This window comes from Channa argus, chromosome 1 (assembly GCF_033026475.1).
Source record: "Channa argus isolate prfri chromosome 1, Channa argus male v1.0, whole genome shotgun sequence".
Classification (NCBI taxonomy): domain Eukaryota; kingdom Metazoa; phylum Chordata; class Actinopteri; order Anabantiformes; family Channidae; genus Channa; species Channa argus.
Genome location: NC_090197.1, coordinates 30,949,901 through 31,067,521, shown reverse-complemented (window position 1 = coordinate 31,067,521; position 117,621 = coordinate 30,949,901). Strand labels below are relative to the sequence as shown.

Below are 117,621 nucleotides of genomic sequence, written 5' to 3'. Positions count from 1 at the left end.
TAGAGAAAAAATATTATTTTCTATTAAATAATAGACACAACATGATCAGCATACCATACAAAATGTCTGAAAATAGAAACAAAATGCCCCAAAATTTAAAACATATTAGCAAAAACGTACAATTATAACATAACAATTATCAAAAATAAATACAAAAAAAATCCAAAAAACATTATTAAACACCAAACACAAAATGTTGAAAAACAGACAATAAATGATCAATAATAGACAGAAAATGACAAGGGGGTGGCTGTAGCTAAAGCCAGTTGTCCACGGACCCCAGGGTCAGTGGTTCGATCCCCAGCTATATGTCGAAGTGTCTCTGGGCAAGGCACTGAACCCCTAACAGCCCATTCCCCTCCCCAGCTGTGCAAATCAACATGTGGACAATGATCCGCTGTGGCGACCCTGAACTCACAGGATAAGCCGAAAGGACAAAAAAATAAATAAAAAATAGACACAAATGGACATAAAAAACAAATGTAAAATTACAATAAAAAGACTTAAAAATGACAAAAAGATAAAACAAAAACACATTTGGGAGCCCATTGCCTGTCTGTGTCCATTTTTCTGTTTTGCTCATTATCATGCGTAAAGGTGTAAATACTTTTACCCCCAAAATACTCCACTACAAGTAACACTTTAAACTCTTTTCTCACGTTTATGTGGTCTACATGTACTCTGAAATGTAATTAAAGGTGATGCTCTTGGAAAATGAACGTTCCTACTCCTGTAAACCTCAGCATTATTCTTTTGACATTTTGGGAAAAATGCTTCTAGTTGTGTTTAATGCTGCAGCTATTCTGAATAACCTTTACAGTTAATTAATGAATGTGACAATGGGAAGAATCTCGGTTGATGTCTACATTTGTCTCAACAGTTCCAACTTTTAAATAGAATTAAAACTAAACTTTAAAAAAATATATTTTATTATAAATATTTTTATTATCATTTTCTTTCCAACGGCTCTTTGATTTATCGACTAATCAGTGCAGCTGTATTTACCTTCAAAATGGTTCCATATACAACACTTGTTTAATTTGTGTGTGTATTTAAAAATATGGTCTTTCGTGCCTGAGCTGGACTACGAAACAAAGGATTTGAAGATTTTATTGATGCAGGCACAAAAACAAACCCACAGGCTCCATCAGCGAGACCTCCAAGCATTTAGTTTCCCATGTGTTATCGGTTTGAGAGCAGGTCTCACCACATTTTTCAGAAACAGGGAAGGCAATAACAGCTTCTGGATTTTAACCTGGTTTATTCCTCCCACAGCTTAGATGCAAATGATTAGTGAAGAAGCCAGTTGGCACAGAGCTAGCGAAGGTGTCAACACCCTGAGTAATTTATGGCTTCAAGCTATGTCTCTGCGCTGTATATGTGGTTAAGTAAAAGTTTATGAGTCTTTTTCTTTAATGCTGTGTTAATGTTATTGTTTGGAGTCCAAGCCTCATTTCCATTAAAGTTAAGACAGTAAACATGTGACACAATCATTTAAATTTGTAGTGAAGACATATCAAATGTTGAAACTAAGAATTTAGATTTTTTTTAAATATTTTATCATTTTGAACACTTTTTTTTAAAGGTGGAACATGTTTTTCCACTTTACTCACTTCTTTGTGTAACAACACATTGTGTTTGAGAACTGAGGACCTCAGTTGCATTTTTTCCCCATTGTTGCTTGACACAGGATTTCAGCTGCTCAACTGTTCAAGGATTTTTGTTTTCAAATTTTGTGTTTAGCTTTGCACCTGAACTGTTGCTACTAGGCCATGCAGTTGTTTAACATTTGTCTGAAAAACAAATCAGATGGTCCCTCGCCTCTTCAGCGTGGAGGACACAAACTGTGATTTCGAAAAATCATTTCTGATTGTCAAAAGGATTCATTGGAATTTAAAAATAAAAAAAACAATAAAATCTGAAAAACAAATCAGTCATTTGATATGTTGTCTTTGTATTATTTCCAAGCAAAATTTGTTTTTTAAATGTCTTTCAAATCTGCATTTTTTTAAAATTTACATCTTCCACAACATCCTAACCTTTATGGAAAAGGGTTTTATATTACATCTAAAGACAAAATGTTTTTGTTGTTTTTTTTCCAAAAGTTTTAAATGTTTTTGATTTGTGGTTCATTTTCAGGTGGATGAGTAGTAAACAAGAGAGTCAGTTGTGAAAACTAGAATTAGAAACAATAAACCAAGCAAAGAGACCTTCTTTGACATTATGATATTTAATTCATTTCAAAAATTAAAATACATCTTCACATTAAAAAAACAGTACATTTGGCAAACAGCTCTAAAGAAAAAAACAACAACACCACACACACGGATAATTCATGGAAGAACAAAACCACAGGTCAGATGACGAAATGTCCACAAAGTTTCACAAATACAGGGACTGCAAAACATAAAGTACAACATTCTGCATTTGACCCGAGGAAGATGAAGGTTTAATAGTAAACCTATAATACTGTTTCCATGGTTTGAAATGGACCACATGCCTTTCTGTTGTCAATTTAACTGCAACTCACTTCATCACTGGAGTGAAAACAAAAAAAGAATTAACATTCAACACGTAGAGTATTTTCTTCTGCATCGGTAACAAACATTAAACCAAAGGGACTGACAGTGGAAAATTTAGAAATAGTGCTTGGCATTTAGTACAGAGGACTACAGGGAGAGAACATCCTTTTTGGGCCGTAGTGGGACAAACTGTTTGACGTTTCCAAATCCAAGACTAAACAAGACGCAACAGCAGAGAGACAGTGAGACAAATGGGGACATGAGAGAAAGGACAAGAGGGAAGAGAATAACAATGATGGAGAGTAAAACTGTTAAGACTGTCTTAAATCTGCTGTGTGTGTATAGAGTGATTGATTGCTACTATATTTAATACATCTTCTACTACCACTACTACTACTTCTGCTGCCACTACACGTTTTTTACTGCTACATGTACAGAGCTGCCTGTTTCGGTTGTCTCAGAGCTTATACAGCCACTCATTATAAACGTCCTTCACTTCCGATGACGGTCCCTTTTCTCTTGTGAACGTTTGTTTCAGGTCAGGGAAGTGCAAGTACTCCGTAAGGCCATGAAAAAATGGCTGTGCAAGTCAATCAAGGATGTAGGTTATGATGTTTGCATGAAATCTGTGGTGTGACCTCCCAGACCTCTGTACACGCAGGATGTTATTTACATATTATGCAAATGTGTGATCCTTTTACTATGAGCAGTTACATGCAGTTTGTGTGTAATGCATGTTTTCAGTGCTTTAGACTGACTTTAAGCTTTATTCAACTCCAACTTGTGGTGGAGTAGCACTGTAGAGCTAAAAGAGGAGAAGGTGGAAATGTTAATATGACTAACTGCTATCGGTTTATTATGGATAGAGCATGGAGTTGGGATGAACAAGGCCGTAGGATGGAGTCCCATCTTACTCACCAAGAGCCACCCTGGTGCACGTACTGAGCTCAGATAAACTCTGAGGGCTGCAGATGGAAGGGAACTTGGCGTGAAAAACTCCTGCTCAATCAATGTACTGAACAATTTCCGCTGTGGCAGCACCTGAAGGGATGAGCGTTGTTTGTTTATAATCCCTTTATTCTCTTGGTCCTGATTGAAAACCTCATTTTATGGGTCGGTATGTTCCCAGTTTATTTCCTATGAAAGAACCCAGCAAGTGATTTGGGCCAAATTTTATTGAGAAAATAGATTTTTATTAATTATTACCTCCTCTAAAAATTTTGCCGAAATGCAATCAGCACCAATTAAACAATGTAAATAGCACCGCATATCTATCTATTAACAATATAGAGTGTTTTTGGAAAGTAGCAACTTAGACGCTAACACAGGCAAATACAGAAATTTATAAAAGTACTGTATTTAATTTTAGCCAAATGCAATCACTGTTTTTAACTTTAAATCTTTTTTTTATTGATTTTGGTTAATGTTGACTCAATTTAGATCTATCTTTACAAACAGCCCTTAAGCATTACCACATTTGCATTTTTAGTGAGGCCTTACTCTGATTGGCAGGAGGCGTGGCCTCCATTTTCAACCTTAGCTTATGGGAACACAACCTAATCAATTATGCCAGTTGTGTTAACCTACAGCTCCAGTTATGTAATGGCAGAAAGGTAAAGGGAGTAACGGTAGTTGAACCAATCTGTAAACATACTGTATTCAGCTAAGATAAAAGAAACCATGCTCATTGCTATGTCTGTTTTAAAATGTTATCAGATAGCACCCTGCTTATTACCTCACCTGGTTACCATACAAACTTAGTGATTTTGATATAATTGATATGATTCACACTGTCTGCACTGTTGTATTCAGGGTCAGTACAGAGTGTAGGTCATCAGTGTTTTCGAAATGGGTAGGTATTACGTTTTTGTTATTTTTACACCTGCTCCTAATGATATTCTGTATATTATTAGCAATAGGCAAAAAGCGACCAGCGGGCAGCAAGGTGGTGGAGTGGTTAGTGCTAGAAGGTGCCTAGTTTGAATCTCCAGCTAGCTGCAGCCTTTCTGTGTAGTGTTTGCATGTTCTGCCTGTGCTTGCGTAGACTTCCTCCATTTTCCTCCCAAAATCCAAAGACATGCACGTTGGGTTAATTGCTGACGCTAACTTGCCCATACAGTAGGTATGAATGTGAGTGTGAATGTTTCTGTATGTGTTGGCCCTGAGACAAACTGGAGACCTGTCCAGAATGGATCCCATCTCTCCTAATGACAGGTGGGATATGCTCTAACTCCCCTGTTACCCTGAACACAATAAATGGTTGAAGATGATGGATGGATGGATGGAAAAAGAGAACAGCCTTCTAGTGCATGTTTGCATGTTTCAAATCAATGTAGCATATATGGGCCTAATGTTTAAGGGAACAGCATATAGTTTTAATTAACCTACTTTTCAATTCATGTTTGGTTTTAACTACAACAAAATAACTATGAAAATATATAGATTAAAATTTTTTTGGCCATATCACCCAGCCCCATCCTTGTGTATCAGATTTCCCAATTCAGTGTGCCAACACAGAAGGGGCAGTTTCAACAATGCTCCCTCTCCAGGGGCAAGATTCAAAATCCAAAATAATTTAAAAACAGCAGAGATAACAGTTCAGTACTTTGTGGCTTTGTCTGAATCCACTATATTTTTTATTTGTTTTCCATCATACCAACTCTTAACAATTATGTTTAGTAGTTTCTGATTTATACAATTGAACGTAGTAATGTTGTTGGTTATAAAGCTATTCACTAATGCATGACAACTGCAGATGAGTGCCTGTGGAAGGATTCTCACTTTTTTATGCCCTGAAAGTAGACATGGTTGTCCACGTTGTACCTGAACTTGCCTGCAGATGAGACTAGCATGACAGAAGGAAGAAGGACAGATAAAATAAAGGAGGAAGATAAAGACGATGAAAACAGAAAATAACATAACAAACATAAGTCTCTGCACATGAACTTCTTTTAAAGAGGTTTGGGGGTTCAGTTCACTACAACACTGCAAATCTTATTATACCTCCTGCTGTTCAGGCTGTCAACAGAGTAGAAGGAAGGTTCAAAGTTTATGAAGTGTTTCTGACCTGGTAGGTCTTGCTCCATTAAAATGAAATCCATGAGTTCTAAAATGTCAGCAAGAACTACACAATCCAGTCAAAACAACACAAAGTAGACGCAAACAAAAAAATCAACATTTAAATAAAAAGTAAAACATGGCACACAGCGGGAAAATACATTCACTATTACATGTGCTAACACAATTAACTCTGTGTGCTACCCACAGCTGTAATGTGGAGACAGTACAGGTTCAGTGCAGCAACAGATTACGCCCTTACTGTACACACACACGCACCCACGCACGCACACACACACACACACACACACACACACAGCATTTCAAGAATCAAGTGATCGTGAATGGATTTAAGCAGTTGACCTAGAAGATTTTTTTAAAGGGCTCCCTTGACATTTTACATCTCAGCTTATTATACAACTGTCTCAATGTCAAGTTCTGTGGATAAACAGCTCTAACACTGTAGTCAGACTTCACTACAACCGTGGACCCTGCCAGTGGTAAACTACTGTAAGTTTGTTAGCTGGCAGCTCATGGTACCGTTTGGTTTTTAATGACAAACAGGAAGGACAATTCCCTAACAAGCTAAAATAGGGCGACAGAAGGGAAAACAGCGCAACCTTCTTTAGGAAAAGAACCACTAAAATTTAACTGAAGTAAAATTCAAAAAGCCACATTTGGGTCTCTTTACGTGAAGTTTTGACTCTTCATTTAAAATGAAGCAGTGGATGAAAAAAATGATTAAAGTACTATTTAAAAGCATTTTTTTCCATTCACATATGTTTAGGGAAGAAAAAACATTCCTTAAACACAGATGGACACAAGATACAGCACAGAAATGACAGTCATACTCTATTTCCAGAGATATGCAACTACGCATGCACACACTTGTGTACACACATCAGCTTTGTCACGCTAACAGCCCATGATCTTGCGCCTGTAGTTTGGCTGGAGTTTGTTTTTTTTCTGCAGCTTTGCCTGCACCAGAATTACATCCAGACCAACTAAAGGAAGAATCCGGGCACCGCTTTACAGTATTTCAACTGCACTTACATACATGCTGCTTAAGCTTATAGTTTGATGGGATATGCACAAATGGAGAGACAACAAGTGCATAGAAACCATAACAAAAGATATAGATGGTCTAGTATAATTCCTGTAGGGGTCAGACTCTGGATAAGTTCAGGAGGTCTCATCACCTGAGGCCATCTTGATGTAAAAACCATGTCCTGGCTGAAGACTTTTTTGAGTGTGGTGTTGTGTATGTATGTAGTAAATCTGTGTGTAGCAGTGTGTGTGTCTAGCCTGCAGTCTTGTCTCCAAAGTAGGAGAAACCTTTGAACTCATCTTGATTGATCTGCTTAATGATGCTGTCCTCTACTGGCGTCAGGACGGGTTCTTCTTGTGTAAAGTCCTGGTCAAAGTTATTCACGTCCCTTTTGGTTTTCTGAAAGACAAAGAACAAGAGAGGGTTCATGCAGCCTAAGGTAAACGATGACAGTTTAGTGAGAGTTTATATCTCAGCATATTTTTATCATTTTCTTCTAAAAAGAGCTGGCGATCAACGATAAAATACAGTAAATGCTTCTTTCCACATGTAAAACAAACAGAATCCATTTTCAGAGTGTCATGGTTATTTGGTGTGTGTGAGAACTCACAATACGTGGCTTGAATGGTGGTCTGATCTTCCTCTTCTCCAGCAGTATCCAGTCGATCTCTCTGAAGAATGGATGAAGCTTAATGGCCTCCTCCAAACCCTGAGCCAGCACACAGCCCAGACGCTTGTTAGGGCTCTTCGTCATGAACTGAGATGAAAAAAACAAACAAAAAAAAAACACAAAACAGAAAAGCAGAGAAAAGGGAAAATATTGGAATTGATTAGTTATTCATGTGATACTGAATGAGTCTTATTCATTTTATGTTTACGTTTTATGTTTCATTTGAATTAATAACAGTAACACGAGGACCGAAACATTGTGCAACACATTTTGAAGGGCAGATCTTAACCAAAAGTATTTTCTGTTTTGAAAGGAATAAAGAAAAGTCTGTTAAGTCTAACCTAAATTTCAGATTCGTCCAATACACCGATTGTAAAAATGAGTGATCGAAAGTGACACGCTAAGCTACAAATATGTTTTTAAGGTGTCCCCTGTAGAGGACATCAGGCTTTTCCATCTGTTTTACTTTTTTATTACAGCACAAACATCTTTCACCTGACATCCCACAGTTTAGTATGTGCGTGGCCCTTATTACTATAACAAATGATGATCTAATTGCAGACCAAATGTTCCAACTCAAACCCACGGGTCCTGGTGATGGTAATTTTCAAATTTGCGTTTGGTACATTAGTAATTTCTCTCTCAAGCCATTTTTTATTTGCAAATACATACCCTATGCTAACAAGATAATGTCCAATAAAACATTCAATAAGTCAAAATATAGCAGGCTCAAGTTCAGTTTCAGTTGGCGATCTGGTGAAAAGCACAGTCAGCACTTAAAAAAAACAGAAGCTTGCTAAATGTTTTTATTCACTGCTATGTGATTATAAACAAATGCCAGAAGAGATGAAAAAGTCAATTTCCTGTTCATGCTAATTGCATTTTGTTATCGTGATTTAAAAAGAAAAAAAATTGTGGCTCAGTAAGATCTTCATAAACACACATTAACATAATATAAACCACTTGCAGAGCTGGGTCACTGTATGAAAACAATGCAGCCATTATAAAAATGTTTCCTTCACTTTTAATAATTTCAGGATTTTCTTAAATACTAGTGCAGCGGACAAGTGGTCAAAGAGCTGCTCAGCCATCTGTGGGAGCTGAGAGCATTCTGTCATGTGACTTGAAGTCTCTCCGCTGGTTGATATGTCCAATCAGTGACTGGTCAAGACATTGTCCAACATAAACACACACACACACTTTCCTGCAAAGATTTTGAGTCAAACTGCACCAAAAGCCAAGGTAATCGCAGAGCTTATGATGGAAAAACTGCATGAACAAATAAACCTATGGAGAGTGGAACTACACACAATCTCAAACACAAACACACACTAACACAAACAATGACACAACACACAGAAAAAATATAATGGAATCAAATGCAACTCCTTTGAGTGGGGGAACATGAAACACGGATCAACATATGATACCACGAAAAAAAAAGAGAAAAACATTCACAAGTGACGCTGAGAAAGGCACGATGAACAAAGTAATGAAAACACACAGCAGCTAGATACAAAAATACTAAGAGAGAACGTAGCGAGACAAAAGGTGAGAAACAGGAAGACTGATAATGTACATAAATGGAAAGTCCATTAGAGCTGATGTTGTTTGAATTATTCGTAATCTGGAAAAACAGAGCTTTGGTGCTTGGTGCCATAAGATTGGTGTTAAAGCCCTATTTGTTATAAAGAGTAGTCTTATGGCATTTCTTACGAAAAATGACAGCAAAGTTTGTAATGAATAGTTTCTACAGTTAGACTAATCTTAGCCTTAGGAGCAGAAGAACTGTCAAAGTAAGTGAGTAATGGAAGCATTTCTGCACTGCAATTTCCAGAATGTGCTTATTTTTGCTAATATATGCACAAAAGCCACGCACACACAATGCACATTGATGCCAACTGACCGCTTTCAGGATAGATACGGCCTCTTTGCTGAGCCAAACAGGGTAGAGGACGTCATCATGGAGGATGGACTCAAAGAGGTCATCTTCATTATCAGCTTCAAAAGGTGGCTGTCCTGCCATCATCTCGTACATGAGCACCCCCAGTGCCCACCAGTCCACCGACGGGCCATAATCCAGCTCTTGAAGGATCTATACACATACAGTGAGTGAGAAGGATTTCAAAAGTGAGCTTACAGAAGCTTATGAAGCTGCTGTTGTTGCCCCTGATGATTTGAGTTGTCTAAATGTGGTTAATTGTCATTAGTCAGCTAACAATCACAAGAACATCCATAGTCAAAAATCACACCCAGATCACATGGGTATATTAAGTAAAACATACAGCAGAACATCATCTGCAAACAGTCAAACTTTGGCATTATTGTTAAATATACTGTATGTGTAGTATTTATGTGGATGACTCCTATTCACACATTCAATCTCCAACAAAAGACCCACAACAGGTTGCTACTGTATTATTTGTAAATAAAATGTTCAATCTTCAATCAAACCTTACTGTCATACGTTTCAGCCATTATAAGGGAATGGCCCATTTTATCTTATGGAAATGTAACAGTGCTGAAGACGTCTGCAAACACAACTATTTAAAAGCACAAAAATGTAAAAAAGGTAGCAACTTGCCTATATATAATACATCAACAATGTACCAAAACTTGAAAACAATGCCTTACGTAGGTTACCTGCTAAACAAACGCACAGACTTTAGGCTGGTGACAGTCAAGTGGGAGATTGCTACTTTGATGCGTATTTTGTGAAAGGTTTCTAAAGATGTGTGGTATTTTTAGGGGTCACCTCAGGTGCAATGTAATCTGGTGTCCCACAGAAGGTGGTGGTGGTGACTCCATTAAGGATTCCTTCCTTGCACATCCCGAAGTCGGCCAGTTTACAGTGCCCTTCCGCATCCAACAATATGTTGTCCAGCTTTAAGTCTCTGCAGAGCGAGGAGGACATATAGGTAAGTATTTGAAAAAACAGAGATAGTGACATACGTTTCAATTTCATAACAAAACGTGCTTTTTGAGCTAAGTGTTCATTGTGAATGCTTCAGCTAAATCTGAATCATCTCATTTGCTCTTCTTTGATAAATGTTGCTCATAACACACTTCACAAGACATTTTTATAGTAATTGTAAATTGTTGGAAACCGGACAGCCGGAGGATGGAAATGGGAACAGTTCTGGCAAAAGAGAAAGTTGAGGGTTTAAATTGGGGGGGTAAAGATGGAAGAGAGAGAGAGAGAGAGAGAGATAAGAGCAGCAGTGTTGAGAGATGACAGGGTTGGTCATGAATGCAGCTGCTTAGGGCTTGATGGTTGATTGCTACAAAAATGTCAATATCTGCTCAGCGCAGCCACTGCAGCCATTCAGCCTGAGGTGTTTTCAAAACTACAGCCGCCCTGACAAGTTTGGGAGATGGAACATGTGGGTTTGTGAAGCCTAGAGCCTGTGCAATGGTTCTGTTTGGTAATCGCCCAAAATAAAAAGGCAGCTTAACAATCTTGTTTGAGAGCTGCTGTCATTTGTTGATGAAAGGACGTTTGTTCTTGTCTATCCCATTGTGAATTCTTCTGACTGGTCATTGATTGCACAATGGAAAGTTGTGAGAAGATGGTAAGAACAATAGAGCTGCTGGTCATGCACAACCATTACGCATTATGGTTTTTTGATTTTGTGCTCTCAACCAAATAAATTTTCTTTTGGCAAGTTCAAATTATGGTAAAAATATAAACGTTCTTTTGTTGTATGTGCAATTTCTGATTGTAAAATTAGAATGTTAGCGGACTTATAAGAAAATACAGCAATTATTTATGGTTATATGGTGGATATAAAAAAAAACTACAAATAGTAACAAATCATCAGTTCCTATTCAGTAATGACTGGAACGTTACACACATCACTTTGGAAAATCCACTATTAAGCATGCACGATTGTTTGTACTTATTTCTAAAATTAGAACATTTTCTTTCACTGTTGTGTTCGGTATTTGAGCATGAATAGTTTGTGCTACTTAGAGCAGGTTCCTGGACCTCAACGAAAAGTTGAGACATCAGATTACAGTTTGCAGTGGATTCATTCGCGGGCTATGGCCAAACCTTTACTCTAAAAAGCTGAAAAGTCATGCAAAATGTAGCGTCACATATATTATGTTATTGTAAAGCTCTTTCACACTCCATCACTGATCGGCTCATGGCATGTTTGCTTTTCCTGCACTTTCTTCACTCTTTGCTGCTCCAAACAACCCCAGCCTTGTACCACTGAGCTCTTTGGTGACTGTGCCTTGCTAAAAGGCCTCATGGTGAGGAAGGAAAGAGCAGCAATTGTTCTGTATTTCTCCAGACGAAAAATTAAACTGGCAACGTCCCGGCTGCCTGTTTGCATAACTCACCTTCGGGCGACTACCAGCACATTAAGTCTGAATTGCAACAAGCCTGCAGCAAGCAAGAAAAATAACATATGAATGTAATGCATTTGTGATTGAATTTAAATGCCTGCTGACGTTAATCTTTGTATTACATATCACCTCACTGAGGGGAAATTCAATATTAAGTGGCTGCAGGTGTTCAGAAGCACTAATGGAATGATATTTATTTATATGAAGATGTTGTGTTGGGTTTTCTAGCAGGATAAGAACCATGTTGACAGGTGCTAATAACTTATGTTGCATAGCAGGAAATCGACAAAATTGAAATAATTCTTAATTTATTGTGTTATATACATAATTAAGTTATTGCCGAATCACTGAATACTTCAAGCTATTCTCTAACAATCATATATATATATATATATATATATATATATATATATATATATATATATATATATATATATATATATATATATATATGATTACTTTTTGTTACAGTGTTATAAATGTTAATGAATAAACGGCAATATTAAATTGGAATTAAAAAATAAATAAACAAAAAAGTGTCTGTGCCCTGAACCTACGACTGTTTAACTTGGTTTATTAAGACAAACGACCGTGCCGCTGCATTAGCTTTTCATTTCCAGGCACTCTTCTTTTTGTATATAAAAAACAACCCAAATTTCATGGTAAATAATTTCCTGTTTCCCCATATAACTTGATAATGTTGTTCTGATGCCGTTTTGGCTGTGCTTAATTTTGAGCCTGACACACAATCATTGACTTATGCCATAAAGCAGTGCGTAATTTCCACATCAGATGAAGCATTTCAAACTGGGGATTAATGAAAGCTTCTATTGGAAAATGCAAGTCTGACTCATCAATTAAAATAACAAAATGTCTATCCTAATACCTATACCTTTAAAACTAGCAGAATCAGTGAGCGCCAACTGATTCCCAACTTGTACACTTTGTTACCCTTTGCCTCTCACTCAAACTCGCTTGATTACAAGTGCCGGGTTTCTGCAAACCTGAACTGTAAAAAGTGGTTCAGAGTGTCACAGTGAGAACTCATCTGGATTGTGCTGATAAAGAACTGTCATTGCAGAAGAAGCTGATGTTAAATCCGCTTAAAGAGTCTGAAGAATGTTTTGTGGTCTCCAGAGGCACTTTTTTCTTTCCTCAAAGGAGGACATCTGAGAACAACTCAGCTACATACAGGACCAAGAATATACTGCATTGACTGACAGGGTATTATTACACCAGTGGGTCACCAGTACATAACATTACATTTAGTTTTTAAGTACGTGGACATCACATTAACTGCTGAGCTATTTCTACACACTGTTAATCTGTGGTTAATTCCCACTAACAGAAACCTGCATGAGATGCATTTCCCCGTTAGAAAGGCTAAAAGTTGAGTTATTGTAGCTGAAAGATTACCATAGAGTGGGAGTTTGTGCAAACTGTACTATTGGAGAAGCTGGTTTGACCAGTGTCACTGTTTTCCAGCTCTAAGGCAAATCACCTTAATATGTTTTTAGAGGAGATTTAATTTCGCTTAAGAAATCCTAAGCAGGAGCTGCACTGCCAGGACACACACACACACACACACACACACACACACACACACACACACACACACACACACACACACACACACACACACACACACACACACACACACAAAGCAATCAGGCTCAACTGAGAGCATTTCCTGTGTTTCATGTTATTCTTGAGTGATTTTTCCATTACATCCTCAGAGGCAACCCCTGTGCACTATGACAGCTAACCCCTGGTCCTCATTTCTCCATCTTTTCCACCCCCTTTACTTTCCAAACACACGTGGTCCAATTTGCAAACACACACAAACTGTTGTCACTGGTATATTTATCTATGTGGAATCACAACACGGGAGACAGAGCAGCCTGAGAGGATGTTATCGTTATTAAATAAATGGATGATAAAACTTTATCAAAACCTACATTCAGATTGAACCTATTGTTGTTTTTGTATCCAATCTTAAATTAAAACAAACTATGATGTAATTTAATAAGCACAAATGTCACTACACATTGATGATCATATGCTTTAATCGGATCTGCCAACAGGAAGAATCACAAAGATTTTAAACAAACCTAAAAAACATAATAAAACAAAACAAAACAGGAATGTCTGTTAAACATATGAATTATTAGATTATCCAGATTTAAGCCACCAAAAAAGTGGTCTCATCCAAAATTTAAACCTTAAAATCTCAATAATCTGTTGGGTCTCATGTTTTCTAGTTAATTTCCTAGAAATTCTCGCTATTTTTCTAAAGGTTAGCTGGAATTTAGCTGTTAGTTTCTGGGATTATCCAGGAGAAAGAAAACACTAGTTTTTACAAACTTTCCACCTACGTACTGATGTCTGTTTATGACTTGCTAATTTTTTCAGCAGCCTACTGCACCATTTCCTAGACTTTTCTTGGGTAACTAATAATTGCAATAATTTACAAATTATTTATGACCCCAATTTGCCAGTGGTCTTTATTTTAGAATTATTTCATCGGTTCATCCCATTCTCGTGGATCAAATATCTAATGACTGCCTTGAAAGAACTTTGTTAAATTAGGGACAATCACCCATTTAGACTCAAGGATAAGATGATTAGATTTTTAAGGTTAAAGGTTAAAGCCACTGTGACTCCACATCTGTCCCATTGTTGTGAACGCAATATCTCAGGACCCCCTTGAATGACCATCTTCAAATTTGGCATCAATGACCATTTAGCCCCAAGGATAAACCGATTAGATCAAAGTTCAAGGCCACTGTGACCTCACTGCCATCCCATTGTTGTCAACACAAACGCCTGAAGGGAATTTTATTACATACATTACATAGAACTGATTAGAATAGGAGACTGGACAGACACGTATGTAAACTACAACTTTATTGGTTGGCGAAGGCAAACAATCACAAGGTGTTGGGAAGCAAAAACTGTCTGAAAAACTGTATACTTTAAGAAACACACAGACATGGAACAGACGTAGAACAATTCCCTCTTTGCCATTAATCACAGCTACAGATTAGAAACATTTATAATTAATTAGTGTCTTGTAAAAACTCTAAAATAGACTGTGACGACAGTCGACTTGTTGATACACTCTGGTATGTGTTTACAAAGATGAATATCTGGCCTCCAATCAGTCTGAACCTGCTCTGTGGACAGCATTACATCCAAACGTTGCCTCACATTTAAAGAAAAAAACAGAGGAATGTGTGGTTCTGCTACTGCTGTATAAAAATGTCTTTCTTTTCCTTCTGAGAAGGGAGGTTCATGGTGATAGGAGGCTAGATGAGGGGCTGATGGAAGACAAGTTGAGCATCAGAGAAGTGATGGACGAGGGAGGGGTGTCAAGTAGAGGAAGGAGGTGGGTGAAGGAAGAAAAAAAACAGACGATGCAGGTCATAATGTTCCCAAAAGACGTTTAGTTCATTTTCTGCTCAACAAAGTGGGTCAGAGATGAGAAAGCAGGAGAGGATCAGGTAGCTCAGTCAACACAGCCATCATGAATTAACATGCACTGTGAGCGTTGTCCCTGCCAACACCTGACAGAGTAATACTCACTATCAAAACAGTATGCCTGAGAAAACAATGCTGAAAGACCGCACCATTAATCTTAATGTTTGTCAATGGCAACTGGAGTTTGTGTGTGTGTTTCAAACTGTGGTGTGGAAATGAAATGATCTGGAGATGAACAAGAACGAATCATTGACATAAAAATACCAACAAATAAGAAAGCTTCAGTGGTGCCAAGTTAAAACCTGAGCCTCTAATTTTTCCTCTAATAATGGTCTTCTCTTCTAGGCTTTAAGTTTACATACAGAAAGTAGTAAATACCATCCAAAAATCTGCCACCTAAACAATTAATCACTTTATATTAACTGATAGAAGTTATTGTATTCACACTCCAGCAAAATGTGTATAAACAGGGAGAGAAACGTGTTCTCTTTGGAAGCATGCATGTAAATGCATACAAAGAATAATTTTAGTGGATCATAAACATAACTCTGAGCTAATGTTGAATGCTTGGGGAAAAAAATGGCTGTTCTCAGGGACTGATCATGGGAAAATGGGCCCCTGGGCACAGACAGGTATAAAGCCCCCACCTGACCCATAGAAACCCCCACAGACATATTCAGTAAAAATGACATGGTCATCTTTAGTCCTCGTTTTTTGGGTTTATAGGGTAATTTGCATGTCTTAATAAATTAATCTCTGCTGATTTTATGTCTCATTTTGTACATATTTTTTCTCGTCTTTTCATGTCATTCAATTTTTGATTTATTGTCTCAATTTTTAAAATCTATTCTTTTTAAAAAATCGCATCTGGCCATATCATGTTATTTCTTTTGATGTTTTTTCTGACTGTTTGGGCATTTTGTGTCTTTTTGCTAATTCTGTTTTATTTTGGTCATTTTATGTCTCTCTTGGGTCTTCTTTTGTCTTTTAGCTGAGCTTTTTTAAAAAGAAACGTTAGCACAGTGGACCTAACAGCCCTCTAACCTCTTGGACCCAGTAGACCTGTTTGGTAATCCATTAATGGCGGTTCTTAAGGCAAGTCGATTTAAAATCTAACAGTTTTCCGTTGAATATTCACAATTACATTTCAGATATCAAGAACTGCATTTTGACTAGTCAAAATTACAGTGTGATAATACAAGATATCTATAACTGCAGTAAGAATGAACATTTAGGATGAGATTTCTACTAGTCTCAATTCTTTTGTGGATTGTGCTGTTTTAGCATTTATTGATGAAACTGATATTTATTTATAACTATTCAAAATTGTAATTTAAAATATGTATAATTTAAATATTGACTATTCATAATGTAAAAAGATACCTGGAATTCACAATAGGGCTAATCAGAATTGAATTGTACATATTTTAAATTTGTTTTGCCATTTAAGTCAATGGGTCATTCTGACTTGTCAAAATGTAGTTGCAGATATCTTTACTTACAGTTTTGACTCTATATTTTTGACTCAGAAATATATTCCACATATCTAAAATGTAAATCCTGTCTACCAGGTAAATGTTGAAAAGGGTTGCCATAGTTCTAGATAAGGTGAAAACATGGAGGTAATGGATTCATATATACATAGATAGGTAAATGTGTAAGTGTTTTAAACCATTGAGTTCTGCAGAGCAAAAAAGAAAAAAAGGCAGCATTCCAAAAATCACTTCACAGATCAATCATTAAGATGAGTTTGTTTACAGTCAATAGGATGACTGATCTTGGCTCTGGAGAACCCCAAGGACATTGTGTTTTAAAGCCAACCTGCTGCCATTCAGCAACAGTTTAAACTTTCCTTTCTTTTCTGATTCACAATTATTTTACTTTTACTTAACACTATTGAACATACTCAAAACATGAGTGGACAGGGGCTGAAAACCCATATTGGATACGTATGGATCCTATACTATTCTGCTATGACCATCATAGTGTAAAATACAGTTATAGCTCATCTGAAATCATGGTGACGATGCATTAACGGTGTCTTATTGTGCATAATCTTGTCCTTTCAGAATGAGACCACAAAAGGGAACTAGATGTGTACACACAGTTGTTAATCTGTTGGGCATGTTTCCACCATAAAAGCTTGTTGTCATTACACGTACTGTAGTCGACATGACTCCAGGCAGACAATAGCCTCTAGTGCTGTAGTAATAGAGGTATTTCTGGTGATAAGTCACTTTTTACAGCCAACTTTCACCTTTCTAGTCTACATGAGGCGAGTATTTGATACTCACACTCTGGGTGGAGTAGCACTTTAAGAGTTGGGTAGGAAGCCAAAACCAATAAAAAACAAAAAGAACCCAATAAAGTTTGAGCTTTTGGCTTTAAGCAGATGATAGCGGTGGATTAAAATGAAGCAGCACAAAGACGCACCACTGAAATTCTATTGACGGGTTTTAAACGGGGAGTTTGTCGTTATCTCATTGAAAGGGTCAAAGGTCACAGAGTGTTACATGTATGTACAGACTGGGAAGCACCTTGGGGCAAATTTTTGATTTGTGATAATAACTTTAATAGATCAAATACAGCCTGTTGCAGACATGTTTTCATTCCCATTAATCTGACACAGTCAGAACGCATCGACTCCATGTCTGAACAAGCACCTTGGTCATTTTTCCTTAGAAGTCCCAATTGCAATCTTACTATTGTTAAATGCCCTAAACAGCAATAAAGTGAGAAAAATCACGTTCAACCATCAGGTTTGTAGTAAGAAAACACTGCTGTCACTTTTACATATCAATGAGTGCAGAAGTGTTACCTGTCCCATGTGTGAAAAGTGCTTTAGCATTTATTTTTATTTATTCACTTATTTTGTATTTTGACAGTTACGTTACAACTACAAATTGTTAATATCTTAGCATCCAACATATACATAGTAATATGTGGTAGGAATGTTTTTTTTTAAATACTTTATGGATCCCTTTATTCTGTTTATTTAGAAACAGTGATGACATATAGCAACTTTATCAGGTCTTGGCTGTACTTGTGGTATAGGGTCTTCCACCGGAAAATGTACCTGAGTGCAGTACTTGAGTAGAATTTTGAGGTATTTGAGTTTGTATTTTATTCCAAAGGAATTCACAGCAAACACATGCATGTTTCTGGAAATACAACTACACTAACAAGAAAAACAGCAGAATTACAGATGTGTAATTAAGGAGACTATGCTTCTGCCATGTTCAAATGATCTTTAATGAACAGACAACAGTACAACTTTCATGTTTTATCTGATGTCTCTTATGTCTTTGTGCAGGACACACAAACATAGCTAAGTACAAACAACCCAATCTCATGATGATGAAGTATTTCCGATTATTAGATGTAATGTATAATTTCGACACTGGCTCCTTTAAATAAATAAAAGGTGTTTTGGAACGACAAAGACACCATCCAACAAAAGTGACAGTGTCTTTAATAGATGCTTTAATTCAGTGAAAGCCAATGAAAAATGGACCCAGTGTTTAATGACAACAATAGAATAGTTAATTAAACTATTACAGGCTTGAAGCTCTGGGAGGTCCTCACATTTTATTAACCCACTTGCAGACCTGCCCATTTGTTAATGTGCTGTTTTTATCTGGTACTGTATATGTATAAAAAAAGTGGATCTTAGTCAGTTTAGTTTAGGTTTGTTGATCAGCTCAGTGAAGCTTTAGTTTGAGCCAACAAACTTTTTAAAACAAAGGTTCACAACCAGGGGTCCATTGTGTATGCTGGTGGGAGTGCTCAGCATTTCTTTGAAATTTAGAACGACCTCCAGTGACAAAAGGTTGGGAACCACTGCTTTAAAGCTCAAGTACGTGACTTTTTCATCAATTTTATCTCTGTAGAAATACATTTCAGAGCCTATCATTTAGTGGAGAGGAACTGACTGAGAAATGACTGATACCTGAATTTTCACACTCTCACCTGACCCAGCGACATATCGCCTGGTTTTAAACGGTTTTCAAATTTTTTACAAATAAATATCTGCAATGTGCGCTGTGCATTTGTATTCAGCCCCCCTGAATCAATACTTGTAGAACCAACTTTTGCTGCAATTACAGCTGCAAGTCTTTGGTGTATGTCCCTGCTTTGTACATCTAGAGACTGAAACTTTTGCCCATTGTTCATTGAAAAATAGCAAGCTAAGTCAGATTTGATGGAGAGCGTCTGATCAGCAATTTTCAAGTCTTGCTACAGATTCTCAATTGGATTCAGGTCTGGACTTTGACTGGGTCATTCTAACACATGAATATGCTTTGATCTAAACCATTGTAGCTCTGGCTGTATGTTTAGGGGCGTTGTCCTGCTGGAAGGTGAACCTCCTCCCCAAGTCTTTTGCAGACTAACAGGTTTTCTCCTAAGATTGCCCTGTATTTGGCTCCATCTATCTTCCCATCAAGTCTGACTAGCTTCCCTGTCCCTGCTGAAGAAACGCATCCCCACAACATGATGCTGCCCCCACCATGTTTCACGGGGGGGATGGTGTGTTCAGGGTGATGTGCAGTGTTAGGTTTAAGCCACGCATAGTGTTTTGCATTTAGGCCAAAAAATTCAATTTTGGTCTCATCTGACCAGAGCACCTCCTTCCACATGTTTACCGTGTCTTCCACATGGCTTGTGAGGACTTCTTATACCTTTCTTTCCACAATGGCATCCTTCTTGCCACTTTTCCATAAAGGCCAGATTTGTGAAGTGCATGACTAATAGTTGTCCTGTGGACAGATTCTCCCACTTGAGCTGTGGATCTCTGTAGCTCCTCCAGAGTTAGCATGGGCCTCTTGGCTGCTTCTCTGATTAATGGTGGATGGCCATGTCTTGGTAGGTTTGCAGTTGTGCCACACTCTTTCCATTTTCAGATAATATATTGTACAGTGCTCCACGAGATGTTTAAAACTTGGGATATTTTTTTATAACTTAACCCTGTTTTTAATTTCTCCACAGCTTTATTTCTGACCTGTGGGGTGTGTTCCTTGGACTTCATGATGCTGTTTGTTCACTAATGTTCTCTAACAAAGAAGATGTGCTCTCTGAGGGCTTCACAGAACTCCTGTATTTATACTGAGATTAAATTACACACAGGTGGAATCTATTTACTAATTAGGTGACTTCTGAAGACAATTGGTTCCACTGGACTCTGGTATCAGAGTAAAGGGGGCTAAATACAAACGCATGCTACAATTTTCAGATATTTAATTGTAAAAACAATTTATCGTTTTCCTTTCAGTTCACAATTATGTACCACTTTGTGTTGGTTTATCACATAAAAATCACAATAAAATACATTTACGTTTGTGGTTGTAATGTGACATTTTGTCAAGGCTTTCCTGTTCCTGTATAGGACGCTGACACGTTGGCAACCACCTTTTTGCCTACTACCTCGATCCGTCATCTTATCTGCCGTTGATCCCATCTCCCCATCTACCGGTTTCATTCTGCAGAGGTCACTCTCCTCATTTCTGTTAAAAACCCTCTTAACCACAGGACGTCACCAAGTAATGCTTTGATTCACCTTCTCATAATCTACTCTTCACTATGTTACTGCTATCCTGTGTTTCTCTGTCTAGAGTTTCCTGAGAAAATCCCATTCTGGTGACCAAACAGATGTTTTACACCAATCTCTGGCTCTCCTCCACAACCTCACCTTTTCTTAATTAATGAAAATATTAAATCCTCGTGTTCTGCACCTTCTAGGGTCCAATTCTCCGAAAGCTTTTCTGACATTACTGGCTGTGCAGAAAGTGACATAGCAAAAGGAAGTAGAGCATAGTAGAGCAGGGAGAGCGAAGTCTGGCTGGAGGAGAGTGGACTGAAATCAATGTCTTGCGATACAATTTCAGTTGGATACAGTCACTTTAAAACTACAGAAGTAAAGTACTGGAGGAACAGAATATTCTGTAAATACAGGTGAGATGGTTTTGGATCCACAGGCAGCCATACAGGTGTCCATGCATGATTTTATGCATGAAGCCCCTGGATGAGAGAAAAAAAAACAGGAAAAACACACACACACGCAGGTTGCATGCCAAAAGAATCCAAACACTGAACCAAAGGAGAAAACACTGGTCAGAAGAAGTGACTTTTCTTCCATCGCAGTTATTTTTGGGTAACAAACAGCCTGAACCTCCACTAAATCTCTGTCCATCACAATGGTGTTATGATTCACGCTGTGTGTTGCTTTTGTGGCAACAGCTGTGTGTTTGCTATCAGTTGACAATGATATTATGACTGGGGATTCCACACACAGATAATAGTACCTGGCTGTGAGCTCATCTCAAACTACAGATGAACACAGCACATCCACAGTCAACAGGTTTCATAAGTGAAGAATCTGATTAAGAGCACACACCACAAATGCCTGATGACAAACACCACTTTGTGGTCATGTTGGCTCTTCCTTTGTCACATCTTTTCCTGAAGAATATGAGCCAACAACAGCAACATAACCCGACTTCTCTAAGGTCATTGTACCAGTGCAACTTCAAGATGAAGTAGGGAACTTTCAGTGCGTGTCTCAACCACACACAACTGGGGGTTTGTTTAAAAAAACGAAAATAAAAAAATCATCTTTATCTTCTCCAGACTATAATTGCAGTGGTCTTTATTATGGTACGAGGAAATGAAATATTCAGAGACTGCAACTGGTACAGAATGCTGCCGCCAAGCTTTAAAACGCTGCACGAGAAGTGACCACATCACACCAGTCCTACCTGCTACCTGATTACCTGTTAGAAAGAATTTTCTGATCCCTTTAGCTGTGGAACAACAGGAATTGTTGTGACTTTAAAGCACGTTGTAAGGTGTGATATCAATAGATTACTATTATTATTATTATTATTATTATTATTATTTTACAGGTTCTGCTCCAACTGGACAGTTGTTTTCTGATGTGTCTGCCACTGCTTATCACGAACAACAGTGGTAAATTGTTTATGAAAGATCTTTTCAATGTCTAATTTCCCCATGTTAGGTAGTAAAATAACTCTCTGCTTCAGTTTCCACTCGATTTAAAATGCTCCTGATTGGTTCTTCCTTGGCTGTAGATGAACAGTATCAGAGCGTGGTGAAGTATGAGCTTTGCACGGGTGGTACTCAGCAACATTCAGCAAGTTTAGCAAGCAATAAATGATCAGATGTGACTGGTCCAGACTTTTGTAGCGGTGTATATGAATGTCAGGTTAGGCTGATGGCAAAAAATGCTGAAAATGCTGTCAGGAGCATTAGTCTGGCTTTGCATAAATCCAATCAGCAATAATAAGAATGAAATACATTATTAGTGTTGATGGGGACTCGACACTGGCTGGGCTACCTGAAAAATGTCTAGATATAAAGAGAAATTAAACTAAAATTGTAATTGGAGAAGTTTAGCCTAATGGTGGTGCAGGATAAAAAGTTAAATATGATTTATGTCATTTTCTTAATTAACTATATTGTCCACAATCCCCATACAGCTTTGAAATCTAACAATGATCAATCTTTTCTACTCATGTTTGGTTAGTTGCCAGCCTGCAGCCTGGATTATCTTGTTCGTTGGGGATATAGACCCAAACACGACACTCCAGTAGATAACATATTACATCATTCCAAAAACAAGTGGCCACCAAATGTATATTTAATCCACATTTCCTTATCCCACAGAAGGTCAACTTTGCATGTGTGACATCGCTGCTGGAGTGAGTTTGTCACTTTCACTTTCATTTCAATACAAAGTTAGTGCTTGTGCCAGATCACCACCACCACACCAACTGAAAAGGTGTCCAACAAGTTTAGGCAGTAAAGAAACAAAGCTCCCAGATCAAAGGGTCAGTTATTCTGTCACACATCACAGACAGAATGAACAGTGAAACACACAGGAAAGCACACACCTTAAGACCAGGCTACAGTTAGTCTCAAGAAGGGCGAGGGGAGAAACCGTGAATAAGGAGACCATTGTGATGTAACAAGCTATTGAGGCGTCATTATGGCTAAAATCAGGACATCAAAATAAAATAAATTTTTTAAGAATAATACTGCGACTAATACTTTACACAGCTCGTTTTGCAGTTTTACATATAATTTGTACTGTGTTACCAGACTTGGCCCAGCCTTAGACAAATCTGGAAAAAAGCCAGAACGCACAATGTCTAGTGTCCAGTTCGATGTCGAAGGAGTGATGCTAACACTGCTACCATGGTTACCTGTAAATGACTCCATGCTGGTGCAGGAACATCAGGGCAGATGTGACCTCAGCGGCGTAAAATCGCGATCGTGCTTCATCAAACTTCCTGGATCGCTGAATCTGAAACATCAGGTCACCTCCGTTAACGTACTCCATCACAAAGAACAGCCGGTCCTGGGGAAAGAGGGGGAGGAATAACGTTATTCACTCATTATAGAGCTATTTAGTATATATATAATATGCAGGTACTGTATGCTCCTTGTATTTATGTAAGCGCACGGAATAGCCTGATTAGAGATTTTTTGTATATTTGTATTTTAAGAACCCTGAATTGAGCTTAGTGTTGATAACTGATTCGGACTGTGATTAATTAATGAATACATTTTTCTAATATATATTTATTTTTAAACTAATGCAACCACAAGGCGGCACAAGCCGGTGTCTTCTTGTGCCAGTCCCAAGCCTGGAAAAATGCAGTGGGTTGTGTCAGGAAGGTTATCCGACCTAAAACACCAAATTAAACCAAATTAAACACGTAAATCACGACCTCCACACCAGGATGGTCACGGCCAGGGTTAATAATGACCGCCACCGGTGCTGTTGACCAACAGGGCGCCAGTGGAAATTGGGTTACTGTGTGTCAAAGAGGGAGAGGAGGCAGCCATGTTCGTAGGCAGAGAGAGAAGTTGAAAGCTAAGAATGTAGGACTGACAGTAGGGACTTTGAATGTTGGAACTATGACAGGGAAGGTTAGAGAGTTAGTTTACATAATGGAGAGGAGGAAGGTGGATATACTTGTGTGTCCAGGAGACCAGGTGGAAAGGTAGCAAGGCTAGAAGCTTAGGAGCTAAGTTGTTTTACAATGGGTCAGATAGGAAGAGAAATGGAGCAGGAGTTATCCTGAAAGTGTTTGTGAGGGATGTTCAAGAGGTGAAGAGTAACAGACAGGATGATGAGTCTGAAGCTGGAAATTGAAGGCGTGATGTTCAATGTTGTGAGTGGTTATGTCCCACAGGTAGGATGTGAGTTAGAAGAGAAGGAGAAATTCTGGAGTGAGTTAGATGAAGTGATGCAGAGTGGTGATTGGGGCAGATTTCAATGGGCATGTAGGTGAAGGGAACAGAGGTGATGAGAATGTGATGGGCAGGTTTGGTATTCAGGACAAGAACGCAGAAGGCCAGATGGTGGTAGACTTGGAAATGGAAATGGCTGTAGTGAACACTTTCTTCCAGAAGAGGCAGGAACATAGGGTAACGTACAAGAGCGGAGGTAGAAGCACTCAGGTGGACTACATCTTGTGTAGATGTTGTAATCTGAAAGAGATCAGTGACTGTAAAGCATTGGTAGGGGAGAGCGTAGCCAGACAACACAGAATGGTAATGTGTAAAATGACTCTGGTGGTGTGGAAGATGAAGAGGACAAAGACAAAGCAATGGACGAAGTGGTGGAAGTTAAAAAAGGTAGAATGTTGTGTAGTTTTCAGGGGGGAACTGAGACAGACTGGATTGTTTGGAGGTGCTTCCAGATGACTGGACCTCTACAGCTAATGTGATCAGGAAGACGTGTAGGGCACTTGGTGCTTCATCGGGAAAGAGGAATGTGGACAAGGAGACTTGGTGGAGTAACGTGGAAGTTCAAGAGTGTATACAGACAAGGAGGTTAGCTAAGAAGAAGTGGGACGCTGAGAGGACTGAAGAGTAGACAGGAGTACAGGGAGATGCAGCGTAAGGTGAAGGTAGAGGGGGCAAAGGCCAAACAAAGAGCGTATGAAGAATTGTATGGAAACCAAAGAGGGAGAGAGGTGGATTTATACAGAATGGCCAGACAAACAGATAGAGATGTGAAGGATGTGCAGCAGGTTAGTGTGATTAAAGATGAGGATGGAAATGTATTGACAGGTGCCAGGATTGTGATGGGAAGATGGAAGGAGAACTTTGAAGAGTTGATAAATGAGGAAAATGAAAGGGAAAGAAGAGTAGAAGAGGTGACTGGTGTGGAGCAGGAAGTAACAAAGATTATTAAGAGTGAAGTGAGGAGGATGTTGAAGAGGATGAAGAGTGGAAAGGCAGTTGGTCCTGATGACAAACCTGTGGAAGTGTCTAGGAGAGGTGGCAGTAGAGTTTCTGACTAGTTTGTTTAACAAGATCTTGGAGAGTGAGAGGATGCCTGAGAACTGGAGGAGAAGTGTACTGGTGCCAGTTTTTAAGAACAGGGAGATGTGCAGATCTGTGGAAACTACAGAGGAATAAAGCTGATGAGCCACACAATGAAGTTGTGGGAAAGAGTAGTGGAAGCTAGACTAAGGGCAGAGGTGAGCATTTGTGAGCAGCAATATGGTTTCATGCCTAGAAAGAGTACAACAGTTGCAGTATTTGCTTTGAGGATGCTGATGGAGAAGTACAGAGAGGGTCATAGGGAGTTGCATTGTGTCTTCGTAGATTTAGAGAAAGCGTATGACAGGGTGCCAAGAGAGGAGCTGTGGTATTGTATGAGGAAGTCTAGAGCAGCAGAGAAGTATGTTAGAGTGGTGCAGGACATGTATGAGAGCTGTAAAACAGTGGTGAGGTGCTGTAGGTGTGACAGAGGAGTTCAAGGTGGAGGTGGGTCTGCATCAAGGATCAGCTCTGAAACCCTTCTTGTTTGCTCTGGTGATGGACAGGCTGACAGATGAGGTTAGACAAGAATCTCCATGGACTATGATGTTTGCAGATGACATTGTGATTTGTAGCGAGAGCAGGGAGCAGGTGGAGGAAAATATAGAGAGGTGGAGGTCTGCTCTGGAAAACAGAGGAATGAAGCTTAGCCGCAGCAAGACAGAATACATGTGTGTGAATGAGAGGGACCCAGGTGGAACAGTGAGGTTACAGGCAGCAGAGGTGAAGAAGGTGCAGGACTTTAAGTACTTAGGGTCAACGGTTTAGAGCAACGGAGAGTGTGGAAATGAGGTGAAGAGGTGGTCTTGAAGATGTTCAATCTTAGTTGGTAGAGGGACTACATATCAACCATAGGGTTGGAGGTTCGTGCCCCTGTCCCTGGGCAAGACATCATGACACTGAACCCAAAACTGTTTCCTTGAGTCCAAAGCAATGTCTTCAAAGGACTTATTTTGTCCAACTACCCATAAAACCACTGATTTACCTCACACTGGTGCACAACACATAGGGGAATTATGATGGTCAAATTTTATTATTTTTGTTTTTAATGTTTTCAAACCTTATTGGTTGATTTCAAAAAGAATTGTTAAAGTTAAACTCCGTTTCCAACATTAGATTTTATTTAATTTGTCAAAAAGACGTCTGTAATCTTAATCATCTTGTTTGATTTTTTTTATGTCAAGATTTTGAATATTTGTTATAATACAAGATACATTGTAACATCATGCACAGCATTTTGTTATATTTAATTGGGATGAATCAAAAACTTAACATGCAAAAATTATTTCTTAAAGGTTGTAAATAAGCAAATTGTATATTTAACAATATTACATACGCTTGTGTGTTAAGGAAAACAAAGCAACGACACATGACTCTGTGACCAACAGCGATTGTCTCCACTCCCATGAGCCCTTCCTGTGACACACACAAACAACACAATCTATACCGCGCCCTCTGAGCTCTATTCTCTGGGTACTGAAAATGGGCGCCGGGGGGAAAATGGACACCTTCCTGAATTCCAGCTTCCAGCTCACTTTCTTCATATAGCGAATAAGAGAGAGAGGAGTGGGGGTGGAGGGGGGAAATAATAGGAGAGGGGTGGTGGTTATATAAACAGCTCCGTATTTAAGAAGCCAGGGCAAGTGGCCTCCGGGCCATTGTGCAAGACCTCAGGGTTCATACTGTCTGCAGTTAAGGTGATAAATGCACTATAGTCATGTGTGGACCAATGCACTACCATATATACACACAACCAGCCACAATATTATAACCATCAGATGGATTTAATGTTGTTGAGGGTGGGGGTGAGCAGTGAGTGCTGATCAGTGTGTTTGTGTCACAGCTGTTCATTTCCAGATTCAGATTTTGCATCAAATGTTAAAGAAAATGATGAAAAACAAGTTTCATTTAGCTTAGAGAAACCATGTGACGACGAGTGTCCACATTTATAAAACTGGAGCTAATGTACACCACATAAACAAGATATCAAGTTCAAGTCCGCTCTGTTTCTTGGCTTTCCCTGGACTTTCCCTTGACGATTTCATCTGAGCAGGCACAATTCCAGTTAGCTCCATTACAAATGTGAGAGTCAACATTCTGGTTATTCTGGTGTTTCATCACACTGTTATTCATCTGTTAAGATTCCTTCTAATTCTTAATGCTTTGTATCTGATGACACCAATAAAAACAGAGGTGACTGATTTCCTCTTTTTTGCTTGCCTGTCACTTTTATCGTAACTGCAGCAAAAACAAGGAAAAAACGGAATACAAGAGAAATAATCTCTAAAAGCATGCGTTATGATTTTCAAAATGTTGAAATCATTCTTTCTATCTGATTAAGGCAAATTAAATATCTGAGGCCAGAAAAATACTCCAGAGTGCAAAGCACAGCAGCACAGCTGTGTTGCCAGATCATTTACTCAATGCTCGTGGCACATTAGGGACACATCAAACAGACTGAATCAGGAGTCCGGGTGCAACAGGCACAAGGCTGTAATCCAGAGAAAGATTCGTGTCTCTTCTGGAGAGCTGGTGCAGCAGGTCCGCAGGGCGTCCTGACACAATTGACACGCACCAAACCACCATGAAATCTTCTTATGTAAAAAGCAAAAGACTCTCCTCAAACATTTACAGCAGTGTGGAGTGTTCAACAGTTGGAAAAGATTTTTAGACATTTCTTTTTTGTGGGATTTTATGTCTGAAATTGCTGCAGGTTGGAATTTGTCAGGATGGCACAAGTTGCAAACTGTTCAAAACAGCTACAGATAAACTGATCTAACTTTTCCTCTTCTGATACTGGTTCCAAAGCCTTAACTCAGAGTATCTGTCAGTGCCAGGTTCTTCCTTATCCAAATGTAGAACGTGTAAACCTTCCTACAGTAACTGCAGAGAGGTCAGTGTTTGATATTCAAATAAAAATTTCTATTCCTTCCTGCACATGTTACAGTGTTGCTTTCTCACTTAATTCAGTAGCAGCAGCAACAGCAGCAGGTGGAGGCCTCAGTGGCTGATCAGTGGCTACAGTCACTCTTCACGTGTTTAAAACTGACCTCAAGCTGCTTTTTTTCTCTTTCACATCAGTTTAAAGAGGCCTCGGGATTGTGTGTTACATAAGTGGCCGGCAGTCCACCCCGGCCTGATTCTCACTCTCTCGCCCTCTTTTTCTCTCTCGCTCTGCTCCTCCTGAAAGTGACTTTAAACAGGATGTCGAAATAGTTTGTTTAAATGTACCCAGAGTCCCGGCTGGTCCCACCCAATCAAACATGAATAAACATTTCCTGAGTGTAATTACAAATGTACAGATACTGGCTTCCCATTCCTTGAACACACACACACACACACACACACACACACACACACACACACACACACACACACACACACACACACACACACACACACAGAGTTGTGTTTTTGTGACATACAGTAATGCGTTCACAGTGTTCTATAGGTGCATCCAGGTGATCCCAGCAACGTCTTGATGGTTATCATGTTTCTAAAGTGTAGGTGAACGTGCCACTCTATGTATCGCCATTCTGTGCTGTAACGTATGTAAGAGCTGGTCTCAACTTGCAGCTTATGCAACCTAAAGACCATTAAGTCATACCTTCTTATCCCGCCCCCTGAGTTTTTTCTTAATAGTTGAGGGTCATTTTGAAAAGGGAAAAAAGGATGTAGAATCAAATAGATAAACAGATAAATGTAGCAGGTAAAACTCAAATATAAATTTTAAAACCCCTTAAAAATGAGATCTGATTGGGATTGAATACAGGCTATATAAATGTAGTTGAGTAAATTAACTTAATTGTGTTCATGCCCACTGTTATTTAACATGAATGAACAATTTTATACGCATTGAGAAGTCCCTGCCTCCATGAAGACGCAGTAAACATCTAAATCAAACTGGAATAAAAAAAAAAAAAAAAAACTAAACAAAACAGGGGAGTTGAACTTTTGTCCTTGTACCAAAACAAGAAAGTGAATTGCTGCCCTATTTTCCTCGGAACATTATGAGCCATTACCGTTTGGCTGCTGGTCATCAGCACACAGTCTGCCTAGTAAAGAGGCACTCTGTGGTTTTATTCGCATCAGAAAGTGTTTTCACTCTGTGGTTTGACTCAGATCTTCACACTGTCCCGTCACTGTTCATCACTGAAGCTTTGGAAATGTGAAATACCGATTCATCATGTCCCTTATATTCATTGTCTACGCCTTTAAGCAAATGACAGGCTGCTTCCCCCCTTCACTGATGGTGACTGCAGAAAAGTGCTGTAAATTCAGGTGTATTGTATTTGTGGCCACCGGAGCCAGATCAAGAAGGTAAAAACAGTTTGGTGTTGTAGAGCTGAATACTCACTTACAGTCAGACGGAAAAAAAAGACGAAGAAGAACCGGCTCTGAATAGGAACCACGGCCAAGAATTGCTAGAAACATTTATCTAATTTCTTCTTGTTAGTGATTGTCATCCTTCTAAACTACTATGTACTTCACGACGAACCAAAGCCAATGTCAAAAGGACTTCACAAAAGCGCAAAAACTAACTGAATGCAAAAAGACATGCACGCCGTTTCTGCAGCTGGTTGAAGACTGCAGAGGTTTCACTTTTTGTGTCGACAGTGCATAACAAAAACTCCAGCCGCTGATACCACTTTTTTTCCCTACACGGAGTACAAATACTTACATTTGAGTACTCACCGATACTAAGAACTGTTATGAGTACTAAACTGTTTTGCTTCTAGAGTGCTGAGTTGCTGAACAGTAAAAACCACATCAGTCTACTGCAGTTAAAAAAATTCTGAATTAACGGAAATCTTCATGGGTTCTTCTGCCAAAGCAAATATGGCAGCGACTGATGTTAAATAAACAAAGCAATGTTCTCTGAAAAGAAGAAAAATGTGATAATTAATGTGGTATCAGGTGCAGTATGGAAGAAGTTTTACAAGTACAAGTAGACGAAGGCAGGATCAGGCCTGATGCCCAAAACTGGTATGGTCATCAGGACATCCCTACTCTATGGTGGATTACATTTGTTGTCTATTGTGCTCTCTAAAGTTTTACAGTGGAACAAAAACCTAATAACATGGACACACCAGTGAGTGAGATTAGATCCCGAGGAATCGCAAATAGGCTAAACTCTAATGCCATGTCTTACTAGCGAAAGTCTGTGCAGCATCCTGATCATTCAAATCCATTCAGCCTTACTTTTAAAGCACTAAATCAGACAAAACAGAGTCATCTCAGGTCAAGACATGAGAGACAGAATTATAGTAAACACCAACAACTAAGCAGCACTAGGTGATCGTGGACAGGAAAAACCTCCAACCGAACCAGGCTCAGGGGAGGAAGCCTGCCCTGACCAGTTTGGAGAGACAGAAAAAAAGAGGAGCAACAAGAAACAACAAACTAAACACCTATCGGGGAAGTGATGAGCAACTTATTTTCTGGAACACAAAGCTCCTCTTCATCATACCTGGAACAAGGATACAACCTGGATGCTCATGTGCTTTTCAGTAAAAGAGCGGTAATCTTGTCTCGTCGGCAGGAAAAGATGGACCATACTATACCCGTCATTTATGAACCTTATTCTGTGAGTAGCCAATGAGACGACACCCTATGTGGATAGAAGGTTGATGTAGCTTCAGAACATCATCATTTTAGAGTCATATCATCATCTGTCATATCATCAGGAACTTTCTGTAAACTTATAAACCTAATATCTGTAAAATAAGATCTCTAGTATTTGTGTCGAGAAGCTTCTAAAGAATTGTGTCAGATACAAAGTGTTTTTAAAAGTTTTTAAAATTAGGTTGAATTTAATGACGTGAATAAATATTTAAATTCTTTGATCCTGGCCCCCACAAAATGTCCAAAATCCAAATTTACTGCTCACTATTGAGTGAACTGTACATCATAAAACAGGTAGTTAACTAGTGTTTAGGAAGTGATTAAAGTCTCACAGCCAAAAATTTAGCAAAATATCACCAAGCAGTATTGAACTTTCACTGTTTTCTGATCCGCCGCCAGCTTTAGGCAAGTAGGTAAAGGTCATGCATTACACCAGGGAGGGTCCTCCTAAATACTGAAGTTCAAGAGTGCGTGTGTGTGTGAATGTGTGAATGTGTGTGGCTGGCTGAAACACATCCCAAAAACAGCAAACATATCTCCACTAATGACTGGTGGTTTAAAAAGAACAACTCTCAGCTGTTCGAAACTGACATATATTTGGCCGAGCGACGTTCATGTGCCTAAGGTGTGTGTGTAATTTCTTTCTTCTTCATTCCTGTAACAACAAATGAGCTTTTTTGTATTCCCAATTTTTATTTTTATAACTAAAAGTAGCAGTTTGTCTTGATTATGTTCGTGAGAACCACACTTCAGAGAAAGTCGGCTCCTTTTAAATCTGGGATCAAGTAATGTGTGCAGACATTTTTGTCCTGCACAAAAGGTTTTTATGTAGCTTAGCAACAGGAAAATACGCTCTGATGACACTGTTTGTGCACATATGTGTGAGTGTATACTCAGTGCACACCTCGCCTGAGTTTAGAGATGGAGAACGTGCCGACTACACACCACAAGAGGTGGACTACAGGTGGATGTCGGTCACAAATGTTGGGATAAGTAAAAAAGGGAAGGAAGTGGTGGATGGAGCATCTGATAAGCTTGTTTATGGCTTTTAATGTTTGGTAAGATGATGTTAGGAAGTTTAATCTGACTGAAGCTAGAATAAAACATGTACTGAAATTCCAGGTACTTTGAGTATTTTAGTATCTTTGTAATATGTGATTTTACTTCGATGTGTAAAAGTCCAGAAACACTAGACCACCGGTTGTTTGTTCAGCACTTAACAGCTAAATTCTGTTTGTTTTCCTGACAAGTTCCCTCGTGTGGTGGAGGCAATAAAGACAGTCTTCTCTCAACTGGAAGCAGTGTGACGTTGTTATAGCACCACAAAACTACTTAGAGTGAAGGTCAGTGTTTAATGTTTGGCATTGACCAAAACCTTCCTCCAACCTCAATCGAATTCTCAACCAAACCCTAAAACCTCAAACAGGCCTTTGAAGGAGTGAAGACTGAACAAAATGTCCTTACTCGCTTCCTGAAACACTCCCATTTTGAAGGTAGTGCAAGAAGAACACACACACAAACACACTAAAAACACACAAATAATTGTGCTGGTGAAGAGATAAACACTGAGCTGGCATCAGGAGACACATACTCTGGTCATTACTGCAGCCAAACGTACAAAACACAAATGCAAACAGTGGCTGAGGAGCTTTTGTTTTCTTTTATCAGGATTATATAGATGAGACAGTAGCCTGTGGATGTCTTAATATTTTCTAAAGCATTTGAAAATAAAACAAAAAAGCTAAAACACCACAGAAGAAGCTGCATTATCCCCTGAAGAGACAACCTTCAATTGTGACCAACAATTGTTTCCTTTCAGTCACTAAGTTTATTAACAGTCTGGCATTATTTTACTGAAATAGACTCGACCCTGATACACAACAGTGTGTTGGTTTATGTGCTGGTAAGACAGTGAGATGTGATTTGGTTAGTGGTGGGAGGAACAGAGAGTGTGTTTAAAAAGCTTATTTTAGCCTGCATGTGGATGACGTCATGGCAAGTTGCGAAAAAAGTTCCAACGTTGTTAAAATGAACACGAAGAGCTGTGTTAAACTTGATTCGTGTCCTCGTTAAAAGCAGGAGCATCACAAGCTCGGTATGTTCGCTATGTTCATCTAGACGTCAAAGACAACTTTTGTCACTGGGCAGGACGCCGCGTGGTTCAGGGATGCCGACCGCCAAACCAAACTTGACACCGTAAATTTTTTTTTTGGGGGGGGGGGGTGTTGTACTATGCAGTAGATAAGCTATTCCTACATGTAACACATATTTTGAATGTTTCTAGCCTTTAACATTTATTCTTGATTGCTGTGTGACAGGTTGAATTCTTTTGTTACAAAGGCGGTATGTTGAGTGTCAGCTCATTTATGATAAAAGGCGACTATAGAATGTGACTATAGAAGATAATCTATGCAAAGAGGGACAAGAGAAGAGTTCATATTTGTCCCGCAGACATAAGTGTTTGCATGTATGAGACTGAGGAAGTAAGTGTGGCACGTCATGAAACAAAACCAGATTTTCTATTTGTATGGAACATGTCGTCAGGGATCAGTTTTAAACGTGTTCATCTGAAGGTGGCAAGTAACCAACTTGACTCGTGCAAACTGCTTTAACAGATCTTTTGCTCTTTTTGTTTTGTTTTTTTTACATTGTCCAATCAGAGTAAGGGACAGACCTGATGGTTGTCGTAAGTCGGTGGACTGACCCACCTCCTTCTAAAACGAAGCAACCATCATCCAGATGAAGCTCTGAGCCTCAGTCAGAGCCAGAGGCAGTCCTCTAATCCACCTGTTCATGGTTTAATGCCTGTTTATATGAACATTTAAAGATGTTTAGGGTTCTGTAGCATAAGGACATAGATTTGGTGGTTGGCTGAGCTCGATGCCGCCTGCGACCTCTGCTTTCACTCATCTACCAAATCTGTATGTATGAGCCCCCCCCCCCCCAAAGCTGAGCATCACTGCCTGTGCTCCTGCCTCTTTCTCTGTCAGTCCATCAGTGTCTCTCTGTCCTAAAGCAGGAAAGAACAAAGGTTCATTAATGTCCCTGCTGGTTCCTGGCAGTCTCTTCTGATTTTCACCAATTACAGCTCGTTAAAAAACACTCCCCCCTCACTGTAATCTGTCCTGTTCCTTACCACACTGAACGCACCTGCAGCACCTCTCCTCTTTTATCATCCGTCTTCACACTTATTATCACAGATACTGTAAATTCTCAGTCTTAAACCAGCTTCTCTTGGCCTCATCTAATCATCCTCTTGCCTTTCTTTTTCTCTCCTCATTTCCTCATCCATTTCTTCCCTGCTGGGCCTCAGTGCGAGGAGCAGACTGAGGCCCAGTGCTACTGTGGTATAATGTTATTTACATTTCTCGGTGGTAATTGGGCTGAAAGCCATGATCCCACAGCTGATTAAGAAGAACAGCAGTGGGAACAGTGTAGGTAGGACATAGGTGGCACAAAGTATAAGTGTTTGTTGAGGTACAGTGAGTGTTGGTTTGTGAAATGACTTCTTGAGGAAAAATATTAAATCTCACAAGAATTTATAAATGAAGTGTAAAAAACAAAAGAAAAAAGTTAAATAATCTTTATTTCAAATTATTATTCTCAGTTTGAACATTAGCAAACTCAAGCAAACTGATGTTGACACCTACTGTGTGTATCCATTGACGAATGTGTGCACACATTGGAGGTCTGCAGGTTCATCAAATGAATGAGGGGGAAACACAGGAGAGAAAGAGGAGGACAGCGCTGTGCAGACAATCAGAGGTGAGACTAAGCAGCCGTGGTTGGTCGGTGAACAGAAAATTAACCTGCACTCTAGTTCACTCATCAGGCAAAAAGCCAAACATCTTCCCAGATGTGAGGACACTTTTCTTCGGCTTCATATTATTAAAGGCAATATCTGCAGTATCTGTTACTGTTTGTGAACAAATCTAGAAAGTAACCAGCAGATTAGAATATTTTTTTTTTTTATAAGTTAACCTCCTGTACGTGAGTCTGCAACTTAGGTTATCTTCACCACTCCACTGAGTGACATGTCTCCTCATTCCAAAACACTTAACAAATGTCACAACTGAGGTGTGCAGTAAGTAAGAATGACTTAGAGCATTTGAGGGGGATAAAGAAGCACGCCACCCCATGGAGTAGTGTGTCTGCTTCTTTTCTTCTCTTACATTCACACATATGAAGTCGGACACTCAGTGGTGATTCACTGTTCGCTGACAGCTGCTGAAATGTGTCACCTCCATATTGTGTTATTTGTCTCTACAGAGAAAACAGAGACACTGCCTCAGAGGTTTGATCCCAACATCACAGTCGCTTTCTGGCTCTACACCAGCTAATTCATTAGCAAACTGACTCAATTAGAACGAGTGAAATCAACATTATGCAAGAGCTGACGTGTGACAGCGCTGTGAAGCTCTGTCTGTGTGTGTGTGTGTGTGTGTGTGTGTGTGTGTGTTTATTCAAATGTAGTGTATACAGTACATATACATAAACCTCTTGTATACAGCATGTATATGTGGGTGTGTTTTTCTAATTACATTGAGAACAGAGCCGTGAGTGTCCGTTGTGTGTGTGTGTGTGTGTGTGTGTGTGTGTGTGTGTGTGTGTGTGTGGGGAAGTGTGGGGGAAGGAGGAGGAGGGGGAAGGAGGAGGAGGGGGAGGGCGGGGTCACACAGCATATTGAATACACATCATGTCCCTGATAAGGATCAAAGCAGTTATATAAGATCCACAATCCCTTTGTTTTGTCCAAGAACACAATCCCAATCACCCCTGACTGCCTCTGTGTGTGTGTGTGTGTGTGTGTGTGTGTGTGTGTGTCCTGTTTCAGACAGGCTGATGGAGGGAAATAAGAACAAAAGAAATAACAAATAATTCAAGTAAATAAGGAAAAAACAAGACAACATAAAAATATATGAGAACCCTGTGTCTCGCTCTCTATCTCTGTCTCTCTCTCGTCCATCAGCCTGTGTGTTTGTGTTTGCTTTGGAGGAAAATAACAGGAATAAATAAATTGAACAGGAGACGCCGTCATTAGGCTTGAGCTTTCCAGAACATAATGAGAAAATAAACAAAAGACGCAGCACACAAAATGTCCTGTGCAGCCACATTTAGCTGTCTCGGTTCTACTCAGGCTCCTACACAAAACGTCATTCTTTGTCTTTTTCACTTAATTGTTCTCTCTGAGATGTAATGTTCTCAAATTAAATTCTCTAAATCCGGACAGATGTTTAGCTTAGAAACCAGTTGCTCTGAAAATGGTTTAAAAAAGCCTGACTATGGTGGATTTCTCCGATGGATACAAACAAACTTTTCTAGATATTGTCAACATTTTGAAGAAGCTATAATAAAAAACAGCATAGCAACAATATCTCATTCAACGGGATTTTGTGTGTAATGCCCAACGCAATTGCTGTTGCTGTAAGTTTGTGTATTTGACATGTGCAGATTGTGTTTTGATTGCGCTCTGACTGTTAGCACCTGTGCAGCCTCCACTGCAATGTCAGGCTCCAGTTGCAGTGAAAGGATGCAACATGTTTCTTGCTATAGTCGCCAAACTGGAAAAAGCACACACACACCTAGGAGTCTCTCTCTCTCACACACACACACACACACACACACACACACACACTGTACAGTGCATCTATACATTCCCATCAGGAACACTTATGCAACCCACCATAGACAAAACACGGAGCGGCCTGCAGCAGATTCCCTTTGTGTGAGTCTGTCATCGTCCACTTACTGTATAGTTGCACAAATTAGCCAAGAAGAGAAGATGATGAGAGCAGAGCAGAGGGTAAAGGAGAGCAGGACGATTGACGAGAAGCTGATGGCAGATGCTTCAATAATGTGTCTCGCAGCACAGTTTGGACAGAGAATGTTTTGTAATTGTTTGATGGAGTCCTAAAGGAATATTATCAACTGAGAGTCTGACATTTTTAGACATTTTTAACATTTGCATGTCCAATGTTTGACATTACATCACTGGATAAATGTTTTACCTGTAAAGTAACAAGTCAACTTCAGCTTTAATGTAACCATTTTTTTTTTTAATTCCTTTAATTATGGTTTCAGTATCTGCATTTTAATCAGAGTGTGACTCATATTTGGCCTTAAACCACCATGAAGTTTCACTGCAAGCTGTGACTATGTCAACAAAATAATTATTATAATTATTATATAATTATTTCTCAATAGAATTACTTTAGAAGTTTGGTAGGATTAAAGTATCTAGTTAATAAAAATACACAAACAGTAAAATAAAATGTAATAATCTGCTGTAGAGACACATTATGAGACCTATTTATCTTCTTATTTACAAATGATACAGCTCAACCCTCCACAGCTGATATATAAAATATTTCTCTTAACAATATTTGAACTGTTTATGTTGTGTTTTTCTATGTTTTTTCTTTACTCATCTCTCTTTTCTGGAATAAATATCTTGTTATTGTACACTGTATTGTAGACTGTCTACTGTCCAACAAAAAGTACAATAATATCAATAAAATAAATACATAAATTACTTTTCTGTCAAACCTCATTTTATCATATCACATCTGGAGATCAACAGGTTACTCTAGAAGTCTTTTCTCACACAGTGCAGCTTCTTTTATAATGTGTTTATTCAAATATGGTTCAATGCTGCCACCTGCAGGTGCTGTGTGTGCTTGTGTGTGTGTGTGTGTGTGTGTGTGTTTGTGTGTGTGTGTGTGCGTGTTTGTGTTTGTGTGTGTGTGTGTGTGTGCGCGTGCGCTCCTACTTTGGTCTGGAAGCAGCAGAAGAGCTGTGTCAGGTAGGGGTGTTTTCTGGCCAGAGCCAGGATTCGTTTTTCCGTCATGGTGCAGTCCACGTCGTCGTCCTGCAGGATTACGTCTTTCTTCAGCACCTTGACGGCGTAAACCTCGTCGCTGCCTTTCAGCTCTGCCAGCATCACCTGGTCACATGAAACACAAAGCTGTTAGAAAGCAGCTGAAACAGCTTCATCTTTCCCTTTCTGTTTCATACAGAATCCATTCTTCCACAGAGGAAGAAGAAAGAAGGAAAGGAATCAAGTGAACCAAGGTCAAAGGTCATGCCCTCACCTTTCCAAAGCTTCCTTTTCCGAGAACCTTGATGAACACAAAGTCGTGCAGGTTCATCCTCTTTGTCTCTGGAGCACGGGGACTTTTGACATCTCCGTTCTCTTGGCTTCCATCACCTGCCACGCCGATGCTGCCTCCTTCCCCTCCACCTCCCCCGCCATCTTCACCGCCTGGTCCTCCATGGCTGTTCCCAGTTACGGCAGCAACAGATGAAGAGGAAGTGAGAGGGTGTGTTTTGTGCTCCTCTCCGCGGTGATCGAACGACAGAGCTTTCCGGATGTTCTCCAATTCCTTCGCATCTAGACAGAAACAAGTCAAATATTGTGTGTGTGTGTGTTTGCGCTTGTGTGTGTTTGGTTTTGTGGATGTCAGAGCTCACGTCTGACGGTCAGAGCTTCTCCTACCCTGGTCACACGGGGAGGTGGGGGCAGACTTCGAGCGATCGTCTTCTGGCTGGGGCGTCACTGAAAATGGCTGCTGAGGGTCCTGTCCCTGAGGAAGCTGTTAAAAGACAACATGTCTTCACGTCTGTTGACGTCCATTTTAAATATCTTAATTTCACCCCACTTCAATACAAAGGAAACTATTGTACTTTTACACCACTGCACTTATATAACAGTTTTTTGCACATTTAGATACAAAAATATTTAAATACTGATGTAAAGTATTGTTATGTCTGTGGATAAAAAAGTTCTTCTTTGTTGGTAATTTTGAAAAGAAATCTGAACCAGAATTGAACATTTTAATATTAAATTAAAAAGTATTTTACTTTTTATGTATTTATGAGTATTTTACTTACGAAAAACATTTGAAGCGGTATTCCTCAATGTGGTGGGCTATATTATTATACAAATACTGCTCATTGCTCAACTGAGCAATTTTGTTTCGTAAATTGCACAGAAACATTGTACTTTTTGCTCCAGTTTTTTTTCCCTGACAGGCTTACTAACTGATCTGATTACTGTACAGGTGCAGGTTTCTATCACAAAATCAATGTAAAAATCTTATTTTCTCTTTTGAGGGTTTGGTTGCAGTTTACAACACAAATGGGTTGACAATAAAGGTTCACTGGTCAGTGGCTAATGTGTTTAGATTTGTTTTAAATAAGTAACTGAGTCAGTCTTATAGGTGTACTTCTTTTTTTCAGCGCACACCACTTAATGGAATGCTATTTGTAGGCAGAACTTGCATTCTTTCTTCAGTATTTGCTACCTTTGCAAAAGTATAAATAAATGAGTATAGTAGACAAATATTTTAAAATAACTTACCTTTTTCCGTCTCTGTGCGCTGTTGGAGATTTTGTCTGGCGTGACTCCGAGGTCAGACAGGACCTTTGCGATACCTCTGGCGTCCACACCACAGTTAGGAGCTACGTTACTCTCACAGCGTCTGTGCACATTCACTTTACACACTTACACACACACACAAACACAGGAAGTCAGCGAGGGACAGTGTGTCCAAATTCAGAACGCACACATGCTCCAAATGCCCAAAACGTGTGAAAGACTGCTCACAGCATGTGAGCCGATCATACTGTACCTTTACACTGGAGTCCTTGTCGTAGGAGACCCCACAACAGAGACCCACAGTGGTCACAAAAGGTGAGAACCTTAAAATTGTGGATGCTGAACTTGTGAGGCACGTTGACGCTGAACCTTTGACACCCGACTGTCTGTAAGAGCCAGAAACAGATGATTACATCAGTCTTTCTTTTGTCTGCAACCACTTATTTACTGCCAACTGCTGTCAATTCGTACCTCCTCGACCGCGTCCTCCTGCTTCTTCATGCCTGCACACTTGGTAATGATCAGCTCATGGCAGCGCTTATGGACCACACATGTACACACTGGAGGAACACGCACACACGAAAAAGATTTACGAGGCAATTTAATGTGATTCAAATGTCTCAAAGTAATGTAAAGACATTAAGACGCTACAGAAAAGTACCATCCTACCTTGACACTGGTAGCCCTGCTTTCCTAAGACGCCCCTGAGGGTCAGAGAAAGGACAGTGACAAAACAAACTGAAACTAAATGCGTGTTGTGTATGTAATCAACATGTTGTCTGACAAAAACCAAAAAAGGAAGAAAAGTCAAAATTGCCCTTTTTGCTGTGGTTACTGTGAGACATCAACATTAAACCAATGCCACAAACACTGTGCTCCACGTGGTGCAGCATTTATTTATTTATTTTTGCTGATTCCCTTAACAAGTGCCTGCACGCTAACATGTTCTACCAAACACAGCTTCCCCGCGATGGCGATCACACATGAAACGTTTCCGAGCGCAGCGGAGGAAACATTGTTTCCATGTGAAGCATCCTCACACAGCTTGTTGGGATGGAAACAAACACAGCTGAATTTGTTTATTACTCCACACTTCACAGCGTCCACTGTGTTTGCATGTAAACAAGTCGGGTCAGAGCAGGAAAACCAGAAGACCCGGTTAAAAGCACTGAGAGCCTGGTGACTGCAGAACCTGCATTTACTGCACTGCACATGTAGCTCAATGCTTTTATCAACCATGCCTGACATTTTTAGATCTAAATACAACAGAGCAGCTTAAGGACCTTTTAGCCTGTAGCTTAGTTAAGAGAGAGCAGCCTTTTACAAACTAACATATTGATTACATTTTATTTTAATGTAATGATGCAGTAATTAGAGCCCAGTGTGATTCTTCCCGTCATCTTACTCCATCTCACAGTCAAATGCTCCTGTACTTCAGTACAAAAAAAAGTTTTTTTCTTAAAGAAACATGAAAGGGTTCACCTGTAAACCAGATTTTTGTTCTGTTTAAGACACTAACACTTTTAAATGTGTGTGTGTGTGTCCTCACCAGATGAACTCCCTGCAGTGGGAGCAGTAGGTGGGCTGTCTCAGGTAGGTGGCCATGAACTTGTGGCCGTTAACCTGGTGGACCCTCCGGCGGACAGCTCCCTGGCGTTTCCTGGGATGCATCCTCTGCCGAAACACGCGCTCCTCATTCTCGATGGAGCCTGTTGCAGCTAAAAAACACAACAACATGTATAAACACAAGTCACATTAAACACGGTACACACACATACAAAGGCTCTAGAAAATGTTGCTGATGTTTTCTTATAATATGACAGCATTACTAGGGTGATTTGGAAACAGACAAATGAGTAAAACCTGCAGGGTTTGGTGCTCAGTGCTTCCTTCAAATCAATGAACACAGACTGAACCTGCACTAACACCACACAGACACTAGATGGAGGCGGCAACGTGTTGCTGACACAGTGATTGTGATCAATGAAACACACGTTTGACTTTTCTGCCTCGTTTTGTTCAGTTACAATGCTGTTAATTACACACACATGACCTGACAGACAGAAAGGTGAGGGAGGGGCTGCCTATTCCATAGAAAGGTGGTTTCGTGTCCCGAACGCGAAGCTTTATCTTAATATAAATGCAGCTACTAACCAGGCAGAGCTGAATCATTAACAAGCTTCTCTACGTTAACCAAGCTGCTGCTACATGATGCAGAACCCATTATGTCCAGAACATAACGCTCACTGAGGCAGAACTTAGTGAGTTCACCTGCTTTTAGCAACAGCAGGGCTTTGTGTGTGTGTGTGTGAGAGTGAGTGAGTGAGTGAGTGTGTAGCTAATAGGCTGATTGCAGCTCTCAGGCCTGACAGGTCACCTGTGTTTTCTACGCTATGCAAACACATTTAAGTAATGACTGCAATTTCAGCCACTCACACACACACGTCCATAAACATACTGTTACTACAGGTGGAGAAAGCACCAGTGAGGCACAGTAAGAAATATAATTCAGGAACAAATTTAAAAAGAAGACAGTTCTTGGCCTAATGGCACTCCTTTGGCCTTTTAGTCCCTCCACCTCATCTCTCCCTCTCACTCAATGATGTAAGTGGTCCATTAGAGAACACTGCACTTTACTAATCAATTTATCCCCCACCCTCCCCTCTCCAACCTCCAGATAACTCCCTTCCTCTTTCGTTCCCTCTCTCTTCTTCCATTCTGTCATGTATGTTTAAAATGTAACCACACACACACTTTTTGTTTCTTACAGTACAACAGTTAATTCAATCCAGACAAATGTGTGTAACCACTGCAACTGAAGTCTCATCATCTGGTCAATGAAAAATTGATTCATATCAAAAGTTTTATGAGCTGCAAAAACCAAGAATGTCATCTATATGATACAATGCCGAGGTAAAAAGCAGGTGGGCTTGCACGGGACGTTCTTCTGTTACCTTGTAACTACTTCAGCAAAAGATGCAAATAAAAAATGTGAGATGTTACTTTAATATGCAGCAGGTTCAGAGTTTCTTTTTTCTTGTGTTACAAAGGAGTTTGTGATTCTTCTTTGTTTGAAGGACAGATAAAATGAAAAATACTCTAGGTGACAGAACATTTCAGCTGGTTTGGCCTAACTTGAGGTGAAGAGAATCTGCACCAGCAACTGTTATGGTACAAGGCAATGAAATAGAGTTGGCATCTAACCAGAAGTGCATTAGTAGCAGCGGAAAATAATATGGAAAGCGCAATGAGGGAGGCTAGGTTAAGGGTTATACTGGGGTTATGGTAAAAGAAGCATTTTGAATACGAATTAAACACACACACACACACACACATAGGGTTTGGCTCTGTGTGTAATCCATGGTGTGAGTCAGATTTAAAGAAGTTGGAGAGGTGTGGAAATGTGAAGGAAGCGTGAAAGAACACACACACACACACACACACACAGACAGACAGGCGTTTGTACAGGAGGCTCTGACCCACAGATAGAAAAATACTCATTCTGTGTCTGGCTGTTAATCAGCAATTACAGAAATCCGCCATGACATTTTGTAGTAAATAGATTTATAAACACAATTTAAAGCCATTTTTCAGCACATCTGGCAACACAACATCCAGTTTGTCTGTCTACACTTTTATTACACTTTGGTGCATAATGGCAAAATTATTTTAAAATGGCGAAAAGAGATCCTTTAACAGAAATTAAAGTTACCTTTTAAATAATTCATCAAGTGGGATACGCTGTTAAAAATAACATTTGTGTTACAGCTGAATGTGCATTACTATTATTATCTAAGGACCAGGGTTAACTTTGCAGCTGCTTTCATGTCATTGCAGCATGGGTAGATGCCAATGTATCCCTAAACCTAACATAATAATGCACCTTCTTTTGTAGTTGTATCTAGACTCTCATAGCAATTAAGGTCCAGTCTACAAAACATTCCTTTTTGAAATTATTTGTGTAATAATATGTTCTGATCACATTTAAGGTCAAATTTAAGCAAATAGAGAAAATTCACAAACTTCTAAGCACCTCTGTAACCAGACACCTGAAACACAACTACACAACAGATCTTTCCTGTTATTAAGGCTTAAAAGGGAAAGCACAGTTACATGCTGGCTGACTGTGGACACCATGATTTGAACCTGGCCTTTACATAAAAGTCACTGTACTAAATTCTTACCTTCACTTGAAGATCCTAATAAGTCAATGACAACATACACCTTCCCCTCTGGCTCCAGGTCAATCTGCAGAAAGAGAGGTAATGGACAAATAGAGGATGGTGGGGCAAAGGAGGATTAAAGGGGGTCAAGAAGAAGAAAAAGAGAAAAGAGAGATTAGAAGATTAGAAATGCTACAGTAGGTGTTCATATTAGTGTGAGCCTTAGAGGAGGAACATGACATTTGCAGTACAATTATAGTACAATAAAATAGGTAAAAAATGATAATAACACTGACAACAAAGGATTCACAACAGGGCAATGATTGAACTCTGAATGTGACGGTTTCATGTGTGCTTTTGCATCATAAAGGACCTTACTTTTCTGTCATATATATAAACAAATATACATACACGCAGTATAAAGATATATATAAATATATATTCTGCAGCCATCCACCCACGTGTAGCGACGTGTGGCAAAGCATGTGCTCATTCGTAGCATCCTGTCTGGCCAAAATCTCACAGTATCACTTGCAAAAGGGCGCTAATGTGGTAAAATGTAAAAGAGAGAAAGTTGGAAAAAACTCTCAGAGAGAGAGTAGACGTTGACACATATCCTGTCACACACCCACACATCACTTCTTCGCCACACACACACACACACACACACACACACACACACACACACACACACACACACACACACACACACACACACACACACACACACACAGACACTTTGTGGAGTCGGCGTGTGTTTAGGCCAAAGAGAGGCTCTGGGGAGCGAAGACAACTGCTGCTCTAAAATTTATTGCGTGTATCTGAGTGTGTGTTTTGTAAAGTGTGCATTTGTGTGCATTTAGACTCATATTATTAAAAGCAAGTGGGCACTGGCCAGGGGCTCACCAGCAGCTTTACCACCCACAGTGTCCATAATCCCCTTCCACACACACACACACACACACACACACACACACACACACACACACACACACACACACACACACACACACACACACACACTGAAAAGCACTAAGTGAAGACCCGTGCTGTGAAGGCAAACAGGCGTGGGTTCTATAATGTATACAGTAGGAGATGGAAAGCAGAGAGAGAGAGACGGATGAGGGGGAGGACAGAGAAAGTTTGTTGGCTCGTTCCAACGTGAAAGTGCATTGGGGGGGTGAAGGAAGAGGAGAGCTCCCCACTTTCTTTTGTTTAGTTTCTCTGTTAACACACTCTTTTTATACTCCGTGTTTGCTTGTTCTGAGAACGGTCCGGTTTTTGTGGTATTAATTGGTTTTCATCATCAGTGCACTGAGAGCATTTTGAGGTTTAACACGATAATTAGTCTCATCCATCTGCATTTTCTGGAAGAAACAAACGGAAGGAAGGACGTTGTTGTTGTGGCAAATGGAAAGATAAATGTGGCAGAATATTATCATGTAGTTTCTGTTGCCATGCCTGAATAAATATTTAACAAGAAAATTACACAAACACCCTTTTTGCAGCTACTGTCAGTCAAAGATAAAGAAAGATTTTTTTGTGCAAATGTATGTACCTGCATTTTTGCATATTTCCCGCATTGGTGATGTGCATCAAATTAATAAACAGCACTTATTGTGTTGCAAATATGTTTAAATCTACAGGAATGTGTGCTCAGCTACACAGGACATCCAATAACTGCAGGCAGCAAATGAGCAGCAAAGGAGAGTTCCACGTTTAGGACCATGTCCCCACGACAATGGTCAGACATGTTTAACATGTCATGAAGGACCATAAAGAGCCGAGCCAAAAATATAAATAAATACATAAACCCAGTTCTCATTTTACTGACTGCAATCTGAATCTAGCAGATTTTGTTGTCTCTTTTTGGTGGGACTCAAACACTTAGCAAATTAATAGTATTTTCAATAATCCCGACAGAAAATAAAATCAACAGTGGAGGATCTGCTCATGAGTAATGTTCCACAGTCTGCAGCCTGGATCAGCCAAAACACTTTCCTAAACTTTCCTTTCAAACCATGTGGTGGAGACATTTTTATGTTGACTTGTGGACAAAGCTTTAACGAATCAGAGCATTTGCAGCAAAATTTTTAATTACTACTCAAACAAGCACTGGATTGAAAGAACACACCACTGGGATCTGGAATAAGGGTCTTTAGCAGCACTCTTCACTTGTTTGGTGCTAAATCAGTTAATAAAAAAAACAACGTAATTTAATAATATAATAAAAAAGGAAAAGAAGCTTGGCTCATCTTTCTAAAGCTCTGCTGATTTATTTAATGAATCCACTTTGGTCCTAAGAGAATTCATTAAAACATCACATTCAGACCCCAATAAGCATTCACTTGTAATGACTGTGACGTCTGAGGATGAAAAAATGTGAACGCACGTGCATAAACACACACCACCACTCTTCAGCTGAGGTCACAGCTACCTAATGAACATGCTCAGACTCACAGGTGCACAATTCACTAAATATAGAGCCGGCAGAGGAAGGAAAAGGCCCCTCAATGTGTGTGTGTGTGTGTGTGTGTGTGTGTGTGTGTGTTTGTGTAAATCCACCACTGTTGTGGGAGTGTGTTATGTCTCACACACAGTCAGTTACGCTGCACTTGTCTTACTCCTTGTCCCTGTTTATCTGAGAGCTGATGGCTGCACACACACATAGGTCAAAGGTCATGTGAGGCCACGCAGGGGCAATGACCTCCTCATCAGCAGAGGAAGAGGGTAGAACAGGGTTGATCCTGTATTGTAAAAACATGGTCACAAGCATCAAATTTTTAAAAAGGGTAAAGCCCCTAACATGGTTCACGCATGTTTGCAGATGCAAAGGCCAGCATCTGGTGCAGTAAACATTATCAACATGCACCCTTACGTACCTGTAGAGATAAACAAGTTTTCTACAAGGTGGTGATAGAGGATACGGAATGCTCCGAGCTTTCTGATGACCACAGTCAAACACAGCATCTGCAGGCTACTTATGGCAGAGAGAGAAGAAAAACTAGAAGACCAACTATGAGGACTGATCCTTTGTATGCAGTGCAAAGTTAATCCAAACAAGCAGCTCTCTCGTTTTATGCTAAAGTGGATATTTTTCAAGTAAAAGTCTGAATGTTTAGAACCTTTGTTGCTCCTGCTAATTAATTCTGCTTTGATTTGATTGCATAAACGTATCTAAATATATCATACATTGCTGTTTCAGATTCCATCACAGTCACAATTAATCAAACCTTTAATCATCCTTTTATATAAGACTGTTTCAGGGTTAATCCAATGATTAACCTGCTGCCTGCAGGTCTGTGACAGGATACAAACTCCAGTCTCCTACTGTACATAAACGGCTCTTCAGACCTCATTCTATCCTCATTATATACAGGACGCACTACTTCCTGTACTGGTCTTGCACATTGGGACCGGAAATAAACCACAACGTGCAAAATTGTCCAATATGTGCATAATACTCTAAGATAATGGCCTGGTTAAATCTGTGAGTACTGTGTTACGAGATAGTGCAGCTGACAAATGACTCGTCTAGTGGTCTAGAGGGTAAACAGCTTTTGGCCTGCAGGGCATATATTGTTGCAGAACCACATGGACACAATACTGATACTTATGCTGCTAACAGGAGATACTGCAGTGGTCGTGTGATCTGATATGTGCGATATTAGTAGTTGCTGCTCAGAAAGGCCACGTCAGGTTTTATTAGTGGGGCATTCAGAATGACAGGAACAGACACAAATCTAATATATTTAAGGATTTTTGTTCCAGACCATAATTTCCATGAATCCACATACACAAACTTCATATTATCACTGAAGCCAAAAATCACACAGATTGCAAATTCCAAACGCTATCACTGCACATGAAATTTGCAGGAAAACGAGCATAAACAAAGCCTGAAATGAAACAGAATGGTTTCTAGTGCATGTTTGCATTTATGTACACAGTCAACATGAAGGAGCAGTTTATATGATGATGGGATTGTGGGTTTTCCTATTTATAGCTTTTTTGCATGAATTAATAGAGAAGAAAAGGACCTTTTAAAAGCATTTCATATTATATTGCAATATTTTAGTTTGAGCTTGCATCTCATGAAACACAGGTTTTTGCTGTCTTGTACCTCAGACCCTTTGGAAAATACCTCCAGATGACATCACTTGGAGGAACCTTTAATTCAGATTATGTCTTCTTGTTGCCCACACTATTGAGGTTGTAATCATGGTTAACCTGTTTTTCCAGAGCTCCCACAGATGATATTATCGGAACTCCTAATGATGATAAACTCCTCCGGGTGACGTCATCTGGAGGAGTTTTTCAACTAAATGCAGAGAAATATTTTAATATAGGGAAGTCAGGGGGACGTTTAAGAGTATTAATGTACATTTACACCCTAAACTAAAGTCATAGAAAGAAAGTTGAAAATTGGTAAGTTGGCCTTTAATACATTATAAATTAAGTTACAGTTGCTTCTTTAACAATAGAAATAGCGTTGCTCAGTATGATGAAGGTTGTGTGTTTATACAAAACCAAGGTCATAATATTAACTGCAGAACTGTGGCTCTTTAACTTAGTTTAAAGTGTTTGCTGAATGAAGTTTTTTTAACCGGTACTAAAGTTTACAGAACTGCCAGGAAAGTTCAATAAATCAATAACTTAACAAATATAAACTAGGACCACGGATTACAAATTTAATCTAGAGAAGATTTTATTTTTTGACTTGAAGTAGAAATTTAAGGCAGCACTTTCAATCCTATTTTTAAATTAAAAAGAAACAAGTTATATTTTACAAAGATTAAATTATTATACACAAGAAAATATATATAAAACAGACTTACATAATTATTTCTGTTGTGGACTGTGTGACCCTGTTGAACTAGATGATTTCATATCAATCTAAGGAATAATTTTATGATAGCTGTAAAATGATAACTGATAACTGAACTGAAAATCCTTCATTCTGCTGCTGGCACTGAGCCATATCCATGAATGTTATTTGCAGGTCTGGCTCAGCTACTTTAAACATCACATGGTCCTTATCATGTGGTCTTTTAGTATTATGTAAAGAATTATATGTGTGTGTGTGTGTGTGTGTGTGTGTTTGTGTGTGTGTGTGTGTGTGTGTGTGTGTGTGAGCACGCACGCAATTGAAAAAGCATGAAAAGGGAGTGAAATCTAATTTATTTACCTTTGTGAGAGCATTCTTAAACTGTATGCTCATTTATGGGGAAAATACGCGCGCACACACACACACACACACACACACAGGGAAATTAAATTGCAGGTTTTAACTCAGTTGAGACTTGCCTCCATCCTGCCTCATTCGCTTTAATGCATCTGAAGCATTATATATCAGTTTGCTTTAAAACGATCAGTCAATCTGCTCAATCGTGTAATGTCACTATTGATCATATCACACACACACAAACACACACACACACACACACACACACACACACACCCTATCTTAGAATCAAAAATAACTCAAATGTTTTGTGACCAAAATCATTGGCTCGACAAAACAAAAGATTAATGTGTGCACATTTTCACTTCATGCTATCTTCCTATAAAAACACTATGTCCTCATAAAGCCAGTCATTGATTGAATGTAAATTATTATAAATACCAACGCACTACATGTATAAACACAAGGATTCATCTCTGCACAGAACACACAGCTGCACACTAGAGACACCTGCAATTGTAAATTATGACTGTGTGAAGCCAACAGCGTGTGTGTGTGTGTGTGTGTGTGTGTGTGTGTGTGTGTGTGTGTGTGGACAGCTCCTTTCTGGCTGACTCAAAAAGAAAAGGTCATTTAGCAAATGGTGACACACACACACACACACACACACACACACACACACACACACACACACACATTTATTTTAGACCCTCTTCTCATCTACAGTATCCGACAAACCTCCATTTAAAATAAAAGTTAAACAAAGATAAACACAATTACTGAGATTTTTCCTCAGAAATATCCAAATTTGTAGTGTTTAGCTAAGTGCTTATTATAGGTGGTAATAAAAATTATTTTGTTTTGGTAAAGATTTGGATGATTTTATGAATATGAGTATTAATATAAATAATTAAAAAAGCAGCAAATTAATTACAATAATCTAATCATCAAACCCTGAATTAAATGAATATTATAGTTAAGTTGTATAACTGAAAGAAACAACAACAATCTGGAAAAACTGATTTTTCTGTAAAATCACGTCAGAATCCAAAACAACTGAGCTTTAATGGGTGTTAAAGAGAGTCGGAAATGACAAAAACTGTTTTAACATGCTGAGACCCACCAGGGAGTTCAGAGTTTTCTGTAAAAAACTAATTTGTACCTGCGTCCTATCTCTGTTTTGTCTTTGTCAAGACTGAAACAGTCGTCTCCTTCTCCCAAACCAGAGCTTTTTCACACCGGGCTCCAGAGTACGTAAACTCTAACCACCAGCTTGATGAAGAAGTGAGCTCCAAGAGAACCAGTGTTGTATCTGTACATAAATGGGTGATGGCAGTAGGGCAGTATTTTACTCGTAAAAACAGATGGACTGGAAGGACAAAGACATTCAATTTGTTCATTCCCTAACAAGTGTTGTCTCCTAGTAAATGGTCTGCACTTATATAGTGCTTTTCTACCTATTGGCACTCAAAGCGCTTTAAACTGCTTCTTATTCACCCATTCACACTCAAAATCACACACACACACACACACACACACACACACACACACAGATGGGGGAGCTGCTATGCAGCTGGCCAACACTAACCAGGAGAAACTAAGTTGGGGTTTAGTGTCTTGCTCGAGGACACTTCGACATGTGACCAGAGGAGCTGGGGATCGAACCAACAACTGTGGGATTGGTGGACGACCGCTCTATGTGCCACAGTTCCCGCCTAGTCCTGTGATGAAGCCACAATTCTAATAATTGGAAACATGACATCGTCTCTCCTGCGCTTGTTGTCTAAGGCTCCCCCAGTTGTCAGTTGTCCACTTTCTATGGACATTTTAATGTGGACACTTGAAAGACCTGCAATCTTTTAGAAAGTGCCTGGCTTAATGTAGTGAAAATGTGTCCACTGAGACAAGGAGGTCTTCAGAGAACACTTTCGTCTTCGAGAAAGACGAAAATCAAAATGCAGAGAGAGAAAAAAAAACAGTGGGGACAAGTGAGAGACAGAACGAGGAGGACATTGTGTTTTATCTGCTCAGTGATAGTGTGGGTGCTGTGAGGTGACACAGTGCAGACACACACACACAAACTGGTATATGTGGGAGGACCCTCAGTCTAAAAGTGCCTCATTAGACAACTTTTTCCATTTTTTTCCATTTTCCACACCAGCTCTAATTCACGATATCTTAAAAACACACGAGCTCCAGTCTCAGGCAAGAACAGGCACAATAAGAATTCAGAAAACTAAATATAACAACTCCTGGTGTTTTATGTAGGCATGTCCAATCCCGCCACTCGTAAAACTTCTCCAATACTGCACCTGATACCACGTTAACCTCTGCACGTAGGTGGAGGTGATTTAGAGCTGTTTTAAGATGGCGGTGGCTGCCATGCAAGTTGCTCACCCAACTCACCTGGAGCAACCTGGGCTTCGAGACAGTGACCTTGTGGTCCATGAATGACTGCCTTACCAACTGAGCTTCATAAAGATATTTTCCCTTCATATTCCTGCGTAGACTCTACAGTCCATGTTGTCCATGCTTCACCGTGCAAGATCTCACCCTAAATCTGCGCTTTGTTAGTCTTTTTTTCTTTTCTTTTTGTTCTTTTCAGAGAAAGTTGCTTCATTTATTAAACACCAGTCACCGCCATATTTGTATTGGCAGAAGAACATGTGAGAATTTCTGTTCTCATGGGATTTGCTTAACTACAGTGGACTGACGGGGCTGTTATTATCCAGTAACTCATATTAGTACAAAACTGTTTCGTACTTGTATTGGTAAGTACTCAAATGTCAGTACTTGTGCTCACTCTGAGAAAAAGTGGTATTGGGACATCCTTAATTCTATGTCAATGTCTCACTCTTGATCGTTTTGAATAGTATATGCACCAGATTTCTCTTGGTGCCAGAAGAAGTACAGTGTTACAGTATCCAGTATTAATCCCATATTGTATACAATACTGGACTTATGTAGAGTTACAGTACTTTTAAAAAGGATAGTTTGAAGATTAATCATTGTTTTTAATTACACTTAGTTACATGTATTGAGAATTGAGGACATGACATACATGCAGGAAAGCCTCTGGTCCACGAAACGCTCATTACTCATTTTTATTTCCGGTTCCTGAACTTAACACACCAGAGAAGAAGCTCAATTAACATCCCCAAGTGCAGCTGCAGTAGAGTGTGTAGCGCAGTGTGTGTACCACCAATCATGGGGTCGGTGGTTGAAGACATTGAGCCCCACGTTACTGCCGGTGTGTGTGTGTGTGTGTGTGTGTGTGTGTGTGTGTGTGTGTGTGTGTGTGTGTGTGTGTGTGTGTGTGTGTGTGTGTGTGTGTGTGTGTGAATCCACCACTGTTGTGACTGAGTGACTGAAATACAGGAGCACAGCTTATATGCATGCATGAGTACTTCATAGTACCATGCAGTATCCTGCAGTAATGGATCCACAGAACTGAGTCAATTGATAGTGAACAAATGGACAAATAAATATATAAAACAAGACGAACAGCAAAACTGCAGCAACACACACACACTCTCTGAGGCCCTGGAGAATAACTTGCTCCCGCTGCTAATGCACTGGATTTACTTCAAACAAAGCAGAGCAGCTCAGGACACACACACACAGGCATCCTGTCGGCAGCCACTTATGCCTGTCCTCCTGTTCAGCCGTGTCTGTCTATACCTAATTTGTCCCTGTTGAATAAGTGATGGTGCAGCATTGTAAACAGGCCAGCTTCTGTCTCTCTCTTACACACACCCACTTTCTCTGTCTCATACAAACTATTAAGACCTTGGATGCAGGTAGTTGTGCAGTAAAAGCAGACAAGGACGTTTTAAAACGCTTTTTTAATCATCTGGATCACCTAGGTCACAGTGAAAAGGGACTTTTTGTACAAGACCAACACATACATACAAGATGACATATCTGCCTTTAAATCTGAGTTATTCCTAAGTCCACATACTGCACCTCACCATGATTCACCACCAGCTGGACCAAAAAGCGCTGACAGAAGCAGTGAAATACTCAGCACATTTCAACACCCAGGGCCTTTGCAGAAGCATCAAATCAGTGACTTCATGTGGCTGAAACTGCGTAGCGTGGGGTGGCGAGGAAAGTTTGCCAACTATAACAATTGTAGTCAGTTTAATTGTCGGTTAAAAAAATAATAACTTCAGGATGTGAGTCAGGAGACAGGATCTGTGTTGTGGTTGTTAGTCTCAGGCTCTGACACTCAATTTACCCAAAGTCCTGAACTGAGTTACTGCTTTTTAAAGTATTTTGCCACTTAGATCTGTAGAGTTTCTGAGAGAAATGCCACTTAGAGACATCAATCAGCCAACAGTGGAAACCTCTCCATGATCTTTACATTTCTTTCAGTAATTATTCACTGCTCCACAGAGAGTCACGTTAGAGGAAGTGGTGCTGGAAAGACTTCACAACATGGATTTCCACATTAACTTTTCTAATTTTTTTCATTAAAAACCATTAAACTCAAAACCTAACCCACATTTTATAAGATCAATGGCCCACACACCCTATTTAGAACACTGGGGATGTGTAATTATGATAGAATAGCAATTGTTCAACTTTCTGATAAACAGCAGCCACAGTGATTGAGCACTGAGCAGTAAGACTACGATTTGCTAGGTTTTTCTTTTTTTTTTTAAAAGGTCAAATAAATTCCCATATGTAAACATTACATCAATTGCTTACATCAACCAAAGAATCTGCATATACTGGGTACTGTATGAGTTTCAGTTTGCATCCCTGACAGTTGATGTTTTTTTGTAGTTTCACACAGAACGAGATAGAGATCAGTGCCTGGAATAACAGAGAAGAACAAAGCAGACATGAAGGAGAAACATGAGGATTAACCACTGACTAACTCATGGCAGGACTGATGATTATGCAAGAGGAGGATACGAAAGACCATGCTATGCAGTCTCCCCTCACAATTTTTCTCTCATTTAGACAACAAGAGAGAGGGTTTGGCAGCTTGAGGACAGCGCTAACATCAATATCTGATGTGACTGTGCCACAACCTTCAGCAACCATGATGGCAATGGTCTGGTATGCCTGCAGGTATGAGGGCGCCATTTCTTGAGATGCACATATAAAAGGGTTGGGACAAGCATTTCAAACATATGCTCATTTAGACACATTAACTCACATTCTTACCGCAATCTTAGTGTTGATAAATTAGTCTATACCTGTGGGAAATAGCATACAGGCGCTTTTTCCGTGGGAAGAACTGTGCAAAAAGCTAACTTCAAATTCCCCCATGTGAAATAAGATTTCATAAATATTTTCTCTGGACTTCTTGTTTAATGAATAAATTATTAGCAGATGAGTGAGAACTGCCCTCTATACATCCACATCCTCCATAATCCGCTCATAAAAGTCATCTTTATTGCTCTCTCACTCTCAGCATGAGTGGAGGAGAGTGGAAGCGAACACCCACACACCCATCTGCTTCTTCAACACACACACACACACACACACACACACACACACACACACACACACACACACACACACACACACACACACACACAGTAAGCTTCTCCACCACAACTTGCCTTTCCTTTCTTATTAACAGATCTTTTCACATCCCTAACATCATCCATTATCTGCAACCACTTATCCTGTTCAGGGTCGTGGGGAGGACGGAGACTATCCCAGAGGCACACCCTGGACAGGTCTCCAACACAAAGAGACGTACACAGGCACACAACTATTTACAAGCAGTCACCAATTAACCTAACATGCATGTCTTTGGACTGTGAGAGGAAACCCACGCAAGCATGGGGAAAACACGCATGCTACACATAGAAAGGCCACAGCCAAATGGGGATTCGGCTGTGGGCCTGGGGCTTGATGTTAGCGCTGGAACTTCTAGTTGTGAGGCATCAGGGTTAAACACGCCACTCAGCCATCAGAGGTGACCATTCAAGTATTTATCTTCATTGTCAGCTGGTCCAAGTTAGCAACACCTCTGTCCTGCCGGTCAGCAGAAATCCCGCTGGCCAAACAAAAGGAGCTAGAGACCACTGACTTCAAAACAAGGAAGCTCCTCACAATACAAGGAGGGTTTGACCCCAAATCCTGTACACTAAGCAGAAGGAAGGAGGTTGAGGATTAGTGAGCGTCAGAGCAAATTCCCAGAATGAAACAACTAAGACCCATGAAGACATCCAAAAAATGGCCCCAAGTGATGATGATGTGTTTAGTGAAGACCTCAGACAGCAGAAACCCGTGGAGGAAGAGAAAGAAGAGCACTAGCCATCATGGAAGGAGAAACCTGTGCACGGTGTCACAGTATGTACAGATAGTGAAAAACTCTAGTGGTGGCTGGATGAAGTGGGACGGAGAGACAGCACAGAGGCACTAATTCTGTACAGGATCAGTAGAGGCTGGGTTCCATACCAGGCAGGACTCCAGGCTGTGCAAAGGTGCCCCTGAGACAATCCAGTACATAACGAAGGGTGCAAGTCTTCATGCAGTATGTCCTAAAAAAAAGCTGGATACATCTGAGAACTAGGTTCACAAACACATGATTCAAAGTCCTAAACCAGAGAGAAGAAACATTATTTCATGTTGACGTCCAAATAAATGCATAAACACTATTGTAGACATATTAATTTACCATGGAAGAAGAGGTTTGTACTCAATGAACCCTACAAAAGGTCTCGAGTCTGTGTGGAGAGCAGTGTGCTGGCTAACTTAGATTATGGAAAACTACCACAGTGGTTTGGGAATATAAGATGATTAGCACTGTGATAACTTCCCTGATTCATAATATCCTGTTTTACACAAGCATAAACTACTGATAATAAGCCTTCAAACTTGTGGATCTATTACTCAGTTACACAGGGACCTAGTAAACACGTGTGCTCATTAATGCAGTGCTGTTTTCAGTCTGAACCTGGTCTGGATGTGAGCAGCTGCCCTGAAAGACCTTTCATCTATTTCATTTACTGTTTTTGTTTATTTTTTAAATTCTTTATGAAAAATATTTTTCATCTGCCTTCAATCAATTCAATTGTTCAATTTGTTAATTTTTAATCTCTTCATAATTTTTTAAATAATTTACAATGTGTTTTTCTTAATTTTTTAAATTCTCAATAAAAAAAATCATCTGTCTTCAATGGTTTTGTGTCTGTTTATGCTACTTTTTTATCTCTTCAAAAAAAAATTCCATCTATTTTCAATAATTTTCTGTTTGTTTTTGTTTCTTATTTAATCTCATCATAAAACTATTTTTAATCATTTTGTGTCTGTTTTTTTTTCATTTGTAAAAATTTGTTATAAAGATTTTTCATCTATTTAAAGTAACTTTATGTCCATTTTTATCATTGTGTTTGTGTGTGAATTGTTTCAATCCCTTTGTTGCATTTTTTTTTTTTTGGTTTGTTTTTTAATCTTTGTGGTAATGTTTTACTCCTTTTTGGACGCCCTGACCTCTTGACCCCCTGGGGCTGTGCCCTGAAGGCCCATCTACTAATCCATGCATGGCCACCACCCCAACTCCCCCCTACTACCAGAAGGCTCAAGACTCGTTACTGGGGCAGGCTTGGACACATTCCTGCAGAGTATTACACCGTCAAATGAGTGCTCACCAAACTTTTGATAATCAGGGATGTTGATCTCATATTCTTGCGGCAAAGTTATAAATAGGAAATTTGCACAATTAAAACCTCATCAAGTGTCTTAAAGTGTCTCATCACAGTGATTCCAGACAGCAGTTTTTGTCCCCAGATTTCATTAAAAATCTTATTTCTTAAAAAAACAGACACCAAACCAATGTATTCCTGCTGGGATGTTAATCTGTTAGATGGGAAACCCGGATCAAACCCAGAGGACATTCACAACATGTCTGTCTGATTAATAGCTGTCATGAGGATAGTGACATGCTGAATTTATTCATATTTGTTCTGCTACAGCTGCATCATGTTTATTAGCAAAGTGAAAGATTGGATGGTTTCCATAGAAACGAGGTCACCAGGTGGCCCCGGAATGGTGGACGTGTTGATGAACAGCTCCAGGATAGTTACTCCTTTTTATCTCTAAAGGATTCAATCATTAATGACACGTGTTGTCAACTGACACTTAATGAGCTTTGTTTTAACCTAATCACAGATGCATTCCAAACACACACACACACACACACACACACACACACACACACACACACACACACACACACACACACACACACACACACACACACACACACACACACACACACACACACACACACACACACACACACACACAGGTCCCAGAGCATTTACAGTATCACATGAGCCTTAGTCAAGCTGGAGTCATGTGGCTGCATGTACCGTATCCTCAAAGAGACCTACATCTACAGACTCACTGACACAGGGGCGTGTGTGTCATGCTACACAGCTATTGAACCCAACAGAAGTCTGCACTGCACGATGAGGACCACACTCACCAGCAGATCTTCAGGACGATACAACCTTCGCATGTACTGCACAAATTATGAGTCAGGGTGGAGCTAACAGTTATTTTTTATTCTCATTAGGTCAATAATCATATTGGCCCTGAACATAAGACTGTTATTAAGAATTATTCATATATGGGGGCATGTTATATTTGTCTTATATTCAGGGAGACATTTAATGAGACAAAGCAGTAAAATGCATCTGCATTGCACAGTATCTGTGCCAATATTTAGAAATTTAGAATGTAAAGTTTTAGGCATTTACACAAAAGCTGGAGAAAAAAGAAAACTAACTATCCTCAGTTTACAGCCACTTAGCTCCTGTTTGAGCAACAAAAGAAATTACCAACATCACTTCCTCTGTTGGTAAATTAGGCAACTTGGCACTTTTACAACAACTCTATATTAACATATTTAATTTTTAACGATTAACCACTGTTTTTATCTGACTAGATTAACTAACTAGTGCTCTGCTGCCTTTCACAACAGAAGCATGTTCAGTATTGTTTCATGGTCATGGCTTCTCTTGTTGCCATTTTTCAAACTTTATTGTGAAAGAAGGGTGGAATGGCTACACCTCAGGTGCAGCGGGGATTGACAACTGATCAAGTTATTTAATTTAGTGTGTATTTGATGAAACAAGTGAGTAACATGCAATCTTGAAACAAGCACGCACAACAATGTTCTTACTGTTGATTGCTGTATTTGCAGGTCTGCCTACTATATTTTACTCTGTTACTTACTGTGTTTTCTTACTTTGAACAAGTACTTTTCCAAAAACAGGTGGTTTAGAATTGGGCGTTGTCTTGACGAATAACCTGGAATCAGAGCATGTTTGGCTTTTTCCTTAAAAAATTACTGAAACAATTAGTTACTATGACTAATTGATTATCCACTTAAAACCAGCTCTAATTTACATTCTGGGAAAACAGGATGGGATTAAGTGCATTCCCATTGAGCAAGATGGCTTTAGTTGAACGCATTAACAATATGAAGTTTGCAGGGCAAACTCTTTAAAGCAGCACTATCACACTGTGTGTGTGTGTGTTTGTGTGATTTTTATTATATCAATCCATTAGCTATTACCATAAATGGATGTTCATCTGCCTTGTATGTAGACATTTTAAAATGTGCAATAAATGTGTGTGTTGTGATTGCATGAGTACGCAGAGAGGGAGGGAGTTTCAAACTGTTTGTTTCACTTCTGCCACATGGAGTTCAATAATGAATCCACTTAATGATAACACAATACATAAAATCTGTTTTGTTTTTTATTGAAACCCAGTGTTTTTGTGGCTCCAACACCCGCTCAAAAGGCCAACATTAGAGGCATTAGCTGTTGCAGCAGCCCTGTGCTCTCAGCTGAAAAGCTACCATTACATCATAACCTTTATGCTGACATGGCACTTCATCCTCTTCATCTCATTTCTCTTAAAAAGTGAGCATGTGAGCTAGCTGATGACTCTATAATCACACTTCAAGTTCGAAAAATACTTGCTTGTCAGCTTTTATAAACCAATTTGCAAGGTTTTAATCTGTGTAAATATTTTGGTGCCACAGATTAACAGCTAATGCATGTGTGAGTGAACAGTCTACAACAGGAGTTTGTGTTTTGAGTCCAGTGGTTGTTCATTTGTATTTGCCAACTTTGAAACTTGTTTTGTTTTGCACCAGCTGATGTCATCTGGAGGAGAAAGAAGAGTTGCAACAGCAAATGGTCAACAATTATGGCAGGTCACGTGACTCATACCTTTAAAATGTTTGAAGAGGGTAACTGAGATCCAGTTTTTCTACTGAGAAATGAAAATTTCCGAACCACTCATGTTTGATGATATGTGCAGTGCTGCAATCTAATTCACTGTAATGCAAATCAATTATTTATTGATCAATCAATCAATCAATCAATGATCAGTATTCCTTATAAATATTTAGAATATTGAATCATTATTTAAGATATATAGACTCTAAATTACTGTCATATGGCTCCTAAAATACTTAATAATTAACTTTTCATCATTTTGGCAAAAAAAGCAAGCTCATTCTCTGTGTGATAGGCTTGAATATAGGAGAATATCAACTGAGAATCTAAAAACAATATCCCATACGCTGCCTTTCTTGGACTGTAGTATTATTTATTTAATCACAACATGTGGGCTGCTGCTGTATTTTGGTGGCTTTGATCGTCATTAGATATACGGTACATAAGCAAATTGAAATTTTAATAAGCTGAGTCATGCTGATATATTAGATAATATAAGCTAATAAAAGCAACTGGAACACTGGGATTAAATATATGAAATTAAAGTCTAAAGTATGCAGGAATTGTTTCAAACTGATTCTGGCAAAACTAAAACTAAATGCCAATATGCCACTGACGCTCCATGTCTACCCAGCACATCGGTGGGCATCTTGGGTGTCCATGGTGATGGGGAGAAAGCACCTTTCCTCAGGTTGGTAATATGAGGTTGAGTGCAAATTTTGCATTTTCTAAAGTTGGAGACACCAACATTTGTAAAATGGAGAAAGTTGCACTATAGTTTATTTCTCAACTCCGATGTATGAGTTGACAAAGATGCTGCTACTTCCAAACTTAAACTTGAAATAAATAAATATTAAAATTAGAACAGTTGTTACTCTGGTAGAAGGTTGGTACTCTGTAGTAATACATCACCATTTATCATATACTATATCTAGTGACTAAAGTCGTTAAATTCATGTAGCGGAGTAAAAACCACCACATTGACCTCTGAATTTTACTGGCATAAAAGTATAAGTGACATAAAAGTAGTTACTTCACACCTGTGAATGTACATCATAGTATAATTAAAAGCTGCATACTGTTCAATTGGAAGGTCAAATTTGTCTTAAAAATTTAAATAGTTTTTAATGTCTTAAGCCTAAAATATCAGTTCAGATACTGCTTAGGCGCCAATTTCCTGGATGGTGTGGAATTAAGATGCTCAAAAATATTCTGTAGGTCTCCACTGTCCACCACTGTGGAAAAACAACTGTCCTCAACAAGTCAACCAAGATGTCTTCACATCCACTCTGCTGCAACTGCTTAAGCTGATGTCTAGATTATGTTATCCGGAGGCTGTGTATGAAAGTTATACAGAGACAACAGAGCACTGGCAGGACAGGAAGTAAAGTGAGATGGAGCAAGAACAACAAGAATCTTCAATCAGAAATACTGAGTGCTAACATCTCTTGTACAGCAGTGTGTCTTATCTGTTTTGCTGTGTAAAGCTCTTGTTTGTGCCAAGCAGTGACGCACTGAACCCAGACAAGACAGCAGATTAATGAACGATAACAGGAGCCAGAAGGAGGTGTGTGTGTGTGGTGTTGGGGGGGGTAGTCATCTCCTCATTCTTCCCTTCTTTCTCTGGGAAGTAAACTTGGACAGTGAAAACAGGAAGTAGGGCCCACTGTGTGACTCAAACACACTGCCTCTAATTTTAGACTCACACTCACATATAAACACAAACTTACACACACGGCCCTGCCCCCGTTTCCTTCGGTCCACACAGAGGACGCCCCTCTACTACAACCCACAGGGAAACGGGGTCAAGAAGGGAGCAGGCCGAACCTCTTCCTCTTTTCTATCTGAGAGTTTACAGAGGCTCAGGAAACCCAGCTGAACTGCAGATGTTAAAGTGCCTCTGAGCAAGACGGCGAACCACTATCAGGTCCAAAACACATGCAAAGTGACGTCCTGCTATCTTCTGGCCCGTGTATGTGACCAACAGTACGAAACACAATCACAAACACAATCTGACGTTATGCAATCGTGTGGTTCATGTGTGACCCCATTTGCTGAATACAGCGTCACAAATGTCACTTCCTGACAGAAACGGTCACAAACTGCTAGTTAGTAATGTCTGACAACGTAACTAGATCTTCTGATACCTCACCGGGTCTCAACAATACTACTGCACTTAAATTTGTTTCATTTGATGTAAATTGATAAAGAGGATAAGGTATTCCCCATTTCCCTATATGGATTTCTGAAAGAGATTTCTTGCCATGCATACACGTATCAGGTTTCAAAATCAGCTACTTCAACTGTGCATGTGTGTAACAAAACCTGGAGGATAGATCAATAACAGGGCCTCAGTTTTAAAAGTCTGACAGAAAATTTAACTCAAAAGGCTAATTTTCTACTGTGATATTTTTTTTTTATTATTCAAAAAGCTGTATCTGTCCTTTCCTCTCTCCACCCTGCGCTGAAGCTCTGAAGCAAGATGAGCACAACACAATTTTGTAAAAGAAAAGTCAGAAAGCAGCATTTTCCCTCTGTGAGCCAGGCCGCTGCTGCATGTAAACACAGATTTTGAGTAATAAGTTAATCTCTTCTGACGGACATTACAATGCATGTAGAGATCAGATGAGTTTCTGCTAAATCTTGGAGAAAAGTGCGTTAAATTATGACCAGGGTGGGTAGAGAATATGTCCCCTCATGGATTGGATCTGCTTACTGAGGTCACGTTTCACTGCTTTAAGAAGGGTGTCCTGCATAAAAAAAAATAAAACTGCCATGCTGCTTTAATGTGAATATATCAGAATTTCACATTTTATGCAGTGTTCAGCCCTGCTGCATGGCAACAAAAAGTGTTCTGTTAGAAGTGTCTTTGCACCGCCCCACTACAACTGCGGCTCTTGTGCTTTGACCTTTCTGCTGCAAAAAAATGTCTTTGCCCAAGAACAAAAGCTTAATTACGCTCTGCAGTGAGGCAGTGGAGTGCTCCACATTCCTCAGATCAGAGGACATGTACAGTAGCTGTACATGTCCCCCTCCCCCCCACGAACATGACACTCTGGAGTATGTCACACCTATGAACTCAACAGTCAGAAGTGAACTTGTGTTTTGTCCCTCTGAGCAGACTTTTCTTCTGTGTGTCTGGCAGCTCTGGCAGCTGAACCGCGATCGTTGACACTTTTAACCGCAGGACAACCACACAGTGATGCGACTGTGTCACAGTTGCAACACCACACCCACAGTGTTAACAACCACAGCTGGGAACAAGGCAAGCTGGCAAAGAGACCACCGATACTCAAGACTGTCAGTTGTTCAGATGATTAATGCAATGTAAAATTCAACGAACAGTCTCGGCAGTGTGATAGGATGTAACAATAATACATTTGTAATCTTTGCTGCAACTACTGATTATCGTGATGAAAAAGGGTTACCTGAAAGTTCATTTTACCAAAGTTCAAGTGTAGTACATTTCCCACATATACTTTTAACAATGCACCTTGCCACAGCATTTCACGATTGCAAAAGTGGAAAATGGATTGGATGCATTGTGTCCAGATGTGCAAGCTCTGTCAAAGCACCTTGGTTTAGTTAGATGACAGCTGACATCGCTAACATGCAAACCATGAGTGCGTTTACATGGACTTAAGGGACCATGTAACAGAAAAACTAGATTTCTTAAGTGCAGAGTATTAGATTAAACAATTAGATCATCTACAGCAGCATCATAAAGGAATGTTACAGTCACTGTCAGTGCTCCACCAAAGCTCCATCACTGTTACAGCCACATTTTCATTGTAGTTTTGTTATAGTCTTTCAACCAGACTTCATATTGCTCATCTTTATAGTTCTAAAGATCATTTATATATCAAAGGGCATTCTGATGTAGATCTTTTCATATTTATTTTTAAGAGGACAGAACCTTCACAAAAATGGAAAAAAAAGAGAAAGCTTCACTTACATAACTAAGAACGAATAAATAATTATTACTTTGTTAAATGTATCGATATAATGTAAGCTGTACTACTTCAATACTTTTTCACACTTAATGCATACTGAGGTTGACATAACAATTTATGAGAGTCTGAGAGTAGTACATTTTAAGTACACAACTGGTTCACATCTATGTTTTATTTAGTACTTGAACTACTGTGAACTCCAGCACACTAAAAATAACATAATAATAATGATGATAATATTATAGTTAAATTTTTCTGTATACTTGACAGTGAAAGCTAACAGAGGTAGTTGTCATTATTGATCACTCTATTATGAATTTATTATTAGTCATGTCCAAAGATTTAGCCATCAGCACATCCCAGAGGCAAAGGAATGATAACGTGTATAAAACACAAATATATGTAATTTACAGGACAATTACACAAAACTAAGACAAGCAGCAAATTATCAAAATAACAGACAAGATATTAGTAGTTTTGAAAATGTAATAATTCCTCACTGATTAATTAATATATTGTTGATTAACCGCCAGTGTTGTAATCAAAGGGCAGGTTTAGCTAAGACGTTAATGACTAGATTAAAAAAATAAATAAATAAAATTATTTCCATGTTTGCCACAGAGAGCCCTGCTATTGACCAGTCAGGCTCGGTATTAGCTTAATGATCAGCCTCACACAAATCTTTCAAGTCCGATACATTAGATGTGTAAAACTAAAAGAAAATATTTTTAAAATTTAACAACACTGACTGAATGAGACACTTTTGAAGCGGCCAAGTCATTGTCATCTCATTTCCCGGGACATCAATATTTTCAATAAGAAAAAACCTGCATTTGTTAATGTGATGTCACAAGGAAATGAACAAGAAGGTGCAGAGAGACTAACAGCATTTAATAGAAGACCCTCAGACGATATACTGCACGGACGCTACAGCTGCACAGGACGTCCTTCAGCAGGTTACACCCTGTGCAGAGCATCTATCCTGCCAGAGCGCCATCGGTTATACGGGAGAGTTTACAGGCTCCATCCACACATATTGGGTATTAATGCCTTGTGGTTTAGGACATCTCAGCTGACAACTAGCTCTGGCAGATGCTGGATGAATCCATTTGATAAGCTGACGCCGAACTAATGTTAAGGTAGTGCAACACACTGACACCTAGTGTGTGTGTGTGTGTGTGTGTGTGTGTGTGTTTGTGGTATCTCTATATCTGTATTGATATATTTATTTGCCTCACATTTACAACTCTTAAACACAATAAATGATGTGAAGCAGTGTGTCTGTTTTGACCTGAGTGGGACATATTCATAGTAAAAAATGAAGCAGAGCACTTGTGTGCAAACCACTTACTCTGAAGTACATTCACAAAAATTACCTATGAGAGGATCTATGGACATATCACTGGACAGTTCCTGTAAGCTCCATCTCTCTCTGTCCACATTTTCTCGTTGCAATCGGCTGTCCCCCATCGAGTTGTTGTTCTCATGTGACAAATGTGACATTTTCTTGTGTTGTTTCATGTTTATTACAAAAGTGGACAGGCTATTGCTGAATTAAATCCATTAATTTTTTATTGGGTTTCTATCTTTCTTACACACACACACACACACACACACACTCCTTTGTGTGCACACCATCTTTGCTGCCCTTCACCTAATTATTCTTGGAATACATACACAATTTGATATGATTCATGAATTTATGTTTTTTAAAAACATAAAATCAACTGAATAAGTTCTGAAGCAGACACGACCATCTCTACCACTTTCCAATCACTGTGGCTGTGGAGAGATCAGTTGCTGCATGAAATGGTAGAAAATGTAAAAAATTCTCACCAAACTGATATTAGCAATTAGCATAATTAGCAAAATGATTAGATCTGGTATATTGTTTGCATGATTTATAGGCTAAATCATAAATAAGAAAACCAAAAATCTGTTTTAAAACTCCTGTTATTACTTACCAGAAGTTGCATGAATTCCATGGATATTTGTAAAATCCTGGTGGGATCTAACCATGGTGCCTCACCCACCAGCAATCTCCCCTCCCCCTTCAGCCATTCAAAACTTGACAACATACTTCCACACCCCCTATCTTGTTCTTGTTTGTCTCTCTGCCTGTTGTGAACCCCCACTCCTTTAATGACAAGTTCTAACAAGGCAGCTGCCTACACATAAAATCACTCTTCAGCACAGAGCACAAAATCTTCCATTTTCTTTTCCTACTGTTCTCTCCAAAATTTAGCCAAATTTGTGTATGCTGATCACATACACAAAAAGCTTATTAAATATACTTTTACATATCAGAGACTGGCTGGAATAAAAATGTAAAAAGCCTTCGCACCATCATTCTTTGTTTTTTGTAATACTGTGGACTTTCATATGGTTGTGTTGTTGCATTATGAGTGCTATCATCTTATGAACATGTACTGCCTTTGTGTTTTTCGACCATAAATTATACGTTCATTAATCTACTCATTTGGTTGTTAAAGGATCCCTTCACAGATATTTAACTTGCTTCTTTTAGATCTAGTTTGAGTAGTATATGTAAATGAATGTTATTAAACTTCCCTCTGACTTCCCTAAATTAAAATATCTCCCTACTTCTAGCTGTAAAACGCCTCCAGATGACATCACTTGGAGGAACCTTTAATTTAGATCTTCGCTCATACTATGGAGGCTGTATTCATGGTCCACCTGGTTCTCTAGAGCTCCTTCAGATGGCATCATCTGAACTCCTAATGATGAAAAAACTCCTCCAGGTGATGTCATCTGGAGGAGTTTTTCAGCTAGAAGCAGATAAATATTTTAATCAAAGGGAAGTCAGAGGGAGGTTAAAAGAAATTATGTACATTTACACCCTAAACTCAAGCCGTAGTAAGCAAGTTGAAAATTGGTGAAGTCGCCTAACTGCTATAATTTTATTAGTTACTTTTTGTAGTGTAACATCCTATGTTTAAAGTATTTATTGGTGAATTAAGGCTTTTAAGTATTCACAGATAATAAGGGACAACCTTACACTGTTTTACTATGAGTAAAGTGAAGTGAAGAGTATCACTAAAAATATTTCTTTACCAGCTCTGTAATTCAGGACCAAAACAAGTTGGTGTGCTTCTGAAACGTGTTCATACGTTGTGTTTGTGACTCATGCCCCACTGGGAGTGTTTCGGAAGCACATCAACTTGTTTTGGTCCTGAATTTTACTTCTTTACTTTCTTTTTGTTTTTGTTTTTTTTTAAAAAATTCATCAGATTATGTAGTTTTTTTGGGGGGGGATGTTTGTGTTATCATCTATTGTGCTGTAGCTCATGGACAAAGTCTACAGTTATGAAGGACATGGATCAGAATTGTGTCATTGTTTTAATCATTTAAAAATTAATTTATTCATCCTCATAATTGTTTTGTACAGTGTCTATTAGCAGGAGGAAAACCCTTCTCCTCCTGCAAGCATCCTAGATGCCTTTTGCATCAATATTAGGAGTGGTTGGGGAGTATATTTAGTGGAGCAGAGATTCAGTTTTTTTTCCCTCACAATTTATTAATAAATGTTCTTTCCTCTACGCTTTAGCTAAATTAAACTTGACAAAATAAAGACAAAAACAAGTTTAACAACAGACTACAGGCACAAATTGGTTGTAACCAAAGTAAAAAGGTTGGATTTTGTTTCCTGCGTATGATTGTGTTTAGCTGAGAAAACATGTTAATCAGCAGGTGAATGGACAAAGCACATTAAAAATACAAAGACACTTCTTTCATTAACTGAGCAAACTAAAGTACACAATGAAAACTTAATCTTCACACTGTCTTGTAGGAACTGCCCCACAGTAGATCAACACACAGTTTGTCAGCGCCCTGTGAACATAAAGTAACAGTCTCGATGCCATTTTAGCAACCCAGCTCTGAGCCTCTGGAGCGCTTCGCACAATCCATTACACAACTACTTTCATACAGCAAGCACATTGGCCTTCACGCCTGCTTAAGTCAAGAGATCAAATTTCTGGAATATGGATTCACTGTTATGACAGTGTGTGTGTGTGTGTGTGTGATCAGCTCAGCAGGTATCGCTGACAGATGCAGGTCATGTACAGGCCTGCTGCAGAACAGTGACATTATGAAGTTGGGTTTTAGTTCTTTTACCCCATTAGCAGGTAGTTGTTAAGGGTGCTGTTCAAGTTCTTCAAGTGAAATTATTCTATTTGCAAGCTACAGTAGCTACAGTCTATTCACTTTCAGAGAGTATCTGAATGTTTGGAGCTGAAGCAACATTTTGCATCATGGGAGAACAACCCAGTTGTTCTCTAGGCGCAAGAAGAAAGAGCCTGTCTTTATTAAGAAGACAAAAAAAACTTTGGAAGATGAAAGAAGTTAGGAAAATAAATATTGAAACATTAACACAGGACATATTTTCCCATTATGTCATTTTATATTATTTAATTAATCTAACAAGTAATTTACTAGAAATAAAAAATGTAAACTCATCAATCATTTTTATTTAGATATTTCATTCAATCATATTCTCTTTAAACAAACAAATATGCGATGCAGGACTTTATTCCCCAAACAAAAACTAGGCCAGTCTTAACTGGTGATCTGTATTTTTCAGACTAGTTTCCATTCAGGTTAAAGAAATAGGGTGCAATCTGCATTTAGCACTTCAAAAGGCAAAATAAATAAACACAACTAAACAGACTGCGAAGCCTTGAAACGATCTTACAGTAAATTAGTATAATTTATATACAATAAAATTACTTTTCTCCCACATAACTAATTATAACTAACAGTAGTCCATTCTTTATGTCCCCCTACACTGTGCATCTTTTTCATTTAACATTTAAAGTCACATGTTGAGAGGCCAGGTGAATGAAAATAATGTACTAATAGTTTCAGCACTAACCCTGAGGTTATATACACATTAAAGGATGGAAATCATGTTGCTATAATGCAAACAGCAGGTTGAAGATTTGTGCTAGTGATAAACAAAACATGCTGTAGTACAACAATGTGCCGAGTGACAGTAACCCCAGACGGGTAGGAAGAGAAACACCATCCTGAGTCACCTGTTGTTGTAATGTGTTTTTGTGACTTTGTACATTTTCCTTAAGTTTCTCCTGTTACTACTATTCTTTTCATTAGACGAAATGTGCCACCTACTTAATAAATCAGGCCACATTTTCATTTAAAAAATATTTTTAAAAAAAAGCCAGCATCCTCAACTAGATGAACACAAGACTCATATCACTTATTACATTTAAAACATAGTTCTGCGTTTATTTACAGCCCTGCCAGAGGATCTTGAGCAGCGATCACACCCGTATGCAGTCAAGGCCATTCAAGGCTCGGTGTGATGTTGTTACTTAACGTACTAAAAGCCTGGCAGCAGTGTTGTGTATCAACTGCAGTCATTACATGTTCCACCTGCTGACACCAGAATAAAAAGCATTGCAATAGTCCAGTGTGGGGATGATAAAAGCACGGACGACCTTTTGTGGATCTGCAGATGAAAGCAATAGCTTGATCTCGGTTAAATATCTCATTTGGACAAAGCAGGCTCTGCATTTCAATCTACAACTCTGATTGGAAAATAACGCGGGTAGGTTTCAGGCTTCTGTTTGACTTCATGATTAGAGAACACACACACAGAACTGACGAAACGTTCCTCGTTTCGCTAGGGCTGGGCTGGAATGATCTGGAGTAATTTAACTGCAGGAAATTATTGGACATCCGGTACTTAATTTCATTCAGGCAGCATGTAAGAAATGATCAGTGGTACCTGGCTTTATCGAGACATGAGGTCGCACAATGTGTGTCTAGCAACTGGGACTGGGATCGATAAGATCAATTCATCAAATAATTAGTAATGACTTTAATCATTAATTAGTTACATAATGTATCTGTGCAAGGCGGTGCAGGGAGAGTCGGTCACACAGGGAGATGAAAACTTGGAAAATGGTGGAAGTGGACAATATTGAACATGGTGCCAAACATGCAGGTGTCATCTGTCGCAGGATGAACGATGTTAATGCACCTGCAGAGAAAACGTGTTGGTGTTAAGTGAAGGGGATTCACTGTGAACTCATGCAGAAGCTCTGGGATGGGGTGAGTCAAACAAACAAGGGGTCTATTCCCCCACCTTAAAATTCACAGAAGCCCCTTAAAATGTCTGTGCACTCATGCCTCTCAAATGTCTGTTTGCTATTGAAGAGGGTGAAAAACCCATTTCACAACAACAGCACGTTAGCATTACTCACTGGAAAACTACACATGCTGTTTAGTTGCCTCAAGGTGATGTCTGTCTGATGTGACATAAACTATGTTGCAGAATAAGTTGGGACATGTTGGCCGTGCAAAGTGCCCGTGGGAACGCCATGAAACATTCACATGGGGCAAGGTGCAAAGCAGGAAGGAGAGAGATCAAAATCCCCTTTACTCCAGTGAATCTAAACGGACTCTAAAACCAGTTTAAGGATCATTTGACTTTAAATTCATTAGGGTGCTTTAAAAACATGCAATTCTCTACTCAAGTCTTAAAATGTCTGGGAACAATAACAGCTGTCAGCTCCTGACTCTCAACAGGCTTTTTTTTTTTTTTACTGAATTAGTACAAAGTTTCTGCAGCTTCTTTCATCGGCTGCTAATACAAATCGGATATATGCAACCTAATCTGAGGTGAATAAAGCCATAAGAGCATCCGTGACATTACAAGCCTTTTTATCCTTTAACCAAAATCCGAAGTCATAAAGTAAACCTTTAGTTTCTGAGCAACTGAAATCTGCCGCAACTCATGCAGCCCAGCCCATTTCTGGTCATTCAAGTCTCCCAGCGCATCTTTAAAGATTTCTGCCATGAGGAACAGACCGAGAGCTTTCTCTTCTACATCCTGTCCTCCTCCTGTTCTGCCAACCTCTCTTTTATCTTCTGCTCTCCACAGTTCTCATGTTCCCTTCGTGTCTGTGTCTCCATAATGCCCTCATCAATAATACACTCAAACATTCATCTGCTTCAGCAGCTTCAGACAACAATGACCAGAGTGTGTGTGTGTGTGTGTGTGTGTGTGATACATGTAGCCTGACCACTCCCAGTCAGCACACTGTCACTGCTTCATCTAACAAGAGCACAACAGAGTAAAAATATATATGCTGTCTGTGTGTGTTTATGTGTATGTGTATGTTTCATGGTTCAAGATGTGCCTCTGCTAAACAACAGCTGTCTATGTCATAGATCTTGTGCAGTTGGGTGCACAAGTTTGCATCTCCTCAGTTTCAAATGGCAAAAAAAAAAAAGATTAAAAAAATATTTTTTTTCCATCAACATAATATTTAATGTATGTTCTATCATCAAATGTCCTAAAAAAATAGTAAAAAAGTTTGATAAATAGAAACACATTTCTGATGAAGGAACATTTGTAATTATTTTAATTGTGTATTGAGTGTTATGTTTGTGATTCTCTTTTTGCCATTTAAAAAATAGTAATAATATGATACTGAATAATAAAATAATAAGCAGCAAATCCAACCTACTAACATGTAAATGTTTTGCATTTTTGCTTGGACAAAATGAGTCAAATATCAATGATCAATCAACCAATGCACTAATTGCTTCAACTTTACATTAGCCACTGATTTCTCTGTGCAGCCTGTGACTTTCATACGTAACAACAGCATCAAAATGACCAAAACATTTATTTTAAATATGTGAAAAGTTACAGAGTAGATTTCACCTTCCTGCATGTTCAGTTGTCACAGTCACAGCATATCACCGTATCATAAACATCATCAGTAACTCTTCCCCATCACATTGACTATATGTTTGCATATTTGCTTGTTGACATGATCATCTGACACGAGCCTGCCAACAGCACTAGTGTGCTAAAAGGCTGAGCTCTCACCCTGGAAGAGTGTGAGGAGGAATTTATACTGAAGAAAAATAAAGAAGACGTCATCTGGAAATTGTTGGCAACAAATCACATGTGCATTAAACATCAATGATTTGCACATTGTGTCAGAAACCTGCACACAGGGGTGGAAACACAACACAAACACAAACTGAGCCAACATGAGGAGGAGGAGGAGCAGCAACAGTAACAAACTCCTCTGGTTCAGAAAGGTGTGTCAGTGTCTTCAAGAACAGAATGATGACTTGGATTATACTGTCAACATTACTGGTACGAACTGATTTTTTTCCCAAATCACCTGGCACTAGTCGAGACACGAACGCAAACACGCCATCCTCCCGACGGATGTGGGGAGCTTACTCTAAGCTCACTTACTGTCACCATTGCGTCAGATATGCCCAACAACATCCAAATGAAAAATGAACGATGGAGTCAGCGATGCTCTCAGATGGAGGAGTGACAGGGGCCAGGGTGTGTTGTCACATCTCTCATCTGGGTCAGAGGGTGGGACACTATTAATCCAGTGTTAGACAGTGACCCTCTCACAGTCAAATACATTGACAGAAAGTTCAGTTCATCATAAAGACAAACTGACTTATATGTTGCGTTTAGGGTCACTAATTTTTCATGTAAACTCTCCTAATGATCATAATAATCATAAGTTGGCTGACAGTCAAAAGCCCAGAACAGCCGAGCTGGTTATGTTGTGGATGTACTGGATTGTCAACCAGTCTGAAACCTCAAGGCCTTTACCAGCCTCACATTCACAGTTTGTCACTTGGTTTCAACTACTCCAATAGATTAAAATCTGGACCTACTTGATTGCAATGTTACTGCATGAGTTTGACATAAAAGTTGATTTTATGGCAAAAATCAAGGTTAGGATGGAGCATGTTAGCAGGGTCCTAAGAACGGCTTTTCAAGGTTTCAGTCACTGCAAACACATGCATATTGTGTCTGTGCACCTTCTACACTGTGGTACCTCGACTAAGATGGGGGAGCACCTGTGTGTGTGTGTGTGTGTGTGTGTGTGTGTGTGTGTGTGTGTGTGTGTGTGTGTGTGTGTGTGTGTGTGCGTGTGTGTGTGTGTCGTGTCTCACCCAGTTTTCGAAGTGCTTGCTGCCGTTGTTCAGGATGTCCTCGAACTGGATGATGCAGTTGGCAACAAAGTCATCGTATCCGATGGGCGCGTCATGGAACACGGACAGCTCGATCCTGCGGCCGTCGTGAACCTCCGTGGTGAACTCATCGTTCCAGGCGGGGCTGTTGGTCTTCTGCTTGGTGGAGGTCTGGCCGACGCGTGAGTCGTCCACATTCAGGGCGATGTATGTGTCCAGGAGGAAGGTCTGGGTCTTGGGTCCGACGGCGTGACGCAGGGACCAGGCTGTGGGTTTGAGGTCCACAGCCTCGCAGATCTTGATCTTCACCTGCCCGTTGAAGACCACCATGGTGGAAGCCAACACTTTATCCTCGAAGTGTGTGTGTGTATGTGTGTGTGTGTGTGTGTGTGTGTGTGTGTGTGTGTGTGTGTGTGTGCGCGCAGTGACGCCGTCACACCTGTCCCCCCTTTGACGGCTCAAACTGGCTCCTTCAGCTGAATAAGACTGAGAAAAAACGCAGTCCTCTCCAGGTCAATCGATCACATACACTGATTGTTTGTCTTAGATTCGAACGTCGACACTTGTCGAATATGCTACAAATCCCCCTTCCCCGCCAGAGAAGCGACGGCTCAGCCAGTAAAACCTACTTTAGGAGCCCACGGAAGAAACACGAAGAGCTTCCAGCAGCCACAAGTTAGCAACAAACACACCCGCAGAGGCCCCAGATGTGAGGCTCCCTGCCATTCTGTGTACCTCCGGACGACTAAAACATTCCGAGAGCGCGGAGACACCGTGGAAGTGCTGTCCTGAATTAAACTGCACCGGGTGCTGGAGGGTGAGAGGCTCCAGAAGGCTGCTGGCAGCCGCCGCGTTGCATCGGGGATGTTCGAGCCGGAGCGCTGCGTCCAGACAGCGGCTGCGAACAAGCGGAGAGGAGGCGCGGTGGGTGGTGAGTACAATGCGGCTTCCTGCTCCTCGGTGCACGGTCTGCTTACACCCACCGCTGCCGCTGATGTTAACTCACAGTGGACGTACCTCCGACTGCCTCCCTGCACCGCTGCTTTCTGTCTCTGTCTCGCTGTGGTGCAGGAAATGCGAAAAACACGTCAGATTTCTCGGAGTCTGGTATGACAGAAGGAGACAGGGAGGAGGAGCAGATGAGAGGAGACGGGGGTGGGCGGGTGGCCGGCTGGGTGAAAATACAGGAGCAGAAAGTGGATACATGAGACGCTTTACATTCCTCCAAGGTGCCCTTGAACGCGGCTCCACCTTGACGCCTCAGGTGGAACTGAAACGTAGCCCACGCGCACGGATTTACGCTGCGCGTGAAACAGGTGCGCAGTAATGCAGGCAAATAAGGGCTGAAAACAGAAGAGCGTGCAGACTTAATAACATCCATCCACTCTGTAAAGGCAGAGAGCCAAGTCCATAACCACAAAGTGTGTGAAACACTGTATGATGCTTTCACTGTCTATAATCTTTGTGCAACTGGTGAAAGATGATGGAGTCACAAGAATGATGGGAATGTTTTCAGGAATGTCCATTAAGGCTGAAGGTAACTGGTGTAAAAAGCAGCATGGATGCATTTGAACGGGCCATAGCATGCAACATGGCTGTTTTTCTGCACAGAAAAACACAGCTTGCATGCATAAAACAGCTCTTCTCAAAGCTACGAGTGCCAAAATGGGATTTATTATGAGATCAGTGTTACTTGGAACAAATTCAGTTGAAAGGTCAGACGTCTGCCTGGCGTTACAGCACATGCTCTCAGTCCTCGATGGAATGCACTTCGTAGGACAGAGCAGACTCTTTCTGCTGAGGACACTAAGGTCAGGGAGCACTACCAGAGACCCTCTTTGTCTCTGTGGACGCCTCCTCCATCTTTTATGGAATCGACTGCTGGTGCAGCAGCATCTCTACTGCTTCAGACACTTTGGATTTAACAGTATCTCCTGACAGACTGGTACATCCTAAGTGTCTGAAGCAGTATTGTAGTTCTTTTCTCATTGCTGCTGTCAGACTTTAGGTGCTCCCAGTGAGTCACTACTCACTATAATACACATTGTTACTACCGATTCTAAAACTGTTTGCTAACTTTGACTGTTTACTTATATGTATTGTTGATTTAGTTTTGATTCATATAGATTTTACTGCATATACTTCACAGACATTTCTGCATCACATTTGCACATTTTGCTCCTGTGACATGTACATTTCCCCACTGTGGGACGAATAAAGGTTCATCTTCTTTTAGCACCACATTAAACTGCACAGAAAGCCTCGAGTCATCGACTGCATTCGGGAAAATATTAGAACTAACACATAATGAAGCGTAAGCGTATAAAAAATGAGCCTACACAGGGATCTGTTAGGATTTTAAGGCCTTATTAGAACCATTGTAGATCCAAACCTTTGCTTCCTGGCTTTGCTTTGAAATTTATACATTGTTTACATAAATCTTCTGGACATGTCAACACGTGGGAAGTGGCTTTAGATCAATAATCGAATGAAGAATTTTTTTTTTTTTTTAAAAGCAGCAAAACAGGGACAATGTGTCTAATCATGTACAAGTGTAGGTGCAGGTTCTGCAGCCACAGAGGTGAACATGCTCTCGCTTCAGTGTCCAGTGCTGCTCCTGCAACTGAAAGCACTTAAACCTGAACACCGCTGTCCCCTGCTGGTAGTTAATTTTAAACAAACAAGCCTAAACAAACTTTAATTTCACCAGTTAAGAAAGAGAACAAGGATGAAAACTGTAGTGCAAAATTTGTAAGAGTACGATTTTAAGCTTTACAATGAACTTTGAGCATTTCAGACCTTTTTTCATAGCACACATTGCTTCGTGATTGCAGGGATGGCACAGGTGGGACATTAACCACATTGCTGCTACACTATTAGTTGACCCAGCGCAACTGACTTTCTCCCTCAAAGGAAATTTATCACCACTCAGACAGTGTGAATGTAAAAATACAGCAAACGAAGCTGAGAAACAGCCGCTAACAGCCTGCAGAAGCCCTATTTGGTACCATCTAGTGGAGTCTTGGTGGAAGCACATGTATGCTCCAAAAAAAGATTTTTTCCCTCTGGTGCAGAAAAAGTGAATGAAAAGCTTAATTTTTTTCTCTATTTTACAAAGGCCTAGGATGTTTCTTTAGCTCCAAACAACACTCCCATGAGTGAAGACAGGCTACAGTCATATTTGTCACCAACTTCTGCATTAGCTGAAAGTCAAAATGTCCTCCTGTCTCCTATTTTTCAACCTTGTTTTCTCATTTAGGCCATCAGTCGATGTGTGTATGAGCTCCGCACATAGGAATCAATCACAGGCTGAGGAAATCCCCTGGATGCCCGCCACATCCTGGCCTCTCTCCCCTCTCACTCAGCTTGTTTTAAATCACATGGACACGGCTTTGCACTGGTGGATGTGCTCATACTGTAGTTGTCATCACAACTGTTGCTATGGTCACAGCAGGACAGTAACATCCTCGCACCTGCAGGACAAAAAAGTGTTTGGAGGCACAAGCACAACAAAAGGAACGTTTTTCCACTTTAGATGAAGGAAAAATTGTCCTCGTGAATCAAAGAGGAAGTCGTCAAAGAGACAAGAGAAGTTCATTTTTCCCAAATTGCTTCTTTTTCACCTTTCAAAGTAAATCCATCTTATTTGTCCAGACAGTTACAAAATATTCTTCATCACCAACATTGAAATTATAACCATTTAAAAGTAATATTCATGGCAAAACCACTGTATTGGATTGCATTTAATTGCACAGGTGGTCATGAAGTTATGGCAAATTGGTGTATTTGTCCGATATCCTCACTAGTGATGTCCCCTTACAGTGCTTTTGGACCCTATCTGATACCTTTAGTATTCTGATGTTGACTGTTGAATGTGTCTGACATCTGTCACATTGTTTTACAGAACTTGATCTAAATAACAAATTTCAAAGGGTAAAAAAACATTATCATGTTAATAACTGTTTAGTACAGTGATGGAGTGGTTAGTGCTGTCACCAGTTCAAATCCTCAGCCAGCTTGAGTCTTTGTTTGAGAACTTATAACCCTGTAAAGGTAAGATTTATAATAAAGCTGCTGTATTAGATTGCATTAGATTGTACAGATGCACCTAATAAAGTGGCCAGTGAGTGTATCTATATAAATAAATCTACATGCTGCTGCACTAACAGCTATGAAACAGCAGAGGCCACCAAACATTAATCAAAAAATGAAATCTCTGCAATCTCCTCTGGTATGTTTTATGGCACATCTGCTCTATTAATAAACACCACACAGCTGGCAGTGGAAGACATCAGTATGAGCACGGGCAGCATGATGATGAGCAGGAAAGCAGCGGCATTGCATGCACCTGCTCGCTCTTTCCACTGCGGCTATTTTCTCTGCTGTTTAATTAGAAACAAACTGTCAAAAATCAATATTAGTTTCTCTCCCCTCTTTTTTCATTTTCTCAAAGTGGGTTTTTTGTGTAAATCAATAGTTCTACTTTGGCCCTTGGGGGGAGGTTAAAAATGATCTATAATGGGATTTAACTCGAGCAGCAGAAATAACAAGCCAAAGCAATTTCAGTGAGGTTTAATGCTACAATTTGCTGTTCCTTGGTGCTTTAAACTAGTCAATTCGTGCAGCTTGTGTTCATCAGAAAAAGGGGACATAAGTTGTTTAGTTTTTTTTACAAATGCATTTTGTCAGAAGCAATGTTTATGATAGGAAAGATTTCTTTATAATAAACAATTTTCTACTTCATTTCCCACCTATAGGTCAGTGAAAAAATTGAGACCTAATAGGTGTACACATCCTTGAAATTGTCCCTAATGTTGACTTCCAGCTCAGTATTCTCATCATAGGCATTTTATAAAGACTTCATCTAATTTAGAGGCAAGGCAGATGGTCTTGTTGCTCGCAAAAAGCGAAGCTGAAAAATGAGGTCAAAGAAAGAAGTGTATGTCAGCAGTAGCAGCATCAAGGTGTGGAGTTGAGAGAAGAGTGTGTGTCTGTCCCAGGAGGGGTGGGAAAAGGAAACACCAGCCTTCAATAAACCAGCTGTTTCCTCAAAAATGGCTGACAGCCAGAGCCCCTGCTGAAGTCAGATAATGTAGATCTAAAGTAGATCTAAAGAAGAGTCAACTGGAGTTATATGGTGAGCTAAGCAAGATTAAAATCTACCATAAGTAAAACTGGATAGCAAATAAAAGATGTGAAAATTGTAAATTAAAAGTGGTGCATACATGTATATGAGGAACTAAACAGACCATTGAGGTGGAAGACTGAAAATCCATTAAATAAATCTTTTAGGAACAGTCACACAGGTCGTGTTCCTTCACCTTCTGATATCTGGGACAACACTAACACTAAATTCAAATCTGGATCATGTCTAACAGCTGAACATGGCTAATTTGTGCTGGGAGTTCATGTGATGTGAATAAATAAGATGCTGAACATTCACTGATTTGAAAATGTTTTGTCACCCACAGAGAAAACATCCACTGGGTAACAGTAACAGTTACACAGCAGCAGATCCATGAACTTTGAGGGGACATCATTCTAGGCCCTGAAATATGGATCAAATAACCTATTTTATCAATTAATTATTAGGGCTATACAGGCAATTTCAAACATAATTTTCAGTTTTTGATGTAAAGCATCTTTGGGGCACCAGTGGCTCAGTTGGTAGTGGCAAAGAAATCACAAAGAAGTATTTATCATCAGAAATACAGCAGCAATCATTCACATAAAACAAAGGAAAAAGATTGATTTTTGCAAAAATAAATGTCCTTGTCATGTCCAAACCCATTATGTAACAGATTGTGAGCTGTAAAAGCTTTTGTTTTTAAGTTTTGCTATGGTTTATTTAAAGCTGCAAGTTTGCATTTTTGGCCACCAGGGGCCAGAGGAACTCCTCCACAGGTTGAAAGACACACAACCCTTTATAAAGTTCATATGGCTAAAGTACTTTGAAATATCACCCGTTTACCAACCCAGCAGAACACGAGCAATGTTACAACCCTATTCTGAGACACGTTTCTGTACATCTGATGAATGTGAGTCAAATATTTATTCTCCTTTTAGCTCAGGTGGCTTTAGCTGCTAATGTTCTCTGCATGTGGATTCGTGCTGGACTCGTAGTTAATTGAGACAGCTATTTGCTGCTGGAAACAAGGTGACTTAGAGAACTGAGACTGCATACAACTGTGACTAACAGTCTTTATAAACCTGCACAACCCTGTCTCCTAAAAATTATGTTCATCTTCACAACTAAACAGCAAACGCCATTACGTTTTCCTGAGAAAGGTAATTACAATCACATTGTGCTTCCTGTGAACATAATGAAAATCTGTTGACGTGTAACATAAATTACGGCATGCAAATATGTTGTTACAAAACACATCAATGAAATATTACCAGCATTTTATAGTTTATGGTTGTGAATATGGAGTTACAGGAGGCTGGTGTAACACAGGAAGAAACACAAGACTCAGGAATTGTTCTTGGGTCTTTGACAGTCCAGTGCTTTCTTTTATGTAGGGAATGTAACATAAATTCCCTACATAAATGTTTACAGATTATTTGTATAGGAACGTAATTTTTAGGAGACAGGGTTGGACTTGCACATCACATCATTGTATACACTCTCTTCGAGTGTTTTATTGACCGTGATGTTCTTTATTCCTTCTTAATATAACAATGATTGATTTGGGGAGTGTGAAGCAACTAAAACGTGCTCCTATTTAAATTCACCAATCAGCCACACACACCTGGGGTGGGGGTTGAAGAACACGATCGACAGAGGTCACAGCACTCAGTGCGTCGCATCCCCTGCATCAAATCCAGCAGGGGGCATTAAAGTTCTGGCAGATTTTTTTCAAACTCCCAACCCAAACATCCTCCTCCCGGATTGTGTCAGAGAACTTTGAAAACAGCTGCATCGAGTTTTATCACACAAGCACTGATCAGACAGGACCTGGACTTGGAGCCCAATGTAAGACGTTCACAAAATTCTGTCTGTAAGCAGCCGAGTGATGCAACAGTTCACCTTCACCTTTTGATACAGCGGGTCACATACGTTTGCGATCAATATCACCTTGTGATTCTCCTCACCGCGCTGCAGCAGAGTAACATCGCGCTCTGAGCGTGAGAACGTATCTTTGGGTGTGAGGATTATCTTCTCCTGGCTCTCTGGATGCTTTTCTTAGCCCCCAGGGAGCACAGATGCAAATCTTGGCTTTGTTTCCCTGAAAAACCACTTGGCTCCAAAGAAAATCTTTGTGTTTTTAAAGCTTCAGAGTGAGATAAAGCCATAAATCAGGAAGACAGTCGAGGGGGTATAAAGCAGAAATGACCATTTTAGTGCAGTTTAATGAGCCCTGTGCTTCCTCTTAAGTTTCTAAAAGTGTGTGTGTGTGTTCGAGAAAGAGAGAGATGCTCAGCATAAACATCTAACCTATTGGATTTTAACATGATTGTTGTAGTTTCTCAGCCTTGAAGAACAGTGCTGAAATCTATCTTTCTATCTCTGAACTGGCCACATGATTTGTTTTCTTTCCCCTGTGTGAACGCCTTGACCGTGAGTGTTCTTGCTCACACACACACGCACACGCACACGCACGACACCATGCTGCAGACTGGTGCCACTGTCTCCCTCTGCGCCTCCGACGTTTAAAGGGAACTGGCCCTTTAACCGTGTGGCGGCAACTGCTCATGCTCGGGTCTTTGTGCAGGAGTTTGCCCGTCAGAAAGCAGCTGCGGATCGGAGAGCAGCGAGGGGCAAACGCTTCAGGGAGACCTGCGGCCGTCGCGTCTCACCGATATTCGATAACAAGCCCGGGTCGAGGGCGCGTCTTTGTCTCGAAACACGTCCAGCAGCGGAGCAACGCGCTGATCATCTGAGCTCCCTGGTTTTTCCTGCATCTCCGGGATAAAGAGGGAGCATCATCCGGTTACGGCCGTGTGTTTACATCGGAGCATCGCCCGTGGTGGAAGTTATCAGGATGAGTAGCGTTTAGGCGCAGTAGCGAGCACTAACACGGATTTACATCTTTCTCCTATTGGAGCCGCGTTGATCATGTTTTTCGGATCGGAACAGTTTTCCTTCCAAGTTGCAGCTCTTCGTCCCGCCCGCAGCATGTTCTGACAGCGCGTAATTACTGTTTTCCTGCGCCTTCCCACAGGCGTCACAGGTGAGACACCGCGGCTGATGACAGCACGTCAGCGCACAGCGTAAAGGAGGACGCTTCTCTCATTCCTGGCTGCAGCCTCTCAGAAACGCTCCATCATGGATTATGCTGGCGGCACCCATCTATGCACCTGGGCCAAGTCGTCCAAAAGCGGCACGTGGGACGTGTTGAAAACATACCTGGGGGTTTTGGTGATGCTTCATCTTGTGCTCCCCGCGGAAGCTTCGTCCGCCTCGAAGCCCTGCGATAAAAACTGTTTATCAGGGAAGTGCATTAACGGGACCTGCGTGTGTGACCACGGATGGGTGGGGGATCAGTGCCAGCACTGTCAGGGAAGATTCAAGTAAGTTGGTGATTATAGCCTTAAATTTTAAAGGTTGGCTTGTTTTGTTCAGCAGTGTCGGCAAAACTGGCATTACATCCAAAAAAGTCTTAATTTCCTGATTTAAATAAACTTTTCGTTTCGGCAATGTCCTTTCATGAGTTGTGTTGAAATAATAATGTTTTGCCTTTTAGGGTGGCTCAGTGGTAGAGCATTGGGTTGTGGTGCAGAAGGCTGTGGATTCTGTTGTCCTAATATTTTATAGTGTCCTTTGTAAAAACTTTAAAGATAAACAAGGATTTTTATTTGTGCCAAGGGGAAGGGAAAGTTTGTTTGTTTTATCTTCTATGGAAAAACTATTTGGAGCAACTTAATATGTGAGTATTCAACTTAAAAACATTGGTTTACAATCCCAATAATTGCGTGGATGGTAAATTAAATGCATTTTTAAAAACGTTTTTAGTTTTAGAGTGTAGCTGTTTGACCAAGCACACTAAGGTGAGCAACTCTTTAAGAACAGCTCATTATTTGTGTCACCACGGCTTTGCTTTTTAAAAATAGTTTGTGGTAGATTTCTAGTTATTTTGGGTTGTAGTGAAAACGGAGGATGATGTTCACTTGTTGTTGTAGTTAAATGAGTTACTATTGGATATCACCTTGTTCCACAGTCAGGAGCACTGTCAGGTGATTAATCCCAATCAGACACCTGGGGTCAAAGTTTACAGTCTGATTTATTATTTAGACAGAGCTTTTTTGTCTTTTGTCTGGGTGAATCAAAAGCAAAAGTCTCCAGTAGGGGAACCACACACATGAATGGATCATGTTCACACACGTGTAAACACTGTGGATGGGTTTTACTTGTTTCATTCACTCATGAGCACACACACCTTCTACATAACACAGCATGCAATTTTCATCGGCAGCCACGCCGATAGTTGGCTTGGATGTTTTCTGAGACCATCTTTATTTGGCTGTAAGGCTGTAGCACAAGGAAGGTTCTGATCAGACTGCCATGTTTTGCTTGTTGGAGTATCAGGTAAAGGCTGGATTTGGCTACCGCTCAGAAACGTTTGCAGGGGAGGACTGTGGCGGCTTTAGCCATCTGGCTGATCTTCACACGCCTCTCCTAGCAAAGAAAGTCAACAAGCCTCATCATTGTTGATTTGAATTAGAATTTTAGAAGTTACAAGCTTTTTTGTTTAGGATTGGGCAGTGTGGCTTATTACCATGTTTCCCAGCTGTAATTATCAGTATTTCAAACAAGCAGAAGTACTTGATATTCTCTGATTGGTTGGACAATGCTGTGTGGTTAGACGTATAATTGCTGTTATCTTATGTTTGTGCAGTAGAGGTACATTTACCTTTGGGCATCTGGCAAATTCATATAAGAGCTTCTCACCTTTTCAGATCTCCTTTCTCTCTTCTTTCTATGTGGCACTAATCACCTGCCATACCCTCCAGAGAGGATGACCTGACTTTGCCACAGACACCTACAGCCTGGTCTGCAGGGTTACGAATGGAGATACGGCAGGACTTCAGTCCGGTCTTTTCTCTCTGGAGGACTGTATCGATTTCTCAGTCAATGTGATTGTTTAGGAAGCCGCGCACAGAACAGGCTGCAGGCTGGACAGCCAGCAAAAAATACCACAGGCACGAGTCTTTCTTCTTGTGGTTGCCCACTGGCAAATCAGAGTCCATTAATACTGAGTAGTTCTTGTATACACACGCTGCAAAATGGTTGAGAGTTGTCTAAAAAAATGGAATAGCTGTGGAGTTAAATAGAACATCTGACATGGTGTGAGCATAAAATCTATATTTGGACAAATTCCGTTGTTTGCCCCTTGAGATGCTTCAGCTCATTTTGAAGGACAATACATTGCTTTCCACTACCGATTCAATAGTGTGCACAGTGCATGAAGAAAGAAAGGAGTAAATGCATGAAGAGAATAAAAAGCTTGCCATTTTTAACATTTTCACGAAAGCATATTTTCCAGTGTTAAAAAAAGGTGATGCAGATCCAAGTTCATAAAGTAAAAATTAAAAAAACAAACAAATCTCAGAGCAAATGGCCAGTGTATCAGCATGACATAGTAGTAGCTTCTCCTATTATTCCGTAAACAGGTAGCAGCCTGGCTCAGATTTTTTTCATTTCCTTTATCAAACTATAATAAAATCTAGTAGTTACAGTCCCTTGCAAAAATATTCATCAGGCGTATTATAGTAAACGGGGCTGAATACAAATGCACAATACACCGTACAAATATTTATTTGTAAAACATATGTAAAACCATTTATCATTTTCCTTTCACTTGTGTTGGTCTGTTACATAAAATCCCAATAAAATACTTATGTTTGTGGTTGTAACGTAACAAAATGTGGAACATTTTAAGGGATATGAATACTTCTGTAAAGCACTGTAGACTAACCACTAACTAATGTAAATGGAACTTGGTCAAAATGAAATCAAAAGAAGAACAAATTGTTGTTGAAACAAATCATTTGTGACCAGCAAAGCACCTAAGCTATTTTATTGTCAAATGCTCATATAGGAGCTGTTGCTTTCCTATCGTATGACACGCCATTCACACCTGCATTATGGAAACCGAACATGACACCCTGTCACATCAATTTTTTCTCATCCTTATTTGATTTATTGTGATATTTTGGTGTAATTATAGCAAGTGTTACACTTTCAGTGCACAGTAGTTTTAGCTATGTGTTCTAAGTTTGCATCTGTAGAACCACAAGTTGTAAACATTATTCCTCTCTGTCGTTTATCCCATCTATGTCTTCAATGTGAAAGTACTGTACTCTTGGCCGGAAAGAAAGCCATTGCTGAAAATACTACTCTACACAGCTGAGTCAGTAGCGAGGACAGACAGAAGAGCAGTGGAGCAGTGGAAATATAGGAGCTGGGCTTCAATATCGCTGCTGTACCTTAAAAAACTCAATAGTGGTCACCGGATTGCCACTGGGGTAGTCAGGACACACACACACACACACACACACACACACACACACACACACACTTACTTGTGTGTCATATACACACAGACAGATCCAATAAAAGAGAAATAGGGAGTGGATTCCGTTTGTCTATTGATTTAAGGTATTGGTGCCCTGTGTAGTTTTATTAGGCTGCAGTCTCACCCTGGTGTTCAGTCTCTCTCTCTCTCTCTCTCTCTCTCTCTCTCTCTCTCTCTCTCTCTCTCTCTCTCTCTCTCTCTCTCTCTCTCTCTCTCTCTCTCTCTCTCTCTCTCTCTCTCTTTGTGTGTTGTTTCTGCCCGTTCTTGTTCTCTGTCTTGCTCTCTTTCTTTATCTGGACGAGATAATGTCGCGCTTGTTCTCACATCCAAAACAAATGCACACAAGTCGTACTGAGACAGAACACAAACACAAAAATTGTGGGAATGTTAAGACCCAGATAAGAGGAGACTGGTTGTCCAAGAGTTGACTGTACAATCATTATTTGTTAAGCATAAAAAAAATCATCTGTGGGTCTGTCTGTTTCTGCACTACCAGTCTCTTTTTTTCCAGTCCAGATTGGACTCTGGACCAGACACACATTAATTCTCTGCCTGTTGAACTTTTGGCTGCCTCTGAATATCCCTGCCTCACTTACATCACCTGAACTCTGTCTGGTGTCTGTTTCATCCTAAAACTTACCTCAACTTCTTGTATGCCTTCTGCCTTTTGTTTTAGGCATCAAACCTCAATAAAATCAAGACTATAAAGATGCATAGAGAGAACCCAACAAATCCCCCTTGAGCAGACCAAGGCAATAGTGGAGAGAATAAACTCCCTTTAACTGAAAAATCCTCCAGCAGAACCAGGCTCAGGGTGGGCAGCCATCTTCCTTGACCAGTTGGGGTGAATGGAAAGTGAAGAGAGAAAAGAAAATGGCAACAAAAAGCAACAACCAAACATCAGGCAGGTTGGTAGGACCAGTAGCTGCACACTGGAAAACACACAGCTTCAAAGCCCGGAGACGCCTGCAGAAAGGGACAGAGCAAGGGAGACAGAGAAGGAGAAAGACAACACAAAGTTAATGTCATACAGTGGTGACAAATAAATGTGGGGTGAGAGGAGAGAATGAGCTCAGTGCATTGGGGGTGGGTCCCCCAGCAGTCTAAGCCTGTGACATTGTTACTTTACCTGCTAGTCTCTGGTCAGGCAGTGTGCAGTGAGTCTATCAAAGAGAGTTTGCTGAAAATGCCTTGTTACAGGGCAGTCAATATGCAGTAACACTCAAAACAATGATCTAAAAAGGCTGAAAAGCTCTGTAAATCTGCAGATTTGCTCATAATTGGCAGTGGATTAATCAATGAATTACAGCCATGAATAGATTAAGGCAGATTTGGGCCCCAGGACACATCCAAGAAAAGCTCCTTGTTGTTGTTCTTGTTCTTCTTCTTCGACATCGTCATTACTCTTCTCTATCATCTTCATTTTAGTTGGATTGAGTCTGCTTGTGGCTATTTTACAATTGTTTTACAAATGTTTTGTATGTTTTTGAGTTATTTTTGCCTTTCTTTTTGTTGTTGGTTTGACAGCACCTCTCCACATTCAGATTTGTTTTAGCTTTAAGAAAGGCGCAACAAATCAAGAGTCAGCACTCAGCCTCATCCCTTCAGGGTTGCAAGCAGAACTTTCAGGTGGAAGCTTTTCGTCAGACTGAATAGGTTGCTCGTTCATCCTCAGTTACCCTCACAGCAGAGGGTAGACCGTTGGGCAAATTTTCCAATGCAGCACATTCAAGCGCCTCTGTTTGCCTAAAGTTTGGCTTTATTAATGCTGCATTAGTTTCACTTTCCTTCAACAGAGAGGAGGCAATGGGGTTCTGGGGAAAAGGATGTTGATGATTCAAATTGATAGAAGACAGAAAAAAAGAAAAAATAGAAAAAAAATAGAAATCTTCTCTCGTTTGCTGCTGACCTGCTGGTGTAAAACCATTGTTCATTGTGCAGAAGACAGTCACCTGCATGGATGTCATTCTACCTATTAGTTAAAAACAAGTATATAAACACAGAGTGTAGTTTAGATCTTCCAAAGTGTGATTATAATTTTGGGTTATTATTATTATTCCTCAACTTCATGTCGGATTTAATCTGTCGACTAATGCTGTGAGTGCAGTTTAGATGTTATGGTGGCACTGAAATTGTATTATGTGTCACTGGAGGCCTTTATAATTCCCCTTCCTCGTCACTTCTGTGTGGTAACAGAATGTGATGAAGTCTGTGTTCACAAAATTGGATCAAGCAGCAGTGAACTCAGACTTGAACTTTGTAATACTTCAGGTTTAAGCTGCAACCCAATAGTCCTGGTCCTGCTCTGACTATTGTTATTAGATCTGAACACTGTAGAATCTGTGATGAAATTAGTTTATATTGACAGAAACATTCTGAAAAACACTTTTTCTTTTGTTGGTTTTTCTTAGTTTTTCACATTTCTTGATTTTGTTACCACTTTGCTAAACAAAAATGGTTGTTGCGGTGCTCTTAGTTTTAGAAAAGTGTGTGTGTCCTTTCAGATTCTTTAGACATTTACCGTCTCTTCTGGGTTTTATTTTGGTAATTATCTATGATATCAGATATTTCGTTTGTGCAGGTTTTACATTAAGCAAGCAACAGTCTCTGGTGTGAGGCATTCAGGGACAGTAGAGACTCTAAGTCAAATGTGTGGAAAAGGAAAAAAGGTGATTGGACTGCGTTACATAGTCATGCAGATCTCACGGGAACTGGCTGCACTTGGGGTTCATTGCTGCAATTGTAAAATCTGAAGTCTCTTAATTTAAGTCCAAGAAAGGTTATTAGCTTGTTCTCTATTAGCAAACAACCCACGCTTTCTTTACACCACTTTAACATGCTATCGTATCTGTTTGAATGTGTGAATAATACATTTTCTCTTTTAAGCTGTTTTTACACTAAGCTTCTTATAACTAAGAATGCATAACTAATTAGTTTCTCCAATTAGTGAACAAATGGAACCCAGAGGCTGATGTTCCTTTCTAAGAAACACAAACTGTGACAGGGAAACCTTTAGGGCATTTTAAGAGAATATTCATCCAAAGGGACATTTTTTCTACAAAATGATATCTTAAAACACACAGGATGTTATAACTACCCATAGATTACCACTGACGCAAGGGTCTAAAAATAAAATATAATATCTGCTGCCTCTTTGATGCTTGGAGATAAGGATGACACCATTTGAGGACAAAACAACCACAAGTGTTTTAGTGAGAGAGTGCTCAACAGATTTATTCTTTTTTGACATCAGTCATCATCTGCTGACACACGCCTGTGTGTGTGTGTGTGTGTGTGTGTGTGTGTGATTATGCCTGTTTAAGCCTCAGGCAATGTGCAGCAATGATGACACAGCTTGTGAACTGAGGTTGCCACCTCACTGTGTGTGTGTGTGTGTGTGTGTGTGAAGGCATGTGAGGGTTTGGGAGGGAGGAGCATCGAACGGCCATCTGTCCAGTGTGAGTTAATCCTGCTATGATGAGAGTGAAAGCAAGGGCAACACATGAACACACACACACACACACACACACACACAGGCACAGTTGGATTGGTGGGTGTATTATATGATTCATAACCCCGGTGTTTTTCCCTGAGGCTTTAGCACATTCAGAGAGATGGGAAACATGTTAAAGTATCATGGAAGGCCAGTGAGTCCCAACTGAAGTCTGTAACTGAAGCATCTTCAAAGAAAAAATTCCTGCCTGACCTGATCATTTTTTTTCTTTTAAAGGAGTTTAACTGATCACAGCTTTAAATGGCCAACCTTTATGTGGGCATAGATTCTCAAATATAAGTTTTTTTTTTTCCATTTGACAGGGACAATTTACATTCATTCACATAACTGTAAATGAGCATTTACTGGTTTTCTCATACTTATTAGGGACCTATTATCAGACCTCATGGAACTCAAGACAGTCAGACAAAAACAATGACATCACAAACATTTTCATTCCCAATTCAGACTTTGTGGATCAGCAATACATACAATATATACTAGCGATTTCCCGATGCCCAAAAAGTATAGTTTTCCATGTCTCAGTTTCAACAGCTGATAAGTTGTTCTATTGTGAATGAAATATGGGTCAATGAGATTTGCAAATCATTGCATTCTGTTTTTATTGACGTTTTACAAATTGACCCAACTTTTTTTGAATTTGGGTTGTAGAAGCAAAACATTTAAGTATCGGCAAGTACCCAAATATCCACTGTTGGACAGAGAACTGTGGTAAGTTTCCCAGCAGCTATTACAGAATTACTGTTAGAATGTCACTGGCAGCAGGTGTGTGTGTGTGTGTGTGTGTGCGTGTGTGTGTTGGGGATGCAGGTTGCTGACTAGATGGTTTCTGTGTCTCTGCTGAGGCCACAGTTATTTTCTTGGCAGGGAGAATTACTTTAGATTCAGACCTTCCTGTCTTTGATTCTTTTACTCTTCTTCTTTTCTTCATCTGAACTCAATCTCACACACACACACACACACACACACACACACACACACACACAGTTGCATGCACACACACATTCTTTTCCTTCCATCCACCCAGAAAAAGACGTATTCTCCCCACTCGCTTCCAGACTGTGTTTTCACACAAATGATTTCATCTCCAAAGCATGTGCTTGCTCTGCTTCCATATGTGTCTTAGTGTTTCTTCGTGTTTGTGTCTGCATATCTGCACGTGGTGGGTGGGTGTATGCTTTTGTTTACAACAAGTGCAGGGGCTGCAACATTTGTGTTCATTTTTGTGGTTGTTTGCCCAAATTTTCTTGTAACCCTCAATCCTCTTCGATGTTCGTTGTTTTGTTTTTCTCTGCCTCTGATGTGATGTTTGCAGCGCTCACTCCAGCAGGAAGTGTGTGTGTGTGTGTGTGTGTGTGTGTGTGTGTGTGTGTGTGTGTGTGTGTGTGTGTGTGTGTGTGTGTGTGTGTGTGTGTGTGTGTGTGTGTGTGTGTGTGTGTGTGTGTGTGTGTGTGTGTGTGTGTGTGTGTGTGTGTGTGTGTGTGTGTGTGTGTGTGTGTGTGTGTGTGTGTGTGTGTGTGTGAGCGTAGACTGAGAGTGGGAGCATTCCTGAGAAGGAGAACGTGCTAGAAAGTCACAAACACATGTTCCTGGTGAACGCACATTCTCCCTGCCTGAGGGTGAGTTATTTTCTCATGTCCTGCCACTTTCTGCCAGGTGGTCAGAGCCTCATCACCCGAGGCTGTTATTGTGCTTGGCACCGAGATGACAGCACAGGCCCTATTAAAATTCAGGTTATATAGAATGTAAAATGTGGTTTATGAATTTTCATTTATGCTTGTACATTGTGTCTCAAAGTTTGTTCGTTTTCTTTAACTAAAGGTCGTGGCGCTTTTTGTGATTGTTGTGGCCACGGTTCCCATGCCATGATTTTGCTTATCACAGCTTATCTAAAAAAAAAAAAAAACTAAATTGCCATGTGGAGCAGAGTTGAAGGAGGATTGATTTAGTGGTTGCACTGGCAAAATAACACATATCTGGGGGGACTGTAAAATAATAACCTGAAATACACTTGGAAAGGTGGCTGTAATGCAACGATATACATGTATATCAATGCCAGAACCTTTGAGAGCAAGCACACAAGGATTGTGCTTAAATCTGATTCTGGTCTTACAAATCCTATCCTTGTGCTAATGCTCAAGCGCCCACTCACAAACCGAGAAGCTCTCGATATACCATCGTATGCTTGATGGTAACCGCTTACAAACCCAAGAAGTTGTCTCCTCATTGGGCTGAATGATATGGGAAAATAATTGAATTGCTTCTTTTTTCCCAATCAATATTATTGTATTGCTCAATTGAGTAAGCTTTAAATGATCTTGAAATCAATAGAACTCCCCCACCTTCTCTCTTTCTTAGCTGTTTGCAATTAAGAGCACTTCTTATTTCGATTAGCTTCAATTATCCAGTGTTCGGGTCAGTCCCACCATAGTGTGAAATGTGCTCCAAATGGTACTGCATGAAGGTAAAATACATTTTTACTTGCAGCAGTGCACTTTTGAAAAAAGTAATCCTCTTTCAGGCCTTAGCAAATACCAGAATAGGATGTTTCCTGGCATAGTAGCTGCCCTTTTGTGAATTGCTGCCTCCTACTGGTGTAGTAGTGTCATTACCTGAATCGTTAGTAATGGCTTTGATTGTTTGAAGCCATCTACACTCAAAAACAATAAGTAAATTACTTTGTTGGAATTCCCTCTGACTTAATGACAACTATTAAGACGTGCATATTATTGAAAACAGTCAAATTAACTAAATAATGATAATCTAATGTAAGTTAGCACAGCTACTGCTTAACAGAGCCTACAGCACTATTAGTGTTTTGTGTTCTCTCATCTTTAAAACCATGTTGTTATGATTAACAATAAAAACAGGAAACATTATCTACTAGTTACACTATTCTGGTTTTGAAGCTACTCATCAAAACCTAAAAAGTGAGATAGCGGACGCCCCCCCCACCCCATACAAAAAGCAATGAATCTCAAAACTAAACAATCTTTAAAACACATGAATAAATGTTTTTTGCCCATAGCACCCTGTTGGTACAAACAACGCAGGAACTCATTTGTCCACAGGAGGAATCTATTACAGGGTCTAAACAGGATGGCCCACACATCTCCCAGCAGCTGCTGCTCTTATGCTCCTGTTCGCCGATGATTGTCGTGCACATAAGCAAAGATGGTTCGAGTTTCTGCTTTCTGTGAGTTCAGTTAGACAGTGCTATTTTCTTGTGTTCTCAAGACTGGCATAGCAGAAGAAAGTGGTAGGAGGACTTGAGGCTTGACAGAAAATAGGATAAGAACAACAGGTTAAACGAATTATATGTCTTTTTACATTCCAGTTGTGGTCTAAAATCGAGGTTGGGTGCTTTGTAGAACGAGTACTGTGTGCTCTTCATCCTGTACTCTACCCCACACTAATGATGTGCTTTGGGACTGAAAGACTCGTCCTATTGGTGAAGCTTTTACTGACTTCATACAGACGTTGAATTGTCACAATCTAAAACAACAATACTTTCAACAAGTTATAAGCAATTGACCCTTTTTTTCTCAGTTTTTCTTCTTTATGGTTCATATTATTGTGTATTATTGTGAGTTCTTATCTACAGTATAATGCCGTGTGTATTGGACTGTATTCAGAGCTTAGCAAGGCTGTACTGGGTGTGGTGTAGGGATTTAGTTCAATGTGTGTGTGTGCCCATACATGCACGTGTGCAGAGTACAGGATACTTTCATTTAATATGACTGCGAGGCTGAAAAACATGGGATAGTGATTTCAATCAGCATGGCAATTCTTTGCACCCTTGCAAAATACAATTGCTTTTTAATGCAGACCACATGTGACGGTGCTTATCATAGGGGCACACAGAAACACGCACACACACGCCTCTGCTGACTGCAGGACACTGTGTATAATCAGTCCATGGCCTGGCTGGGCTGGGTGCAAACTCTCTGTAATAATACAGCAGCCTGTTGTCAGACTGGCTTTGCATACACACACACACAGATATTGTTGAGGTTACATGTTGTGTCAGGACATAAATGAATACCAAACTGAAAGATTTTGCACGTTGACTGACAGACTTCATTTTAAAAATTAATTTAAAAATCAGCTGATGATTTATTTTTTTCTGTATGAAAAAAGAAGAAAAAAAGAAAAGTCTTTCTTGAATTTTGTAACTCCTATCAAGCTGATTCACAGCTTTCATTACAGAGATAAAACTCATACTTAAATAAAGTTTCTTTGAAAGGTGCTGCTTCAGTCACAGTTAAAGTACATTTTCCTTAAGTCCAGTGTGTGCTGTGAGACAGATGGTGTGTCTCTCTCGTCTCAGGCTTTCCTGCTAGAAGAGACAGACACAAACTGGTTCTGCCTCAGCATCCATGAGCTCTTGAATAAATGTAATGAAAGCAGAAGCAGGTTTTCATCTACTGTGAATTGCATTTCCATTTAAATAATTTGTATTAGTAAGGAAAAATGAAATAACCTCCATGAACTCTCTTCAGTTCATCAGCAACTTTGAGAATTTTGCTGTTTGTTTTCGATATGTGGGGTCAGAAATAATTTCAAAATAGACTTTATTGTTCAAATGTTTGCAGAAGGTCGTTGTTTCTCGTTATGGATTCATCTTAGAAAGATGTGGGTAGCCTGTTCCAAAGTGAATGAATTATTCATGTGTAAACTTGAAGCTGCAAGGTAACTCATTTATTGGTTTCGTCGATTTTTGCATCATCAAGCACCTTTACGCCGAAAATATATTATTTACCTTTCAATTGACTTCCGTACAATTTTTATTATTCAGCTTCAAATCAGAACAGAGTCGGTTTGGGTGAGTGGAAGGAGAGAAAAGAAAAGAAGACAATAAGCAACATAAAAATAATAAGGGAGGTGATCATGCAGACATTGACCAGAAACCTCACAAGCTCCTCTCCATCATACCTGCACAAACACATAGAAAGAGACAGAGAAGCCTGGATCCTCGTGTGCTTGGAATAAAAAAACAAAAAAAACAAATGGTTAGAACATTATACATTTCATTATGACTGACAGAAGGTCATGCAGCACCTTGTAGAGCTTTGTGTGTTTATATCTCTACAAACACAGTTAAGGAAATTATTCAAGACTTCACCTGAACCTCAGCTACTGAGAATAATGATGAAAAACAGGCCCCTCATACCATAATAATACGTGAGGAGATAATTAATGTTTGGTCCCCGAGTTTTCACTCGACGGGTAACTCACAACAGTCATTTCTGTTTTGTTTTGCATACATGCAGCAATAAGACGAATTTTTTTTAAGCTTTTTAGAGTTAATGTTGTTAGTGTGTCTACTACGAAGAGAACTGGCCCAGAACCTGTTAGTAAAGTATCAAATTCTCTGCTTATAAAGAGCTTTTAGCTGTGGTCCGTGGACGTCAGCTTTAACCACTGAGGGACAGCTGCTGGTCTAATTTTGCTTTAGCAACTCAGACAGACTGCACGGGCGGTGGACTGATAATATAGTTTACAGAAAGCATCAGTCCAGCTGATCAGTCTGCACAACACTTTCTCATCCCACAGCATCTTTATGATAATATAATTATGACACTTCCTAAGGCATGAAATTGCGTATCAGGCATTACTACTGAACCCTCTAGGTGCGCCACCATTTGACGCCATGGGAACAACGATGTCGTATGTTGACGCTAAACTTTAGCGTCAGTGCTTCAGGTACGTCACCTTTTGTTGTTTCGGGAACTTTATATGGACACAAAAACTGCATAAGAGTTAGTAAAAACAACTGTGCGTACATGTGCGACAATGTCACACATGTACATTGTTGCTATGGTGGCCACATACACCATGTTGTGTTTTAAACATCATTAAAGTGCACAATGTCTTGGACTAGAATTGAACCATGGTCTACTGTAAAACAGTCCTATGTCTTCTTGTATCATCCACCATCCTATAAAACTTCATACACTACATCAAACATGTTCTTTCCAATGTACTACTCTGAAAGCTGTGAGCATTAATAACTGACGCAAACAGGTACCTTAAGTGTCAGCATGTAACACAAAGGGACTTGAAAAAGCAGCGCTTTTTGATGCCTCTGGAATGAAAACAGGCTGGTCTGCACCGGTTAGTTACAGCATTCAATGTTTGCACCAGGGGACAAGTACTACACAAGTACTCCTCTAGTACCTCCCTTAATAGAGTTGGATGATATTCCATTTGTTCTGCCTTTTTAAAAGTTTCTCACATGCCTATGTAACTATACCTCCAGTGCAACTCTGTTTTTGTGGGGGAACGCAGGGAATAAGTGCAAGACTGACGGCAGGACTGACTGTCATCATTTTGACTTGAGAGTCACATGTGTCGTGTAGTTGGGTTCGTAAGAAATGTGCTTATGGTTAAAATTATAGAAAGAGCGTGTGGTAAAGTTGGCAAAGGCAGTCGTCCATGGACCACAGGGTCAGTGGTTTGATCCCTGCTCCTGGCTACATGTCAAAGTGTCCTAGGGCAAGACACTGAACCCCCAAGTTGCTCCAGGTGGGTCAGGTGAGCACCTTGCATGGCAGCCACCACCATCGGTGTGTAAGTGTATGTGTGAATGGGTGAATAGGAATCAACATTGTAAAACGGTTTGGATAAAAGCGCTATATAAGCGACGATTACCATTTTTTAATATTGATATGTTTAGGAGACAGAGCTGGGTAACCGTTCACAGAAAAATAATTGCATTCAATAGCTTTTCGCACACAGTGATAAAAGACTAAATAAGCTGGACCATCATCAAAAACTAAATAGGTTAAATAGGTTTTTGCATTTTATGAGAGAACTACAGTCTTTGCTTACAGTTGTTCTCCTCACTCAATTTGTAGCCCATCTAACTACAGGTGGGGGAACATATTCCACTTTGTTGATGCAGGTCTCTGACAGATGCTTGACTCACATTTGATTTGTTGCTGAGCCATCGCTTGAGGAAGCTGTTATTTTGAAAAGTACTATTCCTTTGCTTGCATGTATGTAAATATGACATCTTGCAACTATACGTTTAATACCACAATGTGAAAAATGATTTTGTCAGATTAGCAAAAATCAGCAGCTGGTAGAAGAAACATGAGGATCCATGCCTGAGTTGCAGTGTAGACAGATAAGACCCTCTTCCTTCCCCAAAACAAATCTAGTCCATGAATTAATGGATGCTCATGTTGCTCCTGAATGGATTTAAATCAGCATAGTAGAGACTGAGCAGGGAATGGAGAGGCTGAACCAAATCACAGTTAGGAAGCCTAAGCCTGAGCCTGAGGCTCAGTTGTAGAGCATTGGGTTGGAATGCGTAAGGCCGCGGGCTCGAATCCCACTCCACCAGGTGTGGCCCCTCCCAGCCAAGGTCAACCCTGGTGCTGGTCCCGAGCCCGAAAACCAAAAAAAATAAAATAAAATAAAAGAGGAAGGTTGCAGCTGGGAGGGCATCCGGCGTAAAAAAAAATTGCCAAAACAACGTGCGGAACACGTCCCACTGTGGCGACCCCTGAAGGGACAAGCCTGAAAGCCTTTGATCTTAAATATGAGGATTTGCACATTGACTGTTTTGGCAGGTTGATTCATCCCCCCACTCCTGTTACTTCTTCCATTTATCTATTAACCCTAGGAAAACTACCAGTTCAGGCTTTAAACTGGGAAAGTTTAAAGCCTGAACTGGTAGTTTTCCTAGGTTTAATAGACCTGTGGCTGCGGTTAATAGACCGACAAGTGGAGTGTGTTAACCTTTGGGGTGTGTGGAGTCATTAGGGAGATGAGCCTGTGTTCTCTGGTTAAAGCTGCTGCTGGTGAACATGTGGCTCTGTTTGCTCAGAGCCACGTTTGAATATGACTTTCACCTCTGGCAGAGACCTGTAAATGAAGCAAAGTCACCTTGTGTATGGATTTCTGCATCGATATAGAGCCGCTGTGTGTGTGTGTGTGTGTGTGTGTGTGTGTGTGTGGGAAATGAGCCAAAATGGAGGGGTGTGTGTCTATTTTTGCTCTCTTTCCTCCTCCTTTCCCAGGTTCTTCTTTTTTTTTTCTTTTTTTGTTTTCTTTGCTTCTCTTCTGTCCAATGCAGGCCCGGAGTTCTGTATAAGCGTGTGCGTTAAATAAGGGGGAGAGCGTGTGAGAGGCGTGAAGTTTGGGATTTTTTTCAGTCCTATTTGGGGTTTTCCATCGTTTTTCTTTTGCATGATATGGGAAGTCTTGTTATAAATTTTTTTGGATTGTTGTTGAGTTTTTGTTTGCATTGAGAGGGATTGCATCCTCCGAGACGCCGGAATTAGGATTGTCCCACCGGATAGTAGTGTCACTGTGGAAGAAGTTCTGCTGGCTGTTGGTGACCCAGTAGGACATGACCATTTACTATTCGCATTAAGAATGAACAAATCTCATAAAGAGTGGTGAGGTTATCTGAGACTTCTTTGTGCAAGTATCAGCTCCTTCTATGCAGATCACTGTGTCAGGTGTACCGTCATTTATTCCATGAGCTGTTGGAGAATGGACTCTCTAGGTTCCGCAAATTTGCCAGTGGATTTAAAACCGTCAGTTTGGGATGTAAGAATCCCAAACTGCAGCATTAAAACCGTCAGTTTGGGGTGTAAGAATCCCAAAGTGCAGCATGTGCTTATGTTCCTGGACTCGCCTACACAAACACTGGAGGTTTCCTTCAGAGTGAAACATGGTGACAGGTCATACATTGTGTACAGTAGTTTGGGACACATGAAATGTTTCGAATGTGGAGATGTTGGACACAAACTTTTTGCATGTCCACATAAACAGCGGCCAGTGGAGGGTACGGAGCAGCAATCGGCCAGTGCAGCTGTTAACTCCATCAGTGACATTGTGGTCACTGAGGCCATAGCCAGCCCAGCGGTTTATGCGACAGCCGGTCCGACTGTAGATGTGGCAGTCGGTCCCGTAGATTGTTTTGTGGATAGATGCAGGAACATATCACCTACCAGCAGGATGCACTTATCATTGGTGGGGATTTCAACTGCAGTGCTGATTTTACTATGGACAGGACATGTAGGTGAGCTTCTTGTTCTTCTTCTTTTCCTTTGGGCTGTTCCCTTTCAGGGGTCACCACAGCAAATCATGTGCCTCCATCTAACCCTGTCCTCTGCATCCTCTTCTCTCACACCAACTAACCTCATGTCCTCCCTCACTACATCCATAAATCTCCTCTTTGGTCTTCCTCTAGTCCTCCTGCCTCTTCCAGCTCCGACCTTAGCATCCTTCTACAGATATATTCACAGTTTCTCTTCTGAACATTTCCAAACCACCTCAATCTGGCCTCTTTGACTTTATGTCTGAAAAACCCAACATGAGATGTCCCTCTGATGTACTCATTCCTGATCCTGTCCGTCCTCGTCTCTCCTACCTCCAGCTCTGCCTCCTGTCTTTTGTTCAGTGCCACTGTCTCCAAGCCGAACAACATCGCTGGTCTCACTACCGTCTTGAACACCTTTTCTTTCATTCTCGCTGATACTCTTTTATCACACAACACACCTGACACTTTTCTCCACCCGTTCCAACCTGCCTGCACTCGCCTCTTCACCTCTTTTCCACACTCACCGTTGCTCTGAACCATTGAGCCTAAGTACTTAAAGTCCTGCACCTTCTTCACCTCTGCTCCCTGTAACCTCACCGTTCCACCAGGGTCCCTCTTATTCACACATCTATATTCTGTCTTATGGACAGGACATATGGGTGAGCGTTAACAACAAAAGGTTGAGCGCATCCAGATTAGACAGGGTTTACATTTCTCAAAGTTTAAATTCTCGACTTTTTAGCAGTACCATAAGCCCAGTTGGTTTCACTGATTACGACCCCATTGGTGGTTGTTTTTTTTAACAGCTGATCTAACAAATCTACACACTGTGATAAAATCATTCAGCATAATTACTGTTCCATCTAAATAGTCTAAACATGAGCTAATTGACAGCAGTGGGAGGTGGTTGTTGTAGTTTAACCAACAGCTGACACCAACTTTAAAAAATTTTTTATTACATATAAAAACCCTATGGAGACGAGCCAGCACTGATCACTCCTTCTTTAGCGGAGATCTGCAGGAAAACTTCTAAGTCGGGTCAAATTTATAGACTGAGAAACAGACAGTAGGTTTCCAACTGCAAGTTGGATTTAATGAGCCTTTTCCTGAATTAAATACACTGCATTCCTAACTGAACAGAGCTGAAAGTGATGGGAGTTTTTCTTGGCTCATAGGATTTTCAAAGAAAAAACTGGGACTGAAATAGGGAGAAGGTTTGTGCTCAGTTGTCTAAAGGAAATGGTTGCCACCTAATTTGTCGTATAAAGTGGAAGAGTTCTTGTTTCTAACTTCTCTCCCTGACGCCACCAAACTGCCTGGTAGAGGACGTCCAAAGATGTTTTTCTGGTCTGGTAAACACTGGGTCTGGGCAGCAGTTCTCTAGCTTCCTATGGCTGAAGGGGGCTAAGGCCTGAATTTCAGACTTTATGCTGCGCTGAACCTGCCGTACGGCTGTGGGTCACGCTGGCTCGACACTTCTCGTTTGTTGCTGAGGAGAGTGGGGCGATTGGGGTATGATAAGCATCTTTTCATTCTACAAGCAGAGGAAGTGGACTTTACGGGTCAACACCAGTCTACAGCTCTGTACTGCAGGCGTGGCAGGTTTTTAAAACTGTGCGTGCCAGTAATGACACCCCGGGCATGTGGTTGTTAGAGGAACCTTTATTTTTCAACACCATTATATGGACCCAAATACTACAGGCTTTTAGTCTTTCAACCTGTTTCAGAGAGGCTGGCTGCACTAAACTTGGACACCTTATAAAGATGTCAAGGACATCTTTGGACACTCTAAGAGAGAGTCAAATCAATCAGGCTGATAAAAAAACTCATGGAGTAAGTTTGGGCTGCCTTGCCACAATCTTTGAGAGACAGGACACTTGTACTTGGGGCATTAGCCAAAAACAGATACAGAGCACAGCTAGGCCCCAACTCAGTGGACCATTGTGTCTTCTGTTATCAGACAGAGACTAGAACATATATTTATTGAATGGCCTTCGGCAATGTTTGACCTTTTAAAGATGGTGTTCTGGGCTCTTGGGGTGGATTTTGGGAGGAAAATCAAATCTTTTTCTTTTTCTCTTTTCCTTTTTCGTTTCTTGCTCTTTTTTTCTTTCTGCCTTTATGTCTTTCTTTTTTCAAACGTTCACCTTTTCTCACCTTTTGTTGACCTTCCATCCTCATTATCTCACGTGATTTTCTTTCCTCCTCTTATTCTCCATTTTCACTCTTCGTCTTTATTCCTTTTCTTTCCTCATTTCTTAACCACCTATCTTTTCTTCTTCTGTTTCTTTGCTCTTATGTTTTTCAATCCTTCTGCTTCCTCCCTTGTATTTCTTTCACTGTTGTCTCTTCTTTATGTTCGTCTTATTTCTCATTTTCTGTCCACTTTTCCTTTCTCGGTTCTTACATTTCTCCTCCTCCTTTGGATGCTGTTTAAACGGGCCATGTTCCTATTAGCTTTTCTCTGACCTTATTTGCGGTACAGGATCCATATCGAGTGTAGGTGTATGTTTGTCTGGGAAGGAGAGAAAGATATTGGGGGGCTGGGGATGAATGATGCTCTATGTGAAAACCATTGGACCATGACTATACTGTAGGTGATAGACACTCAGTAACATCAATCACACACACACACACACACACACACACACACACACACACACACACACACACACACACACACACACACACACACTCACATTCTACCCTCATTATTCCCAGTAGAAGGAGTTTTTTTTTAATAAAGGATATCTGCAGAGAAGGTCAAGGTTATTCAATTGTCGGCCATTCATCTCCTCTTTAAGCTCCCTCTTGAGACACACACACAAACACACACAAACACACACACAGATCTCTCAATCTTCACTAGTGGCCACACCTTGGGGACCTCTGCAGTGTGTGTGTGTGTGTGTGTGTGTGTGTGCGCGTGCGTATGTGCGTTTTGGTGTGAACAATGCAGCTGTCATCTCCTGGTTGTCTGGTTATCCATCTTCAGCATTATGTAGTTCTGCAGCTTTCTTAAGTGTATTCTATCCACTGAGGCTGGGGCCACAGATAATATTACTTACTGTTTTATCACTGGACTGTTTGAACCTAATGTAAATATAAGTGGTTTGCTAGTTAGAAACTGGATTCCCTGCCAGTGGCGAGATATTGTACTGTGTATTTTTTTTAAATTCATGGATTCTTGTCATAGGGAGCAGTGGCAGGAAATAAACCTTTGCGGATGCTGTGGAGAACATCATTAATCTGCTTCCTCAGAAACGTGACCTAGAGATTTGTGAAAAACGACACATTGCTGAATTAGTGTACAGGCCTGTACAGGCCTTGTGTTTCAGGCACAATAGCTGCTGAACTCAGACAGTTGCATGTATATTTTTAATCTCTATAAGACACTAATAAGAGCTGAAGTTATATTAAAAATTCCTGTTATCTTTTCCTCACTGACAAAGTGATGTAGGTTATTAAAAACTAAAACTCCCCGTATTATTTTTTTGGGGAGGTGGGTGGTTGATTTCGATCCCCTTGGTTCCCTTGACAAAAACCCAGTTGGATTTCTTTTCCATGACTTTACTCCTTACGAGGGATGGCCCAATGGCCCAATCATGCCTTTGTATATTTATACTCCCAAAACCTCTCAGATATTGCGCCTGATACCATGTTAAGCTGTGCAGGTAGGTGGAGGTGGAAAAATTACTAACAGTCATACTCATGTTTCTCAAGAACATTTAAAAAATATTTAATATTTGCGACTGACATCTGCATGAAAAACAAGGGTTATATACAGTAAGTAGAACGTTACATGAAATTCTTTTTGTTTTTTTAGATATTTTACCTTCATATCTTTGTATCTTTTTTTTATTTTTGTTCATATCTCCAGTCCATGTTGTCCATGCTTCTCCATTCAGGATCTGACCCCAAATCTGGGCTTTATTCATCTTTTTCTCTTGTTCTTTTTGCCCTTTTTAACGAAAGTTGCTCTGTTAATTAAACAGTGGTTGCCATCATATTTGCTTTGGCAGAAGAACACGCAAGGTTATTTCCATTTTCGTTGGATTTGCTTAACTGCAGTGAATCAACAAGGATTATACTGTTCAGCAACTCATGCAAGAAGCTAAACAGTTCAGTACTTGAATCGGTACTCGGTAATTACAGCAAATGTAGGTTTTTAAACTTGGTGTAGGAAAAAGTTGTAAGATCTCCTTATTCACAGTCTTCACTTAAATCTTGTGAATGTTTGACTAATCTCTTATGGTTTGATATAGGAAAACAACAAATGGCTAGAATAGAGATAAATGTATAAAGAAATTCTCCAAGGAGGTTACATACATTATATATGTGGTACATTATGTATTACTGGTACCGGTGGGACTGCTCTGCGATGGAATACACTCCTATCTCACTTGATGTGATGTTACCAAAGAAAAGTGAAGTTGAGCTCAAATCCCACTGTGGCAGGGTGTTAACTTTGTTCCACTCCTCTACAGCTCCTTAAGCAAACTTATTACATGTCCAGAATTTAAAAACGACTGCTTACCACATTTAACTTAATTAATTTACCCCCTGGTTTTGATACATTCTGTGATGGCAGGTGTATTAAAACACCACATGTAATTGGACATTTTAAAGTCTTTTATTAAGATTAAGATGAAAGGCTAAAGGAAGGCGCCAAAAAAGAAAAGCTTTTACAGATGATCTGAGCTGATGAATTAAATCAGGCTGCAACAACTTAAGGTGAAGTTTGCATCTGGTTCTAAACCTACAGGGAGTGTTTGAGCATTTGGCCTGAGAGAGAAATTCATTGTGTTCTGAATGAGTCACTGCCATGAAGTGTGTTTACTAAATATGGTCATGGGAGACCATAAAGTCGGGGAGTCTTCTTGGAGGATTTTTAGGGGTGTAAAATTCTTTTTTTTTACACGTGCGTGTAAAATGAGGGAGGACATTTTTGCAAAGTTAAGTCACTTGTGGACAACTCTCTCTGCCTCAGTTTACGTGAAGTGCAGAGTGATAAGGTGTTAGAGGGAATGAGGACAGCCTGTGGGCATCCATTTAAACACAAACATGTGTGTCCTTTTGTTACTCGCAGTGATGTCACTCTCAGCTGACTAGTGGCTGTCACTGACCGTCTTTGTGAACGTACGTGTGTATGTGTGTGTGTGTCTTGATGAGTTTCCCTCTTGTGTGAATGTGTCACAGTCCTGTGTGTGTGTGTGTGTGTGTGTGTGTGTGTGTGTGTGTGTGTGTGTGTGTTTGTGTGTCTTGCAGTGGAGAGGCAGCAGAGAGACAATCAATACAACAAGGATGTTTTGGTGCATCCTCACACTCACACACACACTTGCACACACTGGCCTGTCACTTACTCTTTTTTTCTTGAATTTGACAGCCTGCTTAGCCGTTGTTCCATAATTGAGTCAGGGACAGTCAGGGTGTCCACACACACTGTCTAGACGCCTCGCTGTTGCTGTTACTTAAAAGCTTAAAAGGACCAGTGTGATTACATTTCCTTGCTGTCCATCAAATCCTATTAGCAATGGCTGTTCAGTGTGACATTATAGAGGACAGGTCTGAGCCGAGTTATACTTCTCTGTAGATACGTGTAAACTTTTCTTTCACTGTTTTTTGTTAAAAGGCTGCACTTTCATTAGAACACAACAGGGTCACACTGAGTGTTTTGAGGTGTGCATTTTGTTTTTTATATCTTTTTGGTGAAATCACCACTCCTGTCATTTCCTAAAATATTTCTAGGTTTATTCAAAAACAACAAAGGATAGGACGTTGTAACTCTCAGTCTCTATCAAATACAGCATGTCCTCATCTGAGCAATGACAAGGGAACTCCAGAGGCTTCATATACTTTCTCTTGTCATTGCCATTTTTTACCCTGTACTTCTGTGAAGTTCAGTTCAGTAGACCACACTTCAGCTGAGCATCCTGCCAAAGAAACTGCAGGGGTCTTGACCATTTTATTGTTGAAATTCACGTTTAGCTTTACACACGCTGAGTGTTGTGAAATGTTTACACGCACGTCTTATTTCTGTTTCTGGATTATTTTTTCATTTTCAGCAAATTGAGTTTTGTTAAGTCGATACTGTCCTCTAGTGGACATGTACGTCTAAAGTATAAAACGAATACATTTGCGAACATATCCAAGGTCCACTTAAAGTACTTACATGTTGTAATAGAAAATTTTCCTCTTGGAAGAATTGTAGACAGAAATCAGCGTGACGAACCATCTCAGTTTAATACATGCCGGCATGGAGAAGAACACAAGGATGTTGAGTGTTGTTTCTGACTTGTATCTCTCAAACCCCTTCTATTTATACTCAAACCCAAGAAAGGAACCACCCTCACAAAACATGACTAAAGAAACCAGGTGCATGCAGTTGACAGTCATCACTCTTGTCCCTGTCTAGGTTTTCTGAAGATGTCAGTTGAGAAGCAATAAAACCCTTTTCATTGCACCTTCTTGTAGATCTTGTGACCCCAGGACTCACTATCTACTACATTGCTTTGGGCCTTGTAACAACAAAGTGCCTGCTGTGATCTCAAACGTTCCTCCAAACACGACCCAGCCTCTTATCCTCTTTGTGACCTCTTCAATAGCCCATCTTGGTTGATTGTTTGCTAATTATCTAACCATATGACTAAATTTACTCTATTCCCTCACAATGTACATACACAAAGCAGAAGTATAGTTCTGCCTTAACTTCACCTTTCATGGTGGAGTATAAAAGCGGGTTGCTGTCAGCCATTGCCTTTCATCCCCTGGCTTCCACCCTGTTTGCTTGTGTTGTGTGGTTTGTCTTAGTTTTTCCCTCATGCGCACCTTTGTCTAGACTTGAGCCGGGTTGTGACAACTGACTTCAAATTAAGCACTGGTGTTTAGTCCACCTACTGTAAGGCAGAGATCAAGTGAACGCGATGGAAACATAAACCAATGAAGGAATAGATGCTTCAATTCAATTAAATTTTACTGCACAGCAAAGTCATCTCAAGGCACTGTACATAATAAAGTCAGGACCACACAGATATGTAAAATTGACATGAAAACTCGACGAAAAGTTTGGTGGAAAAAGGTGAACAAGTACCAGGGCTAACCGCAGCCCAGAGAGGATTGTGAAGCAAAGTCCATTCAAGAATTTGGGGGAGATTCACAAGGAGTGGAACCCGGCTGGAGTCAGTGCTTCAAGAGCCACCACACACAGACATATCCAGGACATGGGCTACAACTGTCGCATACCTATTGTCAAGCAACGCCTGAACTGGAGACAATGTCCTAAGGAGAAAAAGCACTGGACTGTTGCTCAGTGGTCCAAAGTCTTCTTTTCAAATTTTGCATTTCATTTTGAAATTTAGGTCCCAGACTCAACAATGCAGACGAGCTGTAGGCTTCCATAACAACTCAGCAGTGGCACAGGCTGCTCTCCTCCATGCCACATCACCTTGATGCAGTTATTCATGCAAAAGGAGCTCCGACCAAATATTGATTGCATGTACTGTATATGGACTTGCTTTTCAGCCAACATTCCTGTATTAAAGATCCCTTTTATTGGTCTTTTGTAATATTAAGATTATATGAGATATTCAATTTTGGGTTTTTATTAGCTAAAGGCCATAATCATCAAAATAAAAATAAATAAACGCATAAAATATATCTGTGCGTAATGAATCTATATAATATACAAGTTTCCTTTTTTGAATTGAATTACTGAAATAAATTATCTTTTCAATATGATATTTAAATTTATTGAGATGCACCTGTAGAGTACTTCTCCGTGCTGGTACCGGTTCTCCTTTAAATGCAAACTGCAGCGTTTAGGGGCCAAAGTTTTCCTTTGATGCTGCCCATACAGGTACTGTACTTTGTGGAGGTCCCTAAAACATTTACACCCAAATTTATTTATTTTTCTAACCTGCTTTGTTTACATCTTGCTTTGCAAGGCAGCAAATTAATGTTTTCACCTTGTTCTGTCCAATGTCTGTCTGTATGTGTCCAAATATCTCTAAAGGTAAAATGAAGCATCAGAATGTTTGAATTTATTAAATCAAGTTGATATCTTCCAAATTTCTTTTTAGTCTCAAACTTACTGTCTAAAACTTCCTTTGTGTTTCCCCCAGTATGTTTTTCTGTTGTTGTACAGTAATAACAAAAAGATTTAGGTATGAAAAAAAATGATGCAACTTTGGAAGACATCCACGTAATACGATTATTTGGAAGGGTTGAAGCCTTATTTTATCTTCAGACAAACTTTAATTTGCTTTTGCACAGATGGAGGACTGTGGGTTTTGGCCCCTGTCATTTACTTTACAAAGGAAGCATCTCTTTCGCTATTTGTCTACACTGTGGGACCTCTGAATGATAAAAGTTATGGGTCCCACAATAGGAACCACGAGTGATGTACAGTAAGTATGTTGTGGCTGGCTCATGGCAGAGATTCAGAGCCAGGCTAAAAACTGCATAATTTCTGCTGTAGAACTGCTGTTATGTCATTTTATTAGGTGTTCAAGCAAGAAAGCCCTCATTTAGATGCAGCAGGCTATGTGCTTATAAAGTTTGCATTTTGGAAGATAAAAGCTGAAGTCATGGTCAGAATAATACAAGAGAAATGGAGTAGGAGTTATCCTGAAAGAGGAGTTTGTGAGGAATGTTCTGGAGTTGCAAAGAGCATCAATGAAAGAAAGAATGTGGTATAGTTTTCAGGGAGGAGATGAGACAGGTTCAGGGTGGTCAAGAGGTGCTTCCAGATGACTGGACCACTACAGCTAATGTGATCAGGGAGACAGGTAAGAGGGTACTCAGTGTGTCATCTGGAAAGAACAAAGTGTATAAGGAGACTTGGTGGTTGAACAAAGAAGTTCAGGAGTGTATACAGAGAAAGAGGTTAACTAAGAAGAAGTGGGACATAGAGGACTGAAGACAGTAGACAGGAGTACAGGGAGATGCAGCGTAAGGTAAAGGTAGAGGTGGCAAAGGCCAAACAAAGAGCATATGAGGACTTGTATGCTAGGTTGGACACTAAAGAGGGAGAGGTGGATTTGTACAGGTTGGCCAGACAAAGAGATAGAGATGTGAAGGATGTGCAGCAGGTTAGTGTGATTATAGATAAGGATGGAAATGTATTGACAGGTGCCAGGAGTGTGATGGGAAGATGGAAGGAGAACTTTGAAGAGTTGATGAATGAGGAAAATGAAAGGGAACAAAGAGTAGAAGAGGTGACTGGTGTGGAGCAGGAAGTAGCAAAGATTAGTAAAAGTGAAGTGAGGAGGATGTTGAAGAGGATGAAGAGTGGAAAGGCAGTTGGTCCTGATGACAAACCTGTGGAGGTATGAAAGTGTCTAGGAGAGGTGGCAGTAGAGTGTGTTAACACGTGTGTTAACCCACATACCTGTAGTTTTGTAGGGTTTCTCTCGCTTATATGCTCCTAACCCCTGTATAAATTGAGCAGCATAGTCACACTAGCAAGTGGTCTCAACAGTCCAGTCTAGCGTCACATATTACACAGCAGCTTTGCTCTGAACAAGTCTGAAAATATCTGAAAATAAATAAATACCTGTGTGGGATTTTGCAAAGATATGACATGACTACACATTTAGCTGGAAAACAAAAGCAATTTTAGTGTTATTACTGATGCAAATATAAAATAAATTGAAGCGCTGAAACTAACATGTCCTGCTGTAAAACAGCTGTTAATGTTAACAAAGATCACTGAATTCAGTTCAGCTTACACAAAGCAAAGTTATTGACTCAATCAGATTGTGGCTTTTAATCAACTAAACTGTTTAGGCTTCATGAACGCTTCAGAAATCTTTTGGGTGAGCAATCATCGTTCAAACATTGAGAGAATAACAGAGAAAACAAACAGGAAGTTTGTAGCTTCACCGGCTGAAGACAGGGCTATATCTCACTTTTTCTCTGTCTCTATCAACCCAGTTGCTCTCTTTCCATCCATTTGTCTGTTGATCCTACGAGCACATCTTCTGCACACCATCAATTATTCACCCAGAGAAGATGAATATTTCAAAGGGTGCCGGACTCTCTTCCTCCATAGCTCATCCCCTCGTCCCTGTCTCCGTCTTCTCCTCACCCTCCTCTCTTCTCTTTCTGTCTCTGCCATCTTCACCCTCTCTTGGTGTGAGCTCCTCGACCCACTGCTGTCTCTGGTCATCATCGTGTGTACACATATCTCAGTATGAGCGTGTCTCCTCCTTTGCCAGGCTTTTTTTAGGAGGATTAATGATAGAGATGTTTGGAGTGACAGTTTGTTGAGGTAGTAGGAGGTAGTAGGAGGCCACTCCAGTCAGCTCTTCATTAACTATGAAAGGGATCTACCTTACACATGTTTTTTTAGACGAGCTGAGGCTGTCTGCATATTCACTCTGCTCTCAAAGAGTTTTTATACATAGCAAAAATTCAGTGAGGAGGGCTACACCGAGGCTTTGTCCCACTTTTCAACTTAAGGATTGGCTTCAGTCATTCCCAGAGCACTTTGAATTGCACAACTCTGCATGAGAGTTGCTAAAGAAATAATGAGAAATAATACTGTATTGGTATTAAAATGAATGTCATCCTTGACTACTTCTTCCTGTATTTGGAAACTACTGAAAAGAGCACTGAAAAGTTTTCATAAAGTTTTTAAAATCTTGTTGGTTTGGTCTGTTGCACTCATAGCAGGGAGGTAGGGGTTTGAATTATCCACCAGCTGGGACTTTCTGCATGTTCTTCCAGTGTATGCGTGGGTTTCTTGTTTCCACCCACAGTCCCAAAACATGCTGGTTTGGTTAAGTAATGACTTAAGTTTAGTTTTGGAATCAGTTTGCTGTAAAAAAATTCATAATAAACACTTAGAGTACTACCTTAGGGGTAGTTAAACCTACAGTATCAAATTTTTTGTTGTTTTAGTAGAGAAGTGTTCCTTAACTTATTATATTGTGAAGAATGCTGTCAAAACTTTCTGTGACTCAGACTTGCAGAACAGCTCTCACAACAGATGTGAGGCTTAGTTGTGAATTGGCGCTATCTAAATAAAGTTGAATTGAAAAAAGTTAACTAGATGTTCATTTCCTGACCAGTCATTGAAAGTCAAACGCTGTGCTTCACATGCTAAAAATAAAATGTGCCTCGTATTTGTTTTGATGAAATGAAGGGCGAAGGCAAGAAAAGGGACGCACGAGCCCCCACTGTACTGCATGTTACTCCGCTGTTTAGGGGTACGGGTGCAACATACAAGAGGTTCCCTCCCTTGTCCCCAAACCAAAGTCCGGATTCCAAATTTCCAATGAAGTGTATAATTTGTTACTACACCCAGTGAAGCACCATAACCCAGGGTGAACCAAAGCCAGAACAAAAAACAAAATAATCTGTTTCCCAAAGAAAGAGCTAATGAAGCCCTAATTCCCTACTGTGAAAAACAAGAAAAAACTGAAAAAAGAAAATGGTAGTTCACCCCTATGGCTTCAATGATAGCAATGCCCCCCTAATCCAGCCAATCAGAAAGGGCAACTACAACTCAGACCCACAGATCCTCAAAAACGAGGAGCTCTAACTCACTCACTTACTCACACAAAACACCAAAAAAAACCAAAAAATTGAATGACACATGGTCAGGGCAGTAACATGCATACTGGCTTTAACGTAGTGGAGTGGTTTTAGTGTCAGATCAAGTAAAAAATGCTAGTCTTATTTTAGCATATGTAGGTGGAGCTGTAAAAAAACTGTTATGTCCGTCATTTTTAGGGTGTAGCATTTCCCATCTTAGAACTCAGTATCTACACTAAATTAAATTGTTTGCTGTCCTCCATCCAGAGGACACCCCCTTCTCTTTTCTCTGTATCTAAAAGTTTGTGGCTTTAAAAAAGTAAAAGTATTTAGTTTTTTCGTTTCTCCTTTTCAGGCTTTTAAGGAAGTTTGTGGTGATTTTGCTCCATTTTTTATAACAGATCTTGTATCATAAGCAAGAGTCCAAAATATAATGAAGGACAGCGTTTTAATGGTTTTCCTCGTCATGCTACTCAGGTATCACATCAGTGTGACATGAATATTTGTCCTGTAGTCTGGGATTAGAGCCAGAGGATCAAACTGTGACCAGCAGGGGACTGATAAAGATAATGAAGTGAGGAGCTTCAAAATAGGAGCCAACAGAAAAGCTTGAGGGTTGTGTGATTCTTTATGTAATTTATTTTTCCTCCTCTCAATCTCAGGTCTGTGGGTGTTTGTTTACTGTACTGTGTGTGTGTGTGTGTGTGTGTGTGTGTGTGTGTGTGTGTGTGTGTTACTGGAAGGGTTTTAACGTTTACTGTGGCCTGTGTGTCAGGCTGCGCTACAATCTATTTGCTCTCACTCAGTCTCCCTTATCTGCAGTGACACACTCTGAATCTCATGCACTGACTAATGATGAAATGATTCTGTGACTGAGCTCACAGGCTGCTGTTTAAGCCTCCTACAGATCACACAGGTTTTAAAGAAACTGTTTATTTGAAGGGGAATCCAAAAACTTGTGTCCAGAATATCAGGTACATGCTAATTGCTCATGGCTTAGACTAAAAGCAGCGCTTCTTTCCAACAAAAACCTCAGTCATGATTATGTTTTTTTTAAGGGCTTATAATCACTGAAGAATTATAAAGTGCAAGACTGTGACTCCAGTGTAGTGGATGCGTATGTGTTTAGTAATTGTGTTCTCATTAAGCTTGAGTGGTGGCTCAGTGGTAGAGCATTGGGTTGAGATGCAGAATGCTGTGGGTTTGAATCCCACACTAGCAGGTGTGGCTCCTTGGTGGCTGGTCCCGAGCCCGGACAAAATGGGAGGGTTGAGGTAGGAAGGGCATCTGGTGTACAAACTCCTGCCAAATCAATGTGCAGAAGACGTTCTGCTGTGGCGACCAGTGAAGGCACAAGCTAAAAGCTGTTGACCTATTAAGCCAGAACACAATCTTTCTCTAACCTTCACATTTATTGATTTGTTCACTATGAACATATTTGTAGCTCAACGTATCCTCATTATATGAGCAGAAAAATAATCCATAAAGTTGAATCCAGTTGCAGTTATGGTTTACAGTTTTTAGACGAGTGGGTTAGTGACAATTGCTGCCTCCCTCCTCCTCTTATTTATCCATGTAAACACAACAATGGCCTGTGCAGCAGTGTGCGTGTGGTAATTGATTCATTTTCCTCAGTTCAGCATCTTGAATGTCCATATTGTATGTATTGGTTTTAAACTGCAATCATTGTGGTCTGGGACCAAACAGTAATTAGATTAATTTAGAAGATAATATGTACATTCATTTCAATTCAATTCAATGCTTTATTGTCATTGTGAAAGTAACACGTTATAAGTAACAGCGCGATATTGTTAGTGTCCTACGACTGCATTGCAACGATGTAAAAAGGTGCAAAAGTAAAAAAAACAATGGTACGTCATGTTCTGCAACATATATAGGCGACACCAAAAGAGAGGGGACATAAATCATATGTGCGGAGTATCATTTGGATGTTGCAACAATGCGTGGTCCACATGCATGGTGTGTGATGATGGTTGGAGGCAGAGAGGGGGTAGAGGACTGAGATTTCCTGCCTCACACTGGTTGATTGTAGCAAACGACAAGGCTCATGACGGTGGTATGTCAGCACTCAAGTTACGTACGGTACCACAAACACATTCAGCATCCAAGAACTTTATTGATCCCAGATGCTAAATGCTCTGCTTATATAGCACTTTAATCCTAAGACACACACACAGACACACACACACACTGCCATGCAAAGTGCTCACCTGACCCACCGGGAGCCAATTTAGGTTCAGTGTTTTGCCCAAGGACACTTCGACACATTGCCTGTAAAATAAATGTTGTGGTGTAAAACAAACATAAACACAAGTACAAATCTACACAAAATATATATTTCTACAAACTAAAACATTTTTAGCCAGAAATTTGTTTTTTTTAAATGCTGTTTTTGGTCTGAAAGCTAGTCAGTCTGATCACACTGATAATGAAAACACACACAGTCTAACTGTTTAAGCAGAGACAGGCTGCGATGTCTTCGGTGGCCGTGACATTGGGTGACAGTGTGTCCATATGTCTGTGCATTTTTCACCTTTTACTTCTGTACAGTAATAGAATGGGATTACTCTGACTGACAGGTTTGAGCACCGTGCACTGCTACCACACACAGACACACACACTCACACACCAACATGGTGGTTATTCCAATCGCCATGGCAACAGGATCATGCACAGTCTTACCTTGACATGAGGGGGATGTTTTATCTGCTCACAGGAGTTGTGTCCTTTAACAAGGAATGTTTCCATTCCTTTAACAATCGAGACACATTATCCCTGCTGACCAAGACTTCATCTGCACATTTGTAAGAAAGAGACACAGCAGTTTATAGATAGGTGTAACTTATGTGGTTTATTCTTGTCCAAAGAAAAGAGACTGTGCTTATGAGCTGCATGATGGGAGCTTCTGATGCACACGATGCTGCAGCTGTAGTCTAAATGACTGAGGATGAGTTTAAGATGAAGAGTTTGATCTGATTTGATTTCTACACACAAGCACACACAAAATTCCTTGGATCAGTTTTCTCTCTGTCATGTGTTTATGACCTAAGAACAAAATATGTGAAATATGTGGAACTCATGATTTTCTACTTGATAAAAAAAAACCTGTTTTATTATTAAATTAAAGCTTTCGAGCTCTGGAAGAGGTGGAAGAAATATTCCATTCCATAACACTTTTCTTCAATTGTGAATCCTGGGGGTTTTTCTTTTTTGTAAAGCTCACTTTGGTGTGTCACTGTTGCACTCTTGTAATGCATCATGTTTGAAATCAGTAGGCTCTGGCTGAGATAATCGTGAGAGGGACTAACAGGTTGAATAAGCTGCCTCTTAATTCTGAGGCTGCATCCTTCACTTTTAAAGACCAATTGCATTTAAAAAAATCCACGCATTTCAAAGATGGGGAAATAAATGTAGAGATTAGCTTCTGAAACAATTGGCTCAGAATTTTCATTTGTTTGTTTACCCTCTTTACTCAGGTTAAATATGGCTGTTTTTCCGTCATGGACAGATTTCTGTGTTGATTTACAATGTTTAAAAACACAGGTTAAGCCAAAGCTATCCAGTCACTGATCCTGTAACCTGAGTTACAGGTTCCAATATATTTGGAAGAAATAAAACATGGCTGTTCTGATATTACAGTTGCTGTTTTCTGTGTGGTTTAAATATTAAATTAAGGTAAACCTGTTAACGTAAAGTTGTCAGTGTACAGCAAAAACAAATGAAGGAGTCTTGGGGTTCCTATACTTTTGAAGAGGACTGTAACTGAAGCACAGTGCAGACACTAAAACATTAGTCAAAAGTACAAACATTCATATTAGACTTTATGGAAATGTAGCTGAAGAAAAGTTTAGATTTTTAATCACCGAGGAACCTGAACAGGCCAATAAACAAATGTGTTTTTGGAAACAGATAATATGGTTCAAATATCACATGAGAAGGGTCTGCTGTGTAGTTACCAGCCAAACTGTAGCTGATCTAAAACAAAAAACCCTCTCAGAAATTTGAGGTTGAACAGAAACACATGCACAGTATTTGCTTTGCTGTGGAGAGGAAGTAAAGAAGTTTAAAGTTTTGTGTTGAGTGTGGAGCTTGAATCTCAGTATAAATCTGAAAAGTGAGTGACGCAGTCATCGGGGCTTTGTTTGGCAAAAAACAACTAGAGCACAAAACTCTGCCTGAAAGCACAAATCTCTGCTTTTACAATCCTGTGTTAATTAGGCCGCTTTGGAGATGCTGGTCTGAAGAAGGGCGGCTATCACTTTCCCCTTGCTCCCAGAATTCATAGCAATATGGCTCATGAAGTAGGGTAGAAATCCACCTGTCTGTGAAATTGTTAATGTAAAAGGTAGAAGAGTGCTACACAAGTGCCAACAGTGAGAGTTTTAATAGGGCAGCACGGTGGTGGAGTGGTTAGCACTGCCGCCTCACAATCAGAAGGTTGAGTGTTCTGTGAAGAGTTTGCAGCTTCTCCCAGTGCTTGCATTAGTTTCCTCACACTGTCCAAACACATCTGTGTCTCTCTGTGTTGGCCCTGAAATAGACTGGAGACCAGTCCCCCAATGACAGCTCCCCTATGGCCCTGAACAGGTTGCACGGTTACAGATAATGGATGAAGAGTATTAACAATCATCTAAATTTAAATGGCAGCATGTGTGTGATGTACACTAAACATATTAACATACAGTACTCTGAGCTTTCATCTGTTCATTTGTTGACTTGTGCACAAGCTGTGGATTCAGGCTGCATCTGCTGTTTCTTGTGCAAAAATTCTTGCTCATTTGGCAAAATTCAGGAATAATGCGAAAAATAAAATGTGGTTATATTGGATGGTGCAGAGAAATCAACTGTAGCTAAGGTGAAAGCCAGAGGAAGAGACAGTGAGTGTGTGAACTGGTGTTTGGGGAGTCAGAGCCCAAACTTTGTGATCATCTCTAATGGTCTTCATTGTTTTAATCATCATTATCTATCAAAGGAATCTGGCATCAGAGTGTGATGTGGTGAGTTCAAATGTGCCAAAGCCGACAAGGAACCAGCTCAAATTGCCTTCCTGTGAGGTTTAGCTGCTCTCACCAAATGTTAATTACACTTTGCCAGCATTTGGTCAGAGATTTTTGAAGTAGGACATTTTATTTATTTATTTTTTAAATTGAGCTTGTTTTCTCAGATTATGGATATTTTCACCAGAAATTGCAGCTTTTTAGTTTGTTTTGTAAATGAAATTGACTAAAACAAGAGCCCCACAATTTTCCATCTAATTTCAGTGTCTGTTTTCGGGACTTGTAGGTTCTAGATGGTCATTTAATGTGTTATTCTGCATCTTTCTGTGGTTGTCCGTCATCTACATTTTGTCACTCTCTTTTTTTTTTGGGACCCTTTTTTGAGCCTAACAACAAAACAGTCCACCCCCTATGGGATTATTTGACACACAAAACAGAAGCAGCTTCCAGTGGATTAACCAATATTATAAATATACAAAGGAGATAATAGAAACATAATAATCAAATTATCGACAACACTTTTCAACTAAATACCGTAGAAAGATGAACATGTCTGCAACTTCCATACTAAAGTCTCCTTTTGTTTTTCCAAACAATATACTGCCATGTTTATAACACAAAGGACAATATTGATTAATTTTCTCTAAATCACCAAGATCTGATCACGTTCTTTGATACCACTTGTAAGGTACTAGTTTTAGGTTTGGGCTCAAGAAGGCGCTTGACAAAGCTGCTAAGTTTAAATGAGGTTTATTATAAAATATAATAGTTGGCAAAACAGGATGGAGATGTAGTGAGTTCTCCGACTCACTAGATGGTGATGCACTCCAGTTGGGAAGACGAGTGGAGTCTAGAGGAGAAGCAAGGTTCTTATGAGGAAGAGTGGAGTTTGGTCCTGGCAGATATACTTGAGATGCATCGAGGATGAGTAACTTGAAGAAAAGGCAGGGAAATGGTGGGAGGAATGTCCACTGAGGATCATGTAGTGGTCTGGGTCCGTATGATAGAGGCAGGCCTGGTAGTCAGCGAGTGGAACGTAGCCGGGGTGAATCTCAAATCCCTGACGTGAAAAGAACTCCTCTTAAATGATATAACAACTAAAACCCCTTAATCCCAATATCCAAACTCCTCCAAAATTTTAGCACTAGCTCCATCAAAAGGGGTAGTTAGTAAAACACGTGCATGGCATGACGTGCACGGCATGATCAAAACAGACATAGCTTGGTAAATCCTCCTCTTCTAATGACGTGGTTACAAGGGTTCGTGAAAATCTTGTTTGTTCATGGGTCGGTAACAATACTCATAATCCTTATACATACTCATACATGCAGTCGGCAACAGAGAGTCAATAGAAAGCGGTTACTCTCAAAACCAAAGTAGCAGCAGAGTCAGGTCACAAAATGTAGATAGCGATGAAGGTGAGAAAGCAGACTATCTGGCAGAACTGAGGAGATATATATGCAGAGGGGCGAGAGCAGGTGAAACTGATTACCGGTGATTGGTTAACTGGGGAAAATGTGACGGGACCAGGAACAGGAAGTGGCTGCAAAATAAAAGTCTTGAAGTGGGAAGTGAAGTTGGTGATCCTGCCACCAACGTAACGTCCCGTTTCCCAACGTAAAGGTAAAATACTGCATCTTAGGTGGACGCACAGAGATCTTTTCCTTTTCTAAAAGACAAACAGCCAATAGCGAGGCTCTAACCCATGATCCTCTAACCTCTCACTTCACTGAGAGTCTTAAGGGCTCACAAGATAAACTTTTGAGAAGCTGCAATGACAACAATAAATTGTGTGGCCTTATTATGGAAGGCAGAAGAAACATATGCCATTTTACTTTGGTTTGTCAGTGAGTTTGTATCACACTAAACTTGTGTTGTTTCTTCCCCCTGTGTGTCTTCCTACAGGTTAACTGACCTGTCCGGCTCCCTCACAGATGGACCAGTGAACTACAAGTACAAAACCAAATGCACTTGGCTAATAGAAGGATAGTAAGTCTCAATGGTTTCTTCCTCCTCTCATCTTCATTAATCTTACTTAGTTCCACTTGGTTAAAAATGTTTTTTTTTAATCTGACTCAGGCCATCCTGATAAAGGAAGCTTTATAACTGTATGAATAGAAGGAGTTTGTCCTCCAGAGGAGTCTTTCTGCCACAGAGTTGCTTTGTTCCAATTAACTGCTTGGATCAGCATGCGGCACCATGTGAACGCACATAGTGAAAGTGCCGTGTAATTATTTTCGGCATCCATTTTATTCATCTGTTTTTAAAATGCATTCTCTATTTGCACTAAATGTTTAGACAGTCGCATACAGGCCCGTAGGAGACAAAAACACAGATACAAAACTGCTTCAAAAATGAGAATTTGTGCATCACGCATGAGTCCTCGTGAGTGTTTGTGTCCCTCTATGCTTTTCTGAGATGTACTGTTAATGAAAATAGTTTGACCTTTTGACCACCGCAGTCCTAATCAGTTCATTCTTAAGTCCAAGTGGACATTTGTTTCACTTCGAAGAAGTTCACAACGATGGGATGTACAATGCAACATCATGGCTCCAGCTACGGCTGTTGTGAAGACATATAGACATGTTTTAACAGACATTGTCCATTGTCCCATAACAGGTTTCTGCACGCTCAGACATTTTTGACAGAAGATGGTCATTTTGTTTATAGGCGACACCCATAATTTAAAAAGATCTCTCAAAAGCAACACGTCATCAGAAGTCAAGGCTGCTTCATTTTACACTACAAACCAGATGTTTGTCTAAGGGGCTTTAACTATGGGATGGATTCCCAAAGAAATCTGGTGCAGAAATCCACGTCTCACTGATAGGATCCACTCGCAACCCGTTTACAACATTTAATGTTGTACACTTGCACTTCCACCCTTTTTTTTTTTTTACCAGTTATCATTAGTTAATATTATTATTTTAAAATGACCACTTATTCAACCAGTTCCAGCTATTCTTTCGTGTCACTTGTCAGCATCTGTACTACTGGCTGAAAGCTCTGTCTACATCTGCAGTATTGTACTGATAAGTGAATGTATTCTAAATCAAAGCAATGAACAGTTGTGCCTTTATATTTGCACAACTGGACCCACTCATGCTAATTCACAACCTCCTTGTTACCCTGACTTTCTGTTTTACTCATTTTTGGATCGGTTTCCAGAGCTTCTAAAGTGTCATAGGCCATTATCCAAGATCTAAAAACGACTGAAAAGACAGTGCGCTTTCACATAAGTATTTCAAAACCTTATTTCCAGGCAGGAAAAATCAAATGGTGCTGCTTTGCATAAATGAGAGTTTTCATAATAAATGTGTGTTTGCCTTTTGCACGGTCTCTGTGTTTTCATCAGCGAGCTCCATTTAACCAAACTGTGATGCAAACTGTGATAATATATTTCTGAAAGCAGGATATGATGTTTACATTTTCCAAAGCATATTCAGGATAATTGAACTGTCTGGGAGAGTTGTATTAAGAAAAGGACACACTTCTTCACCATAATAGCTTCTCCTCTGAGGCATGTGTAAGACCCCGAAGTGTCAGTTTCTGATCATGACCACAGACTTTTGGAAAGTAAGAATCATATGAAGCATTATATTTTTTGTCACACCCATTATCTGTCCTCTCTACTCTCTTTCAGTCCGAATGCAGTACTCCGGCTGCGCTTCAATCACTTTGCCACTGAGTGCAGCTGGGACCACATGTACATCTACGACGGAGACTCCATTTACGCCCCTTTGATTGCCGTCTTCAGGTGAGCGCCTGTGATTTTGAACAGCACGATGCCTCAGAGAAAATTTGGCACAGCTTCCAAACAAACATGTCCAACGTCTCCACGATTATTCAAACAATGGCTCTCATAGACATTAGCCCTAAACGCCAGTTTATTCTCTAGAGCTTTATGGCACATTTTTCATTATTTATTTTTTTTTAATCTACAAGCATGTGGGTGGCACTTTATCACAAATTCATTAGAAACAGCAATAACGAGAATTTATCAACCTCCCACTTTGCTCTGCTCCATGGAGGCCTGTTTCCGTTCACAGTGCAGTTACTCCAGTAATGTAAATTCCAAGAAGGGAAAAAAAAGGTATTTTGAATATGCAAAGCCTACATTAGTGTAGTGTTGATTATGCAAAGTAAATGTCTTTACAGTGTTCATTACAGATGGAGACGTTGTGTTGGGAGAAAAAAGCTGCGGTTGTATGAGGATAAGGGGTAGGGGTGGGGGGCTTTGAGTGCATTGCCTTTATTAAAAGAGACAGGCAGGCCAAATAAGAACCCACCAACCCCACTGAAAAACCTCATCAAACAATTAAAATCTAAATGTGGTAGCACTTTAAAGCTAATCACTTTTAGTCATATTTTAGTGTTCTGCAGTCCTTTTCTCTTACAGATATCCAGTGGTGCTTTCAGACTGTTTCAAGATAATTTTTATTATGTTAATGTAAAGAGGATGTGTGTGTCTCCTTCTCTTTCTGTCTTTTTTTTTGCTCTCAGTGGCCTTGTGGTACCAGAGACCAGAACTAATGAGACGGTCCCAGAGGTCGTGACGACATCCGGCTATGCTCTGCTTCACTTTTTCAGTGATGCTGCCTACAACCTGACTGGCTTCACCATCACCTACTCGTATGTCAGAACGTTAACCTTCCTTCACGCGCCTTCTAGTCTTTTTTTTCTTTCTCGCCTCAATCCACCATTCTGTTCTATTGTCAAGCTAAACTAAATACACAAAGTCCCACAAAACCACTAAGAGAGATGCAGAAAATAACCAACTCTGTGGGGAACAAAGTGGAACACAGCATCCAAAGAATCTCAAATTTGCAGAGGAATGATGGGGCTGCAAATATTGTAAAACTAAATGTCTCCTGGATGTGCAGGAGATCTTCTATCGAGCAACATGTGAACAAGGATGTGTGCACTTTGTGCACAAATAGCTCCTGCACA

The 117,621-nt window shown here is 40.0% G+C and overlaps 2 protein-coding genes across 5 annotated transcripts in view; one reads left to right on the top strand and one right to left on the bottom strand.

Moving 5' to 3' along the window:
* Positions 1-2,211: 2,211 nt before the first annotated feature.
* LOC137131328 (protein kinase C epsilon type-like) lies at positions 2,212-73,328 on the bottom strand. The gene is made up of 15 exons (XM_067512433.1): positions 72,004-73,328; positions 43,670-43,733; positions 41,035-41,203; positions 40,155-40,189; positions 39,957-40,045; positions 39,739-39,871; positions 39,468-39,610; positions 38,604-38,700; positions 38,200-38,498; positions 37,878-38,051; positions 23,350-23,504; positions 10,053-10,191; positions 9,204-9,392; positions 7,238-7,384; positions 2,212-7,026 (listed from the first exon to the last, which is right to left on the bottom strand). The coding sequence occupies exons 1-15, from the start codon at positions 72,349-72,351 to the stop codon at positions 6,880-6,882; spliced, it is 2,328 nt and encodes a 775-aa protein (XP_067368534.1). The 5' UTR covers positions 72,352-73,328; the 3' UTR covers positions 2,212-6,879.
* A 6,011-nt stretch (positions 73,329-79,339) lies between these two features.
* The window catches only part of atrnl1a (attractin-like 1a), a 241,035-nt gene continuing 202,753 nt past the window's right edge, over positions 79,340-117,621 (top strand). For 2 of the 4 annotated variants that reach the window (XM_067512420.1, XM_067512403.1), the window contains exons 1-4: positions 79,340-80,535; positions 114,577-114,660; positions 116,315-116,428; positions 117,175-117,303. In XM_067512420.1, coding sequence (XP_067368521.1) covers positions 80,291-80,535; positions 114,577-114,660; positions 116,315-116,428; positions 117,175-117,303 — 572 coding nt within the window. In that variant the 5' untranslated portion in view covers positions 79,340-80,290. The remainder of the gene's footprint in view (positions 80,536-114,576; positions 114,661-116,314; positions 116,429-117,174; positions 117,304-117,621) is intronic. The other 2 variants (XM_067512412.1, XM_067512394.1) reach the window with 1 other exon arrangement.

Bases quoted from the DNA above. Each gene is read 5' to 3' on its own strand.
- LOC137131328 (XM_067512433.1), bottom strand. From the start codon at position 72,351: ATGGTGGTCTTCAACGGGCAGGTGAAGATCAAGATCTGCGAGGCTGTG. The intron at 41,204-43,669 runs GTAAGAATTTAG...TGTGTTTTTTAG, and splicing joins ATTAGGATCTTCAAGTGAAG to CTGCAACAGGCTCCATCGAG. The intron at 39,611-39,738 runs GTACAGTATGAT...TGTGTGTGTAAG, and splicing joins ACAAGGACTCCAGTGTAAAG to TGTGTAAAGTGAATGTGCAC.